The sequence below is a fragment of the Oncorhynchus nerka genome, linkage group LG13 (assembly GCF_034236695.1).
Source record: "Oncorhynchus nerka isolate Pitt River linkage group LG13, Oner_Uvic_2.0, whole genome shotgun sequence".
Classification (NCBI taxonomy): Eukaryota; Metazoa; Chordata; class Actinopteri; order Salmoniformes; family Salmonidae; genus Oncorhynchus; species Oncorhynchus nerka.
In genome coordinates, this window is record NC_088408.1 from 15,365,385 (window position 1) to 15,472,192 (window position 106,808).

Genomic DNA, 106,808 nt, shown 5'->3' on the forward strand with positions numbered 1-106,808 from the left:
TCAGTCATGGTGTGGGGTGGCATTTCTTTGGGGGGCCGCACAGCCCTCCATGTGCTCGCAAGAGGTAGCCTGACTGACATTAGGTACCGAGATGAGATCCTCAGACCCCTTGTGAGACCATATGCTGGTGCGGTTGGCCCTGGGTTCCTCCTAATGCAAGACAATGCTAGACCTCATGTGTCTGGAGTGTGTCAGCAGTTCCTGCAAGAGGAAGGCATTGATGCTATGGACTGGCCCGCCCGTTCCCCAGACCTGAATCCAATTGAGCACATCTGGGACATCATGTCTCGCTCCATCCACCAACGCCACGTTGCACCACAGACTGTGTGATTTTGTTGTTAGCACATTCAACTATGTAAAGAAAAAAGTATTTACTAAGAATATTTCATTCATTCAGATCTAGGATGTGTTATTTTAGTGTGTGAGAGAGAGAGAGAGAGAGAGGAGAGAGAAGAGAGAGAGAGATGACAGAGAGAGAGCGAGAGATATGACAGAGAGAGAGAGAGAGAGAGAGATAGCCTTGCTATTGAGAAAGGCCGCCATAGGCAGACATGGCTCTCAAGAGAAGACAGGCTATGTGCTCACTGCCCACAAAATGAGGTGGAAACTGAGCTGCACTTCCTAACCTCCTGCCCAATGTATGACAATATTAGAGACATATTTCCCTCAGATTACACAGATGCACAAAGAATTCGAAAACAAATCCAATTTTGATAAACTCCCATATCTACTGGGTGAAATTCCACAGTGTGCCATCACAGCAGCAAGATTTGTGACCTGTTGCCACGAGAAAAGGGCAACCAGTGAAGAACACACACCATTGTAAATACAACCCATATTTATGCTTATTTATTTTATCTTGTGTCCTTTAACCATTTGTACATTGTTAAAACACTGTATATATATATATGACATTTGTAATGTCTTTATTGTTTTGAAACTTCTGTATGTGTAATGTTTACTGTTAATATATTATTATATATATATACTGTTATATATTATCTACCTCACATGTTTCCCATGCCAATAAAGCCATTGAATTGAATTGAGAGCAAGAGAGAGAGATATGACAGAGAGCGCAAGAGATAGAGATATGACAGAGAGAGCAAGAGAGAGATATGACAGAGAGAGAGATATGACAGAGAGAGCAAGAGAGAGAGATATGACAGAGAGAGCAAGAGAGAGAGATATGACAGAGAGAGCAAGAGAGAGAGATATGACAGAGAGAGCAAGAGAGAGAGATATGACAGAGAGAGCAAGAGAGAGAGATATGACAGAGAGGGCAAGAGAGAGATATGACAGAGAGAGAGAGAGAGATATGACAGAGAGAGAGAGAGAGATATGACAGAGAGAAAGAGAGAGAGAGATATGACAGAGAGAAAGAGAGAGAGAGATATGACAGAGAGAGAGAGAGAGATATGACAGAGAGAAAGAGAGAGAGAGATATGACAGAGAGAAAGAGAGAGAGAGAAAGAGGGAGAGATATGACAGAGAGAGCAAGAGAGAGAGATATGACAGAGAGAGCAAGAGAGAGAGAGCAAGAGAGAGAGATATGACAGAGAGGGCAAGAGAGAGATATGACAGAGAGAGCAAGAGAGAGAGATATGACAGAGAGAGCAAGAGAGAGAGATATGACAGAGAGAGATATGACAGAGAGAGCAAGAGAGAGAGATATGACAGAGAGAGCAAGAGAGAGAGATATGACAGAGAGGGCAAGAGAGAGATATGACAGAGAGAGAGAGATGACAGAGAGAGAGAGATGACAGAGAGAGAGAGAGAGATATATGACAGAGAGAGAGAGAGAGATATGACAGAGAGAAAGAGAGAGAGAGATATGACAGAGAGAAAGAGAGAGAGAGAAATAGGGAGAGATATGACAGAGAGAGCAAGAGAGAGAGATATGACAGAGAGAGCAAGAGCGAGAGATATGACAGAGAGAGCAAGAGAGAGAGATATGACAGAGAGAGCAAGAGAGAGATATATGACAGAGAGAGAGAGATGACAGAGAGAGAGAGAGAGATATATGACAGAGAGAGAGAGAGAGATATGACAGAGAGAAAGAGAGAGAGAAAGAGGGAGAGATATGACAGAGAGAAAGAGAGAGAGAGAGAGGGAGAGATATGAGAGAGAAAGAGAGAGAGAGAGAGAGAGAGATATGACAGAGAGAGAGAGAGAGAGATATGACAGAGAGAGAGAGGGAGAGATATGACAGAGAGAGAGGGAGCGATATGACAGAGAGGGAGAGATATGACAGAGAGAGAGGGAGAGATATGACACAGAGAGAGAGGGAGAGATATGACACAGAGAGAGAGAGGGAGAGATATGACACAGAGGGAGAGATATGACAGAGAGAGAGAGAGAGAGAGAGAGGGAGAGATATGACAGAGAGAGAGAGAGAACCAGATAACAGCAATTGGAAGAATGCCAATTCTCTTTTTAGCAGTGGCCTTTTAAATGTAGACTTTAGCTTTAGGATTAGAGAGGAAACATGCCAGACTACCATTGTCAAGATCACTGGCCTTACTAGATGGCATAAATATGGGTTTGTTACATCTAAGCCTTGCTCTCGGTAGGTCTCTATCTCACGACCCAGCTGTCCCGATAAGACACCACACGGTGTTAGATGAACACTTTTGTTTGAATAAATCTTGCCAGCCCAGTGGATAAAGGAGAGAGGAAGTAAATGGCAAACTTGGGAAAGGGAATAAATTACCTGTAGCCGCCTCAGCAGGAGCTCACCTTAGCGAGACCCCTTCGCAGCGCCAGACACATTCATAAATCAACCAGAGCTTGTGCATCAGGAAGTTAATTGTGCTCCCTCCATACGTAATAGGGTCGTGAAAGTGCTTTCCTCTCTCCATCTACCTGTGATTTATTTAGCATCTCTAACTTTTGTGAAATATTCAATTTCGACAACATTAATTCAGCACGGCATGCATGGAGGCGAGAGGCGCCTCAGGAGAGTGAGCAAGTGCGGGTGTTGTAGGTGTTGACCAACCTGCTGACTTGACTGCTTCTCTGATCTCCATCCAGCTGCTCCATCCTCTGCTCTACCCTGAGCACAATACCACTTCCCAACGTGAGCATCGTCTACTCTACTACACTCCAAACCTTTAAATCACTTAGTTAGCCACGCTAGCTGCCCCGAGCACAATACCACTTCCCAACGTGAGCATCGTCTACTCTACTACACTCCAAACCTTTAAATCACTTAGTTAGCCACGCTAGCTGCCCTGAGGACAATACCACTTCCCAACGTGAGCATCGTCTACTCTACTACACTCCAAACCTTTAAATCACTTAGTTAGCCACGCTAGCTGCCCTGAGCACAATACCACTTCCCAACGTGAGCATTCTACTCTACTACACTCCAAACCTTTAAATCACTTAGTTAGCCACGCTAGCTGCCCTGAGCACAATACCACTTCCCAACGTGAGCATCGTCTACTCTACTACACTCCAAACCTTTAAATCACTTAGTTAGCCACGCTAGCTGCCCTGAGGACAATACCACTTCCCAACGTGAGCATCGTCTACTCTACTACACTCCAAACCTTTAAATCACTTAGTTAGCCACGCTAGCTGCCCTGAGCACAATACCACTTCCCAACGTGAGCATCGTCTACTCTACTACACTCCAAACCTTTAAATCACTTAGTTAGCCACGCTAGCTGCCCTGAGGACAATACCACTTCCCAACGTGAGCATCGTCTACTCTACTACACTCCAAACCTTTAAATCACTTAGTTAGCCACGCTAGCTGCCCTGAGCACAATACCACTTCCCAACGTGAGCATCGTCTACTCTACTACACTCCAAACCTTTAAATCACTTAGTTAGCCACGCTAGCTCTACTACACTTCCCAACGTGAAACCTACTACACTCCAAACCTTTAAATCACTTAGTTAGCCACGCTAGCTGCCCCGAGCACAATACCACTTCCCAACGTGAGCATCGTCTACTCTACTACACTCCAAACCTTTAAATCACTTAGTTAGCCACGCTAGCTGCCCTGAGGACAATACCACTTCCCAACGTGAGCATCGTCTACTCTACTACACTCCAAACCTTTAAATCACTTAGTTAGCCACGCTAGCTGCCCTGAGCACAATACCACTTCCCAACGTGAGCATCGTCTACTCTACTACACTCCAAACCTTTAAATCACTTAGTTAGCCACGCTAGCTGCCCTGAGCACAATACCACTTCCCAACGTGAGCATCGTCTACTCTACTACACTCCAAACCTTTAAATCACTTAGTTAGCCACGCTAGCTGCCCCGAGGACAATACCACTTCCCAACGTGAGCATCGTCTACTCTAACAACATTTTAGTTCAGGAAGTGTCGTAGCCTCGTTCAGGTAAATGTGCAACACAAAACGCCTCAGTGGGAATCTGTGTTAAAATGGTGCATCTTTTGTATTTATAAAACTATTTTGGGTGGTGTGAAAGCAGAGTTTATTAACAGGATTATTAACGGTTAGACAGAGCGTTGGGACTGTTGCAGGCCTACACGTTGGCTGCACTGTGACCAGTAGTCGACTAGGGACGGCCCATTGGATTCTCAACACTAGACACAACCCAGTAACAGGTCTCTGCCTTACAATATGAAGCTAATATAACAGTGTTAACAGGTCTCTCTCTAAAGCAGTAAAACACTTTGTCTAAATTATGGATCATATCATGACAGTGCCAAAATATCCATTGAGACCTATGCCATCCATTTAGGCCTCTCGCTCCCAAATTCAGTTTTTGCTTTACCCTTTCTCTCCCTCTAAGACAGAGTCGAAGACACAATGCTCTGAGCACACAATTCATTAATCTATATTTCAGCAGCAAATGTATGTCTTGGACCCTGACCAACACTTATGCGTCTGTGTGCTTGGTCATTACTCATGACTGAGGTGTGTGGCCCTATTAAACCGAACAAACCCGAAGCGTGCTACCAGCATCCTGCCCGGACATCCCATCTAACCGCTGGGATTCATGGTTTAAAATGAGTTTCTTTCTTGTTTCCCAACTCCATACCCAGTGACTAGGTGGAGTGCTGTGGTCCTATAGCAGTGAGACTCATCAATCCTCACCTCTACAGCTCATTGTAAAGATTTCCTGACCAAATAACTGTCTAGATATGGGTCGTGTTCATTCACCAAAAGGAAGAAAAAGTCACCAAAAGGAAGAAAATGGACTGAAACAGGGAGGGACTACAAGGACTAGCCAACAAGAAAGGCTGATTTGTTTTATAATGGTCAGTCAGGACTAAACCCAGTACAAAAACATGGGAGGGAGGGAACATCATATAAAACATATATATATAATCACAAATGAATCAGATGTCATGCAGTATCAAACTAGAATCCTCCTAACTCAACTCCAAAAGACGTACTCTCTGAAACACAGATGGAAATGCAAAATAACTTCTCCGTCCTTTAACGTTGAGCAATAACGTCTCCGTCCTTTAACGTTGAGCAATAACGTCTCCGTCCTTTAACGTTGAGCAATAACGTCTCCGTCCTTTAACGTTGAGCAATAACGTCTCCGTCCTTTAACGTTGAGCAATAACGTCTCCGTCCTTTAACGTTGAGCAATAACGTCTCCGTCCTTTAACGTTGAGCAATAACGTCTCCGTCCTTTAACGTTGAGCAATAACGTCTCCGTTCTTTAACGTTGAGCAATAACGTCTCCTTCTTTGAACGTTGAACAATGTCTCCGTCCTTTAACGTTGAGCAATAACGTCTCCATCCTTTAACGTTGAGCAATAATGTCTCAGTCCTTTAAAGGACAGAGTCATTAACTAATATAGTCTGTGTAATAATCCAGGAAGGAAATATTCCATAGAGACAATGACACTATAAATATGCCAGTTTATGTCAAATTGACATCAAAAGTTTCAAACTTTTGCATTTTAGCTAGCCCTAACCCTTTCCCTAACCTTAACCTAACTATCCTAACCTGCTACAAAAAGTCAATTTTTACATAAATTGTATTCTATCTAGTCAAAACCGCTAGGGAGTGACCGGGGTGGAGACCATGCACATCACAATGAACCATGGAACATGTTTTTTGTTGCAAAACTTAATAAAACGTTTTCTGTTTCCATGCCCTAATTTAAAAAGACCCTGGAGAGTCACACAGTCTCTGAAAGTCTATTAATTCAGTGACATGGTCATTTCTCCCTGTATGTCGTATCTAAATGCTAAAATAGGAATAAACACAAATAAGAATTAATATGATGGTGCGTGTCTCTGGAAATCTATCTTTAATAAATCTGCTTTTCAGAATGGGTGACAATCACTGACCTCCAATTTTTTTGCAATTGCTTTTTAATGTAATCTAAATACAAGTTTCACACAGAGTTTTAGAAGACACATTAAATGAAACAGTATTCAGACCTTGTCTGGCTACCCAGACACATCACTCCGGACAAACGCCACGCCCACTCTAACGTTTCTTCTCCACGATGAATCTGGAGTCGGGTTCCCCTGACGCTGCATTGCATCAACCAATGGTTGCTCAGATGTTGCATTGCATCAACCAATGGTTGCTCAGATGTTGCATTGCATCAACCAATGGTTGCTCAGATGTTGCATTGCATCAACCAATGGTTGCTGCCACGTCATCAACTGTGCAATCAGGCACAAGATTGCTATAACATACTGTATGTTGTTAGCTGCTATGTAAAATACATATTCAGGCGATGTAAGATCTGTCATGTGTCAGAAACGTCTGAGCAGGGGAACACGATCTGAATCTGATCACCTCTACCTGCATCTCGAACGTGAACACATTCAAGCCATTCTGATTGGTCACAGAAACCTTTGGGTGTGGCCAGAGCCAGGACACACGTGGGTAAAGCGGCGTTTCAGAAATAGCAATTAGCTTTGATGCTCCCGATTGGTTGGAGACAATCCATTCGATAATGACTTGTTTTGTACAACGCTCCTCACTTTGACGTCAGCAGAAAGGACTTCTAGGACGGCAGTCTGACTGAATGGATCAGCAGAAAGGACTTCTAGGATGGCAGTCTGACTGAATGGATCAGGAGAAAGGACTTCTAGGATGGCAGTCTGACTGAATGGATCAGGAGAAAGGACTTCTAGGATGGCAGTCTGACTGAATGGATCAGCAGAAAGGACTTCTAGGATGGCAGTCTGACTGAATGGATCAGCAGAAATGACTTCTAGGATGGCAGTCTGACTGAATGGATCAGGAGAAAGGACTTCTAGGACGGCAGTCTGACTGAATGGATCAGCAGAAATGACTTCTAGGATGGCAGTCTGACTGAATGGATCAGCAGAAAGGACTTCTAGGATGGCAGTCTGACTGAATGGATCAGCAGAAAGGACTTCTAGGATGGCAGTCTGACTGAATGGATCAGCAGAAAGGACTTCTAGGATGGCAGTCTGACTGAATGGATCAGCAGAAAGGACTTCTAGGATGGCAGTCTGACTGAATGGATCAGCAGAAAGGACTTCTAGGATGGCAGTCTGACTGAATGGATCAGCAGAAAGGACTTCTAGGATGGCAGTCTGACTGAATGGATCAGCAGAAAGGACTTCTAGGATGGCAGTCTGACTGAATGGATCAGCAGAAAGGACTTCTAGGATGGCAGTCTGACTGAATGGATCAGCAGAAAGGACTTCTAGGATGGCAGTCTGACTGAATGGATCAGCAGAAAGGACTTCTAGGATGGCAGTCTGACTGAATGGATCAGCAGAAAGGACTTCTAGGACGGCAGTCTGACTATATATGTACCAATGGATCGAGCAGGGGAATTAAATTCAGTACGAGTCATCAGGCAAATTCAGACCCAGAGACACTTAGGAGTTTTTCGAGGTAGTCGAGGGACATTTCCATTTGAGTTCTTTAGCAGACACTCTTATCCAGAGAGACTTAAAGGAGCAATTAGGGTTAAGTGCCTTGCTCAAGGGCTCATCAACATTTCTTACTTACTCAGCTCAGGGATTCGAACCAGTGACCTTTCAGGTACTGGCCCAACACTAGCCAGAAAGACTACTTCAGAATACTCAGTAAGATATTGGAGGAACACTTTACTTGAATGTCAGAAAATACGTTTTTAATCGTTTTTTGGTTTGGAATTTACAATCTGTTCCGTACGAATCTGTATAGAGCTTCAGATTTATAGAAAACCAGAAATATATTTAACACAAGGTGTCCTTTAAAAAAGAAACATCAGGATTGAGGAAAGATTCAAAAGATATGCTTTGAGAATAGAAAAGTTTTATGTATATTTCATTTTGTTAAACAGATACCTGGAGGTTATGTGACACCTTCCCTTTATCTTGGTGACATAATTTTACAAGGTAAAACCAAGGAATTAGGTAATGTTGACATTAACTTTATGTACATAGTTTCTCTGAGGCACTCAAAGTACACTACAACAGGCAACAGCAGCCCAGTATGCCCACCATCCATCACTTTGAGCAGAGCAATTTGCAGAAACAGCAGGACCATGTAAAAAATAACAGAAAACAAAATGTCCCCAAAATACTACCACAGAGCTGGCTAGAAGAACAACATTTTTCTCCAGAAGCGCAGTTGGATTGCTAGATCTATATAGGCCAAACTTCTAAACAGTCTAGGCCATTCTCTCAGGATTTAGACAGGAGACAAATAGGAGAGAGCGAGAGCAGAGAGAGATATTCATGAGATAAAGCAGTCCAAACGGAACGCTTGTTAGGGGCCATTGAGAAGAAGAGGATCTTCAGAGCACAAGATCACGGTAGAGAGAAGAAGGGACCAGAAGAGAGAGAGAGTGAGAAAAGCTTGTTAACAGTGAAATACTAGCCAAGAGGCTGTCTCGTTAGAGGAAGACACATCACTGGCTACATTGGGTCATACATGCTGCAAGATCCAGATAGTCAGATCCCTGACGTGATGCGCGTGGATGGAACAAGAGATGGTCACCCATCTTGGAGAAAAAGATTAGATCTAACAAAGTTAATATTGAAATGGAAAGGCAGTTGGAATGGAAACGGAGCTATGCTTTGGTATTAGAGTTTCACTTAAAGGGATAGTCCAACCATATTACAAAATTATATACTAGTTTCCTTACCCTTTAAGCAGTCTGTCCTTTTGTAATTCGGGATAACTATCCCTTTAAGTTAAACAAATAGTCTGCCAAAACTAAAGAAGTTTCCATTAGGTTAGTGTAAATCAATTGAAGTACACTGCTCAAAAAAATAAAGGGAACACTTAAACAACACAATGTAACTCCAAGTCAATCACACTTCTGTGAAATCAAACTGTCCACTTAGGAAGCAACATTGATTGACAATAAATTTCACATGCTGTTTTGCAAATGGAATAGACAACAGGTGGAAATTATAGGCAATTAGCAAGACACCCCCAATAAAGGAATGGTTCTGCAGGTGATAACGACAGACCACTTCTCAGTTCCTATGCTTCCTGGCTGATGTTTTGGTCACTTTTGAATGCTGGCGGTGCTTTCACTCTAGTGGTAGCATGAGACGGAGTCTACAACCCACACAAGTGGCTCAGGTAGTGCAGCTCATCCAGGATGGAACATCAATGCGAGCTGTGGCAAGAAGGTTTGCTGTGTCTGTCAGCATAGTGTCCAGAGCATAGAGGCACTCCAGGAGACAGGCCAGTACATCAGGAGACGTGGAGGAGACCGTAGGAGGGCAACAACACAGCAGCAGGACCGCTACCTCCGACTTTGTGCAAGGAGGAGCAGGAGGAGCACCTCCAGAGCCCTGCAAAATGACCTCCAGCAGGCCACAAATGTGCATGTGTCTGCTCAAACGGTCAGAAACAGACTCCATGAGGGTGGTATGAGGGCCCGACGTCCACAGGTGGGGGTTGTGCTTACATTCCAACACCGTGCAGGACGTTTGGCATTTGCCAGAGAACACCAAGATTGGCAAATTTGCCACTGGCGCCCTGTGCTCTTCACAGATGAAAGCAGGTTCACACTGAGCACATGTGACAGACGTGACTGTCTGGAGACGTCGTGGAGAACGTTTTGCTGCCTGCAACATCCTCCAGCATGACCTGTTTTGTGGTGTGTCAGTCATGGTGTGGGGTGGCATTTCTTTGGGGGGCCGCACAGCCCTCCATGTGCTCGCCAGAGGTAGCCACACTGCCATTAGGTACCGAGATGAGATCCTCAGACCCCTTGTGAGACCATATGCTGGTGCGGTTGGCCCTGGGTTCCTCCTAATGCAAGACAATGCTAGACCTCATGTGGCTGGAGTGTGTCAGCAGTTCCTGCAAGAGGAAGGCATTGATGCTATGGACTGGCCCGCCCGTTCCCCAGACCTGAATCCAATTGAGCACATCTGGGACATCATGTCTCGCTCCATCCACCAACGCCACATTGCACCACAGACTGTCCAGGAGTTGGCGGATGCTTTAGTCCAGGTCTGGGAGGAGATCCCTCAGGAGACTGTCCACCTCCTCATCAGGAGCATGCCCAGGCGTTGTAGGGAGGTCATACAGGCACGTGGAGGCCACACATACTACTGAGCCTCATTTAGACTTTTAAGGACATTACATCAAAGTTGGATCAGCCTGTAGTGTGGTTTTCCACTTTAATTTTGAGTGTGACTCCAAATCCAGACTTCCATGGGTTGATCAATTTGATTTCAATTGATAATTTGTGTGATTTTGTTGTCAGCACATTCAACTATGTGAAGAAAAAAGTATTTAATAAGAATATTTCATTCATTCAGATCTAGGATGTGTTATTTTAGTGTTCCCTTTATTTTTTTGAGCAGTGTAGTTAAGTTGAGGGAAAATGGAAGGCAGTGATGGTCAGGCAGCTCTTACATGATGCTCACGCTTCATTTCTGGACAGGACTGTCTTCAGTTAGATACCAGCAGACCACTAGGTCTGAAATTACTATGCCTCGAGTGCTTCCTTCTGGGCAGGACTGTAAACCTCCTCGCTGGGTGAACCCAAGTACTGTAGCAGTTCACATGAAAATTCTGAAACAGTTTGATTGCTGATACGTATTCAGTGAAAACTAAGTATGCTGCGATCAAATACTAGTTCCTACAAATGTCCGCCCTGCTAGAGCTGCCCTGGTCAACTGTAATTTCTGTTATTGTGAAGTGGAAACGCCTCGGAGCAACAACAGCTCAGCTACGAAGTGGTAGGCCATACAAGCTCCCAGAACGGGACCGCCTGTCCTCGGAGCAACAACAGCTCAGGTACGAAGTGGTAGGCCATACAAGCTCCCAGAACGGGACCGCCTGTCCTCGGAGCAACAACAGCTCAGCTACGAAGAGGTAGGCCATACAAGCTCCCAGAACGGGACCGCCTGTCCTCGGAGCAACAACAGCTCAGCTACGAAGAGGTAGGCCATACAAGCTCCCAGAACGGGACCGCCTGTCCTCGGAGCAACAACAGCTCAGCTACGAAGTGGTAGACCATACAAGCTCCCAGAACGGGACCGCCTGTCCTCGGAGCAACAACAGCTCAGCTACGAAGTGGTAGGCCATACAAGCTCACAGAACGGGACCGCCTGTCCTCGGAGCAACAACAGCTCAGCTACGAAGTGGTAGGCCATACAAGCTCCCAGAACGGGACCGCCTGTCCTCGGAGCAACAACAGCTCAGCTACGAAGTGGTAGGCCATACAAGCTCTCAGAACGGGACCGCCTGTCCTCGGAGCAACAACAGCTCAGCTACGAAGTGGTAGGCCATACAAGCTCCCAGAACGGGACCGCCTGTCCCTGTCCTCGGAGCAACAACAGCTCAGCTACGAAGTGGTAGGCCATACAAGCTCCCAGAACGGGACCGCCTGTCCTCGGAGCAACAACAGCTCAGCTACAAAGTGGTAGGCCATACAAGCTCCCAGAACGGGACCGCCTGTCCTCGGAGCAACAACAGCTCAGCTACGAAGTGGTAGGCCATACAAGCTCCCAGAACGGGACCGCCTGTCCTCGGAGCAACAACAGCTCAGCTACGAAGTGGTAGGCCATACAAGCTCCCAGAACAGGACCGCCTGTCCTCGGAGCAACAACAGCTCAGCTACGAAGTGGTAGGCCATCAAGCTCCCAGAACGGGACCGCCTGTCCTCGGAGCAACAACAGCTCAGCTACGAAGTGGTAGGCCATACAAGCTCCCAGAACGGGACCGCCTGTCCTCGGAGCAACAACAGCTCAGCTACGAAGTGGTAGGCCATACAAGCTCCCAGAACGGGACCGCCTGTCCTCGGAGCAACAACAGCTCAGCTACAAAGTGGTAGGCCATACAAGCTCCCAGAACGGGACCGCCTGTCCTCGGAGAAACAACAGCTCAGCTACGAAGTGGTAGGCCATACAAGCTCCCAGAACGGGACCGCCTGTCCTCGGAGCAACAACAGCTCAGCTACGAAGTGGTAGGCCATACAAGCTCCCAGAACGGGACCGCCTGTCCTCGGAGCAACAACAGCTCAGCTACGAAGTGGTAGGCCATACAAGCTCCCAGAACGGGACCGCCTGTCCTCGGAGCAACAACAGCTCAGCTACGAAGTGGTAGGCCATACAAGCTCACAGAACGGGACCGCCTGTCCTCGGAGCAACAACAGCTCAGCTACGAAGTGGTAGGCCATACAAGCTCCCAGAACGGGACCGCCTGTCCTCGGAGAAACAACAGCTCAGCTACGGAGTGGTAGGCCATATAAGCTCCCAGAACGGGACCGCCTGTCCTCGGAGCAAGAACAGCTCAGCTACGAAGTGGTAGGCCATACAAGCTCCCAGAACGGGACCGCCTGTCCTCGGAGAAACAACAGCTCAGCTACGAAGTGGTAGGCCACACAAGCTCCCAGAACGGGACCGCCTGTCCTCGGAGAAACAACAGCTCAGCTACGAAGTGGTAGGCCACACAAGCTCCCAGAACGGGACCGCCTGTCCTCGGAGCAACAACAGCTCAGCTACGAAGTGGTAGGCCACACAAGCTCACAGAACGGGACCGCCTGTCCTCGGTTGCAACACTCACTACAGAGTTCCAAACAGCTTTGGGAAATGGGTTTCTACAAGCCTAAAATCACAAATGTGAGTTTGGCAGATGCCAGGAGAATGCTACCTGTCCAAATGCATAGTGCCAACTGTAAAGTTTGGGGGAATAATGGTCTGGAGCTGTTTTTCATGGTTCGAGCTAGCCCCCATAGTTCCAGTGAAGGGAAATCTTAAAGCTACAGCATACAATGACATTCTAGACGATTTTGTGCTTCAAACTTTGTGGCAACAGTTTGGGGAAGGCCCTTTCCTGTTTCAGCATGACAATAACCCTGTGCACAAAGTGAGGTCCATACAGACATGGTTTGTCGAGATCTGTGTGGAAGAACTTGACTGGCCTGCACAGAGCCCTGACTTCAACCCCATCGAACACCTTTGGAATGCAGACTACGAGCCAGGGCTAATCAGCCAACATCAGTGCCCGACCTCACTAATGCTCGTGGCTGAATGGAAGCAAGTCCCTGCATCAAATGTTCCAACATCTAGTGGAAATGAGTAGAGGCTGTTATAGCAGGAAAGGGGGGTGGCAACTCCATATTAATGCCCGTGTATGTAGACAAACACACTACAGCTGAGAAATTCAAGTCAAAGCACAGTTATCAAAATCCATACTAAATTGCTACATTTAATAAGTAAAAAATCTGGTATTCAAGGAGAGACAAATGTTCAGGAATTCTTTTTGCAATTTAATTTTTTCACGTTATTGCTTTACAGTAAAATGCATTGGTTGGATATGTCCAGTATAGCGAGACAATACATTCATATAAGTTATACAGATGTTTTCGATAAATGTTTCATATGAACTAACTTTACATTAAATATATTATCATTATGTTTTATGTCTCATTTTTATTGGTTGACAAATGACTCCCACATCACATTGAGCTCACAGTGCATCAGGTCGTTTCATTCATTCAATAGAATTACATACGGCTCCACTCTGGTGTTGAGAAGTCATAGTTATTGAACATGTGTGTGTGTGTGTGTGGGCAACATTTTCATAGTGCAAACAAATTGTTGCTGAGTGCAAAAAAAAAAATTCAGTAACCCTCTATAATCTGTTAGTTTGACAATTAACTTTTCTTCAACAAGGTGTGCTATAAAGAGATGATTTAACTATAGTTTAGTACACAGAGCAATACAGTCTTAACACACACTGAGGAAAAGTTAAATTAAATCACACTACTAGATTATAAATTAGGTTCATGGTCATTTTTTGCCATGGGGGGGGGGGGGGGGTGTAGATTTGTGCACTTTTATTTTGTACAACATTGTTTCCATACAATCTGTATTTTCGATGCAGAGCTATGACATTTATGGCATCTGAATTCTACTTCTTTTTAAACAGTGATAAAGTTGTGGCAGATTGCCCAGAGAATTATTCCACGGTGACGTGTGTGGGTGTTAGATGAGTTAGGACAGTCAAGCAGGAAGAGCAGTGTGACCTGCTGTGGTGAGGTGTATTCATTAGGTGCAGACCGTTACAAATCGTTTTGACTGTTGCAAAACATTTATTTAACGGAAACCGTTTACTCTATGAACCAAACAGGGAGGGACCTACCTGAATTTGTCCAATAGAAACTCTCGTTTTCGTTGCAAAACATTATCCGTTTAAAGTAAACAGTTTCAGTTTCAAAACATTTTGCAGCAGTCTAACTAATGAATACACCCGTTGTCACCTCTCAGAACCTGGCACCGAGGGCCCAATTTAAAGCAACCCATAGACCCTATACACTAGTGGAGATCTGAGAGGATTTGACTGGTATTAGCGCAATATGGTGAAACTACTGAGCAATGTGGAGCGATTACTGACAGCTGTTAAACACTCAACTCTCCACAAGTACCTAGGGCGTAGGGTCTAGGGGTCCATTGGGGATTGGACCAAGGACATGACCACACAGGTGTTGTACACCGCTCAAAACCAAGACAAACAAAGGGAAATGTACAAAGGAAATCAGGTATACTCTCGACCCAAAAAGCCAGCATCATATGTTCAAAAAATATCTATGTATGTACAGTTAATAAGAACCAGTGAAAAGATTGAGAATGCAGTGATCGTTGCAAAGAAGACAACGAGAATCAGAATGGCACTAGCAGAGAACACTATGGGGAAAGACCCACTGGGGTATATACAGAGCAGTGGGGGTAACTGCTATAAACTGATGGTCCAGAAGGGTGGGGGGTCAGAGAGAGCATCGGGGTGTGATGAGGAGAAGGGAGGATAAAGAAGGGGGGCAGTAGAGTCTTGAACACAGCGAGTCTACCCCCCCAGGGTATCAGTTTAGGGGTCCTGCTACTAAAATGTCTGCTCCTCAGGTCCTTCATACAGAGTGGAGATCTCATCTCACAAAGTTCCTCCATGGAGAAGGAAAACTTCCAGAAAGTTCAGAGGATTCTGGACTAAACCATCTGTAGCCAGCCTGGGGGGGGGGTGTTTCCCAGCAGGAGTCCTTCCCCTCCGCTCCTCAGGTAGAGTTGGTGATTGAGTAATGCCCTTGTACCAGAGGGTCGGACTCCCCCGCACACAGAATCTCCAGTTCCAGAACCTTCCCTCCATGTCCTCTGGCTCGGTCCTTTAGCGGGTCATTCAGACCAGTGAGCTCATATTAACCACTAACATTATGGCAACACCAATGGAGTTCCTCCAGAGTCCAACACACATTAAGTTGAGATTGCATATACAAGTACCTGCTGCCAACACAAAGGGAAAGATCAGTCCTCATCTTTAACACTCCCCTATCAATGCAAGTCTCTCCAGCTTATTGTAGACTAAGTTCCTGCAGGTGTTTTTGCATGATGTCAAATGTCTTAGATTGCAGTAGCATGTAGCTGCCGTTTATTTATAAAGTGGTTGCCGGGTGGGGGGGTGGGTCGTGCCATGGAGGAGCCTGCATTTATTGTCCCAACATGCATTGCACTGCAGACAGAAATGGGTATGTGCTCACGATGTTAGATGTTCAAGTCTATAGGGGATTAGGGAAGGGGGAGGCGGTGAGACCAAGCTGGGCGCGAGCCTGAAAGTCAGCACACACCCTCGTCATTCTCTCACACAAACACACAGTACAGTACATACACAACCCCCCCCCACACACAGGAAGCACTATTTGATTCAGAAAGTAGGAGGACAGCTTTGCTTGTTTTAAAGTGCAATATCTACATGTAATTCAGAGAGAGAACACCTATGTCGCCCCCTACTGGATCTGCGGAGGCTCCAGATATTCCCTGATAACCAAACGGCTGTGGTTGCTTGAGACCCCTGCCATGCAGATAGATCAGAGTGAGGGGACATTGCCCCCTGGTGGTCAAAAGGGGTCGAGCAGACAGAAGAACAGACCGAATCCCATCTGTAACACGATACATATACATGCTACTGTCCAAAGACGTCCGAATATGGACACCGTCCAAAAGATTTCTCCCAACTCTGGAGCAGGTGTTTTTTCTCTTCATGGTTGTGCAGTCTGAGGGGGTGTGTGTGTGATATCTCAGAACAAGAAGGGAAAAAAAGGCTGAAATTTCAGCACCACCGATTTTGGAGTTGCCGCCATGAGCCAGACACCACCCTTCGAGGGGGAGCCAAATGTCCTTACAATAAAAGTATTTTCTCTGTGTGCTAATTCATTACTGTGAAACAGGCAATGTCCTTTGTGATTGCAACAAGCTCTCAAAAGTATTTTGTCATTTTTAAACTCTATAAAACAAAAATACGATACAAAAACAAGAAAAAAAAAGATGTTCACAAGTTTTCCATTGTGCTGCAAATATACATGACTCTTCTGGTAGTCAGAGACACAAAGCTTCCTGACACAATGTCTTTAAGAGTTGATGGAGAGAAGAGAAAAGTTAAAGAGTAGATAGGAGTGAAAGATGAGTGTCTGCTGTAGAGGGGTGAGACGAAGCGATCTGGAAAAAGTCAAAGTTCGGACCATGTCTGAGGGGTCCAGGTCTGAAAGAGGAGGAGGAGAGTTCCCCCTCCAAAGGTTGAGGGTACAAGCAGGATTCGGGGGAGAGGTAGAGTTTTAGGGTGAGGTTGTGTATTCTCCGTAGGGTCTTTGGGTGGATCGGTGGGGTGGGGATGAGAAGAGAAGTTTGGATGGGGGAAGAGTAGGAGAAGGGGTGAGGGTCAATGTTGAGGGTTGGGACTAACCCTAACTTGGACAGAGGTATGTTTGGGTTGTTTGTAAGAGGCAGACTACTGTAGGGTTGATTCTAGGGCCTGTGGGGGAAGGCTAAGGAAAGCCAGTCAGACTACAGATCGTGTGGATGGGGGAATGGAAAATGGAATAGTCTGAAAATGGGTCCAGTTCGTTTAATGCGTCTGTCCACTCCTCAGAACAAAGCCTCATGGGAAAGTGAGTCCAAGCACAGGGAAAGAAAAGATTTAAAGACCAGGATCAGATCAAGAGGTCAACAGGTCAGTTATGAAAATGAAAGGTGACCTGTCAGACAGGAGATAACAGGTTTAGTAACGTGGTGGAGGATGGGGAAAGTTGATTGTGATTGGTTGCCGTTAGGAGTTGAGTGGAGCTTCCTAGTTGAGGTGGGCGTGGTCCAGCTACTCCTCCATGCACATGGGCAGGTTGACGAAGGTGAACACGTTGTACTCGATCATGATGGAGAAACACAGGAAGACTGCGTAGAGGACCAGCGTGTAGATACCCAGCTTCAGATCCAGCTTCCAGTGGTTCACATGAATCCCCCCCACCTGCAGAGGGGAACACACACAGATCATATATAGTCAGTCTGCAGAGGGGAACACACACAGATCATATATAGTCAGTCTGCAGAGGGGAACACACACAGTCATCATATATAGTCAGTCTGCAGAGGGGAACACACACAGATCATATATAGTCAGTCTGCAGAGGGGAACACACACAGATCATATATAGTCAGTCTGCAGAGGGGAACACACACAGATCATATATAGTCAGTCTGCAGAGGGGAACACACACAGATCATATATAGTCCCTCTGCAGAGGGGAACACACACAGATCATATATAGTCCCTCTGCAGAGGGGAACACACACAGATCATATATAGTCCCTCTGCAGAGGGGAACACACACAGATCATATATAGTCCCTCTGCAGAGGGGAACACACACAGATCATATATAGTCCCTCTGCAGAGGGGAACACACACATCGTATAGTCAGTCTGCAGAGGGGAACACAGTACATCCTATATATAGTCCCTCTGCAGAGGGGAACACAGTACATCCTATATATAGTCCCTCTGCAGAGGAGAACACAGTACATCCTATATATAGTCCCTCTGCAGAGGGGAACACAGTACATCCTATATATAGTCCCTCTGCAGAGGGGAACACAGTACATCCTATATATAGTCCCTCTGCAGAGGGGAACACAGTACATCCTATATATAGTCTCTCTGCAGAGGGGAACACAGTACATCCTATATATAGTCCCTCTGCAGAGGGGAACACAGTACATCCTATATATAGTCCCTCTGCAGAGGGGAACACAGTACATCCTATATATAGTCTCTCTGCAGAGGGGAACACAGTACATCCTATATATAGTCCCTCTGCAGAGGGGAACAGAGTACATCCTAAATATAGTCCCTCTGCAGAGGGGAACACAGTACATCCTATATATAGTCCCTCTGCAGAGGGGAACACAGTACAGCCTATATATAGTCCCTCTGCAGAGGGGAACACAGTACATCCTATATATAGTCCCTCTATATATGGACATACGCACAATGTCAAATCAAATTTGTGCATATTAACATTTATAAATGATACCCCCAAATTTCATGTGTAAGCAATTACATTTTCCAATTAGTTGTGATTTAAGATGCAGTACCTATGTTAACTGCACATGGTCCCTTTAAAACAACTACTACAGTGCAACAGCATGTTGTGTACCTTATCAGCAAATTCATCTAATGACCCTTTCCATTAGCGCAATTCAGCTTATTGCACTTTTTTTCAAACGCACACAATCTCTGGCCACAGCCTAATAAATACACTGGCAGATTGGTCAGCGGCAGTCATAGATATTACACTACTGACCAGTCATACTGTGTGTAGAGACTACAACACATGTATAAAATATGCCATATAGCAGACATACACATGTTTTACGTATGGGTGGTCCCATCGAACCCACTACCCTGGCATTACAAGCATCCTGCTCTACAAAAGAGGGTATCTGCTCACCGTCAAAGCCACAGATCCCAGTAGCAACACCACAGAGTAGACCAGTCCTCGACTGTTGATCATGACCTAGAGGGGGAAGGTATAGTGCACGTTAGATGGAAGGTATAGTGCACGTTAGTTAGACGGGGAATATTTCAATCATGTTTTCTAACTGAAAGTTTAGAATTAGAACAATATTCAACATTCTAAAAGTTGTTCCCAACTCAGCCACAGTCAACCTCCGTAAAGGCAGACACAGTCAACCTCCGTAAAGACAGCCACAGTCAACCTCCGTAAAGACAGCCACAGTCAACCTCCGTAAAGACAGCCACAGTCAACCGCCGTAAAGACAGCCACAGTCAACCGCCGTAAAGACAGCCACAGTCAACCTCCGTAAAGACAGCCACAGTCAACCGCCGTAAAGACAGCCACAGTCAACCGCCGTAAAGACAGCCACAGTCAACCGCCGTAAAGACAGCCACAGTCAACCGCCGTAAAGACAGCCACAGTCAACCGCCGTAAAGACAGCCACAGTCAACCGCCGTAAAGACAGCCACAGTCAACCGCCGTAAAGACAGCCACAGTCAACCGCCGTAAAGACAGCCACAGTCAACCGCCGTAAAGACAGCCACAGTCAACCGCCGTAAAGACAGCCACAGTCAACCGCCGTAAAGACAGCCACAGTCAACCGCCGTAAAGACAGCCACAGTCAACCGCCGTAAAGACAGCCACAGTCAACAGCCGTAAAGACAGACACAGTCAACCTCCGTAAAGGCAGACACAGTCAACCCCCGTAAAGACAGACACAGTCAACCCCCGTAAACACACGGCTCCAGGTCGTAGTCAACCCCCGTAAACACACGGCTCCAGGTCGTAGTCAACCCCTGTAAACACACGGCTCCAGGTCGTAGTCAACCCCCGTAAACACACGGCTCCAGGTCGTAGTCAACCCCCGTAAACACACGGCTCCAGGTCGTAGTCAACCCCCGTAAACACACGGCTCCAGGTCGTAGTCAACCCCCGTAAACACACGGCTCCAGGTCGTAGTCAACCCCCGTAAACACACGGCTCCAGGTCGTAGTCAACCCCGTAAAACACACGGCTCCAGGTCGTAGTCAACCCCGTAAACACACGGCTCCAGGTCGTAGTCAACCCCCGTAAACACACGGCTCCAGGTCGTAGTCAACCCCCGTAAACACACGGCTCCAGGTCGTAGTCAACCCCCGTAAACACACGGCTCCAGGTCGTAGTCAACCCCCGTAAACACACGGCTCCAGGTCGTAGTCAACACCCATAAACACACGGCTCCAGGTCGTAGTCAACCCCCGTAAACACACGGCTCCAGGTCGTAGTCAACCCCTGTAAACACACGGTATTAGTTAACTCAAGGGGCGTATCTCTACAGTCTTAAGTGGCTTCCTCCGGCCATGATGAGCAGAGAACGTCTTATACTATTGAGATGCACTCCTAGTAGACAGGTGGGAGAGAGCTGGAGCGACAATAAGGTCAAGGACTCACACCGTACTGAAACACAGTCCTTAAGGTTTTATTCCCCTCTTCAAAACATGAGTGATGAACACTTGAATTCATTTGAGTGTATTCACTTCCAGAAAGATGACTACTATACTACAAATATTTAGTGCATATTGAGCTAAAGTTGTACATCTCTCAGCAGTGGGCTCTGTTCCCTATGCTCCAGGGTGAAGGTATCAGCTTCTACTCCCCCCATCCTAACTAAAAAGCTAAACTGATCCAAGATCAGTGTCCGGGGGCAACCTCACCCTACTCCGTTCCCTATAGCTGTTCTTACCTCGGAGCCGTAGCTGACCGCCATGGTCTGTAGTGCCCAAGGAACGCCCAGCCCAACCAGGATATCAAACACATTACTGCCGATGGTGTTGGACACTGCCATATCACCCAATCCTAAACACAAATAGCTGTCGTTCAAATAGAAGCATTTTACATCAAAAACAACCTCCAGAATTAACTTGGAAAATCCTTAAAGAGTATGGCTAAAGATGGTACAGTCCGAAGACCCCCCCCTCCCCCACCCAATGAAAAAAAGCCAATGACTAGATGTCCTATCAAACAGTTCAGGGACATGACAGAAACCAGAGCTGTACCTTGCCGAGCAACAATGAGACTGGCGATGCAGTCTGGAACACTGGTGCCGGCTGCCAGGAAGGTGATGCCCATAATGACATCTGGGATGCCAAGGGTGTAGCCGATGATGGTGACCTGTGACCCACCCCCACAAACGTTACGGCTGATAATTGACCAGAACGACAGACAAACAACCCTTGCCCACCCCCCCCCCACACACACACACACCCTCTACCCTGAGACTCACCATCCAGACCATGAAGTAGGAGAAGACAGCGATCCAGACGGTAGAAAGGAAGAAGGAGACCATGAAGAACTTCTCCCAGCGAGGCTTCGCACAGTTGGGGATGGTGAAGAACAGGAGGAGCAGCAGGGGCCACGAGATCAGCCACTTGCACTTGCTGCCGATGCCATCTGCAGAACAGCCGTGGAAGATAAAAATATGTCAAATGTATGTATTTATAAAGCCCTTTTTACATGCAGTCAAAGTGCTTTACAGTAAACCAAGGGGTTAAGAGTCTGGAAAAGCATGCAGAAGCACAGTGGTGACACACTCCCTAGATGAACCTACTACTCTACAACATTCTAGAACAGTGTTCTGGTCCTGGAGATCCACAGAGGTCTGAAGGTATTTGTTCCAGCCCACACAACTTACAGAACTAATTTAACTCATCCGCTACTTTAATCATTAAGCACTTGACAGCTGAAACAAGTCTGTTTCATACACACACTTGGCAGTGTTTGCCATGCACATAACAGTCTGTCAGAGATCATTAGAGTTAGTCATGCACATAACAGTCTGTCAGAGATCATTAGTTTGTCATGCACATAACAGTCTGTCAGAGATCATTAGTTTGTCATGCACATAACAGTCTGTCAGAGATCATTAGTTTGTCATGCACATAACAGTCTGTCAGAGATCATTAGTTTGTCATGCACATAACAGTCTGTCAGAGATCATTAGTTTGTCAGTTTGTCATAGTTTGTCATGCACATAACAGTCTGTCAGAGATCATTAGTTTGTCATAACAGTCTGTCAGAGATCATTAGTTTGTCATGCACATAACAGTCTGTCAGAGATCATTAGTTTGTCATGCACATAACAGTCTGTCAGAGATCATTAGTTTGTCATGCACATAACAGTCTGTCAGAGATCATTAGAGTTTGTCATGCACATAACAGTCTGTCAGAGATCATTAGAGTTTGTCATGCACATAAGTCTGTCAGAGATCATTAGAGTTTGTCATGCACATAACAGTCTGTCAGAGATCATTAGAGTTTGTCATGCACATAAGTCTGTCAGAGATCATTAGAGTTTGTCATGCACATAACAGTAACAGTCTAGAGTTTCATAAGTCTGATCATTAGAGTTTGTCATGCACATAACAGTCTGTCAGAGATCAGAGTTTGTCATGCACATAAGTCTTAGAGATTTGTCATGCACATAACAGTCTGTCAGAGATCATTAGAGTTTGTCATGCACATAAGTCTGTCAGAGATCATTAGAGTTTGCCATGCACATAACAGTCTGTCAGAGATCATTAGAGTCTGTCAGAGATCATTAGAGTTTGCCATGCACATAACAGTCTGTCAGAGATCATTAGAGTTTGTCATGATATGATAAAGTCACTGAATAATTTGGGTAATGGCACCACGTCTACTGAAGTGGAAGCAAATGGCACCAATCTTGTCGACAAACATTTCCTATCGACAGTCATGTTAGACTCTGTCTGGATAAACATCACGCTAATACACACACACACACCAGGGATATGAAAGGGGGATATGGTTTCATTCTCCTGCTCCTCCTCTGCTGGTTTGTCTTCGGGCACGTTGCCATTCTCAATGTCCACCTTCCCCTCCAGAACCTGGGTCTCCACCCCGTTGGCACCCTGGACTAGCTTCTGACGCTGTGAGGAAGAGGCAAAACAGGAAGCTGTTCATTACGGTACACATCCGAAAACATCCAGGGGTGAATTCATTACTCTCAGACCGTAGAAAAACTTTTGGCCTGTTGCAAAACATTTTTCAACTGAAACACTTTACCGTTTACTCTAGCAACCAAATGGAAACAGAGCGAATCAGGGAGGGACCTACCTGAATTAATCCAATAGAACCTCCATTTTTTGTTGCAAAACTTATTCCGTTTGGAGTTAACAGTTTGCGTTGCAAAGCGCAAAACGTTTTGCAAACAGACCAAACGTTTTGCTACGGTCTGCGACTAGTGAACACACCCCAAGCAGACCCCCGCTGTTTCAGTCAGATTCTTTCTGTCTGGTGTCTAATGAACACTATAAAATCCATATCTGAGACAATTGCATTTTTTAACATGCAAACAATCTGCTCCTCATCTCGTTCCTGTAGTTGCATCCCTATCTATCCATACCTCAGTGATGATGAGGCGACTGGCCATGCGCAGCCGGGTCTTTGGTCCAAAATGGCTGGTGACCATGACGCGGAGGCCGGCCTCTGGGAAGCGTAACTTGGGAGGGCTGGCGTGCATAATCTCATCGACCATGACCACAGAGCCACGACTGTAAGCCTTACTGGGCTTAACTGGAGATGGACAGACACATTAGTCCTTCACACTGACATGCACACAGACGCTAACACACAAACATGCTAGCAAAAAAACACTGAAGTAATTATCCAGTGGAAATCTCACTTTAAAAAAAACTCATACCCACAAGTTGTTGTTGTCTCATCCTGTACTCATCCTGTACTCATCCTGTACTCATCCTGTACTCATCCTTTACTCATCCTGTACTCATCCTGTACTCATCCTGTACTCATCCTGTGGCCAAAACATAAATTGGAGAACAAAACACTTCATAACTCTACCTCAAACTTGTATCTCAAACAGACAGCTGTTTGCTATTTCCTCAGGGGATAAGGTCACTCAGTCAGCTCTATTAGGAGCTCTATTTTGGTGGACTCTTGTAGAAAAGACATGACTTTACATGTTCAGTCATTTGAACATGTATGTATTCAGTGTTAGTTGTTTGAATGTCATCTAAATCTAGGCCAATATGAGCAGGACTATTTTCTAGGAGAACATTTAACCCTTTAACATGTAACTGGTCTTCTCATGAGATTGAGTCTTTACAGTTTTACTGCAAAATATGTATTGCCACAATGTTTGTTCTAATAAAATACATAATTTGAAGAACAGAAAAATGAAGTAAATTGCCCACATCTTGAAAAAAAAAAAAAGTAATATCAGTGAAGTATATGTCAGATTTGACATCGCCTAAATTAATGAATGATCATTAGTTGGGGCCCTATACAATATACAGTGAGCTCCAAAAGTATTGGGACAGTGACAGAGGTTCAGCAGCAGGCTGTCAGCTTTAAGGGGGTTTTAATCCATAAACCGGGTGCACCCGTTCAGGAATTGCAGCAAAAGTATTGGGACAAATTCACACATGTATATTAATGTAGTCAAAAGTTTAGTATTTTGTCCCATATTCATAGCATGCAATGATTACGTCAAGCCTTTGACTCTACAAACTTGTTGAATGCATTGGCTATTTGTTTTGGTTGTGTATCAGATAATTATTTGCCAATAAAAAATGTATTTTAAATAAAACTAGTCAACACTTGCTATTCAGTTGTCAATCAACGCACAGTAAATAGCCCATGAGCCACGACTCCGCATGGTGGCTACGCGAAAGAAAATAATGTGCATTAAAACAATAATTAGGCTAAGTTGATGAACTCATCGTTACCACTTACATTACATAGGACGCGGAAATTCACGAGCATCATGCCCTCTCCCTCCTCTGTGTAAAGACATTTGACTGCAATCAACCACAGTGCTCACAAATTGTACCGGGAGTCGAGACAGATCAGACTGCGTTTCCCTGTCATCGCTTGCTTAGTGACTGACATGCACCGATTCTATCAAAAGATGGCTAGAAGATGCATGTCAGTCATTCTAGAGGCAGAGGGGCTTGATGGACTAGCGAATTGAAACTTTTAAATGAAAAACATAGTCCAGATAATATGAAGTGGAAAAAGTAGCCGGGTGAAAATGATTAGTGGACGGCGGTGAAAACACCAACACAGAAAACATGCTTTTTAACTTGTGCTTTTGGAAGGAAAACAGTTTTTTCACTCACACTAACTAAATAGAGGTCATATCTAATAGAAATCTGGAAACACTGGACAATTATTTGAAGATACTCCTAGTATAATGCCTGGATGCAGGGTTTAAGTGTTCTATATTCAATTAGGAAGAGTATATTGATTATATAGAAATTGATATGCATTTATTAAGTAAACAAAGCTGACAAACATTCCCTATATTTGGATATTTAGTACCATAAGTCAGTGGGCTGAGCAGAGCAACACGCTGCAGAGAAACACTGCATTCTAGCAAGCAGAAACAGTTACTACACACAATAAGCAACAGAAGGTTTTAGTAAGGCTAAACAGACAGGCGCTTTGACAGTGGAAAGAGACGAAGATATGGGTCGCATCTACACAAGTGACATTAATACCAAAGATAAGGTGTCTAGGCTGAGAGAGAGGCAGTGAGAGAAAGAGAGAGCACTGTGGTTGAGCAGAAGGGTACCTCTTATCCAGTGTTAGTCAGCGTAGTAGAATGGAGACTGTTGAGCTGCAACACCTTCACCACATTGACAGAGGAAGTCCTACCCAAATCCCAGAAGTCCATATTCCAACTTCCCTTCCACAACCCAACCAAGACCAACGCAATTGAAAAAAACAGCCATTCCCTCAAAAAAACAGCCATTCCCTCAAAAAACAGCCATTCCCTCAAAAAAACAGCCATTCCCTCAAAAAACAGCCATTCCCTCAAAAAACAGCCATTAGTCAATTTTGGGAATTTCAAAGAAGACCAGTTGAGAATGTCTTCGAGAAGCCTTGGTGTGTACTACAGCCTGTCTGGTCAGCCTTACCTGCTGCTGTGCTGAGTATAGGTCATGAGGGGTCATCAGCCCCATAACAAGCTGTATTACCATCCTCCATCTCGCTGCTGGCCGCAGCGTTACCATTGGCCTGGTTCTTGTCTTTACCCCCTTTCCCCGTGAACAACTTCTGCAAGCTCTGGTTAAACCTGGGAGAAGAGGAGAGCGGGACACTGGTCAATGGCTCCCTTGTTCAGCAACAGCCAATAACTCAATTGTATGCAGTGCTGTGTGAACTCTAGGGACCAGTTTCCTGGACACAGATTAATAAATTGACTTAATTCTCCATTGAAAAAAACAAACATTTTAGGACTAGGATTAATAGGTTTAATCTGGATCCTGTAAACTGGCCCAGTGTATACAGTAAACTGCATCAACATTGTTACAACTGGTCATATTTACAAAAACTGTGGCAAACTCAGTTCTGCAACTTCTGGGGAATGTGAACCACGTTATATATTTGACATCCTATGTTTGCACACTTCTAATGATACAGCAACCCCTATGGACGGAAAAGTCTGAAATAGGTTGTGAGTAGGCTATTTTCCCCGAGTGGCTCATAATGGGTCATAGAAGGGCAGTCAGAAGTCCTTTCCTCCAAACTAGACAGGAGACAAGTGATATCCAGTTAAGTCTGGTGCTCTTTAGCCACTGCAGAGGGAGGATTAAAGTGTTATGGCTGGGCTGGGAGTGAGCAGGCTGGGGCTGAGAGACAGATTACTGACAGCAGAAAGTGTCCTGGATGAACCAAGGCAGAAACAGACAGGAAAAAAAATAAACTCCCATCCCCCCCAAAAATCTAATTCAATATCTTTGCATTCAGTCTTTGTACATTTCTTAGAAATATATACACAACATCTTGAAAGAGATTTTACAGAAAATGTAAACCTCTCGCTTTGGGCTGGATGTGTCAATGTGTAGTTTGTATTTATTATGGATCCCCATTAGTTCCTGCCAAAGCAGCAGCTACTCTTCCTGGGGTTTATTATGGATCCCCACTAGTTCCTGCCAAAGCAGAAGCTACTCTTCCTAGGGTCCAGCAAAATTAAGGCAGTTTATACCATTTTAAAACATTGACAGATTTCACAACACACCGTGTGCCCTCAGGCTCCTACTCCACCACTACCACATATCTACAGTACTAAATCCATGTGTATGTATAGTGCGTATGCAAATGTTTGTGTTGCTTCACATGTTCAATCTATCACCAGAATTACAGTCTTACCTCAATTAGCCACCAAATCCCTAGTGTGTTTTCAGCCCCCTAGCAATTCAAGTTCTAGCCAGTGAGCTTCAACCACTCGCCATTTGAGTGACAGCTAGCAAGATGAACACACAGCAGAGAGCGAGCGAGAGAGGACGCCGTGCACATACAATAAAAGGCCCAAAGTATGTGGACATCCCTTCAAAGGAGTGAATTTGGCAATGTCAGCCACACCTGTTGCTGACAGGTGTATAACATCGAGCACACCGCCATGCAATCTCCATAGACAAACATTGGCAGTAGAATGGTCCATACTGAAAAACTCAGTGACTTAACGTGGCACCATTATAGGATGCCATTTTTCCAACAAGTCAAAATGCTGCCCTGCTAGAGCTGCCCCAGTTAACTGTAAGTGCTGTTGTGAAGTGGAAACGTCTAAGAGGAACAACGGCTCAGCCACGAAGTGGTAGGTCACACAAGCTCACAGAACAGGACCACAGAGTGCTGAAGCACATAGCATGTAAAAAGCCTCGGTCGCAACACTCACTACAGAGTTCCAGACAAACCTCTGGGAGCAACGGCAGCACAAGACCTGTTCGTCGGGAGATTAATGAAATGGGTTTCCATGTCAGAGCAGCCGCACACAAGTTTAAGATCACCATGCGCAATGCCAAGTGTCGACTGTAGTGGTGTAAAGCTCATCGCCATTGGACTCTGGAGCAGTAGAAAAACACGTTCTCTGGAACGATGAATCACACGACACCATCTAGCAGTTCGATGGGCGAATCAGGGTTTGGCGGATGCCAGGCGAACGCTACCTACCAGAATGCATAGTGCCAACTGTAAAGTAGGTGGAGGAGGAATAATGGTCTAAGTTCCACGGCGTAGACGTCATTGACAAACTGAAATGGTCCACCCACACAAACAGTGTGGTGAAGAAGGCGCAACAGCGCCTCTTCAACCTCGGGAGGCTGAGGAAATTTGTCTTGTCACCCAAAACGCTCAAACTTTCACAGCCTGGTACGGCAACTGCTCCGCCCACAACCACAAGGCTCTCCAGAGGGTGGTGCGGTCTGCACAACGCATCACCGGGGGCCAACTACCAGCCCTCCATGACACCCGATGTCACAGGAAGGCCAAAAAGATCATCAAGGACCTCAACCACCCGAGCCACTGCCTGTTCACCCCGCTACCATCCAGAATTTGAGGTCAGTACAGGGGCACCAAAGCTGGGACTGAGAGACTGAAAAACAGCTTCTATCTCAAGGCCATCAGACTGTTAAACAGCCACCACTAACTCAGAGAGGCTGCTGCCTACATTGAGACCCAATCACTGGCCACTTTAATAAATGGATCACTAGTCACTTTATACAATGCCACTCTAAATAATGGTTTACATGTCTATACTGCATTTTATACCATCTATTGCACCTTGCCTATGCCACTCGACCATATACTTATACATATTCTCATTCACCCCTTTAGATTTGTATGTATTAGGTGGTTGTTAGGGAATTGTTAGATATTACTGCACTGTCAGAACTAGAAGCACAAGCTTTTCGCAACACTCACATTAACATATGCCAACTATGTGTATGTGACAAATAAAATGTGATTTGATTGTTTGGGCTAGCACCCTTAGTTCAAGTGAAGGGAAATTCTAAAACGATACAGCATACAATAACATTCTAGACGAGTCTGTGCTTCCAACTTTGTGGCAACAGTTTGGGGAGGGCCCTTTCCTGTTTCCGCATGACAATGCCCCTATGCACACAGCGAGGTCCATACAGATTTTTATTTTTCGAAATCGGTGTGGAAGAACATGACTGGCCTGCACAGAGCCCTGATCTCAACCCTATCGAACACCTTGGGGATGAATTGGAACGGCGACTGCGAGCCAGGCCTAATCGCCCAACATCAGTGCCCAACCTCACTAACGCTCTTGTGGCTGAATGGAAGCAAGTCCCTGCAGCAATGTTCCAACATCTAGTGGAAAGCCTTCCCAGAAGAGTGGAGGCTGTTGTAGCAGCAAAGGGGGAGACCAACTCCATATTAATTCCCATGATTTTGGAATGAGATGTTCAACGGGGCGGCAGGGTAGCCTAGTGGTTAGAGTGGAGGGGCGGCAGGGTAGCCTAGTGGTTAGAGTGGAGGGGCGGCAGGGTAGCCTAGTGGTTAGAGTGGAGGGGCGGCAGGGTAGCCTAGTGGTTAGAGTGGAGGGCGGCAGGGTAGCCTAGTGGTTAGAGTGGAGGGGCGGCAGGGTAGCCTAGTGGTTAGAGTGGAGGGCGGCAGGGTAGCCTAGTGGTTAGAGTGGAGGGGCGGCAGGGTAGCCTAGTGGTTAGAGTGGAGGGGCGGCAGGGTAGCCTAGTGGTTAGAGTGGGAGTGGAGGGGCGGCAGGGTAGCCTAGTGGTTAGAGTGGAGGGGCGGCAGGGTAGCCTAGTGGTTAGAGTGGAGGGGCGGCAGGGTAGCCTAGTGGTTAGAGTGTAGAGGCGGCAGGGTAGCCTAGTGGTTAGAGTGGAGGGGCGGCAGGGTAGCCTAGTGGTTAGAGTGGAGGGGCGGCAGGGTAGCCTAGTGGTTAGAGTGGAGGGGCGGCAGGGTAGCCTAGTGGTTAGAGTGGAGGGGCGGCAGGGTAGCCTAGTGGTTAGAGCGTTGGACTAGTAACTGGAAGGTTGCAAGATCAAACCACCAAGCTGACAAGGTACAAATCTGTCGTTCTGCCCCTGAACAGGCAGTTAACCCACTGTTCCAAGGCCATCATTGAAAATAAGAATTTGTTCTTAACTGACTTGCCTAGTTAAATAAATCAAAACAAGCAGGTGTCCACATACTTTTCACATGTCTGCACATACAGTACCAGTCAAAACAGTTGACACACCTACTCATTTCAGGGTTTTTCTTTATTTTTCCTATTTTCTACATTGTAGAATAATAGTGAAGACAAACTATGAATCATGTAGTAACCAAACAGTGTTAAAAATATATTTTATATTTGAGATTCTTGAAAGTAGCCACCCTTGATGACAGCTTTGCACACTCTTGGCATTCTACAATGTAGAAAACAGTCAAAATAAAGAAAAACCCTTGAATGAGTAGGCGTGCCCAAACTTGAGACCGGTACTGTATATGAAGTCGTACACCATTTTCTTTTTCCGGGGACCACTTTTGGCTCGCTAGCTCTACTTATAGAACTACTGGCTAAAAAGTACAGGAGAATCTCTTCAAGATATCCGCCCTCAGTTTCATTGGCCGCCCTGAGTTGCGTGATGTCAGACTTAGTAGTGCAGCACTTACTTCATGATGAGGATGTATCCACAGTACATGAGCACCAACACCAGGCTCTCCCACCTGAGACGGAAAGAGGAGCACAGACCAATGAAATCACATCACAGTAACCCGATAAAATCACATATCGCCCAATAAGGAGCAGAGTTCAGGTAAATAACCCAATGAAATAAAAGGTCATATTTTTAAACAGTGCAGATCACTTACCACACCACCTTCTCATCGTAAATGAACTGGGGAAAAAGAGAACGGGCAGAAATCAAAACAATGCCAGTTAGGAAGTATTCAATAAATATTATTGTTTATGGTGGAATACAGTACATGTTAAGAGCAATTTAATGTCAGACTTACTGCAATAAGAGCTAGGATAGACAAGATGTAGTAGAATGAATCTCGGAAAACAGACCACCAACCCAACATTACGACCTAGAAAGAGAAAGAGTCAGGAAAGAGTTCCCGTTCTGGTATTCAGTAACTAAAGTGTCTCAGACTAGACGTTCTGATCTAGGATCCCTTTTTCTACGTATAGCGTATTCAGAAACCCTGACTTTTTCCACATGTTAGGTTAAAGCCTGATTATAATATTGATTCAATAGTTTTTACACACAATAGCCCATAACGGCGAAGCAAAAACAGGTTTACACATTTTTGCTACTTTATAAAAAAAACTAAAAACCTGAAATATCACATTTACATAAGTATTCAAACCCTTTACTGAGTACATTGTTGAAGCACCTTTGGCAGCGATTACAGCCTCGAGTCTTCTTGGGTATGATGCTACAAGCTTGGCACACCTGTACTGGGGGAATTTCTCCCATTCTTCTCTGCAGATCCTCTCAAGCTCTGTCATGTTGGATGGAGAGTGTTGCGATTGTTCAAATCAGGTTCAAGTCCAGGCTCTGGGACACTCAAGGATGTTCAGAGACTTGTCCCAAAGCCACTTCTGTCATCTTGGCTGTGTGCTAAGGGTTGTTGTCCTGTTGGAAGGTAAACTGCTGCCACTACCACGCTTCCCAGCAGGGATGGTGCCACTACCACGCTTCCCAGCAGGGATGGTGCCACTACCACGCTTCCCAGCAGGGATGGTGCCACTACCACGCTTCACAGCAGGGATGGTGCCACTACCACGCCAGCAGGGATGGTGCCACTTCACAGCAGGGATGGTGCCACTACCACGCTTCACAGCAGGGATGGTGCCACTACCACGCTTCACAGCAGGGATGGTGCCACTACCACGCTTCACAGCAGGGATGGTGCCACTACCACGCTTCACAGCAGGGATGGTGCCACTACCACGCTTCACAGCAGGGATGGTGCCACTACCACGCTTCACAGCAGGGATGGTGCCACTACCACGCAGGGATGGTGCCACACAGCACGTGATCACAGCAGGGATGGTGCCACTACCACGCTTCACAGCAGGGGATGGTGCCACTACGCCACAGCAGGGATGGTGCCACACCACGCTTCACAGCAGGGATGGTGCCACTACCACGCTTCACAGCACGATGGTGCCACTACCACGCTTCACAGTAGGGATGGTGCCACTACCACGCTTCACAGTAGGGATGGTGCCACTACCACGCTTCACAGTAGGGATGGTGCCACTACCACGCTTCACAGCACGATGGTGCCACTACCACGCTTCACAGCACGATGGTGCCACTACCACGCTTCACAGTAGGGATGGTGCCACTACCACGCTTCACAGTAGGGATGGTGCCACTACCACGCTTCACAGTAGGGATGGTGCCACTACCACGCTTCACAGTAGGGATGGTGCCACTACCACGCTTCACAGCACGATGATGCCACTACCACGCTTCACAGTAGGGATGCTGCCACTACCACGCTTCACAGCACGGATGCTGCCACTACCACGCTTCACAGCACGGATGCTGCCACTACCACGCTTCACAGCACGATGGTGCCACTACCACGCTTCACAGTAGGGATGGTGCCACTACCACGCTTCACAGCAGGGATGGTGCCACTACCACGCGATGGTGCCACTACCACAGCATGGGATGCTGCCACTACGCCACGCAGGGATGCTGCCACAGCACGATGGTGCCACTACCACGCTTCACAGCACGGATGCTGCCACTACCACGCTTCACAGCACGGATGCTGCCACTACCACGCTTCACAGTAGGAATGGTGCCATGTTTTCTCCAGATGTGATGCTTGGCATTCAGGCCAGAATAAAATACTGGTTTCATCAGACCAGAGTATCTTGTTTCTCATGGTCTGAGAGTCCATTAGGGGTCTTTTTGGCAAACTCCAAGCGGGCTGTCATGTGCCTTTTACTGACGAGGTGCTTCCGTCTGGCCACTCTACCATAAAGGCTAGATTTGTGGAGTGCTGCAGAGATGGGAGATCCTTCCAGAAGGACAAACATCTCCACAGAGGAACTCTGAAGCACTGTCAGAGTGACCATCGTGTTCTTGGTCATCTCCCTGACCAAGACCCTTCTCCCCTGTTTGCGCTGTATGGCCGGGTAGTCAGCTCTAGGAAGTCTTGGTGAATCTAAACTTCTTCCATTTAGAATGGAGGCCACTGTGTTCTCGGGGACCTTCAATGCTGCAGAAATGTTGTTTTGGTACCCTTCCCCAGATCTGTGCCTCGAAACAATCCTGTCTCGGAACTAAACGGACAATTCCTTCGACCTCATGGCTTTGTTTTTGCTCTAACAACAGTGGGGCCTTATATAGACAGGTGTGTGCTTTTCCAAATCATGTCAAATCACCTGAATTTGCCACAGGTGGACTCCAAATAACTTTTACAAACATAAAGGATGATCAAAGGAAACAGGACTGGAGCTCAATTTAGGGTCTCAAAGCAAAGGGTCTGAATACGTACAGTTGAAGCCGGAAGTTTACAGACACTTAGATTGGAGTCATTAAAGCTAGTTTTTCAACCACTCCACAAATTTCTTGTTAACAAACTAGTTTTGGCAAGTCGGTTAGGACATCTACTTTGTGCATGACATGTAATCTTTCCAACAATTGTTTACAGACATATTATTTCACTGTATCACAATTCCAGTGGGTCAGAAGTTAACATTGACTGACTGTGCCTTTAAACAGCTTGGAAAATTCCAGAAAATTATGTCATGGCTTTAGAAGCTTCTGATAGGCTAATTGACATCAGTTGAGTCAATTGGAGGTGTACCTGTGGATGTATTTCAAGGCCGACCTTCAAATCAGTGCCTTTTTGCTTGAAATTAATAGTTTTATTTTATTTTTTTATCAGCCAAAACCTCAGAAAAAAATTGTAGACCTCCACAAGTCTGGTTCATCCTTGGGAGCAATTTCCAAACGCTTGAAGGTACCACATTCGTCTGTACAAACAATAGTATGCAAGTATAAACACCATGGGACCATGCAGCTGTCATACTGCTCAGGAAGGAGACACATTCTGTCTCCTTGAGATGAACGTACTTTGGTGCGAAAAGTTTAAATCAATCCAAGAACAACAGCAAAGGACCTTGTGAAGATGCTGGAGGAAACAGGTACAAGTATCTATATCCACAGTAAAACGAGTCCTATATCGACATAACCTGAAAGGCCGCTCAGCAAGGAAGAAGCCACTGCTCCAAAAACACCATAAAAAGCCAGACTACAGTTTAGAGGTCGACCGATTAAATCGGAATGGCCGATGTAATTAGGGCCGATTTCATAACAATCGGAAATTGGTATTTTTGGACACCGATTTGGCCCCAATTTTTTTTTACACCTTCATTTAATCTTTATTTAACTAGGCAAGTCAGTTAAGAACACATTCTTATTTTCAATGACTGCCTACCGGGGAACAGTGGGTCAACTGCCTCGTTCAGGGGCAGAATGACAGATTTTTACCTTGTCAGCTTGGGGGATTCAATCTTGCAACCTTACATTTAACTAGTCCAACGCTCTAACCACCTGCCTCTCATTGCACTCCACGAGGAGCCTGCCTGTTACGCGAATGCAGTAAGAAGCCAAGACAAGTTGCTAGCTAGAATTAAACTTTTTTATAAAAAATAAATCATAATCACTAGTTAACTACACATGGTTGATGATATTACTAGTTTATCTAGCGTGTCCTGCATTGCATATAATCGATGCGGTGCGTATCGTTGCTCCAATGTGTACCTAACCATAAACACCAATGCCTTTCTTAAAATCAATACACAGAAGTATACATATTTAAACCTGCATATTTAGCCAAAATAAATCCAGGTCAGCAGACAATATTAACCAGGTGAAATTGTGTCACTTCTCTTGCGTTCATTGCACGCAGAATCAGTGTATATGCAACAGTTTGGGCCGCCTAATTTGCCAGAATTTTACGTAATTATGACATAACATTGAAGGTTGTGCAATGTACCAGGAATATTTAGACTTATGGATGCCACCAGTTAGATAAAATACGGAACTGATCCGTATTACACTTGTTGTGGAATGATCAGAATTAGTTGGGTAACATAGATAAGATGTGTTATTTTCATGATATGTTATGAGTTATTTCTCATAAGAATGTATTTTGTTGTACTATAGTGGTGGCCATTGGCAGTTATCTGTTCTATATCAGGACTAAGTTGCATGGGCCACAGAGAGGGGAGAGGTCAAGGGGTCATCATGTGTAAACATATCTTTTCGGTGTGGCAGTGACTCCCTACTTTTCTCATGGGGGGAAAGGAGGGTGGCAGTGTCTGGAATCATTCTATGCTCCCTCTTTGTTGACCTATAGGGTCACTCTCCTCTCTGTGAGTTTGTCCTCTGATTGGTTGTATTTAGAATTGGTTCTATCTAAATGACAATTTGATATATATCATAGGGTGGGGGTAATGTCTTGGTACCATTTTGTACCAAGGACGAGATAAGAGCTTTGTTTAGGAGACCAAACTGAACGATAATGTATAGCCCACTCTGTCTGACTAGGGGATATTCTCTCTGAAGTAAGGTTTTTTCTCTCTGTAAGTTCCTAAGACCTGTGTTTTGTCATGTCGTCTAGGAGGGGGTGGATCTTTGCTATAAAGGATCCCATTTGCCATTTTGTTGGGGACTCTCAACTTTTCATTAGAGATACTGAACTGTTGAAAGTCAAAATGCAATTGCAAAAGCTTAATTATTATTAAAGGTGAAGATTAAGCATAACTCTGACTCGTGTGATTTGCTCTCTCATCATTTGGTAATTAAGGAAATTTCCACGACACACTGAAAGAATAAATGTCTTGTTTTCTAAATTATAGTTTCCGGATTCGACCATATTAATGACCTAAGGCTCGTATTTCTGTGTGTTATCATGTTATAACTAAGTCTATGATTTGATAGAGCAGCCTGACTGAGCGATGGTAGGCACCAGCAGGCTAGTAAGCATTCATTCAAACAGCACTTGTGCATTTTCCAGCAGCTGTTTTTGACTTCAAGCCTATCACCTCCCGAGATTAGGCTGGTGCAACCGATATGAAATGGCTAGCTAGTTAGCGGGGTGCGCGCTGATAGCGTTTCAAACGTCACTCGCTCCGAGACTTGGAGTGGTTGTTCCCCTTGCTCTGGAGCGATGGGTAACGCTGCTTTGAGGTTGGCTGTTGTCGTTGTGTTCCTGGTTCAAGCCCAGGTAGGAGCGAGGAGAGGGACGGAAGCTATACTGTTACACTGGCAATACTAAAGTGCCTATAAGAACATCCAATAGTCAAAGGTTAATGAAATACAAATGTTATAGAGAGAAATAGTCCTATAATAACTTCAACCTAAAACTTCTTATCTTGGAATATTGAAGACTCATGTTAAAAGGAACCACCAGCTTTCATATGTTCTCATGTTCTGAGCAAGGAACTTAAATGTTAGCTTTTATACATGGCACATATTGCACTTTTACTTTCTTCAACACTTTGTTTTTGCATTATTTATTTGAGGCCAAATTGATTTTATTGATGTATTATATTAAGTTAAAATAAGTGTTCATTCAGTATTGTTGTAATTGTCATTATTACAAATAAATAAAATATATATATATAAAAAAAACAATTTTTTATTTAGTTATTAAATCGGCATCGGCTTTTTTTGGTCCTCCAATAATCGGTATAGGCGTTAAAATCATAGTTGGTCGACCTCTACTACAGTTTGCAACTGCACATGGGGACAAAGATCGTACTTTTTGGAGAAATGTCCTCTGGTCTGATAAAACAAAAATAAAAGTGTTTGGCCATAATGACCATCGTTATGTTTGAAGGAAAAGGGGGAGGCTTGCAAGCCGAAGAATACAATCCCAATTGTGAAGCACTGGGGTGGCAGCATCATGTTGTGGGGGTGCTTTGCTGCAGGAGAGACTGGGGCACTTCACAAAATAGATGGCATCATGAGGAAGTAAAATTGTAGATATATTGAAGCAACATCTCAAGACATTAGTCAGGAAGTTAAAGCTTGATCGCAAATGGGTCTTCCAAATGGACAACAAAGTCAAGGTATTGGAGTGGCCATCACAAAGCCCTGACCTCAATCCTATAGAAAATGTGTGGGCAGAACTGAAAAAGCGTGTGTGAGCAAGGAGGCCTTCAAACCTGACAGTTACACCAGCTCTGTCAGGAGGAATGGAAGGCTACTCAAAACATTTAACCCAAGTTAAACAATTTAAAAGGCACTGCTACCAAATACTAATTGAGTGTATGTAAACTTCTGACCCACTGGGAATGTGATGAAAGAAATAAAAAGGTGAACTAAATCATTCTCTACCATTATTCTGACATTTTACATTCTTAAAATAAAGTGATGATCCTAACTAATCACAGGGAATTTTTACTACGATTAAATGTCAGGAATTGTGAAAAACTGAGTTTAAATGTATTTGGCTAAGGTGTATGTGAACTTCCGACTTCAACTGTACATAAATAAGGTATTTGTTTATTTAATACATTTGCAAAAATGTCAAAAGAAATCGGTTTTCACTTTTGTCATTATGGAGTATTGTGTGCAGATTGCTGATGATTTTGTTTTAATGGGTCTGAATACTTTCTGAAGGCTCTGTAATCCTATTCATTATCATCTAAAAGAGGCTAAACTGATCCTAAATCAGCATTCCTGCGCTTTCTGAACACGGGCCCAGAAATATGCTTTCCAAGACAAACATCAACAGTCATCTGGACATGGTTCCCCTTAGGGGAACTCAATCTTCCCATTTACTTCTCAGCCCATAAGTGATCTAAACGCAAATGCTGCGCTAAACGAGACCTGCACGCACACATGCATACGTGGAAAGAAACACACACACCTGTCCGGCGAAGATTCCGCACACACCGATGATGCACAGGATATTAAAGACGGCTGAGCCAACGATTGTCCCAACCCCCACATCACCGTGGGTGATGAAGACACCTGCACAGAGGGAGGGAGCCATCCACAATCAGCCCTGACAACAGCCATCTGGGAAAGTGTGTGTGTGTTTTTTATATTTGGATATATTGGTGTGTGTGCGTGTGTTAAATCTGGTGAAGACACACGTAGTGTCTGTCAGAAGACTGTGGGATGCGATGATTAAGTCACTTTTTTCCGGTACGCAGGTTTTTTATTAGACACTGATCATTTGGACAAATCAGTTTCCCAGGAGTTGACATCTTTCACATTTCAGAATGGGGAGGGGACATTTGGTTCATGCTTTGTCTGAAAGTTTACGTTTAGGGGAGGGAGACTTCTCTAGTATGGTTAGTGTTTCATCCCATACATCTCTCCACAAAACATAATCCAGCATCTGACGCAAATACACAACATTTTACTTCTGGGTATCAGAGATGTGTTGGTGTGTGTGTGTCATATCTTACCAATGACAGAGGCAAACAGCTCTGGAGCAGAACTCCCAGCTGCCATAAAAGTGGCTCCGGCAACATCCTCACTTAGGTCTAGTTTCTGACGGACAGAAAGAGACGAGAGAGGAGACCAGAGAGGAGACCAGAGTGCTTACTCAAGGTGAGCTTCCAAAAAGCTTTGCATTTAAAATGTGGCACTTCATGCATCTTCACACCCAAATCAATCATAGAATAGAGAAGTACTTCATTAGGAATATTTGATTCAGTTCTCAAAGAATATTGATTAGTGAAAGTATTACTCGAGAAGTAAAGTGCCAACCTAGCTACTATGTTAGCAGAAAACTTACCTGTGTTAAGAACATAAGGCCTAATATCTCTGACCATTTTCACCAGATTGTGTTCCTAACAAGGGTGGGGGGAAACTGTCCCTCACCTCACAGATCTTCTCCAGCGATGTCACAAAGTAGTCATCACAGATTATAGCCAGGGCCAGGAACATATAGAGGGCCTGTGGAGAGACGGGAGAGAAGTCATGGTGTGTGTGCGAGCATACGCGTCAAACATGAACTCAACAGAAATTGGCTTAACTGATAGGAAACTTGGCAGATCAAGGAAGGAAGGAAGGACCTAGAGAGCACTATCGACCAATCCCAAAATGGAGCCCTAACACATAGCTGCTAGGTATGACGTAGATCTGAGAGGATTAGAAACATCTAGGATTACATACCTAAGGTAATAAATGTGGGGAACATTCTACCTAACATATCTGAAGATGGAACTACTATTACCACCTAGTAGAATGATAGCCATCTGATCTGGGATTGATACAATCACGTTGAAAATTGTTTGTATATTGCTTAGACATTAACTGCAGTGCATACTGCATAATATCTGCCTAGCCTGGTCCCAGATCTATTCGTGCTGTATAGCCAACTATTGTGATCATTTTCATGCCAAATAACCATAGCAGTTGGCAAGACAGCACAAAGACGTGAGCAGGCAATTGTTCCTTAGCATTGTGGGAGTGAGAGAAAAAAAAACTATTCTATTTCAGTACAGCTGACGTGATAGATATATAAATTATAGATCAAGACTGACACTGGGTCCAGAGGGTGCTGTGCTCCAGCCCAGCCACAGGGGGCACTGTAAGACCAGTGAATAATTAGCTCCAATTTACCATTAGTCCTCTCATCTCACCCTCATAGCATTACATTAAATGAATCAAGATTCTTCTTAACTTGACACATATTACATGTGAAATGTATTTTATTTATACAGCAAGTCGATTAAGAACACATTCATATTTACAATGAAGACCTGTAAAATTGAGGAAAGGTTCCTAGACCAGGGCTGAACCCAGCGGGACAGAACCCCCAGACCAGGGCTGAACCCAGCGGGACAGAACCCCCAGACCAGGGCTGAACCCAGCGGGACAGAACCCCCAGACCAGGGCTGAACCCAGCGGGACAGAACCCCCAGACCAGGGCTGAACCCAGCGGGACAGAACCCCCAGACCAGGGCTGAACCCAGCGGGACAGAACCCCCAGACCAGGGCTGAACCCCAGACCAGGGCTGACAGAACCCCCAGACCAGGGCTGAACCCAGCGGGACAGAACCCCCAGACCAGGGCTGAACCCAGCGGGACAGATCCCCCAGACCAGGGCTGAACCCAGCGGGACAGAACCCCTAGACCAGGGCTGAACCCAGCGGGACAGAACCCAACAGGACAAGGTTTGCTGTTAGTGAGGCAACAGAAGGGGGCAGGAGACCCTGCTTTGGGTCAAATTAGTGTGAGATCAAGCTGGTGTGGTGGAGAATGGAGACAAGGTATGCCAGTCCATTCAACCCTTAATAGGGTGTCTAATTAACACATTTTGACCAATGGGTAAAAAATACATTTTAAAAATTGGGGTGACTAAATCAGTGGAGGCCAGACCAAAAAAAAAGCAGTCAAATATCAGAAAAATAGCATCGCTTCCAGAGCATATAAAACAATACAGCTAAGATAGACATGACACGTAGTATTTTCAGATTTTAGTGTACGCTTTTACATATTAATGCAAAATTCCTGTTCTTTTTCAAAGATGTCTCTCAAAAACAAAGACAGTATCACTGTGAAATGTCAGAGCACTGAGCGTACCACAAGCTTTGTATTTGCAAAGCCTTTTACATTTAATTCAGTTTGTGTCATGTTAATTTGGCTTTTTGCGACCACCACAAGTCGCTGCGAGAAAGCGCACCGCTCGGTCAACAGAGCTCAGTGCGTATTATGGGATGTATTAGGTTACGAAATCAAACTTAGACATAATGTTAATAATATGAGACAGACCCCCTGAACGAACGATTCACAACATGAACAATCATATGTCTTGGTAAAAATGAATTTTAGAACATAAGTGAAATGTCATCACCAAAGTGCATTTGTCACCCACTCTGGGCAGTGTGAGTTGACACCCTACCCTTAGTGCCCTACCCCCAGACACCTCGTGATAATACTGGGGGTACCAGACGTTTCTTACCCACTGAAACCGAGATCACTTGACCCCTTAAATATTTTCAGGATAACAAAATACAAGATATAAACATAATTAATGTGAAGATATTGAATTAAGCCATCAGTACCCTAGCAAATATTTGTGGTGAAAACTCCAGCCATCATTCTAAGACCAAGGTCTAGGTGGAGGAATTCCCATATTACTTACACCTGTCATACCGGGGGCAATCAAGAAGTCTACCAACTAGGGCTAGGGACAAGAGGTTGATTTTGGACTGGACCAGTGAAGAAAGCATCATAATTAGTAATAGATGCATTCAAAGAGCTGCCTTACCGCCACTATGTGCAGCAGGACGGCCCCACTCTTGCGCTCGTTGTTGGTGAAAAGGTCTTCAGGGAACTCCTTGATCGCTGAGGAGAGAAAACATCACCGCATGTCAGTAATGTGCCCGATGTGCCAGATGTCCAAACTCCAAGGACGAGGTCACCTTGTGACGTGGTGGCAACACTGACCCAGAGGTTTGTAAAGACTTTGAAAATGTTCCAGTCAACTCCGAAACACATTACTTCATTTCTGTGGTGACGTGATTGACAGAAGTTTGTAAAGACACAATGCGTGTACAAATACATGTCAACTCCGAAACACGACTTCATTTCTGTTTGCATTGTGTCACCAATGGACCAATCCTCATCACCTAAAATAATGACAATGAGGTCATTCTCAAAGGGCATGAACTGGTTTGTGTGTTCAGTAGGGAGAAACAGTTTAGAACCATATATACTACCTGAACTTGTGCAATATGAAACCCTTGTTTTCCATTGCAAACATTTCAAAGAGCTTTCTTTACAGTGTGCCCTACTGAACACGGACCTGATAGAGTGCAAGGAAGCTAGGTGGCGACACAGACACAAGGCTCATTCACCACCTCTAAACCTGGCCAGAAGCCCATGAGAAAAAAAACCACCAGAAGCCCTTTAAACCTGGCCAGAACACAGGTTGACCCCTGACTCTACTGATCCCTGTACTGCCCAAAAACGTAGTCACTCTGCTGAGCATCTGGCCACAGCAGTGAGCAACAGACTGGCCCTCCATGGGACCCAGCTAGTGTCTGGAGTAGGAATGATGTTGTATCCACCAGAAGTCAGATATACTCCCACCTGCATGTACCTTCTCTTCCCATTACTTCCATTGTGTAGAAGAATGTCACAGGCAATCAGGATACCAGACCATGAAGTTATATGATCCTAGATTGTCCAAAAGCCCCCATAGGCTACGTGTAGATCAGCTCTCCTGCATTTGCACATGCCTTGATACAATAGTCATGCATTACAGTTCAAAAACCAGCAGAAGTACTAAGCACAGTTTCATACTAAGTACGCACCAATAACCTACATTTGATCTTCTGCGGCATATAGACTCATGAAATGGCAATGATCACCTGAGACCCTATACCAGTGCACCTGTCACACACCTAGTGCAATACACCGTCTATATACATTAGATGGCGCTCATGACTGATTCACTAACCCAAGTTCTAAATCCTCCTTGGCAACATTGCTTTGGCCCAACTCTTCCAATGGATATCATATGATATTACAGTGGCCTATGACATCCCTTCCCCAGTAGACATGCAGGTAGGGACGAGGAAAGAGAGCGTTTAAATGTCAGATCGGGGATTCCCGTTGGTCGCTGTCCATGGTGCTTAATCTCCGCTAGCAGCATTAATTGTTTATATTAGCGCAGTGTCGGTACTTTGCTACGTGACAAAGTCCCCACAGAGAAATGTCTGAGTCCTCCCAAGGTCGGATGCTGCATGTCACAACAGATAGTCAACAAAGGCAATATGTGAAATTCAGTGCGGAAAAATATTACACCACTGACTAGATTTTGCCTATTGTATTTATGAAGGCAGTCATTGTGGCGAAAGCTTGGTGTAGACTACTGTTCTGGAGATCACAGGTGCAATAAATTAAAACGACAGCTGCGCACGAGGAGGCTTTGTACTCGAGTGGCATTATGTAACACAACAATAACATTAATAGCCCAATTCAAAAATACTATAGGCATCATTAACTTGACTCATTTGGCAATGACGACTACAAAGCTTAGAGGAATCAAATAGAGCTGCCATCCAAGTAAATAACATACGTTTCCCCTAGAGTGGCTTTAACCCGCTCTCTGTACAGTCCACGTTTGCCCGTTACGTCTTCCAATACTGACTGGGGTGTTCTGAGAGTCAATCAATAATTGAATGGCTCTACCAGCCATCACCATCTCTCCCTCTTTGCAGTTGATGGCACAATCCCTTGGTGCCACGATGCAATCAGATCTGGCTGTGCGCGTGGTATAAATAGGTACGATAGCAAAAAAGTACTTAGAGGACGCGACCGGGAGCTAGCGCACAGTTGGGCGGACGGAGGGGTTCGCCTCTCGCTCACCGCGTTGTAAACAGTGAACCGGACACCGTTTGCGCAGGGTTTGCCCGTGTCCTTCCCTGCGAAGGTCAGTCCGGACAGGAACATGCTTCAACAGCCCTTTGCCACACGGGGATAGGCGGGGAGTTTGCTAGGCTACTGCTACAGCAGACAGAAAGGGGAGCAGCCCTTAGGCGTGAGCGTGCTGCTTGATTAAATGACGCGTCTCAAACCTGGCCCAAGAATAGCATCATATAGACTAGCTAGATTAACACCCTCACATAAGGACAAGGTTATCTATATGCTCGCTTTGTGCCAAATGTCTCGCTATTAATTGGAAGAACGTCATAATGCATCGATATATAATTTATCCGACAGTGTTGTTTAAACATTGGTAATCTGCGGTTTCTACATCAATTTTTGTTTACAAACGTAATTGTAAACAAACACCATATCATTAAAGCATGGTTAAAACTATCATTTTGATTTAATGGATGGTCAGTCCTTGCCTCCATAGCTCTGTCCATGAGTTTGAGAGGGGTTACATTAATCCAGCCCATCCCTCAGCTGTTCACCAAATCAGTGGTGGGGTTGTCGATTTATTTTTCCAAATGCAGATTCACCCTTTAAAAAAATGCGGCACACAAGTGGGATCCAGAGGTGACGGCAGTTGCACTGACAACCCGCTGCTGTGTTCCTCAGGTTGTTGCAGCTGGTCAGTGTGAAACAATGTGTAGAACCCTTTTGGGGATATCTCGTTGGAGTAGGCTATGTATCATTCCGTTTCAACCGGAGTCAACTTTGAAATAATGTTCTTGGTGGATAATTATTTTTATTTTTAAATCAACATTCCTGAACATGGTACACACAAATTGAAACGCAGGCTCTCACCACCCTTCCTACCCATGCATAAGATAGGTATATCTGTGTACCAGCTAAGTGTGTAAAATGGACACTGCACCACTTTGATATGAATGTTAAGTGGCACACCATACATTAATGCACTGCCACAATGCAACTTCAAAATCACATGCAGTGATACACCTTGGCCCCGGTATAGACACTCAAGTTGTACAACTGATGCATGACACAATGGTTGTGATCCAACGGAGAGTTTCCAAAGTCGGGATTTATTATTGTTTAGAAAAACTCCTTTCTGTTATGAATCACATCTCGTGCCAAATGTTGAGTGTACAGGACCCTAATCCACAAAGTCATACTAAAAGCATTCCAATGTGAATCAATTTCAACTAGAATACCTTTAGTTATGACAAAACAACGTGCAAAGTAGTAGGCTAAGATAAAGTCTGAGTGACATATTGCACACATGCAAAGTTAAAATAGTTTGGTGCCCTTAAATAATATGTTAACTTCTATCATATTAGATTCTGTGCCAACGTCACCACATCTTTACGTCACATGAGCTGAGCCATCTGACTCAGACAAAATACAATGTTAAAAATGATTTTATTTCCACGATGACCTTTTTAAAAATGCCCAAGTAGTATTTTAGTCAGTCTACAAAATGTACATTCTATCGATATTGTTTTCCACAACGGCAGTTAGTGTAAACCGGCACTAATGTGTAGCATTAACAAACTACATTTTGTACCACGTAAATACATAGTGTTCTCAATGGACCTTGTGAAAAGGACAACAGCAGAATAACCTCCTTTGTCACATTGTTGTTGAATTTGTTTGGGATTGTTTCATTGGGAAGTCTAACTGGGAAGGCAGAGAGAAACGTCTATTAATAAATCACTGGCTTTTCTGTTTGGACACCTGACGAGTGGCGGCTGCTTATGCAAGAAAATGCTGGCAACACTTTTGTTTATCCGTCTCCTCCACACCCACACACCACAGCCCCAGGAGTAATCTAAGTCCAGAGCTCTGTTGGAGGGTTTACCAGCACAAGCCTCTGCCCTGCTAGTGCGAACCACTGGTTGGTCAATGAGATTCTTATCCAATCATCTCCTGCCACATACCAGATCCTATAGGCCACACCTGTCTGGACATTAGGCCTGTGATCATAAGTAGCTCTAGTGCTCTCCTCGCCACATCTCTCACACACTAAATACATTTGTTAAGCTTGGACTTGACAAACATATCTCCATATGTATTGGTACATCAACATGACTGAATAGGCTGTGTGTGTGTGTAGTACATGGATATGGTCTGCCATCTCTGCCAAATTTAATGTAGGCATTTCATGTTCTTATCCGGGTGCACCTAGGACTGTGGCGTCACAAAATTGCATCAGCTGGTCATTGTCATGCAAATGACTGTCGGTCTCACGGTAATTGACCGTTAATTAACAAACTAATTTAGCATCTTCTGGCTTCCACACAGCCACTGATTCAGACCTTTGGAACATCAGGGTAGCCTAGTGGTTAGAGCGTTGGACTAGTAACCGGAAGGTTGCAAGTTCAAACCCCCGAGCTGACAAGGTACAAATCTGTCGTTCTGCCCCTGAAAATTGAAAATAAGAATTTGTTCTTAACTGATCTTGCCTAGTAAAATAAAAGGTAACATTTTTTTTTTTTAAATCTACATTTTAAAAAGTCTAATAAATCCATGTAATAGTCTACACCGTCATAATAAATCCATGTAATAGTCTACACCGTCATAATAAATCCATGTAATAGTCTACACCGTCATAATAAATCCATGTAATAGTCTACACCGTCATAATAAATCCATGTAATATAATAAATCCATGTAATAGTCTACACCGTCATAATAAATCCATGTAATAGTCTACACCGTCATAATAAATCCATGTAATAGTCTACACCGTCATAATAAATCCATGTAATAGTCTACACCGTCATAATAAATCCATTATTTTAGACAGGTCTAAAGCAACATGATATGAAGAAAATGTAGTCCATTTCAGAAGAACAGAATAACATGCTCTGAGTTGTCCTTATGTTAGGTCCTGATCTGGCTATGCCAAATGGCTGTGGGATACACTAGTTCATTTAGCAGACAAGATTTGCTTAAAATTCTGTGGCATTATTTTATAGTATTAAGAATACAATTGAACAAAGCGGAATTGAATAGAACGGATATTTTCTCTAAAGGATTTGCAGGAGCGCGCATATGCGGCTATTCTGTGTTGAGGACTTAACATAGAAATAGGTACTCCTAGATGCTTAAATGAGTTAATGTAACTTGTTGTTCTACAAACGTTGGGCTATATATGTTTTGATTTTTAATTCATTGTAAGTCAGCATGACGCGACTCTAATGATGATTTTTTAAATATTTCATTCACAATTTGACAAGCAATGCCTTGAATTTCCCGACGGCATCCCCTTTGTGTGGCCGTAATGCAACCTAAAAAAATCCATTACTTTTGCGACCAGTAGCCATTGTGCCCTTGACCCGGAGTGCTGCGTTGTGCCCTTCTCCCAGAGTACTGCGCGCTCAGAAGCACCTCACATGGCTCTCCATCACGTGATTGGGTCTTTCTCACAGGCTACAAGCGAATACCGATACATCAGGGATACAACTGCGTGCATTATTATCCAATTCCGAGGTGCATAATTGAAGGTCCCCCATAGTACAAAAGTTGACCTATTTTTTTTGTGAGAAATAAATATTCCAAACATAGTCTGGGACAGTTGTGGGATACGATAGATCCCAAATTAATTAATAGGCTATTTATTCACATAAGCACAGCAATGAGCACATGGCATTACGCTATAAGCAAATATTCCATTACTGGGAAAACACCATAATCAAAAGTGACCTTAAATGCAATTATGCATGTAATGCTTTTACTACAAAAAGGTGCATTTTTATGGCGAAAATGATCTTCCTCAAAATTGAAACGTGCTGCTTATGTTGGGCTGTACACTCTTTGTAAAGTACATATGTGCTTCATTTTAAGAAGTCATTTGGCCACTTTCGTTGTGATACAAACCTTATCAAAACATATAGGCCTACATGAGTTGTGCGACTAAGACTTTAAAAAGTCAGTGAAAATATATCATTCACAAGTGATTGGCTAATATTGTCACCCATCAGACTTTTGATTTAACCCTCCTTTTGTGTTCGTTTCATGTTGATTAATTCTGTGTTCCCGGTCCAAAATGACAGCCCCGTTTTAGCTGATTATAAATCCATAATAATCCATATATTATCACCTAAATGTTGTGTTAGATCTTTTTATCAATTTAAGTTCTTGTGAACATTACAAGTTTGAACTTATATTTGCTATTCATGGCCCGTAGGCCTCAGCGTTGAGATTGCCTGCAATGACAACAAGCTCAGTCCGATGATGCTGTGACACACCACCTCAAACCATGACGGAACCTCCACCTCCAAAATCAACCCCGCTCCAGAGTACAGGCCTCGGGGTTAAGCTCGTTCCTTCGATGATAAACGCGAATCCGACGATCACCCCTGGTGAGACAAAACTGCAACTCGTCAGTGAAGAGCACTTTTTGCCAGTCCTATCTGGTCCAGCGACAGTGGATTTGTGCTCATAGGCGACGTTGTTGCCGGTGATGTCTGGTGAGCACCTGCCTTACAACAGGCATACAAGCCCTCAGTCCAGCCTCTCTCAGCCTATTGCAGACAGTCTGAGCACTGATGGAGGGATTGTGTGTTCCTGGTGTAGCTCGGGCAGATGTTGCCATCCTGTACCTGTCCCGCAGGTGTGATGTTCGGATCTACCGATCCTGTGCAGGTTTTGTTAGATGTGGTCTGCCACTGCGAGGACAATCAGCTGTCAATCCTGTAGCACTGTCTTAGGTGTCTCACAGTACAGACATTGTAATTTATTGCCCTGGCCACATCTGCAGTCCTCATGCCTCCTTGCAGCATGCCTAAGGCACGTTCACACAGATGAGCAGGGACCCTGGGCATCTTTCTTTTGGTGTTTTTCAGTCAGTAGAAAGGCCTCTTTAGTGTCCTAACTGTGACCTTAATTACCTACCCTCTGTAAGCTGTTAGTGTCTTAACGACCGTTCTACAGGTGCATGTTCATTAATTGTTTATGGTTCATTGAACAAGCATGGGAAACAGTGTTTAAACCCTTTACAATGAAGATCTGTGAAGTTATTTGGATTTTTACAAATTATCCTTGAAAGACAGGGTCCTGAAAAAGGGATGTTTCTTTTTTTGCTGAGTTTATTAAATAAGATATGTGAAATTAGTTTGGATTTAGAATGGACCCTTATCATGCAGCTGTATCGAAAAAGGGGCAGGCGAAAAAAAAAAATGTAATCTATGCACTTAAAGAACGAATGGAGGACGCTTTTCCCCGTGGTTTATCTTCATGCCAGCCAGGTAGGCTACGCTCCTGTAGTAACGAGAGGCTACGCTCCTGTAGTAACGAGAGGCTACGCTCCTGTAGTAACGAGAGGCTACGCTCCTGTAGTAACGAGAGGCTACGCTCCTGTAGTAACGAGAGGCTACGCTCCTGTAGTAACGAGAGGCTACGCTCCTGTAGTAACGAGAGGCTACGCTCCTGTAGTAACGAGAGGCTACGCTCCTGTTGTAAAGGCTACGCTCCTGTTGTAAAGGCTACGCTCCTGTTGTAAAGGCTACGCTCCTGTTGTAAAGGCTACGCTCCTGTTGTAAAGGCTACGCTCCTGTTGTAAAGGCTATACTCCTGTTGTAAAGAGAAGCAATGTGCTTAATGTTAGGAAAGTTGAAAAATAAATAGTAAGCCTATAGAAAGCTGATGGGATCCTCATTGTTTTAAATAGAGGCCATCACTCTGTTCTCCTACAATTGCATAGCCTACAGAAATGTTGCGCAACATGAGCTCATGGGCTTTCATTAAGTGTTTGATTAGATTTTCAAGTACATTTGCATTGATGTCAGAGTGATTAGAGGGACAATAGAGTGTTGAGTACCAGGCAGTTAGGAAGTTTGGTAGGCTACTAATGACCATCAGCAACATCAGAGCTTGAAGAAGCCTAATTACCGTAACTAAACGGTCACGTGGAATTTGACTGACTTCATGACCACCGGTGTGGCGTTAATACGGTCACAGCAGAAGCCCTAGGTGCACCTTTCAAAAAGTCCATTCACTTATCAGCCATAATCAAACAGAACACATTAACTATGCTGTAATTTAATGCATGTAGTCGGTAATGTGACTGATAGATGTATGCGGAGGCCTTACATAACAGGGCTCAGTATAGGGGTTCGTCTATCTGTTGTCCTGGACCCATATCAGGACAGACCGACCACGCATCACACTAGCCAGTTCTGATACCATTCTGCCAAGGACTAAACCAGATCAATAAGGTTCCCCACAAGAAATGCCATTACTAAAATTCATACCATAGCATGACAGAATATTACATTCTGATTAGTCAAGAGGGTGTTGATTATTTTCTGAAATACGTACTGCAAAACATAATATTCAACTGGAAAATGTAAATGATGAAAGTTGCAAGTAACGAATCGTAATTCATTATTTGTAGATAATTACTCATTTGCATGACCAGATTGTCATTCGTTATGCCTGCCAATGATGTCTTAGGTACACAAGAATTATGTGACATCATCAATGGAGGCCCACATCATACCGTCTACTCTGGGGAGCTGGTCAGGGTCAGGCTGAACATCTGAGCATGTTGCCGTGGCACCTAGAAACCATGTCAACACTGCAAATCCCACTGTTGGCATGTGGCGGTTGACGTACCAGTCCAAGCTGTGCCTCCCCATCACATGGCTGGGTAAACCCACTCCACAACAGCCGCGCGCACACACACACACACACACCCTTGATGTGCACATACAGAGACACACAGAAATGTCATTGACACACACACACATACACCTTCTGCTCCAGTAGATTGACGACACAAGAGTCCCTTCAGACATCATATGGCAGCAGAGTGACAGGGCCGCAGAGTGACAGGGCCGCAGAGTGACAGGGCCGCAGAGTGACAGGGCCGCAGAGTGACAGGGCCGCAGAGTGACAGGGCAGCAGAGTGACAGGGCAGCAGAGTGACAGGGGAAGCAGACTTGTTGGACCAGTAGATTGCTGCTTCAATAACCTAACTGTGTAATGGGGTGATAGGTAAAACAAGTCCCCCTAAAGGATCACTCCATGGACATGCAACAAACGCTTATAGCAGTGGGTCCTATTCAGAATGTACTTCGTGGCCAAATCAATGCATGGCTGAATTATAAAATTGCTGCATTGCTCTAAACAGCTAATTGATGTAAAAACCATACACTCATGAATAATATACAAAAGTGTTGAGTCAAACCTCTCAATGGTGAGCGAGAATGGGACTTGAATACAAATACATGAATAAATGAGAGTCTGATGTGGGCGTGTTGGACAAGATAGATATGAACATATAGACATGAACGAGAGAAGGTGCTGCATGCAGCACAGGACAGTCACTCCCCCATTCTTCTACTGGGTTCTGGGGCAGCACAGGACAGTCACTCCCCCATTCTTCTACTGGGTTCTGGGGCAGCACAGGACAGTCACTCCCCCATTCTTCTACTGAGTTCTGGGGCAGCACAGGACAGTCACTCCCCCATTCTTCTACTGGGATCTGGGGCAGCACAGGACAGTCACTCCCCCATTCTTCTACTGGGTTCTGGGGAAGCACAGGACAGTCACTCCCCCATTCTTCTACTGGGATCTGGGGCAGCACAGGACAGTCACTCCCCCATTCTTCTACTGGGTTCTGGGGAAGCACAGGACAGTCACTCCCCCATTCTTCTACTGGGTTCTGGGGCAGCACAGGACAGTCACTCCCCCATTCTTCTACTGGGTTCTGGGGCAGCACAGGACAGTCACTCCCCCATTCTTCTACTGGGTTCTGGGGCAGCACAGGACAGTCACTCCCCCATTCTTCTACTGGGGTCTGGGCAGCACAGTCACTCTCCCATTCTTCTACTGGGGTCTGGGCAGCACAGGACAGTCACTCCCCCATTCTTCTACCGGGGTCTGGGCAGCACAGGACAGTCACTCCCCCATTCTTCTACCGGGGTCTGGGCAGCACAGGACAGTCACTCCCCCATTCTTCTACTGGGGTCTGTGCAGCACAGGACAGTCACTCCCCCATTCTTCTACTGGGTTCTGGGGCAGCACAGGACAGTCACTCCCCCATTCTTCTACTGGGTTCTGGGGCAGCACAGGACAGTCACTCCCCCATTCTTCTACTGGGTTCTGGGGCAGCACAGGACAGTCACTCCCCCATTCTTCTACTGGGTTCTGGGGCAGCACAGGACAGTCACTCCCCCATTCTTCTACTGGGTTCTGGGGCAGCACAGGACAGTCACTCCCCCATTCTTCTACTGGGGTCTGGGCAGCACAGTCACTCTCCCATTCTTCTACTGGGGTCTGGGCAGCACAGGACAGTCACTCCCCCATTCTTCTACCGGGGTCTGGGCAGCACAGGACAGTCACTCCCCCATTCTTCTACTGGGGTCTGTGCAGCACAGGACAGTCACTCCCCCATTCTTCTACTGGGGTCTGGGCAGCACAGGACAGTCACTCCCCCATTCTACTGGGTTCTGGGCAGCACAGGAGTCACTCACCCATTCTACTGGGTTCTGGTCATTTAGTGCCTGCAACGTTTTAAAAACATATTGCAATGGAAATGCCCGCTTCTTGTTGGACCCATTTCAGTCCGCTTCCATCCGTTTGGTGCCAAATGAACAGGGCCCTATATAGCTCTTCCTGTTGGCATGCGAGCAAGAAAGCGGAAGGAAGGTCATGTTCCAATATGAGGAAGCTGCAGCAGCATAATCCCCTACTTGTGTAATTCCCCTTTTAAAATGCTTCCTTCTGGTGTTTCCCCAGAGTTGATTAACCTGCTTGACTCGCCACCGAAAGATGGCAAGCAGGGAGGGCGGGCTGGAGAGCGGGGCGGGCTGGAGAGGGGGGCGGGCTGGAGAGGGGGGCGGGCTGCAACAACCGGCAGGCTACCGTTTCTAAACGGGTCACATCTGCCCAACCGTCGCCCCTTAAATCAATTTTCCCAACACTACAGCCTTTAATGTACCGCACTTTCTCCAACCCTCTCTCCCTCACAGACACCAACACTGCAGTTTCAAGGCTGCCAGTGTCATGATGTTTCAGCTGTGGGCAGTGTGACTCACCTTCCCAGGATCACCCCTGCCAAATCATGCAACATGTACACACACACCTCCACCTCTCTCCTGCAGATTAGTGTGATGGAGTATCTAAAACCAATGTAATCAAAATCCCCCCAGGGATTATTACATACTACAAACAAGGCTATACTAAAACCTTTGCTTTATGGTTCAGTTTCACTTCTAATACACCATAAGCATATTAATTATGCTACTGGAATAAGTCAATGTATTCCTCCTATGATTTAACCTTGCAATCGAGTAAGTGCCTGTAACAAAGTACAATTCAAAAGCAAGTTGTTCACTCGCCAATTTGGTTGACTTCCCCCTGTAGGGGCAAATAAAACACTCAAGTTTTGCAATAAAACAGAACTGCTTTCACTCAGAATTATTATATGCTGTCAAATTAGGCAGAACTACAGTTCCAGCTGAACTAGTTACAACTACAGCAGAACTACAGTTCCAGCTGAACTAGTTACAACTACAGCAGAACTACAGTTCCAGCTGAACTAGTTACAACTACAGCAGAGATACAGTTCCAGCTGAACTAGTTACAACTACAGCAGAGATACAGTTCCAGCTGAACTAGTTACAACTACAGCAGAGATACAGTTCCAGCTGAACTAGTTACAACTACAGCAGAGATACAGTTCCAGCTGAACTAGTTACAACTACAGCAGAGATACAGTTCCAGCTGAACTAGTTACAACTACAGCAGAGATACAGTTCCAGCTGAACTAGTTACAACTACAGCAGAGATACAGTTCCAGCTGAACTAGTTACAACTACAGCAGAGATACAGTTCCAACTGAACTAGTTACAACTACAGCAGAACTACAGTTCCAACTATTTAGAGCAGAACTACAGTTCCCATTCATCATTGGGCCAGTCAAAGGGGAATTGAGATCTCTAAACACACATTTTAATTATATAAAAGGGGGTAATGATGACTCAAGAAAATAAAAGAATACAGAAGCATTCCAGTTGATATGATACTGTGAATGAAGTCAAATATCAAACATTCATTTAATTTGATGCCTGTGTTTCATAGTCTAGTGTACCAGCAACATAATTCTTAGCTTTTTTAATAACGTCTATTTCTAAGAACGTAATATTGCTAAACGCCCAATAAACATCATTTACGATAATGGTCTTCATCAAGCGTCCTCCGCCTCTGATCAACATTAGCACCTCTGGTGAACCCAGGAAAGGACTTTCTCCTACTGAGCATAGAGATGATGATGTTGAAGAAAGAGAAGACCAAAGCAAGTGAAAGACAATAACATTGGCCTAATTACACACAGCATAAAAAAAGGCCTTTGATAATAATAATCATTCTCAACCATTCAGTTTACCCTGGTGCCATCCCCAACCCATCTCTCCCTGCTCTGTCCCAGGGGGCCGAGGGGGAGATGCCAGGATGCTCCATGGTCGTCCCGGTCACACTTTGAGAGCACATTTCTGGAAACACAACCAGACTGTCAAATGAGCATATTTTCATATGAGAAAGACATATGGTCGGCCAGGAGAATGTAGAACAAGAGAGGAGAGGAGGAATGAATGGGGCAGTCTGTCTGAAGGGGGCAAGAAGGCCTTGGATGAGAAGAAAAGGTAATCCCCCTCGGGATTAGAAGTACTACGATTTCCAGCTCATAATCTTGTCAACTGGCACTAGTCTCAAAAGGACCCTACTGCGTTTAAATAAAGTTAACAAAAATGCTATGCACTTGACAATGTAAATCCAATATACTTTGAGAGTAATAAAACAAATTAACTCTACAAAATAAATTTGTAGAGTAAAAGTGTTAACTCATTAGGTTTATGGAGGCTTTGCTTGAACAATTCAACACAAACCAAAGTTCCTCTTATAATAACAGGATGCTTCAACCTTCAACACTTCCAGTGAGGCCCTTCAACCTTCAACACTTCCAGTGAGGCCCTCAAACGGTTGTGCTCTTTGTGGACAGTAATGAGAAACTGTCAGTCTCCATTAGGTCAAACATGTCACAAAGGAGCTATACACACACACACTGCTCAAAAAAATAAAGGGAACACAAACACAATGTAACTCCAAGTCAATCACACTTCTGTGAAATCAAACTGTCCACTTAGGAAGCAACACTGATTGACAATACATTTCACATGCGGTTGTGCAAATGGAATAGACAACAGGTGGAAATTATAGGCAATTAGAAAGACACCCCCAATAAAGGAGTGGTTCTGCAGGTGGTGACCACAGACCACTTCTCAGTTCCTATGCTTCCTGGCTGATGTTTTGGTCACTTTTGAATGCTGGCGGTGCTTTCACTCTAGTGGTAGCATGAGACGGAGTCTACAACCCACACAAGTGGCTCAGGTAGTGCAGCTCATCCAGGATGGCACATCAATGCGAGCTGTGGCAAAAGGTTTGCTGTGTCCGTCAGCGTAGTGTCCAGAGCATGGAGGCGCTACCAGGAGACAGGCCAGTACATCAGGAGACATGGAGGAGGCCGTAGGAGGGCAACAACCCAGCAGCAGGACCGCTACCTCCGCCTTTGTGCAAGGAGGAGCACTGTCAGAGCCATGCAAAATGACCTCCAGCAGGCCACAAATGTGCATGTGTCTGCTAAAACGGTCAGAAACAGACTCCATGAGGGTGGTATGAGGGCCTGACGTCCACAGGTGGGGGTTGTGCTTACAGCCAAACACCGTGCAGGACGTTTGGCATTTGCCAGAGAACACCAAGATTGGCAAATTCGCCACTGGCGCCCTGTGCTATTCACAGATTAAAGCAGGTTACCACTGAGCACGTGACAGATGTGAGAGAGTCTGGAGACGCCGTGGAGAACATTCTGCTGCCTGCAACATCCTCCAGCATGACCGGTTTGGCGGTGGGTCAGTCATGGTGTGGGTTGGCATTTCTTTGGGGGCCGCACAGCCCTCCATGTGCTCGCCAGAGGTAGCCTGACTGCCATTAGGTACCGAGATGAGATCCTCAGATCCCTTATGAGACCATATGCTGGTGCGGTTGGCCCTGGGTTCCTCCTATGCAAGACAATAATAGACCTCATGTGGCTGGAGTGTGTCAGCAGTTCCTTCAAGAGGAAGGCATTGATGCTATAGACTGGCCCGTCCGTTCCCCAGACCTGAATCCAATTGAGCACATCATGTCTCGCTCCATCCACCAACAGACTGTCCAGGAGTTGGCGGATGCTTTAGTCCAATCCTGGGAGAAGATCCCTCAGGAGACCATCCGCCACCTCATCAGGAGCATGCCCAGGCGTTGTAGGGAGGTCATACAGGCACGTGGAGGCCACACACACTACTGAGCCTCATTTTGACTTTATGTTTTAAGGACATTACATCAAAGTTGGATCAGCCTGTAGTGTGGCTTTCCACTTTAATTTTGAGTGTGACTCCAATTCCAGACCTCCATGGGTTGATACATTTGATTTCCATTGATAATTTGTGTGATTTTGTTGTCAGCACATTCAACTATGTAAAGAAAAAAAGTATTTAATAAGAATATTTCATTCATTCAGATCTAGGATGTGTTATTTTAGTGTTCCCTTTATTTTTTCACATTTTTTAGCCAGTCATTACCTTCCAAAGTGTCTGTCACCTTGTGTCACCCTCCGAGTGTTTAAGGGACAACTCCCTAGAAAGTCATTTAACATGTTTAAAAGTTTTACTGATCGGACTCACAACAATATCACAGTAGAACAGAAGCTTGAGTCTGCTCATACATAAACAATATACATTTAAATGAGTTGTCGTTACCAGTGTACTGTTAAATCAATGAGAATTCATGCACACCTGAGCATTCATCACAATTTATCAAGCCAAATGCGGAACACCCTTTCAGCAATGTCAGTGGTTTCTTCTGTGTACTGCACAAAAATATATCATTCCTAGGAGGACCAAGGCTGCTCTAACATATTCAACACCTGAACTTAGAATTGGTATTTTAGTGTGTATTGCAATGCAAATGATTTAAATGGCCTTGGAGCAAACTAAACAACGCAGAATGCAGGTCAATGGACCAGAAGAACATCTCTGCATTGACCAATAAACCCTGTGTTTTAAATAGAACACTGATCAGTTACTCTTTGGGGGTTTAGGCTGGGTATCTAAAGTACTGCGAATATAAAATACATTTCATTGATTAGTGTGAAAATAGTTTTTAAGGACCTTGGCGTTACTCTGGACCCTGATCTCGCTTTTAACAAACATATCAAGAATATTTAAAGGACAGCTTTTTTCCATCTTCATAACGTTGCAAAATTAAAGAAACTTTCTGTCCAAAAATGATGCAGAAAAGCTAATCCATGCTTTTGTCACTTCTAGGTTAGACTACTGCAATGCTCTACTTTCCGGCTACCCAGATAAAGCACTAAATAAACTTCAGTTAGTGCTAAACAAGGCTGCTAGAATCTTGACAGGAACCCAAAAATTGTATCATATTACTCCAGTGCTAGCTTCTCTACACTGGCTTCCCGTTAAGGCAAGGGCTGATTTCAAGGTTTTACTGCTAACCTACAAACCATTACATGGGCTTGCTCTTACCTATCTTTCCGATTTGGTCCTGCCGTACATACCTACACGTACGCTACGGTCACAAGACACAGGCCTCCTTATTCTCCCTAGAACTTCTAAGCAAACAGCTTGAGGCAGGGCTTTCTCCTATTGAGCTCAATTTTTATGTAATGTCTGCCTATATCCTTGTGAGAGATGCAGAATCGGTCTCGACCTTTAAGTCTTTATTGAAGACTCATCTCTTCAGTAGGCAGCAGGTCCTATGATTGAGTGTAGTCTGGCCCAGGGGTGTGAAGGTGAACTGAAAGGTAATGGAGCAACTAACTACCCTTGCTGGCCGGTTCCCCTCTCTCCACTGGGATTCTCTGCCTCTAACCCTTTTATGGGGGCTGCCGTTCCATGCCGTCCCTAGGAGGGGTGCGTCAGTTGAGTGGGTTGAGTCACTGACGTCGTCTTCCTGTCCAGGTTGGCGCCCCCCCCCCCCGGGTTCGTGCCGTGGGGGAGATCTTCGTGGGCTATACTCGGCCTTGTCTCAGGGTAGTAGGTTGGTGGTTGAAGATATCCCTCTAGTGGTGTGGGGGCTGTTCTTTGGCAAAGTGGGTGGGGTTATATCCTGCCTGTATCGTCGGACAGGGCCACAGTGTCTCCCGACACTTTTTCTCTTTCTCGGAGGACCTGAGCCCTAGGACCATGCCTCAGACTACCTGGCCTGATGACTCCTTGCTGTCCCCAGACCACCTGGTCATGCTGCTGCTCCAGTTTCAACTGTTCTGCCTACGGCTATGGAACCCTGACCTGTTCACTGGACGTGCTGCCTTGACTGCTACCCGGACTTGTTGTTTTGGACTCGCTCTCTACCGCACCTGCTGTCTCTGACTGATCGGCTATGAAAAGCCAACTGACATTTACTCCTGAGGTGCTGTCCTGTTGCACCCTCTACAACCACTGTGATTATTATTATCTGACCCTGCTGGTCATCTATGAACATCTTGGCCATGTTCTGTTATAATCTCCACCCGGCACAGCCAGAAGAGGACTGGCAACCCCTCAGAGCCTGGTTCTTCTCTAGGTTTCTTCCTAGGTGCTGGCCTTTCTAGGGAGTTTTTCCTAGTCACCGTGCTTCTACATTTGCATTGCTTGCTGTTTGGGATTTTAGGCTGGGTTTCTGTACAGCATTTTGTGACATTGGACGATGTAAAAAGGGCTTTCTAAATCAATTTGATTTTCAAATAATAAATACAAATCTAGGGCCAATGTCACCCAATAGAAGACTACCTCATTAAGAACAATGACGACAGTACTATGTAGTAGTATGGAGCATACCTGGCTCTGTGCAGTTCTTCCACTCCGTCTCATTGTCGTTGTCATGTCCCATGAGCCTCCTTCCCCAATGTTCATGCTTCTCGTGTCCATTCTCCAGGATCATTCCATGGCCTGGAAGAACAAAATATATTATAAAAGGGAGGGTATCCTTGCTCATCAAAAACCATGTTACAAAGAAGCTGAGGAAACACTGAACCGAACATAACCAATGTATCTGTGAAAAAGATGCTCAAAATTCACTGAAGCATTCACAAATCAGGTCAACCATCTTAAATGTATATCTTTAAGATGCTTAACTGATAGATTTGAAACAAAATGTATATCATTTCTACCACACTTGATAATTAATCACATTGTTGGATGGAGTGGATTTAGTTCATTTCCCCCTTCCATTCAGGTTTGAATGTGTCAAAGGGTTTTAAATGGGATGAATACAAAATGAGAACGGTTTAATTCCTGATTGCTGGATGCAAATCACCCATACACACGGCCAACTTCCGACGCTTGTTGCTTTTGTTCAGTCATTTCTCAAAGGTTTTACAGAGCTTTTGAATGACATTTTAATGAGCAAATAACCCAGATTTGCAGTCATTCAGTGTTTGACCACAGTTAGATTATAGGCTCACTGATTTCAACCACCAACACAAAATTATTACAGTCCTAACCAAATGACTAAGTAAGCTTTCCCTTTGGGTAATGACTTTTGGTCAAGTCTTTGAAAGAACAGAACAGACCAACCAGACTTAAGCTTTGAGGTAAGACAATTAAGATTCGTTACAACGTCTGAATTCCATCGGAGATAAAAGCCTCAGGATGAATCCATGGAAATTGCAAGGCAAAACAAGATCGGGGTTTTTAAGCCCCTTTCTCTGTAACCTAACTAATTTGCTGTCTTGAGGCAGAATACAAAGACGTTAACCAAGCAGAGGAGCAGCTACCTTTGACTGCATTATGCTGCGAGAGAGAGGGAAAGAAATAGAGGGCGAAATCATCCTGCAACTTGGTCCAATCAGCTGGCAAGGGAGATGGACCAAGGATGCTTATCAATTGCTTTGCCATGAGCGGCTCCCCTCCGCCTCCCTGCCCTGATGTCCCAGCCACCTCTCCATTCCATCGCATCAACATCACACACACACACACCCGTCAGACCGGGGCCCTGGCTCTGTAACCACAGTCAGCCGTACTCTACCTTGTCCATCATGGAGACATACACCTCCTCCAATCAGACTGGAGGTGAGAGATGATGGAGACTCCCTCCTTGACAGAACAGAGAAGCATAACCCTTAAGTAGTCCATCACTCAATTCCCATCTATCTAGTCTATTCAGCTTGGCACTACATTAGGCCCAGACATAACCAACCCTGGAGTACTCCCATCTGAGTAAGAGAGGGGACAGAGACATAGTATGTCATGATGAATGCCTGGTTATTATTCTGATGGTGGTTCAAGAATGAGAGCAACATGGAGTGGATTCAGATGAGTTGGGGGGGGGGGGGATGAGTATAGGGGAAGTGAGTACGGGGGGTGAGGGGTTATATTGCTCTCTGATCAAACACCTGCCTCACCTCACAAAAGGTGACGATCAAGCATGTACCATGTCCCAACATGGTTGGCGTTCACACAGCATGCCCCCTCATCAAATAACCTCTTAATGGCCGACAACCACGGCACACATAAGCAACCTTGAATAAATGCTAAATAAAGCCAAGCCATTACTTTGGTCCCCAGAGAGCCTTTTGGAGATGAGCTCGTCTGCGTGATATCATTCCAGAATAATCTTTTAAGCCTTTTGTTGTTTGTAATGTAATTAATAAAAATTCCAATATATCTGTGAGCGCTGACATAAGCCTACACCACATTGTGTGACCATTTATTTGTTTCTGAGTTCAAGGGTCAGAGTGATTGACATCAGATGGACATGTTCTGCTACTGGGTATGAGGTGGAGGGTTAAAAGAATTGAGAACAAATCAGATTGTGCCCATTCCTTACCTACATGCCTACAGCAGGCAGAGAGGATGGCCTTCTAAGCTGTCTCCCCTGTGTACGTTAATATTACTCTGAATGCAAATATGTCAGGTGAATAGATTCATTTTGAAATTGGAGGATTATGTGGTGTGTGTGCGCTCCAAGCTTATTGTGTCCATCCTAAACATGGCTGCCTAATCACTTTAGGCTGATTTTGACAGCCATTGATAATTGATCTCGGGTGAAATCTCCATTCGTGTCACAACAAGATGAAGACAGTCTGAGTGACAGAGCACTTATCAGTCATACATATGATGTTCTGTTCAAAAGCCAACTTAAGGAGATACTCGTCTGTGAGATAAAACACACACACACATCTAATTTCATTCATGTTTTGTTGTCACATACAGTGCATAGATGCAGTGACATGTGTTGTTTTACAGGGTCAGTAGTACTACAGGGCCCCTGGAGCAAATCAGGGTTAAGTGCCTTGCTCAAATGCACATCTCCCGAGGTTTCACCTTGACAGCTCAGGTAGACCTACATCATCCTAATTTGTGAGGAAATCTGATTCTGTGAGCCTGTAAATGTTCACACACACCTGAGGTGAGTCCTGCATGGGGGTACATGTCCTTTGGTTGTTGGGCATGTCACACACAGAGCACACCTCTGAGCGAATAATGTATTAGCCATCGAGAGAGAGAGAGAGAGAGACACAGAGAACTCATGTTTAACCAATGTCCCAAACGAGTGTAATCTTCTACGGCCTCTGCGTAATCGTATCTCTCCAACTCCTTGCGGAACCAGGGAGCAAGATGCTGGAGAGTGGTTAAGGTGATCCAGTGTGCAATGATGTGTGAAGCCCCGGGCGAGACGCGATGATGCCAGCATTACCACAAGCCTACGCTCACTCGCTCCCTTTCTCTCAACCGCTGGGTGACTGATGATGCGCCTGGCACAGTCACATTTTGCCATAGGTTGTCAACGCTCAAACCAAAATGTCGACCAACACATAAGCAACTTTCAAATATTTGTGGGGTTCCATGATTTATCCGAGGTGATGTAGGCTGCTACATGCTTGTCAATATGTTAGCCACCGTGGCAGCTTCTCTTAGAAACGTGTCGTTGCCTCTGCGCACACTGCGGCATATGGACAGACCGACGCATACTCGAAAAATATATCAGTGTGGTTCCCTCACAATTAACAGGTACATGTGAATTATTTAATGACAGCGTGCGGAATGCCGAGACAAACATAAGCTAGGCTACAGCCACTGCGTCGACAATGAAACTAGATGCAGTTTCTCTCGACACTGGTATAAAGCAAACGTTACGCATTTTGCACTGAATAATTAAGAGTAATAACCCTGCACTATCAGTGGTTCCATCTTATCTCTCCATCGGTTTGATGCAGATAAATATATGGCAATGCGGGGGGGCGCACCATACATTTTTGGACTGAATGTTCCGCTTGCATGTCCTTGAAAATGTATTTTTTATGACCGTGGCGAAATTCAATTCTCGGTAGACTATATAGTTAATGGCTAGCTGGTTATAGGGTGCACCATTACACTGCAGAATTCTCAGCTGTTCCGCTTCGTCCTCCCTGCCCCGCGTTTATCAGCAGTTTCCACGGCTCACACTCACCTGTCTTTGTCAGAAGTGCTGACATGCTCCACGCCATGAAGAGGACACTGCAGAGAAAACACACTTGCACGAAAAGCATCTCTCTCCTCTTGCGAACTTTGAAAATCTTTGCGATTATGGTCTTTTTCGAGACGCTCTTGTTCTCGTCCTGGTCCATGGCTGCAGCTCGGCCAAACCGTGACTTTTCGTCCTTGCCTCACTGCAGACGGGAGAGACCGAAGGAATTGCCCGTTTTCGCAGCTTCACATAGAATAGGCTCGGGACGCGGTCCTCATTTGAAGTGCCCCGAGCGCAGATGGGAAGTGGTGGAGCGGACGGTTTGCACGTGCCGCCGAGACAAGGCTGTTCAGCTGTTTGATTGCTAGAACAGCGCGTGAAAATTCCGTGCCTGCACAACAGGTAATGAATGACACAGGGCGGGCAATTCCGATGGTCTCTAGTCAATTCAGCATTCCCTCGCAAATCCCAGATTCTGCCCTTTAAATTTTAGCAAATAAGATTCCATTTCATTTGAAACGAATTATATCACTGGTTGCCTTCAAATTAGCACAAAATCGACTACTGAATATCAATTTAAATCATCCTCTTCAATGAAATGATTAAACTGGATGTGGCTGCAGAACTAGGTTACACGCACCAACTGCGTTCTGCCGCCGCATATTAATTGCAACCAATCTGATTTCATCAAGGTTCGCCTAATTGTTACATTCGTGAAGCAAAGTCATGTCACCTCGGTATGGCACCTCCCCTTAACTTCCTAGTGCAGAAGAATAGACCCGCAGATGATGAAACAATCATTAACTCCGTCGTTCCAGGTGTAGTCTTCTTGTACAGTTTTTGGTTGTTATGATAACACTTCGCCGGATTCTGCCAACTGCAACTTTTCCGAGGGTGTCATGCGCAGACACGTGATAGTGTGCAACAATAGATCATTCTCTCGTAGAGAGCTCGGTTACAACTGAACTGAAAACAACTGGACCATCATGCCAGCCGGGTATCGATCACTCTGAACGATAACACCTCTTATTTGACCACACATTATTCGCAGGTTGCCGCTGAGGCTAAATAGATTTGGATCAGTGGGGATGAGGTGAGGCAAGCCATATCATGCTACGGAAGAGATACCCAGACCCTTAGAGTGCTGCAGTATTGGAGAAACGCAATCTAATATCTGTCTGCATCCTTCCTGAGCATACACCCTTTAAAAACTGACTGACCCTGCTTACTGGGATATTCACAGTTTGATATACCTGTATGAAATTGAGGTGAAAGATCCCATAGCTCCGAGGTACCAATATACCTGGTTGTACCCTCACCTTGAATTATATTCTCACAATCCCCAAATTTGGTCTAGACTTTGGGGTTTATACATGGCTCTATCCTGCTGAGCAAGAATGCATGCAAATCAGAATGCACAATTGAGTGCCTGGAGGAAAACGTTAACACTGGCATTTCAATGGGCTTAATAATAGTGTCAAAGTAGCCTATTTCATACAGTGTTGTGTATATAGTTCTATGCCAGTGAAGTATGACGAATATAAAGTATGGGTAGCTGCTTTAGCTATGTGCCTTTGTGACGATTGAGGTAAGGACAAGTCATTATCGTGTATCTCTCGATGGACGTGTTATCACCTTATGCTCACCTTGTGCGAGAGGTGGCCCTAGTGCACCTACTTCCCATGTAAATATATGGAGGTGTCAATATCTGTGACATTTAATAATTTGAAGAAAGTCTATATAAAGGGTTGTGTGTGTCTGTGGCTCTACTTCCTTGCACCTATGTGTGTGTCAACGGGTACACAGTGGTGTCGCTGTGACTGCTGCATGGGCCCTCAGCTCTGCTGCTTGTTTCGCTCTGTGGGGCCGCATCTCCAGATCTCCACTGCAGCAGTCGTGTGCAGAGGCCACCCCCATTAACCAGTCTATTAACCAGTTATATTTATAGACTTCCCCTGCAATAATTAACTCCATTCCCATTGTTGAACTTTTAATAGCTTGCCTTGTTCAATTAAATGTTGATGACTTTCCCACTAATGAAGTATGACATACTTGAGTGCCACCAATGTAGCCCACCGTTACAAATCAAACACACACCTGTTTCATAACAATATACCGCTGTAGACCGTAGCCCTGAGAAGGTGCTGTGGGACAGAGATTGCTCCAAACCCCTCAGGTCACCTTAACTGACAAGATAACATGCAGGAGAGGAGATGCCGCATGCACCAATCTGCAGGGTGCAGGTTGATAAGTCAGTAAGCAGCCTGTCAAAAAGCAGCCTGCACCAGAGACTCTTGGTTCGCGTCCAGGCTCTGTCGTAACCGGCCCTGACTGGGAGGTCCGTGGGGCGACGCACAATTGGCCTAGCGTCGTCCGGGTTAGGGAGGGTTTGGCTGGTAGGGATATCCTTGTCTCATCGCGCACCAGCGACTCCTGTGGCGGGCCGGGCGCAGTGCGCTCTAACCAAGGTTGCCAGGTGCACAGTGTTTCCTCCGACTCATTGGATGTGTGCTGTGTTAAGAAGCAGTGCAGCTTGGTTGGGTTGTGTATCGGAGGACGCATGACCTTCAACCTTTGTCTCTCCCGAGCCGGTACGGGAGTTGTAGCGATGAGACAAGATAGTAGCTACTAAACAATTGGATACCACGAAATTGGGGAGAAAAAGGGCCAAAAAAACACACACAAAAAGCAGCCTGCCAAAAAAAAAACTGCCTTTCGGAAAACCAGCCTGTTTAAAACCAGCCTGTCAGAAAACCAGCCTGTTAGAAACCAGCCTATCAGAAAACCAGCCTGTCAGAAAACAGCCTGTTAGAAAACAGCCTGTCATAAAAACAGCCTGTTAGAAAACAGCCTGTCAGAAAACCAGCCTGTTAGAAAAACAGCCTGTTAGAAACCAGCCTGTCAGAAAACCAGCTTGTTAGAAACCCAGCTTGTTAGAAATCAGCCTGTCAGAAAACCAGCCTGTCAGGAATCAGCCTGTCAGAAAACCAGCCTGTTAGAAACCAGCCTGTCAGAAAACCAGCCTGTCAGAAATCCAGCCAGTCATCTTCCGCCGGGCCCGCCCACTTAGCAAAAAAAAGCAAAACACCAAGGAGGATATAGAGGTCAGGGCACTTGCCTCATAATCTCCAGTGGACCTGCATTATGTCAGGACAGGTCACCAGTTTGTTAAAAACGACCTCCATACCTCACTCACTGTGCAGTTAGGGATGTACTGCAGTACCATTGATGCTTTCTGAGGGGCCTGTGTCTGTGTGTCGGCTGGTCATGTGGATAGAAGGCGTCTTTGTCATTAGGGAGGGCTTTTTAATCTGGCCCCAGGTCTTGTCTTCATCCTGTAGGCTGCAGCTTGGGTCCCCAGCCACACACATACACACACACAACATGTGTGACACGCCCCGCGCCCATGCCAAAGGATTAGTCCCCCAGGCCGCGGCCCACACGGAAGGCAGGCAATCGGGGAGCCTTGCCAGGGCCTGCTTACAGGGTTTTATCCACTGTTCTACACTCCCTGGCCTCTCCCTGGTCATTTCAAAGCTATACACACATTGCCTGCCTGCCTGCTCCCTCCTGCTCCTTCTGTGGGAGCCATCGCAGTGCCACAGACCTGCAGCAGAGAAACACAGAGAGAGAGAGAGAGAGAGAGCAGTGTGCGTATGTGCGTGCGTGTACGTGGACTGCTGTGGCCAAACAACTTACGATGCAAAAGCAAAAAAAGCACTAATCTCATTGGAGGAAAGGTTTTTAATAGGGACGAGCAGGTTGTCAGAGTAAACAATCAGTCTAGTGTGGTTGCCTGTTGCTGGGAATAAATGGCAAGCCATGTGTCATGTTCTTCTCCAACGAAGACAAGTGTCGAGGGCTTTAACAATGGACCGTGTGACACATAACAATTGGTGTGTTCAACCTAGCGACAGTTTCTCCCGCTGTGTCCATCAGCATTGGGGTGATTCATGCCCCGCTATTCACAATTCAAATGAGCAATGTCTGCATCTCTGCATTGTCATGCTACATAACTTGTTTGTATTCTAAAGTTGTTAGCAGGCATTATGTAAGTGGGGTGGGGTGGGGGGGGGGGCAATTGAATGGGTTCAGATGTGCAGTTGCTAGGCTGAGCTGGGATATCCAATCAGTTGCTAGCCTGAGCTGGGATATCCAATCAGTTGTTAGCCTGAGCTGGGATATCCAATCAGTTGCTAGGCTGAGCTGGGATATCCAATCAGTTGCTAGGCTGAGCTGGGATATCCAATCAGTTGCTAGGCTGAGCTGGGATATCCAATCAGTTGCTAGGCTGAGCTGGTATATCCAATCAGTTGCTAAGCTGATCTGAGATATCCAATCTGTTGCTAGGCTGAGCTGGTATATCCAATCTGTTGCTAGGCTGAGCTGGTATATCCAATCTGTTGCTAGGCTGAGCTGGTATATCCAATCAGTTGCTAGGCTGATCTGAGATATCCAATCAGTTGCTAGGCTGAGCTGGGATATCCAATACTATACATGGTACACAACGATGCTGTACTGTGCTATTTGTGGCATCCGTTCAGGTGGGGAAAGTTGGGGGAACATTAGCACATGGGAAACCATCAGTAAAAAAAGGTCAGTCCTGGCTTCTGCGTTGCATTGTGCTATTAATACAGAACCGGAGACTAGCGGATTAGCGTCCCTCGGACTCCCCTCCCTCTCTCCTCCACCAGCTCCTGAACAATTAGCTAAACATTGGTTACAATGCCAGCAGGGCATTAATGCAAGGTGTCAGACTTCCTCCTGCAGCTCCCACTGTCACCCAGGCCTCCTCTCCTCCCTCATCCTCTCCTCTTCCCACCTCTCCTGTCCTCTAGAGATGGACACGTATGCTCGCTCAGCTTTCTGCGTGTTACTGGTGAATCTGCCACTCTCAAAGGAGAGTCCCTGGGGAAGCTCAACATTTACTCCTCGCAAAAACCTCAGTTAGCTGCAGGAAAAATAAAATATTCATCCTGGAGGTGGAGCGTTGGTTCTGTGGCAGCACTGCAGGTGTGTTTGTATGCCTGGTCGGGTGGGAAGAGTAAACATCAGGGAGAGAGAAGCTGCAGAGAGCCTAATAACATATGCATTCTGGAGCCAACAGTCATCTCCACTATGACTGACTGACGTCATCTCCACTATAACTGACTGACTGATGTCATCTCCACTATAACTGATGTCATCTCCACTATGACTGACTGACTGATGTCATCTCCACTGTAACTTACTGACTGACTGATGTCATCTCCACTATGACTGACTGACTGATGTCATCTCCACTGTAACTTACTGACTGACTGATGTCATCTCCACTATAACTGATGTCATCTCCACTATGACTGACTGACTGATGTCATCTCCACTATAACTTACTGACTGACTGATGTCATCTCCACTATGACTGACTGACTGACTGATGTCATCTCCACTATGACTGACTGACTGACTGATGTCATCTCCACTATGACTGTCTGACTGACTGATGTCATCTCCACTAAGGCTGACTGACTGATGTCATCTCCACTATGACTGACTGACTGATGTCATCTCCACTATGACTGACTGACTGACTGATGTCATCTCCACTATGACTGACTGACTGACTGACTGATGTCATCTCCACTATAACTTACTGACTGACTGATGTCATCTCCAATATGACTGACTGACTGACTGATGTCATCTCCACTATGACTGACTGACTGACTGACTGATGTCATCTCCACTATAACTTACTGACTAACTGATGTCATCTCCACTATGACTGACTGATGTCATCTACACTATAACTTACTGACTGACTGATGTCATCTCCACTATGACTGACTGACTGACTGATGTCATCTCCACTATGACTGACTGACTGACTGATGTCATCTCCACTATAACTTACTGACTGACTGATGTCATCTCCACTATGAGTGACTGACTGACTGACTGACTGATGTCATCTCCACTATGACTGACTGACTGATGTCATCTCCACTAAGGCTGACTGACTGATGTCATCTCCACTATGACTGACTGACTGATGTCATCTCCACTATGACTTACTGACTGACTGATGTCATCTCCACTATGACTTACTGACTGAAGTCAACTCCACTATGAGTGACTGACTGATGTAATCTCCACTATGAGTGACTAACTGATGTCATCTCCACTATGACTTACTGACTGACTGACTGATGTCATCTCCACTATGACTTACTGACTGACTGATGTCATCTCCACTATGACTTACTGACTGAAGTCAACTCCACTATGAGTGACTGACTGATGTAATCTCCACTATGAGTGACTAACTGATGTCATCTCCACTATGACTTACTGACTGACTGACTGATGTCATCTCCACTATGACTTACTGACTGACTGATGTCATCTCCCCTATAACTTACTGACTGACTGATGTCATCTCCACTATAACTGATGTCATCTCCACTATGACTGACTGATGTCATCTCCACTATAACTTACTGACTGACTGATGTCATCTCCACTATGACTGACTGACTGACTGATGTCATCTCCACTATGACTGTCTGACTGACTGATGTCATCTCCACTAAGGCTGACTGACTGATGTCATCTCCACTATGACTGACTGACTGATGTCATCTCCACTATGACTGACTGACTGACTGATGTCATCTCCACTATGACTGACTGACTGACTGACTGATGTCATCTCCACTATAACTTACTGACTGACTGATGTCATCTCCAATATGACTGACTGACTGACTGATGTCATCTCCACTATGACTGACTGACTGACTGACTGATGTCATCTCCACTATAACTTACTGACTAACTGATGTCATCTCCACTATGACTGACTGACTGACTGATGTCATCTACACTATAACTTACTGACTGACTGATGTCATCTCCACTATGACTGACTGACTGACTGATGTCATCTCCACTATGACTGACTGACTGACTGATGTCATCTCCACTATAACTTACTGACTGACTGATGTCATCTCCACTATGAGTGACTGACTGACTGACTGACTGATGTCATCTCCACTATGACTGACTGACTGATGTCATCTCCACTAAGGCTGACTGACTGATGTCATCTCCACTATGACTGACTGACTGATGTCATCTCCACTATGACTTACTGACTGACTGATGTCATCTCCACTATGACTTACTGACTGAAGTCAACTCCACTATGAGTGACTGACTGATGTAATCTCCACTATGAGTGACTAACTGATGTCATCTCCACTATGACTTACTGACTGACTGACTGATGTCATCTCCACTATGACTTACTGACTGACTGATGTCATCTCCACTATGACTTACTGACTGAAGTCAACTCCACTATGAGTGACTGACTGATGTAATCTCCACTATGAGTGACTAACTGATGTCATCTCCACTATGACTTACTGACTGACTGACTGATGTCATCTCCACTATGACTTACTGACTGACTGATGTCATCTCCCCTATAACTTACTGACTGACTGATGTCTTCTCCACTATGACTGTCTGACTGACTGATGTCATCTCCACTAAGACTGACTGACTGATGTCATGTCCACTAAGACTGACTGACTGATGTCATCTCCACTAAGACTGACTGACTGATGTCATCTCCACTAAGACTGACTGACTGATGTCATCTCCACTAAGACTGACTGACTGATGTCATCTCCACTAAGACTGACTGACTGATGTCATGTCCACTAAGACTGACTGACTGATGTCATCTCCACTATCACTGACTGACTGATGTCATCTCCACTATGACTGACTGACTGATGTCATCTCCACTATGACTGACTGACTGATGTCATCTCCACTATGACTGACTGACTTACTGATGTCATCTCCACTATAACTTACTGACTGACTGATGTCATCTCCACTATAACAGACTGACTGACTGATGTCATCTCCACTATAACAGACTGACTGATGTCATCTCCACTATAACTTACTGACTGACTGATGTCATCTCCACTATAACAGACTGACTGACATGTCATCTCCACTATGACTGACTGACTGACTGACTGATGTAATCTCCACTATAACTTATTGACTGACTGATGTCATCTCCACTATAACAGACTGACTGACATGTCATCTCCACTATGACTGACTGACTGATGTCATCTCCACTATGACTGACTGACTGACTGACTGATGTCATCTCCACTATGACTGACTGATGTCATCTCCACTATAACTTACTGACTGACTGATGTCATCTCCACTATGACTGACTGACTGACTGACTGATGTCATCTCCACTATGACTGACTGATGTCATCTCCACTATAACTTACTGACTGACTGATGTCATCTCCACTATGACTGACTGACTGATGTCATCTCCACTATGACTGACTGACTGATGTCATCTCCACTATGACTGACTGATGTCATCTCCACTATGACTGACTGACTGATGTCATCTCCACTATGACTGACTGACTGATGTCATCTCCACTATGACTGACTGACTGATGTCATCTCCACGATGACTGACTGACTGATGTCATCTCCACTATGACTGACTGATGTCATCTCCACTATAACAGACTGACTGATGTCATCTCCACTATAACTTACTGACTGACTGATGTCATCTCCACTATAACAGACTGACTGACTGATGTCATCTCCACTATGACTGACTGACTGACTGACTGATGTCATCTCCACTATAACTTACTGACTGACTGATGTCATCTCCACTATAACAGACTGACTGACATGTCATCTCCACTATGACTGACTGACTGATGTCATCTCCACTAAGACTGACTGACTGATGTCATCTCCACTATGACTGACTGACTGATGTCATCTCCACTATGACTGACTGACTAATGTCATCTCCACTATGACTGACTGACTGACTGACTGATGTCATCTCCACTATGACTGACTGATGTCATCTCCACTATAACTTACTGACTGACTGATGTCATCTCCACTATGTCTGACTGACTGATGTCATCTCCACTATGACTGACTGACTGATGTCATCTCCACTATGACTGACTGACTGATGTCATCTCCACTATGACTGACTGACTGATGTCATCTCCACTATGACTGACTGATGTCATCTCCACTATGACTGACTGACTGATGTCATCTCCACTATGACTGACTGACTGATGTCATCTCCACTATGACTGACTGACTGATGTCATCTCCACGATGACTGACTGACTGATGTCATCTCCACGATGACTGACTGACTGATGTCATCTCCACTATGACTGACTGATGTCATCTCCACTATGACTGACTGACTGATGTCATCTCCACTATGACTGACTGACTGATGTCATCTCCACTATGACTGACTGACTGATGTCATCTCCACGATGACTGACTGACTGATGTCATCTCCACTATGACTGACTGATGTCATCTCCACTATGACTGACTGACTGATGTCATCTCCACTATGACTGACTGATATCATGTCCACTATGACTGACTGATGTCATCTCCACTATGACTGACTGACTGATGTCATGTCCACTATGACTGACTGACTGACTGATGTCATGTCCACTATGACTGACTGACTGATGTCATCTCCACTATGACTGACTGACTGACTGATGTCATGTCCACTATGACTGACTGACTGATGTCATCTCCACTATGACTTACTGACTGACTGATGTCATCTCCACTATAACTGATGTCATGTCCACTATGACTGACTGACTGATGTCATCTCCACTATGACTGACTGACTGACTGACTGATGTCATCTCCACTATAACTTACTGACTGACTGATGTCATCTCCACTATAACAGACTGACTGACATGTCATCTCCACTATGACTGACTGACTGATGTCATCTCCACTAAGACTGACTGACTGATGTCATCTCCACTATGACTGACTGACTGATGTCATCTCCACTATGACTGACTGACTAATGTCATCTCCACTATGACTGACTGACTGACTGACTGACTGATGTCATCTCCACTATGACTGACTGATGTCATCTCCACTATAACTTACTGACTGACTGATGTCATCTCCACTATGACTGACTGACTGATGTCATCTCCACTATGACTGACTGACTGATGTCATCTCCACTATGACTGACTGACTGATGTCATCTCCACTATGACTGACTGACTGATGTCATCTCCACTATGACTGACTGATGTCATCTCCACTATGACTGACTGACTGATGTCATCTCCACTATGACTGACTGACTGATGTCATCTCCACTATGACTGACTGACTGATGTCATCTCCACGATGACTGACTGACTGATGTCATCTCCACTATGACTGACTGACTGATGTCATCTCCACTATGACTGACTGATGTCATCTCCACTATGACTGACTGACTGATGTCATCTCCACTATGACTGACTGACTGATGTCATCTCCACTATGACTGACTGACTGATGTCATCTCCACGATGACTGACTGACTGATGTCATCTCCACTATGACTGACTGATGTCATCTCCACTATAACAGACTGACTGATGTCATCTCCACTATAACTTACTGACTGACTGATGTCATCTCCACTATAACAGACTGACTGACTGATGTCATCTCCACTATGACTGACTGACTGACTGACTGATGTCATCTCCACTATAACTTACTGACTGACTGATGTCATCTCCACTATAACAGACTGACTGACATGTCATCTCCACTATGACTGACTGACTGATGTCATCTCCACTAAGACTGACTGACTGATGTCATCTCCACTATGACTGACTGACTGATGTCATCTCCACTATGACTGACTGACTAATGTCATCTCCACTATGACTGACTGACTGACTGACTGATGTCATCTCCACTATGACTGACTGATGTCATCTCCACTATAACTTACTGACTGACTGATGTCATCTCCACTATGTCTGACTGACTGATGTCATCTCCACTATGACTGACTGACTGATGTCATCTCCACTATGACTGACTGACTGATGTCATCTCCACTATGACTGACTGACTGATGTCATCTCCACTATGACTGACTGATGTCATCTCCACTATGACTGACTGACTGATGTCATCTCCACTATGACTGACTGACTGATGTCATCTCCACTATGACTGACTGACTGATGTCATCTCCACGATGACTGACTGACTGATGTCATCTCCACGATGACTGACTGACTGATGTCATCTCCACTATGACTGACTGATGTCATCTCCACTATGACTGACTGACTGATGTCATCTCCACTATGACTGACTGACTGATGTCATCTCCACTATGACTGACTGACTGATGTCATCTCCACGATGACTGACTGACTGATGTCATCTCCACTATGACTGACTGATGTCATCTCCACTATGACTGACTGACTGATGTCATCTCCACTATGACTGACTGATATCATGTCCACTATGACTGACTGATGTCATCTCCACTATGACTGACTGACTGATGTCATGTCCACTATGACTGACTGACTGACTGATGTCATGTCCACTATGACTGACTGACTGATGTCATCTCCACTATGACTGACTGACTGACTGATGTCATGTCCACTATGACTGACTGACTGATGTCATCTCCACTATAACTTACTGACTGACTGATGTCATCTCCACTATAACAGACTGACTGACATGTCATCTCCACTATGACTGACTGACTGATGTCATCTCCACTAAGACTGACTGACTGATGTCATCTCCACTATGACTGACTGACTGATGTCATCTCCACTATGACTGACTGACTAATGTCATCTCCACTATGACTGACTGACTGACTGACTGACTGATGTCATCTCCACTATGACTGACTGATGTCATCTCCACTATAACTTACTGACTGACTGATGTCATCTCCACTATGACTGACTGACTGATGTCATCTCCACTATGACTGACTGACTGATGTCATCTCCACTATGACTGACTGACTGATGTCATCTCCACTATGACTGACTGACTGATGTCATCTCCACTATGACTGACTGATGTCATCTCCACTATGACTGACTGACTGATGTCATCTCCACTATGACTGACTGACTGATGTCATCTCCACTATGACTGACTGACTGATGTCATCTCCACGATGACTGACTGACTGATGTCATCTCCACTATGACTGACTGATGTCATCTCCACTATGACTGACTGATGTCATCTCCACTATGACTGACTGACTGATGTCATCTCCACTATGACTGACTGACTGATGTCATCTCCACTATGACTGACTGACTGATGTCATCTCCACGATGACTGACTGACTGATGTCATCTCCACTATGACTGACTGATGTCATCTCCACTATGACTGACTGACTGATGTCATCTCCACTATGACTGACTGATATCATGTCCACTATGACTGACTGATGTCATCTCCACTATGACTGACTGACTGATGTCATGTCCACTATGACTGACTGACTGATGTCATCTCCACTATGACTGACTGACTGACTGATGTCATGTCCACTATGACTGACTGACTGATGTCATCTCCACTATGACTGACTGACTGACTGATGTCATGTCCACTATGACTGACTGACTGATGTCATCTCCACTATGACTTACTGACTGACTGATGTCATCTCCACTATAACTGATGTCATGTCCACTATGACTGACTGACTGATGTCATCTCCACTATGACTGACTGACTGACTGACTGATGTCATCTCCACTATGACTGACTGACTGACTGACTGATGTCATCTCCACTATGACTTACTGACTGACTGATGTCATCTCCACTATGACTGACTGACTGATGTCATGTCCACTATGACTGACTGATGTCATCTCCACTATGACTGACTGACTGATGTCATCTCCACTATGACTGACTGACTGACTGATGTCATCTCCACTATGACTGACTGACTGATGTCATCTCCATAACAAGTGGACACAATCATCCACTGAGTGTTACCTCTGATACAGACAGGCCAGGCAAACACAATTTTCCCAGAAGAGATGTATCTCTTTCCAAATACAAGTAGATATTTTCTGCTGGCTGTTGCCATGACATATTGGCAAACGTCACCTGTTCCACTACGAAGAATATCCTTGAAATGGACGGAAAAGACAAGCAGTGTATAATTCCCTGATTTCCGGTGCTTATCTTTGGCTGGAACTTAACAACCGATGGCGTAGAATGTGGATTCATCTTGACTTTAGGCACATTTTGAGTTCTGAAAACATCTGACCAGCTTTTATTTCGGAGTGAAGTGTCCCTTTAAACTCTGGTCTACTTCCTGACCTGCCCACATTCTGTCTAGTGAAAGCACTCATCCTTCATACCACTGCAGCACTTTACAGTCTTTACAAAATATCACCTTGGTGCTCCAGGCCCAATGACACTCCAGTCATTTTGCTGTTTCAAATGATCTTATTCATTTGGACAAAAGCCCTAGCAGTACTTGACGAGATTGAACTACGTATTTTTTTTTACTGTAAAATGGGGCAATATTTCCAAGGTTTCTCATTCCGCCCGTAGTTCAGACGATGGGGCTATCTCGGCAAGGGCACGGGCCATTTGTAATGAGCCTCACGTAAATAACTTCATTATTCTTCTGACTGCCGAGCAGCAAGGAAGGAAGGCAGGCAAAGGAAAGAGCAACCCTTTCCCCTTGCAAAGCACTGCAAATAATCCCATTGAGACAGACCACAAAGGTCATTCCTGCAGTCCACCAAGCCCATTTATTCTGGGAAGATCACATCAGAGTTGCAGAGACAGGATCCAAAATATGATGTAGCTTGACTGGGAAACTGATACGACAAAGGAGGGAGTGGAGAGGTTCCCTGAGGTAGGACCACTCTATAAGGGCTGGGGTGATGCAATAAAGCCAACGAGCCGCAAGGCTTTTTTTAATACGACTTCATCAGTCGCTGCCAACTAGGCTTGATACCTGCCTGGTGTGGTAATCGAGCAGTTGGAGCGTTGGGCTAGTAACCAAAAGGTTGCTGGTTCAAATACCTGGGCCTACAAGGTCAAAGCTCCAGGGATGCTGTACTAATATGGCTGACCCAAGTGACACCATATTCCCTACATAGTGCACTACTTTTAAACACTGTCAGAATACCAAATGACACACCATACCTACATAGTATATTAGTTTTGATCAGAGCCCAGAGGGCCCTGGTTAAAAGTAGTGTACTATATAGGGAATAGGGTGCCGTTTGAGATGCACACTGAACCCTTTCAGCCCTACTCCTCTCATCACCAGCAGCTATTTTCACAGCATTGTCAGGCATGTCAAATCAGATAGTGCTCTTTCCCACTGACGCAAGCTGATTAGGATGAGCCGGAGAGCCAGGTCTCATTCTGCTGACTCTAGCTGTAACTACATGACAGTGGGAGCTAGCGCTAGCTGTTTGCTACGGGCGGAAACTGCCCTCATCCAGCTAGCATCGCTTCAGGTAACGCACACCAACTGTTCCAGTTGGTTTTGAATTGGAAAATATTCTGCCCCGTCTTTTTGCCAAGAACAACTCTCTTTCATGATTTAGGCTAGGGTAATATCCAGGCAGTCACACATGCACAAACGATCAGCTGTATCTCATCCATAGCTCCATCATCTCTATTACCCTTTGTCCTCCATCCACAAATGCACACTAACAACAAAAAGCACCATTGTCTTATCACAAAGGCAACATGGCAGCTGCCTGTATGATTGGCCCCTGGGATAATCTGGCAGAGAGCCGCCTGCCTTTGTGGATGGATTTGTGCTCACAGAGATCGCCTACCTTGCATTGTAGGCCGGTGTGAGGAGCAGATTGCGTAAGAGGATCACCACAGTAACTGTGTAATTCAGAGGATGCTCAGCCCATTGCATCCTCTGCTACCCCAGCCATGCATCCCCAAGCCAGCCCCTCCATGTTTGTTTTACTAGTGAGTGTGCATGACTGGCTCCCCTGCTGAAGACCATTACCACAGGAAGACGCTGGCACGGGAGGATTACCCAGCCCCATGGAGTCGAGGGGGAATTAGAGATCTAGAGACGGAGGGAGAGAATGGGGGGGTGGGGAGGGAGAAGCAGATCCCTTCTCCTCATACCCGCATGCAGGAAACCAGGGGTGTTTCACACCCACATGAAACTGTTCATACCTTCTGGAGCCTAGTCAATGAAAGCTGGAATGGACATTGTGGGATTTTGCTTTGTGTGTCTGTGACATATGTTATGTTTAGAACATTCTGTTTCCTAGAAATCCACTCCTCTTTCACATTATTCCATTGATGTCACTGGCAGCATTACGTGGTCAGCCTTGTGGGGGGAGGGAGGTTGAGAGAGAGAGAGAGGATTTTCACTCTGGTCCTCCCACCACATGGTGCTCGGGAATCAGGAACACAACAACGACTTGACTAATTTAACCTGATCTCAGGATAGATTATAAGGGAACTTGTTGAATGCGGGAGAAAGGGCATTCGTCCCAAATGGCAGCCTATTTCTGACTTTTACAAGGGCCCATACTGCTCTGGTCAAATGTAGTGCACTATATAGGAAATAGGGCACCATTTGGGAAACACTCAGGGGGCAAAACCCACAGGTCTCCTCCCTGGCTCCAGGGGACAGAGTGGGGCCTTAGTGGACCGAGGTGGCAGAGCGACTCATGATGTCCCATGGCCACGCTAGGCAGGCTTAGCTACTCGTTACATTAAAACAGGGGCTTCTGTGACAGAGTCAGCATTATGAAAGCTAAGAGGATTACGCTGATGGACATTTCTGGCGTTCTCGCCGTCAATTATCAAAATGAAAAGCAGTGACTGGGCAGGCCTGGCATGCCCTGCGGCACAGAAGAGCCTCTATCTCTCTCGGTCTGTCTGTCTGTCTTGTTTTCTCTGTTTATCTCTATCCCATTCTCTCCGTCACAGAAGGGGTTACTGACGTTCACAAGTTTTTTTGTGTGTTTGCCTGTGCCATGGATTATAAAAAAGGGCATTTAAATTTTAATGTTTCTAAAGTGCAAAACTGTATGTTACGTAACTGTACTGTATAAAACTGTCCTAGTCGCACGTCAGTGGGCCAGACATCCATGCTGCTCATGCCTATAACTCCCTCCATCCATGATCCCTCTCTCAGCCCACCCTGACTAGTGTGTTTGTGGCCCACCGTCCTCTGACTGGCCGCGGGGTCATGCGTGGGGCGTTCTACTAGCAGACATGGACGTTGATGCGACGTCATGGAGTGTGTATAGTGTGTGAGGTAGGGTGGTGCTTTGTTGTGGTGGGTAGAGCCACGGCAGTGACCATGTGGTAGTAAGGCTTGGGCCCACCCTGGGGATTAGCACAATGCTGCCTGTGAACGTAATCAGCCGATACCATGTGCCCCCACTGCTGCAGCAGCGGACATCAGCCAATGACGAGCCCCGACCAAGCAGTCACAACACTGACACCCTCACACACGGTGGTGTCTGAAATGGCACCCTCCTCCCTTTATAGTGCGCTACTTTTTAGCATAGTACTAAAAGAAGTGCACTTTAAAGGAATTAGGGTGCCCTTTAGGCCTACTGTGCACACACACACTACAATGGGTAATTCAAACTTCACAGGGATAACAACATTGACCTTATATGTGGATTACAAAAATTAACACAAACCAGCGAGCCATTTTAAAATCCATTTTTACTTTTCTCGGTCTCATAATAAACCTGATTTCAGTTACCTGAAATACAAGCATGAGAGAATGGACTATTCTAGCGTGTTATGTACATGACAGTGCATTATGCTAATTTACCAAGATATTACTGCAGGGACAATGTCATCTCTAACCCTGGAATTGCTGCTGTGTGAACACACTTGATAAAGGGAATCTGAGGCAGACAGAATGGATGAAACATGGCTCCATCTGGTGGTGTCATACTGTAACTGCAGCAGTACAATTTAGTAAAGCCCCTGTAATGGTACTTGCTTACATACGGCAATTTCATTTCAATTCCATTTAATCAACTCAGGAAGTAAAAATGAAAATAAACAAAAAAAAACAATTTAAAAAATGGACCTCATTGAACCATGGTTCACTTCCTGAATTGACCCCAACCCTGCCGACAGCGTATACACATCTCGTTCCCCTCTCTCGACCCACGGAAAAATATATAGGAAACAAACATTTATTTGTTCAGAAAAGGGAATTTAAAGGTCCAATATGCAGTAATTGAGTCACAATTTCCTGGTTGCTAAAATTCTAATAGTTCTCCTAATCTCAGTTTGTGGGACAAAACAAACAATGTATACTGTAGAGAATCATTGTACCATCTAAACCATGGTGAAATATCTTTTCAATAACCCAAAATATAGCAGTTTTGGCTGTTAGAAGCTGGTGTATGAACCCGAAAGTAAAAGATGCAAAAACAAAACGTAATGGGAAGCATAGAAATACAACAGATCTATCACTTCTTAGACTTGCTTTCAATGAGAAAGACAGATCAAAAACTCCCATTTCTATGTGAATTTGGTTGGGTCACCCAAAACATTACACATTGCAGCTTTAATGAGAATAAAACCCAACAGATAAACCATTCCAGCCTACGTCCAACGATGTTGGGACTCTCCAGCGTGTGGTAAGCTTTCACCTCGCCAGCCCAGTCCAGAGCCGAGGGGGCTTGAGGAGAGGTAAAAATGACCCTAAGGGTTACATCATGTGTTCACATCAAGAAGAGGTCACTCCAGAAAAGCCCATCTGTCTCTCACTGCGGTGGGGAAAGACGCACAATAAACAGTAAACAGATTTTTAAATGGGGGGGGGGAAAGGACAAATCAACACAGCAGATGGAATTCAAACAGCTGGAGAGGCTCCCGAGGGGAGCTCAGGTAGCCTGTGTGTGGAGAATACCTAGAACCCTGTGGTCCTCTGGGTAATAGTCCTCGCTCCCCTCCATCCCGTCTGTGTGATACTGTCATGACTGACACCATCTCTGCTGCATGTTGCTCCTCTCTCCCTACACCACAGCATACTGCTGATACAGCAGCTCACGGATCTTATAATAGTCATCACACAGGCATCCTTCCAGGCCGATGCGCCCCGCCTCCGTCTGTACAGGGGAGGAGATAAGGGTTAGAGGGGTCACACGTGCGTTATCACTGAAAAAAAATCACAAGCAGATGCAAAATGGTGATTGAGTGTTGTACAGAAGCAGAAATGGTTGATTGTCACAGGTTCCTAGTCATGGCTGTTACGTCTGCTCATTTCCAACGTTAAATAAAATGTATCATGTCGTTTCTGCGTCATCCTTTCTTCCCCCAGAGCATTCTTGTAAATAAATAACAATCGCTATTCAATTCAATTGAAGTTCAATACATATATAGCTGTTCATGTTGTTGACAACACAGGCCACCCCATGCACCCTCTGGGCTTATTTACCATTTCTCATGCAGCAGCTCAGTGAAAGGGATGGTTTAGGCTGTCAGAGAGCGCTGAATGTAAGGAGCCTTGGCTAGTGTGACCTGGAACGGCACATAGGCTCCTATCTCCTGTTTCTGTAGCGTGAGGCATCTTGATGTACAAGTACACCCCCTGGACAGGACGCTCGTCTATCACAGGGCCTCACCCCCAATCTTTCTCCTTAATGCTGAGGTATGACTCGGCCGGGGATCGAACTCCCAACCTCAGGGCAGACACTAACTACAAGGACACCGAGATTGTGCAGAATGAACACAGGGCTAAATTAATGACCGTACTGTGTGTTGGGGAGGAGACAGACACACAGTAAACTCACCCTGCGGAAGGCCACCATGTTGTTGCACACCAGCACTCCTCCCACAAACTCACCCTGTTGTTACACACCAGCACTCCTCCCACAAACTCACCCTGCGGACGGCCACCATGTTGTTGCACACCAGCACTCCTCCCACAAACTCACCCTGCGGACGGCCACCATGTTGTTGCACACCAGCACTCCTCCCACAAACTCACCCTGCGGACGGCCACCATGTTGTTGCACACCAGCACTCCTCCCACAAACTCACCCTGTTGTTACACACCAGCACTCATCCCACAAACTCACCCTGCGGACGGCCACCATGTTGTTGCACACCAGCACTCCTCCCACAAACTCACCCTGCGGACGGCCACCATGTTGTTGCACACCAGCACTCCTCCCACAAACTCACCCTGCGGACGGCCACCATGTTGTTGCACACCAGCACTCCTCCCACAAACTCACCCTGCGGACAGCCACCATGTTGTTGCACACCAGCACTCCTCCCACAAACTCACCCTGCGGACGGCCACCATGTTGTTGCACACCAGCACTCCTCCCACAAACTCACCCTGCGGACGGCCACCATGTTGTTGCACACCAGCACTCCTCCCACAAACTCACCCTGTTGTTACACACCAGCACTCCTCCCACAAACTCACCCTGCGGACGGCCACCATGTTGTTGCACACCAGCACTCCTCCCACAAACTCAGCCTGGATGCCTTCCCTCAGCAGCACCTGCTTGAAGTCGGACAGGCGCGGCTCGTTGATAAACACTGACTGATGGCCTGGGATCTGTGAGTTAGACAGGGAGTGCATGGGTTAGAACCACAACTGTTTTCTATACACCAGATCCCAGACAGGGTTGGACTCTATTGACTCTGCAGAACTAAAAATTAAAGTCTCTAAACACATGATCCCAGACCAGTTTGGAACTAAACCCATACAGTCGCTATGCACTGGAGGGGAGTTTAACAAGGCTTCGGTTTGCGGAAAACATGTTACTTAGAAACTATTTTAATGTATATTCCAAAATGTTATGGTGAAACATTGAAGGCACATTTTCAAAAGGATTTACTGTGGCATTTTACAGGCAATAATCAGACTGCAAATCACTTGGCTGTTACTAATACACGGCCACATGATTATCTGTGATGGCAGTTTAGACCCGAAACAGACACTTACGTTTGTCGCACACTACAAACTTTTTACAGACGTTAGCAGCAAACAAAATATACTGAACAAAAATATAAACGCAACATCCAACAATTTGAAAGATTTGACTGAGTTACAGTTCATATAAGGAAATCAGCTCGCTCGCTCCCCCCTCCCCCGGGGCCAGAGCTCACTCTCCCTCCCTCCCCCGGGGCCAGAGCTCACTCTCCCTCCCTCCCCCGGGGCCAGAGCTCACTCTCCCTCCCTCCCCCGGGGCCAGAGCTCACTCTCCCTCCCTCCCTCCCCCGGGGCCAGAGCTCACTCTCCCTCCCTCCCCCGGGGCCAGAGCTCACTCTCCCTCCCTCCCCCGGGGCCAGAGCTCACTCTCCCTCCCTCCCCGGGGCCAGAGCTCACTCTCACCTCGTGGGCAGGCAGAGGCTCCAGGGTAGGGATGACATCACTCTCCTCCGACAGCTCGCGCACATCCTCGCCAAACAACGTCTTCATGGCGCGCTGCTGCGCCACCACGCTATGGTCTGTGGTGGCATCGTCAGCAGGGGTCACGTCCATGGCCAGCTCACTGTCTTCCACAACCTCCTCGCCAGTTCCCTTCTCGCCTTTCACCATGCCCTCCTCAGGCAGCACGCCTGTGTCCACCTTGACCACGCGCATGTCCAGTACGCCATCGATCCACGCCAGCTCTGTGTCCTTGGCGCGGCAGAACTGCAGCGAGCTCACCAGTGAGTCTTTCAACCGCACCTAGGGAAGAAGAACACAACCTCTTATGTACATACAACAGAAAGTGGTTTAGCTCAACGTTTGTGTTTCTATACATTTCTGCACATAAATAAAACTGCTTCTGTAGCTCAGTTTGTTGAACATGACATTTGCAACACCAGGATAGTGGGTTTGATTCCCGGGGCCACCCATACGTAATATTTATGCACGCTTGACTGGAAGTCGCTTTGGATAAAAGTGTCTGCTAAATGGCATATATTATAAACCTTATTCACAATTGACCCATTGTCTGGTCCAGAATTCTAAGATGGCTTGACCTGGGTTTGATTAGTTACAGCAGGGGTGGGCAATTCCAGTCCTTGAGGGCCTGATGGTGTCACAGTCTTGCCCCAGCTAACACACCTGACTCCAATAATCACCAAAACATGATCTTCAGTTTAGAATGCCATTTGATTAATCAGCTGTGTTTGCTGGGATGGAGAAACAGTGTGACACCAATCAGGCCCTAGAGGACTGGAGTTTCCCACCCCTGAGTTACAGTAACCGTGACTAAAGCACATCAACTTTCTGACTGGTGAATGGTGATAACACAAAATGATATGTCAAATGGGTCAATTATTCACAGGGCATTAGTCAAAAACCTGTCTCAAAATATCCTACATGAGCATGTATTTTTTAATGACATTCTACCTGGTAAATGTGTGTCTCACTGGTGGCATCCACAGTCTCCTGCAGCTTGGGCGTGTAGACCTTGATGTCCTTGGTGAAGGCCTTGCAGGACTCGGCCAGGTCCAGGCTGGCCTCGGGGGGGCCGTGCACGATCACCAGCTGCCGCGGTTTCATTTGGTTAATGATCTTCTTGATGGAGTCGCCGTCCGAGCGGCCCTCGTAGTCGATGTAAGTCACCCTGGCTCTGCACAGGAAGATCAGACCACAATTGATAATTTCTCAATATTTTAAATATGCATTATTAAGAAAAAAATACTTTTAGGATCATATTAGAAAGAAATGGGCACAATTCATATTTTGTGCAAATAAAAAAATAACTTCGTCTTGGCAGTATAATTAAAATCACAAACTTACAATTTTTTTAGAAATATGCCTTGTATGTCATTAGAATATATATCAGAATGATTTTAGCACAGAGAGGCTCTGAATACATCTGCTCTCATTTAGGTGTTTGGGCCCAATTACTTGATCTCTAGGTTCTCCGTAGTGGAGGTACACTTGGTGGGTACTTTGGATGAGGAGTCCTGGTCCATGGGTTCGTCCCCGTTGGCCATGCCCGACTCCATCTTGTTCTTCTCCTCCTCAGTGGCCTGGAGCTCTGGTACCAGGAAGTCCTCCGGTCTGGAGACAGACAGCCATTCATTAGTACAATATTGTGTGACGCCATCTGGAGCTGCTACAACAAAGATTCCAATGCATAGCTAGAGCTCATTATCCAAAGGGATTTCCTGTTTCTACATTACCTGATCTCTCCATAATACTACTAGTTCACTGACGATCCCTCCATAATACTACTAGTTCACTGACGATCTCTCCATAATACTACTAGTTCACTGACGATCTCTCCATAATACCACTAGTTCACTGACGATCTCTCCATAATACCACTAGTTCACTGACGATCTCTCCATAATACCACTAGTTCACTGACGATCTCTCCATAATACTACTAGTTCACTGACGATCTCTCCATAATACTACTAGTTCACTGACGATCTCTCCATAATACTACTAGTTCACTGACGATCTCTCCATAATACTACTAGTTCACTGACGATCTCTCCATAATACTACTAGTTCACTGACGATCTCTCCATAATACTACTAGTTCACTGACGATCTCTCCATAATACTACTAGTTCACTGACGATCTCTCCATAATACCACTAGTTCACTGACGATCTCTCCATAATACCACTAGTTCACTGACGATCTCTCCATAATACCACTAGTTCACTATCTCTCCATAATACCACTAGTTCACTGACGATCTCTCCATAATACCACTAGTTCACTGACGATCTCTCCATAATACCACTAGTTCACTGACGATCTCTCCATAATACTACTAGTTCACTGACGATCTCTCCATAATACTACTAGTTCCATAATGACGATCTCTCCATAATACTACTAGTTCACTAGTTCTACTGACGATCGATCTCCATAATACTACTAGTTCACTGACGATCTCTCCATAATACTACTAGTTCACTGACGATCTCTCCATAATACTACTAGTTCACTGACGATCTCTCCATAATACTACTAGTTCACTGACGATCTCTCCATAATACTAAGTTATCTCTCCATAATACTAGTTCACTGACGATCTCTCCATAATACTACTAGTTCACTGACGATCTCTCCATAATACTACTAGTTCACTGACGATCTCTCCATAATACTACTAGTTCACTGACGATCTCTCCATAATACTACTAGTTCACTGACGATCTCTCCATAATACTACTAGTTCACTGACGATCTCTCCATAATACTACTAGTTCACTGACGATCTCTCCATAATACTACTAGTTCACTGACGATCTCTCCATAATACTACTAGTTCACTGACGATCTCTCCATAATACTACTAGTTCACTGACGATCTCTCCATAATACTACTAGTTCACTGACGATCTCTCCATAATACTACTAGTTCACTGACGATCTCTCCATAATACTACTAGTTCACTGATCTCTCCATAATACTACTAGTTCATCTCTCCATAATACTACTAGTTCACTGACGATCTCTCCATAATACTACTAGTTCACTGACGATCTCTCCATAATACCACTAGTTCACTGATCTCTCCATAATACTAGTTCACTAGTTCACTAGTTCACGATCTCTCCATAATACTACTAGTTCACTGACGATCTCTCCATAATACTACTAGTTCACTGACGATCTCTCCATAATACTACTAGTTCACTGACGATCTCTCCATAATACTACTAGTTCACTGACGATCTCTCCATAATACTACTAGTTCACTGACGATCTCTCCATAATACTACTAGTTCACTGACGATCTCTCCATATACTACTACTAGTTCACTGTTCACTGATCTCTCCATAATACTACTAGTTCACTGACGATCTCTCCATAATACTACTAGTTCACTGACGATCTCTCCATAATACTACTAGTTCACTGACGATCTCTCCATAATACTACTAGTTCACTGACGATCTCTCCATAATACTACTAGTTCACTGACTACAGTACCTGACGATCTCTCCATAATACCACTAGTTCACTGACGATCTCTCCATAATACTACTAGTTCACTGACGATCTCTCCAGAATACTACTAGTTCACTGACGATCTCTCCATAATACTACTAGTTCACTGACTACAGTACCTGATGATCTCTCCGTACTCATCCCATTTGACCCTCTCCTCGTGGGTGGGGAACATGGGGTAAGACTTCTTGGCCTGTTTGAAGAAGCTGCCCTTGCGGACGCCGTCTCCCTTCATCATGAGATCGTGGTGTTTGGTTTTCACCACCGCCGGCAGCTCCAGGTCATCCTCCATGTCGCTCTCATCACTCGAGTCCACGTCCACCCTGAGACAGACACAAATATATTAGACACATACAATCTTGCTGTGTTTCGTCACCTCAAAGACGAACACATCTTCATTCCTGGAGAACAACCATGCTGTTATGTGGTTGTCTCGCCTTGTTCCCTTAAGGCGAGACAACCTGGATAAGTCGTACTGGATAAGAGCGTCTACTAAATGACTAAAATGTAATCTGTGCACACATACAAACACACAGAAAACAGCTAAATAATACCCCTAACCCACCTGGAAGAATATTATTCAGTGCAGTAGACTCACTCTTTTTCTTGTTCAAGTTTTTTGGCAGCTTCCTTCTTCATTCTCTCTTTCTCTAGGTATTCTTCCAGCTCTCTGCCTTCCAGCTTCACCCGTTTCCTAATCTGTCAACATGACAACAAAAATGTATGAAAAAGGGGGGGGGGATGAGAAAGACATTGTGACATATCAAGCTGTTCCCATGCTTGAGTTGAGATGGAAACTGGGAGACAGGAAGAGCCATATGGACACGCTGCACAAACAGATACATCCAAAAATCTGAGCCAAAATGGCAGCTCGTCTTCCCTAAAGTCTTTTCTTATAGTTTCACCTCCAGGTCCAGCATCTTCTCCCCGGGGTTGTCGATGAGGTAGCGGCCCAGGGTGCCGGGCGTGGTACGGTAGGTAAGAATCACAGAGTTCTTGGCGTCCTGACACCATTGGATGAAGAGCTCGCGGGAGAAGCCAGACTCCAGGTCGGGCTGACTGCAGAGCACCACCTTGGGGCTGGGCACGCGGGCCAGGTCGGCCAGGCTGTGGCACAGGGACAGGTGACGGAACTGGAAGGGGTTGTTGCGCTTGTCTTCGAAGCAGCGCATCAGCTTGTCACTCATCCACTCCACCTGTAGGGCAGAATATAACAGAGTCACCACTATTGTTACCATGCCTATTACAATGACAGAGTGACGCAAGACGAACTGTTTGAGGTACGTGTTTGTGACATGCTATATTTTGCGAAATATATTAATTCCGTGCCACAAAATGCATTTTATACCTTTCAGAAAATGCAGCATGTTACATATGACAGCCCATTTAAATGAGTAGTGAGCACTATTGAAAGGTGAATAAAAGCACATAAGTACTTATATGTAGATGGTACTGGACCTGGGGAATTTTTATTTGATTTTTAGATCTTTCAAATACTTTTTAGCTGTGCTCACATGTTGCAACTACACCAACAGAATAGTCCCAAAAGTGCAAACACCACCCATCTGGCACTCCAGGCAGGCTGAAGCAAAGACTCAGATTGGACTGGTACTGTGTGGTCAGGTAATGAAAGGGTATGTGTGTGACTCTGACCTGAGACTTGGAGAACTCCACCACGTTGTAGCTGACGTTGTTGAGTAGGGCCAGAGAGTAGACCCCCAGCCCGGCGTCCTTTGTCCTCCAGATCTGGTCCAGCAGCTGAGCCAGCTCCAGTACACGGCCTGCCGTATCCACCGCGATCAGCACGTTGCCGTCGCCGCGTAGGGTCTCCATTACATTGGCTGAAGGAGGGGGGGCGGACGGAAGAATGGTAAATCACTTTTCCCTTCATATTCAACCAATAGGTATTACTGTAGCCTGGTCCCAGATCTTTTTGTGTTGTCTGGCCAACTCCTATGGTCATGACTTTCCAGTGACCACAGGTAGTTGGTAAGAAAGCACAAACATATCTGTGACCAGGCTAGGATTGCAGATGATTGAGTGTTGATTAACTTACTAAGGAGCTGCTCGTCCCTTTGCTTGCGACGTGGCTGCACGTATGTAGCGTTGAACGAGTCTGTGATGAGAAGAGAGGGACGACTCACCGACTCCAACGTACACCCATTCAGGTGGCTGGAGAAAACAAACAAACAAACACTATAACCATCTTTCCCCCTCTACTCAAGTCGCTCGCTTTCCCCCACCACAGACAGCTCTCTCGTTCCGCCACCGACAGCTCTCTCGTTCCCCGCCACCGACAGCTCTCTCCTTCCCCGCCACCGACAGCTCTCTCCTTCCCCGCCACCGACAGCTCTCTCCTTCCCCGCCACCGACAGCTCTCTCCTTCCCCGCCACCGACAGCTCTCGCTTTCCCCGCCACCGACAGCTCTCGCCTTCCCCGCCACCGACAGCTCTCTCCTTCCCCGCCACCGACAGCTCTCTCCTTCCCCGCCACCGACAGCTCTCGCTTTCCCGCCACCGACAGCTCTCGCCTTCCCCGCCACCGACAGCTCTCGCCTTCCCCGCCACCGACAGCTCTCGCCTTCCCCGCCACCGACAGCTCTCGCCTTCCCCGCCACCGACAGCTCTCGCCTTCCCCGCCACCGACAGCTCTCGCCTTCCCTCCACCCCTCAGCTCGCCTTCCCTGCACCCCTCAGCTCGCCTTCCCACATTTATCGCTTGCTCTTCTCTCCATCCCTCTACTCAGAGTGTTTGTTTAATAGCTTACTGATTGATGAACAATTTCACAAATTCAGCTGTTCTTAAATCTTTGCTATGCTTTAATAAAGGCTTTACACTTGTTCGTTAGACCAGCCTCTCTGGTATTATTTATAATGTATTTAGTGTTGTTTACACTGTTCCAAATTCCAAAATGTATTTATAATAACCCCCTTTTATCTCCTTATTGCTATTATTATTATTACTATAATGATTATCATTATAATAATTAATGCCATGATCATAAGTAGGTTTAGTATAGCAGCCTTGTATAACCACCCCCAAGCTGTAGGCATAAGAGCACATCCTGTTTAGACTGAATACTGTAACTTAGGCCTGGTTCAATACTTATATAGGCTACTGTATCTATCATTCATTCCTTCACATCACACATCAGGAGTGATTCATGTTTTTAAATGCAATCAAGCATTTTAGTTTTAAAATAACAAAGGGACCCTTGAATAATTAGTAAATAAACTATTCCATGTTGGCAACTGCATTCACGAATGCATGCAACTGTTTTTAGTCTTTGCTGTCATAACCAAAAAATAAAACGTAGACTCTACGGTTCACCTAGAATTTATTTTGTGTTGTACCAAACGGTCATAAAAAGTATATTATAATCTAACAGCACCTGTTTGACATACATCATATGTACGCAGCGCTGACGACTCACCTTTTTATTGATCTCCATTATTTACCACAACTATTTATTCCACACATCTGACTTCCTCTTTACCTCCTGAGCAACCAAACATTCCCCCGGTGTCACCTATCTGCATACATTCCCCCCTTTCCAGTTTCATGCCATCTGCATACATTCCCCCGTTTCCAGTTTGTCACGCCATCTGCATACATTCTCCCGTTTCCAGTTTGTCACACCATCTGCATACATTCCCCCGTTTCCAGTTTGTCACGCCATCTGCATACATTCTCCCGTTTCCAGTTTGTCACACCATCTGCATACATTCCCCCGTTTCCAGTTTGTCACACCATCTGCATACATTCCCCCGTTTCCAGTTTGTCACACCATCTGCATACATTCCCCCGTTTCCAGTTTGTCACACCATCTGCATACATTCCCCCGTTTCCAGTTTGTCACACCATCTGCAAACATTCCCCCGTTTCCAGTTTGTCACACCATCTGCAAACATTCCCCCGTTTCCAGTTTGTCACACCATCTGCAAACATTTCGCCGTCACATGTTCCCGGTGTTCAGAGTTTGTTATAACCAATTTATTAATGTGATTATGATATGCCACAGGTCAGGCCCTATTGGTCACGTGCATAAAATACATAAATGTGTCACGTAAAGACTAAGGGTTGAGGGAATAAGGAATGCTTGTTTTTTTGCGTGACAGTTGTCAGAATTGTCTGTAATTATTTTGCAGCTTCAGCAACACGGACAGCGTGATAAACATGTTGATGTTCTGTGGTATCGCTGCAGCAGGGAGGAGAGACAAGTCACACAGTCACTCAATGTTTTTGTTTTGTTAACACAGAGCATCAAGTCTGATCCCGGGCCAATTAAACCAATTGCGTTCAAGACCTCTAGTCATCTGTGCGTCTTAATTATATCATCAAACAATGCACTTAAAGCATCATACAGGCTCAGTGCATAGAGTTGATTTGATGAAAACACATAGGATGCGTCTACATATGGAAAAATACACATGATCACATTTCGACCAATAGATTGGTCGAGCGAACAAACGACCAAGATTTTTTAAATGTTTAGTCTGGGATGGCCCTCTACTCACATCTCTCTTTTGTGGTTGAAGTCCACCGCGTAAACAATCTCCTCCTCCCCATCCTTCACAATCTTCCAGATGGTCCCTCCGATCATGTGACCAGCAGGAAGTGGAGTGATGGACAGACCATGTCCTTTTCCTGTAAACAAAATGTAGAAAGGTCAATTGAACCAGTGTTTTATGCTAGAGCAAAGAGATCACTACAACAGGAGTCAATCGAAATTGGACAGACCGTGTCTTTCCCAGTCAAATAGGAAAGATGGATTACTGCAGACCAGTGTTATGGTTTGAACAGATACAGTACATTACTCAGGAGTCAATAGAAATGATATATTATAATTGAGTCATTATGTAACACTGATACATAGATTACTGACCTTTCAGATTGACAATCTGGGAGTACTTCAGCTGCTGGATTTTGTCGAAAGCGCAGTCCACATCATCCAGGGTGAACAGGTTGAAGTCCTCAGTGTTGTTGCGCGACTACCAAACAACAGATCACAAGTGAGAACTTTTACAGTGTTACTCCCTCTGCCCCCACGTTTCGTTTCCCCACATTTTGGTTTTTACCCATCTGATTTAAAGAATCACCAGGCTTTGATTATTTTAACCAACTGTTTAGTGCTAGGACCCCAAAAATATGTGCACCCCTTGGGGTCCCCAGGACCAAGTTTGGGAAACGCTGGCGCAGTACATCGCATACATCCCTTAGCTTGGTCCCAGATTGGTTTGTCCTGTCTTGCAGAGTTGGCAAGACAACAAAAACTGATCTGGGACTAGGTTAGCACACCTCTGCCTCACCTGATACAGGTCATACATGAACATCTGACCCATCTTGTAGACGGGGATGGTGGCATATATGGGGCAGTTTAGGCCCAGCTTGCCCACAGCATAGGGCAGGGCCCCCAGGTGCAGGGGGTCAGGATGGGAGAGGAGCACCGCATCAACCTGGTGGACATACCTGGAGAGGAGGAGGAATGGTCCATAAGAAACCTGATTGACTGGAACAAGTTCTAGTTGTTGACATTAGGAATTAATTAAATTGAGACTGTGGTGGGGATGTCTAGATAGCTGACATCAAGACTCAATTAGTAACTCCAATCACATTTTGCCCTGCCCGATGTACCCCCTTCATGTGTAACCAATCATTAGGCCTATGTTCTGAGTCTTCCCAAGTACCCCATTGAGACCTACTGGCTTAGATTATGGTGTGGGCTTCTACCTTTTCATGGAATCAATGATGTCCATGGAGAAGCTCTCATCCCAGCCACAGTCCAGGAGGAAGCGGAACTCATCCACCTGCAGCAGGTAGCAGAGGGCAGACTCCTCCTGCACCCCTGACACAGCAGTCAGTTTGATGATAGACGTCATTTTCCTCAGCTGTCATACTACAGGGACAAGACATAGAACCATTAGTTAATTAACTAGCTATTAACAAGATTATATTTTGAACCACTTCACATGCAGCAATATGACTGCGATATGCATGTATTGTAAACTGAAAAATGTAAACAGCCATGGTCCATAAATGATATGGACATGATACAACTTCACAGCAGTTTCAATATTTACTAGACAATATAACACTATGTATCATACATCGCTAACGTTAACTAGTTATGAGATCACAAGCTAAAGTAATTGTTAGCAGTTCTAGCTAGCTAGCTAACGTTAGCTAGCATGCTACGTTTGCTAGCAGACAAATGTTGCTATTACAATGGGCCATAGACTAACGAGTAACATACCATCAAGTGCCATACAGGTTTTAACTCCAATTGAGCAAACAATTCAATAACACGACGTGTCTAACATTACAATATTATGACATTTTTAGCAACGATTGTCCACACTTCTTCCATCGACTCAGACATTGTTTGCCGCTTAAACGTCAAAGGTCACTGGGAGATACCATTAAATCATATCTATGGCGGCGTAAATATAAATAATTGTATTGCCAAAGAATAAATGCACTCGTTTTACTATTCAAATGAAAATGTTACTCCAGACTAATTAGCTCATATTCTGAATTTGAAGACATATTCAATTTAAAAGCCTTTTTCATCACATACAGTTGCAAGTTAACACCACCATTTTAGAGCACTTGGTAGGGTCCAATGTCACTGAAGCCGTATGAGCGAGAGGAGCCTTTTCTATATGTATTTCTATAGCCGTGCGTGCAATACTTCAACGCATATCTTGCAATCACAACATATTGTAGAATTATTGTGGGAAGAACAGAGGCTTATTGCTTGCTAGATAACCATATGGAGTCCATCATAAATTAGCCCATGATCGTGACTCTTAGTTCCACATGAGTCAATAGACTCGGTCTGAACATGAACACGCATCGCTTGCGGTACGGGGTTAGAAGCACAAGGACCTTATCTTTCATAATGACAATAAATAATGTCACACAAACAAAAGGTTACATTGATACACCATTTTTTTTATGGTTAGGGTTCCCCACATGGACATATTTCCATGTTACAGTGCTTGTTTACGGACTGTGCTAATTAACTGTCTCTCCGAACACCTGTGTGTCAACTCAGCATGTCACTGAAAAATACTGCCAGCTGCAACTGTGTAAACCCCATTTAAAGCAGTGTACAGGACCATTGTGTGCCTTTTGCATTTGTGAAATTATTTTGTGATATAAAACTAGTGATTTTATGTTTCTAGACCCGTACCGTAATTGAGAATCGATTCGCATTTAGATGGGAGTATTTGGCTGTAAGAGCCAATTCGCCATTTAAACACATGCATGGTCCGTCCACCTTGGACCAAAGAGTGAAGTTAGGCTCCTTTAGTTCAATATTGGGCTAAAGTTGGCTTGCTGTGATAGTAACATCAACGATAGCTAGGTAGCTTAACAACAACAAAAATGAACGTGTATTTGCTGATAACAGTTGTGTGGACACTTGGATAAACAGTTCGCTAACAACTAATGTTCATCTAACTTAGCCAACTGGGTGTGATCCACTAACAGTTAGCTTGCTATTATTTCCCCGTGTTCGAGTCAATGTATTCTTGCCAACTCCTTAGAACTTGACAGCAGAAAGGCTTGCATACACGCGGGTTTATTATGCTGTCACACAGCTATAGGTGCACCAAACCCACCGATGCACAATTTTGAAGTAAACCATGCTGTGCTGGCGCAGATATTCTCTTTTCACAAACTATGGCAGATTCAAGACCAGGCCAGCCCTGTACATCTCGGTCTTGTGGTTTGAATCAGGCATCAGTATCTAGCCTTCATATGAAATGATACATTCCTAGCAATAGTCCAAGTGTGTACTAATGGTCCTCTGAATATTCTCCCTTATGTATAGGGAGTTGAAGCCAGGTGAGGAAGTCACCTGGAAGTAGACCCACCCATCACCTGGAATATTTGTGTCCCAAGTCACATCTCCTGTTGTCTGGATGGTTTTCAAATCAAGTATGCCAATAAGAAGTTTCCCTCACTGTATCTTTATGGGTTGTATCGACTAATAAACATGTCCCTTTGTCAGCTAGTGAATCATTTGTGTGATAAAGTATACGCAATCGTAGCGATAATGCAAAGTTGGACATTTCTACAACAATGTACTTCCATTAGCAACACACAGAAACTAGGATTGATTTACACACCAATATGCAAGACTGTTTTAATGCAATACTTACTGAACAAGTAAAGGTTAATATTGTAAGTGGGCTATTACAGACCTATTACTTTTGATTGATCATTTCGTTCCAGCATTGCACCATAGTTTTTGGAAGAGCCTAGAGGAGTTAGTTGTAGAGGGCAATGCTCAGAGTTTATTTGACTGCTGTCCTAAAACCAGAAATTCTTCCTACACATAGTGAGAGGTGAATGATGCTGGTGCAGCATATATTTCTTGTGAAACTTGTTTTAGAGTCCCTCCATGATTCAGGATCGCTGCAGAGGTTCTGCAGTGTGAATAAGCCCTTTCTCAAACAGCAGCTCAGCCAAGGACACCTGGAAGAGAGCACAGAATTACATCTTTAAGAAAACTGCAGTGCAGAGTCCGACCCAAGCACTGACCAGCATAACGCGACCATCCAAATATCTACACTACTGACATGCAGAAGACGGCATACATGTTGATAAACATACCTTGTCCTCAGCCGACTCGCATGGCAAACTGCCCACTGTCACAAACTTTGGATACGCATGGATCAGAAACTCCATGCCGTCTGTTTGCTGAAAGAGTTACATCATGTTGAACACAAAGGCCATCACTGCAGTGCAGCATCTCAGGCAGGCACACGTCACTGCTATAGTAACAAGGCAATTCATTCATACCTCTGCTTTTATTTCAATGCTCTTGGGCTCCTCCTTGTGGTAGACTCTGGAGTTGTCTGCAGTGTAGTAAAGCCAAACTGCTTCTCCATCACTGCATAACCTGCAGCATCAAAAAGAAAAGTCAAGGTCATTTCTGGGAAAATGTTTGTAAGAGCTATGCTTTTGTAAGTCATAGGATATTTCATGTCCGAGATCTACCTGGCGATTCCAGAACGGATGAGTCTGACTCTGGTCTGGCCCCTGATGGTCACACCTACGTCCACAGCCTCTCCATCCTCCCACCTGGAAGGAGCTCCCTGGACACTGCTGGCCCGCTCCTCTGTGGATTATCACTAGAATCAGTAATACTGGCCACGTGGCAGTCTAGTTTGGGAAGCCCTAGAGCAGAGGTTCCAGACTTTTCACTCAGGCCCCCCTTCCAGCATCAGGGAACATCCCGCACCTCATCCATTTCTATGGGCAATAGCACTGTTCATCACAAACTGTTCACACCCCTCTAGTTGGTGGAGAGAATATTTTGCAGGTTTAAAGCTTACTTCCTACAATTATCCACATTTTGTCATGGGGTGCATAGAACATTTTGCCAGTTTAAAGCACATTTTTTGTGCAATTCTATACATTTTGCATGTCTAATGTGATATTAAATGAGTCTCACGTCAACAAAACCTATGGGCCCAAAATAATAAACAGCTGAAATGGGCTAGTTTATCCGGACATTTCTGACAAGTTATAAATAGGTTAGCAATGACTGACATGACAACAGGAACTGATGATGCACTACCCAACTTTGAAATTGCACCATGTACATACTATTACAACTTTCAAGAGTAACATAAACCATTTGGAGTTCCTTTTTTTTTTTTGGAGGGGGGGGGGCAGTTTGGGAACTACTGGCTTAGGAGTCACAAAAGTCCATGTTTGAATTTCAGCAGTAGATATGTGGTACCTGCGGTGAGCATCGGGGGGAGACAGTCATGGAGATAGTCCCTCGCTTTCTGATCCACCGCAGCATCCACAGGAGCAAAGGTTGATAGCTTCTTCATAAGCCCTTCTATTCTGGATAAGAACTGCGCCCTGCGTGGATCCTCCTACACACACACACACACACACACACACACACACACACACACACACACACACACAGCTTTCAAGAGGGTGCAACATTACAGAGAATGTTCAGATATACACTACCGTTCAAAAGTTTGGAGTCACTTAGAAATGTCCTTGTTTTTTGAAAGAAACGCACATTTTTTGTCCATTAAAATATCAAATTGATCAGAAATAGTGTATACATTGTTAATGTTGTAAATTATTATTGTAGTTGTAAATTATTATTGTAGTTGGAAACAGATGATTTTTTATGGAATATCTACATAAGCGTAAAGATGCCCATTATCAGCAACCATCATTCCTCTGTTCCAACACCAGTCTCAACGTCAACAGTGAAGAGGCAACTCCGGGATGCTGGCCTTCTAGGCAGAGTTGCAAAGAATAAGCCATATCTCAGACTGGCCAATAAAAAGAAAAGACTAAGATGGGCAAAAGAACACAGACACTGAACAGAGGAACTCTGCCTAGAAGGCCAGCATCCCGGAGTCACCTATTCACCGTTGAGACTGGTGTTTTGCGGGTACTATTTAATGAAGCTGCCAGTTGAGGACTTGTGAGGCGTCCATTTCTCAAACTAGACACTAATGTATTTGTCCTCTTGCTCAGTTGTGCACCGGGGCCTCCCGCTCTTCTTTCTATTCTGGTTAGAGCCAGTTTGCACTGTTCTGTGAAGGGAGTAGTACACAGCGGTGTATGATATCTTCAATTTCTTGGCAATTTCTCAGCATGGAATAGCCTTCATTTCTCAGAACAAGAATAGACTGACGAGTTTAAGAAGAAAGGTCTTTGTTTCTGGCCATTTTGAGCCTGTAATCAAACCCACAAATGCTGATGCTCCAGATACTCAACTAGTCTAAAGAAGGCAGGTTTTATTTAGTCTTTAATCAGAACAAAAGTTTTCAACGGTGCTAACATAATTGTAAAAAGGGTGTTCTAATGATCAATTAGCCTTTTTAAAATTATAAACTTGGATTAGCTGACACAACGTGCCATTGGAACACATGAGTGATGGTTGCTGATAATGGGCTTCAGTACACCTATGTAGATATTCCATAAGAATTTTTATTATTCTTTTTTTTTTTAATTCAGCCGTTTCCCACGACAATAGTCAATTTACAACATTGACAATGTCTACACTGTATTTCTGATCAATTTGATGTTATTTTAATGGATTTCTTTTTTTTTTTTTGCTTTTCTTTCAAAAACAAGGAAATTCTAAGTGACCCTAAACCTTTGAACGGTAGAGTATATATATTCTGTAGAACAGACATTCTTACTTGCCATGGGACATATGCAATGATGTCAACTCTATCCGTTCAACATTCTGAATTTTTCACCCTTCTGAACACACCCCTGTTGAGAGTAGGTGCTCAGAGGTCAATTAGACTCCAGAGACAAGTAAACAACGTGTCTGAAGTACCTTGTCGGAGTTCTGCACCCCCATGTAGGTCAGGTAATCCACAGGCAGGCCTCGTCTGAAGTCCACGTCCTCCTCCATGGCCATCTCCAGGGCTGCTGGGACCACCTGTCAGAGATCATGTTCTGCATCAAACACAACGCAAGCCTATACTTCCAAGTACATCCATGTATTATTGACATGACATTGTATATCATTCAATATTTTAGTTTTTTTTTGACTCAAGTGTAAATTGAGCCATGCCCAATCTACATCAATGTTGATACAAAATGAGACAGAACTGGACAGTGTCACATACAAGGAAAGCAGAGGATTGATAACACACCTTTGCCAGTAGGTTTCCCCAGCTGTTCCTCTGGTAAGATGAGACAGTGATGTGGAGGGAGTGAGCATCCGGCAGGCAGTTCCCCTGGTGGATAAAACCTCGGGGGAAGTAGAGGAGATCCCCAGCCTCCAGAACCACCTCCAGGATGGGCTTCCCGATCTCCGACTGGCTGAAGTTAACTGGAGGAGGAGGAATACCAAACCATCTGTAAGGAATGAGACTGAGGCAGAGGGGACTGGGAAGTGATCGGTCGTGCTTATAGTCTATTTATAGGCACAAGGGTGGACAAAGAAATACTTACGACTGGAAACGACAGGCAAGACCTCATCTTCTGACCTAAAAAGTGTAGCAATCAAACATCCCACAAAATATACAGAATTAGTTTCTTAGAGTTTAATGATATTAATCTGGTTCAAAATGGATTGATGATCACCTTTTAGGGAATTTTATCAACTGGATTTAGATGTTCATAACTCAGTCACCTGGGGTTGTAAACTCTCCAATGCTTCTTCCCTTCCAGCTGAACCACAAAGGCCTCGATGTCGTCATAATGTGGAGCAAAGCCTTGTGTTCCTGGAGGTGTCAGATACCTGGGGACACAAAACTACTTTGCTGTAATGTCACATGATGTGAATCAGTATTCAGCATGAGGTAAGGATATAACATAATAGCTTCACAGTCCCATACATCCAGGGCTCTATTTTAAACAAACCTAACACAATGGTAAATCTTAGCGCTGGTGAAAGGGGTTTAGGACCAGGGATGTGTCAGAAATATTATTTATATTTTCACTGGAGTAATTGTGAGTGCAATAGCTGGGGCGAAAGAGCTGGGTTTTGACTAATAAATAAAATTATAGGTGTGGAGAGGGCTTGGCTACTCACTGGCCAATCAGTGCATGTCAAGGCTTAATACTGTATGCGGTTGTCTTAAGCTCTGGTTGTTATTGACAGTCTGCATTGTCATCCTAGTGGATTGATACAGTTTATTAAATAGCACAGGCTACAGTAACGAGTTAGAGCAACAGTAAAAACATCCAGTGTTTGCTCAGTATGTTGAGGGTTGACAATCAACATTGTTGTAATAGGCTTCAACGAGTATAGGCCTTCACTAGGCTCTCCTAAATTGTATTTTATGTGTGAGGCACGTTCTCAATAAGCAAGATATAGCCTAGGCCTACCGTTGACATGGAGTTATATGGCTGGAAAATACTTTTAGAGGAGCACATCTTTGGTAAGCGGAAAAGAGGCGTTCTGTGGAAACGGGGAAACAAACCTAACGGAGTAGCCTATTCACTGCAGGTAGGCCTACGGGAATAATGCAAACGCTTGACGGAAAAAGCCTCATGAGTAAACCATTTAGAAATGTTTTATGGATAGGCTATTTGGCAAATGCATGGCCATGACAAGAAAGACAGCAGACACATTGCTGTTATAGTAGGGTAAGGGTAGCCTATTTTTAAATTTTTTAAATTAAAACGGAAACAGGAAAATAACTGACATTTTTCTAAAAACGAAGGTCACTGGATCATCTCATCTCTTATTCCAAAACAACAGGAGCTGGCTAAAATAATGTACCATAGCCTACATAGATAACAGGAGATGGCTAAAATAATGTACCATACCCTACATAGACAACAGGAGCTGGCTAAAATCATGTACTATAGCCTACATAGATAACAGGAGATGGCTAAAATCATGTACCATAGCCTACATAGATAACAGGAGCTGGCTAAAATCATGTACCATAGCCTACATAGATAACAGGAGCTGGCTAAAATAATGTACCATAGCCTACATAGATAACAGGAGCTGGCTAAAATAATGTACCATAGCCTACATAGACAACAGAAGCTGGCTAAAATAATGTACCATAGCCTACATAGATAACAGGAGCTGGCTAAAATAATGTACCATAGCCTACATAGATAACAGGAGCTGGCTAAAATCATGTACTATAGCCTACATAGATAACAGGAGCTGGCTAAAATCATGTACTATAGCCTAAATAGATAACAGGAGCTGGCTAAAATCATGTACTATAGCCTACATAGATAACAGGAGCTGGCTAAAATCATGTACCATAACCTACATAGATAACAGGAGCTGGCTAAAATAATGTACCATAGCCTACATAGATAACAGGAGCTGGCTAAAATAATGTACCATAGCCTACATAGATAACAGGAGCTGGCTAAAATAATGTACCATAGCCTACATAGATAACAGGAGCTGGCTACAATAATGTACCATAGCCTACATAGATAACAGGAGCTGGCTAAAATAATGTACCATAGCCTACATAGATGACAGGAGATGGCTAAAATCATGTACTATTAGCCTACATAGATAAAAAAGTGGCTGCTCCCAAATGTGATCTTTTAATAAAGCTTTGGTGATTAAGATTTATTTCAAAGAGTTCTCACAAGCCAAGCCCTTTATGGTAGTCTTGACAACTTGGCGAATGCATTACCCAAAAAAACAGACTTCATTGAGAGAGGAGACTATGCTTGGTTATGTTTTTAAATACGAGGTTACAGCACAAAAATAACATTGCTCTCGTTCCATGTGCATATGGGCACTGTGCATCAAGGCTGGATAGGCTGCGCTTCCGCTGTCAACCGGGTTACCGCTAAGACCAGCTTCTGGTTGGTCTTAAATAGCCCCACCAGCACTGCCTGAAATTGGCACACGTTTTTAAGGACACAGCTCAGATATTGCCACCCCGCCAACTAGCAAGCTCATATAAGACAGGTAAATCACCGATCCTGGCGTTAGGTGTACAAATGTCAAACGAGTATGCATTTGACAATTGCACTGGCAATACGCAACCCGGAAATAGAGCCCTCAATGTTGTTCGAGAGCATCTCACTGGTCAGAGGTTGTCAGACAGGGTCACTCACACATTAGCTCCTGCCATGCTGCCAAACTGCTCCTGGAGGATGGACAACACACTCCACACAGTGGAGGAGAAGGCCTGGGGGTTCAGCATACGGAGGGAGCAACCACTCTGTGGATTATAATAATAAGCAATTTAGCATAAAGGCTTTTACCAAAGCGACTTAGTCATGTGTAACAGTATAACTTTAGACCATCCCCTCGCCCATACCCGGGCGCGAACCAGGGACCCTCAGCACACATCAACAACAGTCACCCACGAAGCATCGTTACCCATCGCTCCACAAAAGCCGCGGCCCTTGCAGAGCAAGGGGAACCACTACTTCAAGGTCTCAGAGCAAGTGACGTCAGCGATTGAAACGCTATTTAGCGCGCACCACCGCTAACTAGCTAGCCGTTTCACATCCGTTACACATGCATGCACACATTTTAGTCCCGGGAATCCAACCCACTACTGGCGTCATGTTCAACCAACTGAGCTAGAGGACACATGGTTGGGTTTCAATATTATGAGGTACTAAGAACTTACATGTTACACAGATATTGGTACGATCGAAATTCTAACCAACACTTGCTCACACAAAGTAAATACAAATTGGCAATCAGGAGACTTTAATTTGGTTTTTACCTCATAGAACTCCCATACAGTGAAAGGAAGAGCCCTCCCTGGAGGATTGTGTGTCTCTCTTTTGCCGCTTGTGTAGCTGGTGACATCCAGGTTCACTCCATACTGAACATCATCCTGGAAATGTCAACAGCAACATTAACCTGATCTGATCAAACAAAAATGACCTTAGAGGTCTAGCTAGTCATGACACCTTACCTGTCTTAAAATGCGATCAAACTCTGTTGTGGAGAACAGTCCCTTGTAGTAGTCTGGATTCTGACGTTTGATCAAAACTGGCTTCTTTTCCCATGTATCCCTGTAATGAAGGAAGTCAGTAAAGTTTAAAAAAAAGTATATCTCCCTGTGCAATCTAGTTCATGACTGTACTGAGAAAACCAAAAGCTACACAGGCATCAGTACCTGAAGAAGCTCTTGGAAGGAATGGGTTGGATGAGCCACTGGAACAGTTTGCTGGCCCTCTCCCGGCTGTTGCTAACTTCAGCCAGGTCACTCAGCAGAGCCTCTAGTGCTTCTCCGCTTTTCTCTCCACACTGCACCTCCTGCATACAGCAAGACAATGACAGGTATGGCTAGAGAACCACAGTCAAACAGTTAAAGAACGTGAACAAGTGGCTTCAATATAGAGGGAGTGAGTTTGATTGTACAAACTAACTTCTTCAAGTCTCTCCAACCTCTCCTCACTCGGAGACGATTTGATGACCTGCTTGACCATCGGTTTCATTTTGGCCTTTTTGATGGGTTTAGGGGTCTGGATGCCATTTTCCTTCCGCTTCTTCTTCTTTGGTGTAACCTAGAAAATCATCCAGTAGGCAGAGGCAATCAGTTTGAAATCGTTTCATATAATCATATGCACATTGCAAAAGTATATTCAACAGATGGACATTATTCAACAAGCCCACTTCACATTGCATCAGTTAACTAGCTTTCTTACGTAGATTTGTCAACCCAGTTGATTTGCGTGCATGCCTAACACAAGACACTGTAAAGTCACTTTTACCAAAACTATCTGAAATTGCAGGGGGGCAAACACCAGTAATAACGTAACCCCAAGTACCTGCACAGATGATGGTTTAACTTCAGGAGTCGATTCTAATAGCGCATTTTGGTACAATTCAAAAGCTGACACATGTTTCTTCTCCATGTTGTCGAATATTTTTATTTCTGACGTCATCAGCATGCGACAAAAGGGACTCCTTTCGTGCTGTATGTAAATGAGACAACTCCAGCTTAATAAAACACTTTATCGCCCTCTACTGTGCAGGCAGTGAGATGCCGCATATCTCTACCAAAGATACTGTGGCCTCGCGCAAAAGTTGGAATTTATAAAAATGTAACTTGATGTGAGAATGTGCTCACCTCCAGGCAAACTTTAGACCATGAGTATGCACATCTGCTATTGTGCGGTTCGAGCAGATCCCTTTGTCAAGACGTTGACACATAAAACAACAAACCAGATATTTAACCGGATGTATAAATGTGAAGCATTCGGTTTAGCGTTTCCACTCACTACCAAATATGGTGATGAGAGTAAGCCCGGTGGCAAGCAGTGGGAGAAGATTGAGCTAGATGGGTTTTGGCTGACATTCTGCAAATGTTCTCATTGATGAAACATTTGATCCGCATGAAGTTATATGCTTTGTAGACTTGACCCTTTATCAAAGTTTGAAAACAATTTTTTAGAAGGAGTGCAAGGGCGGATTGAGTTACTACACACCAGCACTTCACAGAGCAGGCGTTCCCAAATGGAAACATGCTAAATAAACCGTCAATAGGATCTCACTGCCCACCTCCTTGCTTAAAACTAGCTCTTATGAGAACCGCCAAAGGAAAAGAAGACCCAGAGTTACCTCTGCTGCAGAGGATAAATTCATTACAGTTAAATGCACCTCCGATTGCTTGCCAAATAAATGCTTCACAGAGTTCAAGTAACAGACACATCTCAACATAAACTCTTCAGAGACCAAAGGAAACGTGAAACAGACACTTCATGGTCGAATTGCTGCAAAGAAACCACTACTAAAGGACACCAATAAAAAGAAGAGACTTGCTTGGGCCAAGAAACACAAGAAATAGACATTAGACAGGTGGAAATGTGTCCTTTGGTCTGATGAGTCCAAATTTGAGATGTTTTGTTCCAACCGCCGTGTCTTTGTGAGACTCAGAGTAGGTGAACAGATTATCTCTGCATTTGTGGTTCCCACCATGAAACACAGAGGAGGTGTGGGGGTGCTTTGCTGGTGACACTGTCTGTGATTTATTTAGAATTCAAGGCACAATTAACCAACATGGCTACCACAGCATTTTGCAGCAATACGAGATCCCATCTGTTTTGCGCTTAGTGGGACTATCATTTGTTTTTCAACAGGACAATGACCCAAAACACCTCCGGGCTATGTAAGAGCTATTTGGCCAAAAAAGAGAGTGATTGAGTGCTGCATCAGATGACCTGGCCTCTCACGCCCTGATCCTTTATTCTCTATTTTTGTTAGGTCGGGGTTTGTCTAGGGTGGGCATTCTAGTTTCTTTATTTCTAGGTTGGCTTGGTATGGTTCCCAATCAGAGGCAGCTGTCTATCGTTGTCTCTGATTGGGGATCATATTTAGGCAGCCTTTTCCCACCTGTTTGTTGTGGGATCTTGTTTTTGTGTAGTGCCTGTGAACACTGTATTGACTTCATGGTTCATTTGTTCTGTATTGTTTTGGTGACTTTAATTTATTAAACATGTGGAACTCTACGCACGCTGCGTCTTGGTCCGTTTATTCTACAGACGATCGTGACAACAATCCATCAACCCAATTTAGATAGTTTGGGATGAGTTGGAACACAGGGTGAAAGAAAAGCAGCCAACAAGTGCTCTGCATGTGGGAACTCAATCAAGACTGTTGGAAAAGCATTCCAGGTTACTACCTCATGAAGCCAGTTGAGAGAATAACAAGAGTGTGCAATGCTGTCATCAAGGCAAAGTGTGGCTACTATGAAGAATCTCAAATATAAATATATTTAGATTTGTTTAACACTTATTTGTTTACTGCATGATTCCATGTGTTATTTCATAGTTTTGATGTCTTCACTACTTTTCTACAATGTATAAAATAGTAAAAATAAAGAAAAACCCTGGGATGAGTAGGTGTGTCCAACCTTGACTGGTACTGTACATTTCACTCCAACAATATTTTAGAATAAGGTAGATCTGTTACCGTAAGCATGCGACACCAACACACCTCCAGGCTGTATATGGGCTATTTGACCAAGAAGGAGAGTGATGAAGTGCTGCATCAGATGACCTGGCTTCCAATATCACCTGACCTCAACCCAATTGAGATGATTTGGGATGAGTTGGACTGCAGAGTGAAGGAAAAGCAACCAAGAAAGTGCTCAGCATTTGTGGGAATTCCTTCAAGACAGTTGGAAAATCATTCCAGATTAAGCTGGTTGAGAGAATACCAAGCGTGTGCAAAGCTGTCATTAAGGCAAAGGGTGGCTACTTTGAAGAATCTACAATCTAAAATATAGTTTGAGTTGATTAACACTTTTTTGGTTACATGATTCCATATGTGTTATTGCATAGTTTTTATTTCTTCACTATTATTCTATAATGTAGAAAATATTAAAAAAGATAGAAAAACCCTTGAACGAGTAGGTGTGTCCAAACTTTTGACTGGTACTCTACGTACGGTCAATGTGGGGACGGTGCCTTCGATTAATGAAGCCGGTGACTATATTGTGTTAAATTCCTCAATGTTATCGGATGAATCTTGGAACTTATTCCAGTCGGTGCTGGCGAAACAGTCCTGTAGCTTAGCATCCGCTTCATCGGAGCACTTCTGTAATGAGCGCATCACTGGTACTTCCGGTTTGTGTTTTTGCTTATAAGCAGGAATCAGAAGAATAGAGTTATTGTCATATTTTCAGAAGGGAGGTCGGGGGAAACAGTGGCTGGCAAACAGTCATGAAGTGGGTATACTCTAATTTTGCCAAAAAGTTCCTAAACGGCCCACCAAGCGAAGGAAAGATGCCCTGTGTGAAAAATTATTTGAGAAACAGTGACATACACTCTGTATGACCTAAAAGTATAAATCCCATATTGACTTTCATAGTCAGGCCAAGCCAAACTGTACTTTGCAAGTAGGCTAATTGTAACGGCTTTCTAATGGTGAAGGAGAGTCGGACCAAACTGCAGCGTGTCGATTGCGATCCATGTTTATTAAACAAACGTAAAACACGACTAAACACGAACACTACAAAACAATAAACGAAACGAAACGAAACGAAACGAAACGAAACGAAACGAAACGAAACGAAACGAAACGAAACGAAACGAAACGAAACGAAACGAAACGAAACGAAACGAAACGAAACGAAACGAAACGAAACGAAACGAAACGAAACGAAACGAAACGAAACGAAACGAAACGAAACGAAACCGGAAACAGCCTATACATGTGTCATCTAACAAGGACATCAAGACACTCAGGACAATCACCCACAATACAACCAAAGAATATGGCTGCCTAAATATGGTTCCCAATCAGAGACAACGATAAACACCTGCCTCTGATTGAGAACCACTTCAGACAGCCATAGACTTTCCTAGAACACCCCACTAAGCTACAATCCCACTAAACTACACACCACATACAAAAACCCATGTCACACCCTGGCCTGACCAAAACATGAAGAAAAACACAAAATACTTCGACCAGGGCGTGACACTAATAGTATGCTTACTATTGAAACAGATACAGGAGGCTGTCAAATTAGTTTAGATTTTTTTCATTAAGGTTTTCGCTCTCAAAGTCACACTTTTTCAAAATTACACGTTCTAAGTCCATAACAATGCTTAAACCACATCGGGAGACCACTTTTGACATCTGGGTAAAATCAGAACACCTTCTGATCTGTTCCATCAGTCTTATTAATTGATACGGCGTATACCTCCACTGCACTACTTTGTGGGCTCCCGAGTGCCCCAGTGGTTTAAGGCACTGCAGTTCAGTGTTGAGGTGTCACTACAGCCACTCTGGTTCAAGTCCAGGCTTTATCTCAACCAGCTGTGATTGAGAGGTCCGTAGGGCGGTATGGGTTTGGCTGGTGTAGGCCGTCATTATAAATAAGAATGTGTTCTTAATTAACTGACTTGCCTAATTAGAAATATGTATTTGGCATATACCCTCTACTGCTGGTGAAGTATCAGGATGTTTTCTCTGAATTTTAGATCAAATCAAATTTTATTGGTCACATACACATATTTACCAGATGTTATTAGGGATGTAGCGAAATGCTTGTGTTCTTATCACCAACAATGCAGTAGTATCTAATATTCAATTCCGTTTCAAATCATGAAATACACATTCAATTTATGAATTCAATGATAAAAATGTTGCATTAAACATAAAAAAAATGTTATATTCAAATTCAATATCCTAATACAAATGTAAAATTATAAAATTCAAATAGAATTTCTGTTGGAACTGAAATCGCTCCATACCACATTTTCATTCACAGTTTTTATGCGAGTTAAGTCATACTGTATAAACAAATCATGACAGCTGTGATGGATACAGGAAGTTTCCTTACAATTTTATAATTGCCGGCAGATCATTTGTTCGTTGGACACGGCGGGATCTTTTTGGGGTAAAATGTATTATGCAATAAATGGCAGGGAAATGTATTTATGGGAAAATATTGATATTATAGCCATCATATCAAAGTAAACTTGGAGTCACGCGATGATATGGGGGGTCCTCTCACTATGACTCCGGAAACCAAGCAGTTTATTAGACTACATGTGAAATAAGTTATGATGAACTTCATAGGGTGGTGAAAGTGCAAGGCGATGAG

At 44.7% G+C, this 106,808-nt stretch overlaps 3 protein-coding genes across 4 annotated transcripts; all 3 read right to left on the reverse strand.

Annotated features, from left to right (window-relative positions):
• Positions 1 to 13,652: 13,652 nt before the first annotated feature.
• Positions 13,653 to 62,759, reverse strand: LOC115139158 (sodium/potassium/calcium exchanger 4-like). The gene is made up of 17 exons (XM_029676291.2): positions 61,899 to 62,759; positions 58,286 to 58,396; positions 41,281 to 41,357; positions 38,886 to 38,960; positions 38,468 to 38,552; positions 37,921 to 38,024; positions 31,021 to 31,095; positions 30,877 to 30,902; positions 30,679 to 30,732; positions 26,235 to 26,332; positions 23,639 to 23,808; positions 23,018 to 23,162; positions 21,500 to 21,666; positions 21,273 to 21,387; positions 20,960 to 21,072; positions 19,171 to 19,236; positions 13,653 to 17,689 (listed from the first exon to the last, which is right to left on the reverse strand). The coding sequence occupies exons 1-17, from the start codon at positions 62,053 to 62,055 to the stop codon at positions 17,540 to 17,542; spliced, it is 1,788 nt and encodes a 595-aa protein (XP_029532151.1). The 5' UTR covers positions 62,056 to 62,759; the 3' UTR covers positions 13,653 to 17,539.
• Positions 62,760 to 78,527: 15,768 nt separating this feature from the next.
• On the reverse strand, positions 78,528 to 92,175 carry LOC115139159 (cleavage and polyadenylation specificity factor subunit 2). Of its 2 annotated transcripts, XR_010465526.1 has the most exons (16): positions 92,033 to 92,175; positions 91,510 to 91,675; positions 91,089 to 91,248; positions 90,665 to 90,770; positions 90,297 to 90,426; positions 87,835 to 87,950; positions 87,432 to 87,619; positions 86,684 to 86,974; positions 86,377 to 86,477; positions 85,898 to 86,101; positions 83,707 to 83,862; positions 83,203 to 83,425; positions 82,195 to 82,533; positions 81,280 to 81,414; positions 79,753 to 79,951; positions 78,528 to 79,609 (listed from the first exon to the last, which is right to left on the reverse strand). XR_010465526.1 is itself a non-coding variant. In XM_029676292.2 (15 exons), exons 2-15 carry the CDS (start codon positions 91,656 to 91,658, stop codon positions 79,859 to 79,861), a joined length of 2,391 nt encoding a protein of 796 aa, XP_029532152.2. In that variant the 5' UTR covers positions 91,659 to 91,675; positions 92,033 to 92,175; the 3' UTR covers positions 78,528 to 79,858. The 2 variants fall into 2 exon arrangements, 1 of the variants encoding a protein (XP_029532152.2); XM_029676292.2 differs by having other exon boundaries at positions 78,528 to 79,951.
• Positions 92,176 to 93,901: 1,726 nt separating this feature from the next.
• On the reverse strand, positions 93,902 to 102,158 carry LOC115139161 (ribosomal oxygenase 1-like). The gene is made up of 15 exons (XM_029676293.2): positions 102,022 to 102,158; positions 101,620 to 101,757; positions 101,367 to 101,506; positions 101,163 to 101,262; positions 100,968 to 101,081; positions 100,345 to 100,451; positions 97,925 to 98,032; positions 97,744 to 97,778; positions 97,443 to 97,621; positions 97,121 to 97,225; positions 95,537 to 95,678; positions 94,789 to 94,909; positions 94,591 to 94,690; positions 94,402 to 94,488; positions 93,902 to 94,263 (listed from the first exon to the last, which is right to left on the reverse strand). Exons 1-15 carry the CDS (start codon positions 102,142 to 102,144, stop codon positions 94,195 to 94,197), a joined length of 1,668 nt encoding a protein of 555 aa, XP_029532153.2. The 5' UTR covers positions 102,145 to 102,158; the 3' UTR covers positions 93,902 to 94,194.
• Positions 102,159 to 106,808: the final 4,650 nt, after the last annotated feature.

Excerpts from the sequence above, each read along its gene's own strand:
- LOC115139158 (XM_029676291.2), bottom strand. The coding sequence starts at position 62,055 with ATGGACCAGGACGAGAACAAGAGCGTCTCGAAAAAGACCATAATCGCA. Across the intron at positions 41,358-58,285 it reads GAAGAACTGCACAGAGCCAG|CGATCAAGGAGTTCCCTGAA; the intron begins GTATGCTCCATA and ends TTCTCTCCTCAG. Across the intron at positions 30,733-30,876 it reads TACGATGAGAAGGTGGTGTG|GTGGGAGAGCCTGGTGTTGG; the intron begins GTAAGTGATCTG and ends TTTCCGTCTCAG.
- LOC115139159 (XM_029676292.2), bottom strand. The coding sequence starts at position 91,658 with ATGACGTCTATCATCAAACTGACTGCTGTGTCAGGGGTGCAGGAGGAG. Across the intron at positions 90,427-90,664 it reads CCAGATTGTCAATCTGAAAG|GAAAAGGACATGGTCTGTCC; the intron begins GTCAGTAATCTA and ends TTTTGTTTACAG. Across the intron at positions 87,951-90,296 it reads TTCAACCACAAAAGAGAGAT|CCACCTGAATGGGTGTACGT; the intron begins GTGAGTAGAGGG and ends TGTTTTCTCCAG.
- LOC115139161 (XM_029676293.2), bottom strand. The coding sequence starts at position 102,144 with ATGCTGATGACGTCAGAAATAAAAATATTCGACAACATGGAGAAGAAA. Across the intron at positions 101,758-102,021 it reads TTAAACCATCATCTGTGCAG|GTTACACCAAAGAAGAAGAA; the intron begins GTACTTGGGGTT and ends ATGATTTTCTAG. Across the intron at positions 97,226-97,442 it reads GGGGAAACCTACTGGCAAAG|GTGGTCCCAGCAGCCCTGGA; the intron begins GTGTGTTATCAA and ends GATCTCTGACAG.